This window comes from Lytechinus variegatus, chromosome 3, assembly GCF_018143015.1.
Source record: "Lytechinus variegatus isolate NC3 chromosome 3, Lvar_3.0, whole genome shotgun sequence".
NCBI lineage: Eukaryota > Metazoa > Echinodermata > Echinoidea > Temnopleuroida > Toxopneustidae > Lytechinus > Lytechinus variegatus.
The window spans coordinates 17700600-17840875 of record NC_054742.1 but is presented as its reverse complement, the minus strand read 5'-3'; the positions used below and the strand labels follow the sequence as shown (position 1 = coordinate 17840875).

General features: G+C 35.1%; 4 protein-coding genes and 1 non-coding gene across 5 annotated transcripts; 2 read left to right on the top strand and 3 right to left on the bottom strand.

Moving 5' to 3' along the window:
* Positions 1-15851: 15851 nt before the first annotated feature.
* Positions 15852-39568, bottom strand: LOC121410372 (creatine kinase B-type-like). Its single transcript, XM_041602410.1, has 7 exons — positions 38794-39568; positions 37426-37641; positions 36413-36597; positions 35853-35976; positions 34907-35041; positions 19697-19825; positions 15852-17150 (listed from the first exon to the last, which is right to left on the bottom strand). Exons 1-7 carry the CDS (start codon positions 39184-39186, stop codon positions 17049-17051), a joined length of 1284 nt encoding a protein of 427 aa, XP_041458344.1. The 5' UTR covers positions 39187-39568; the 3' UTR covers positions 15852-17048.
* Positions 39569-70704: 31136 nt separating this feature from the next.
* On the bottom strand, positions 70705-74052 carry LOC121412184 (proline-rich receptor-like protein kinase PERK9). The gene has a single exon (XM_041605088.1). It carries the CDS (start codon positions 73721-73723, stop codon positions 72641-72643), a length of 1083 nt encoding a protein of 360 aa, XP_041461022.1. The 5' UTR covers positions 73724-74052; the 3' UTR covers positions 70705-72640.
* Positions 74053-84030: 9978 nt separating this feature from the next.
* On the bottom strand, positions 84031-84102 carry TRNAQ-UUG. Its single transcript has one exon. It is a non-coding gene; the product is annotated as a tRNA-Gln (tRNA).
* Positions 84103-84451: 349 nt separating this feature from the next.
* Positions 84452-115333, top strand: LOC121410371 (cullin-1-like). The gene is made up of 20 exons (XM_041602409.1): positions 84452-84571; positions 89386-89804; positions 92470-92635; positions 95954-96121; positions 99171-99221; positions 100024-100114; positions 100397-100560; positions 101708-101870; positions 102296-102426; positions 102892-102999; positions 104803-104958; positions 105675-105806; positions 106218-106412; positions 106887-107018; positions 107318-107410; positions 109038-109091; positions 109329-109396; positions 109795-109900; positions 110566-110679; positions 113398-115333. The coding sequence occupies exons 2-20, from the start codon at positions 89659-89661 to the stop codon at positions 113476-113478; spliced, it is 2319 nt and encodes a 772-aa protein (XP_041458343.1). The 5' UTR covers positions 84452-84571; positions 89386-89658; the 3' UTR covers positions 113479-115333.
* A 9628-nt stretch (positions 115334-124961) lies between these two features.
* On the top strand, positions 124962-137218 carry LOC121410370 (ubiquitin-conjugating enzyme E2 Z-like). The gene is made up of 7 exons (XM_041602408.1): positions 124962-125322; positions 126963-127032; positions 127452-127639; positions 129036-129147; positions 133744-133859; positions 134762-134852; positions 135279-137218. Exons 1-7 carry the CDS (start codon positions 125165-125167, stop codon positions 135450-135452), a joined length of 909 nt encoding a protein of 302 aa, XP_041458342.1. The 5' UTR covers positions 124962-125164; the 3' UTR covers positions 135453-137218.
* Positions 137219-140276: the final 3058 nt, after the last annotated feature.

Genomic DNA, 140276 nt, shown 5'->3' with positions numbered 1-140276 from the left:
TATTATTATTTCTATCCATTTGTTGTATTTATTTAAGTGCCGATACTGTACGACCTACATTGATAATTTCTTTTATTATTTTTAATATTTTTTTAAATTATTTATTTATTTCTTATTTTTTTGTATTTATGTACCGGTACTGTATTGATTATTTTTCATTTATAGACCATCCTTAAAAATACAACAAATAAATATAAGCGAAATGTTAATGACATAAATAATACAGAAAACAATTTCTGGTGATACTTTATGAAATCCGCCACTATATTAGAAACACCCCCAGTCGCAAGATATTTAGCAAATCGTTAAAACTAATGCTACTGGTAGGTTATAATTAATTTGATATGGTAAATGCCTGAAAACAAATAATTCTATTTAAAGATTTAGTGAATAATTATGATATTTTTTATTGTTAATAGTGTAAATATGTTCATTAAAAATGATCGCAATTTTCTGCAACATGAATAAATAGAATTAGTACTGAATTTGATGTACAATTTGATATTTAGTTAAAATGATTGTTTAAGTTATGATAATGACATAATTTAGGGCTAACCTCGATTTTATTTCTATGTGATGTACTATTCCATGTAATTGTAACTGAAAGTGATATTTGTGTATTTTACATAGTTTGATTGAAGCTTCGATATGTCCTTTCTTCTATTCTTTTTATTTCTTTTATCGCTTTCTTCTATTCTCCTCTTCGTGTTGTTATTGTTGTCGTCGTTTTTGCTGTTGTTTTTATTTATTTTCCTTCCTCATCTTTTTCTTCCATCTCCTTCTACTCCTCGTTTCCTTTCTTCTTCTATTCCTCCTCCTCCTCCTTCTTTTCTTCTTCTTCTTTCTTGTATATATCTTATTTATTGTCTATATATCTTATTTATTGGTAAAGGTAAATTCTGATTTTTTTCCCCTCATTTTTAATATGTAAATAGTATAATTTTTATTATATTTTTTTTATTATCTTAATTCTGTATTTTTTAGGACCCCACTGGAAATAAGGTTTCGAGCTTTCGTGTCATCCTGTGCAAGCCTGTTGTTTTAATGCTACTGTATAGTTGCCAAATAAAATCAATCGATCAGTGTTTCGCTATGCATGCATTGTCATTGTTTTGTTTTACTTTTAGACCTGCACAGTTGATACTAAGCTTATTTTCATTTACCTTTTTACGTGGTTCTGTTTATGAAAAAATTGACAAACATCTGGAAATTAATATCATCAGAAGCCAAAAATGCGCAATTCATGCACTAGTTTGTATAAACTATAATGATCTGACTATAGATGGCGCTACATGACTTCTAATTAAAAAAAATGATGATGGGTTGATTCTCAATTTAAAAAAAAGAAATACATGACACAGTTATCTTTAAAAAATGAGAAAAGGGATTTCTCTTGTGTCATGTATTTCATTTGATGGCGATTGAAACTCTTATCAAAACTATGCCAGTTTCTTAAAATTTATTTTAGCAACTATAATGTTTACAACTACAGTTGGCGCTATGCTTCTTTCGATCACAGGACCATGTCGTTTTAAAGGGGAAGTGCACCCTGACAAAAAGTTTATTGTAAAAATAACAGAAAAAATAATGAAAAATATTGCCGAAGGTTTGAGAAAAATTCATCAAATAATTAAAAAGTTATTAGAATTTCAATTATTTGATTTGTGACGTCATATGCGAGCAGCATTCCTACATAGCGAATGGTAAAAAATCAATGAAATGTCATTTTCTCAGAAAATTGAAAATGGTTTTTACTGTACCTTTTGTATATCAATAGACAAATCATTTCACACCCGATCATGAATAGAAACCAAAATCAAGTCATCAGGAACCATATAAAATTTGAAATTCATGCATTTTATATTACATAACACATGGGGCAGCTGCTCGTTTATGACGTCACAAATCCAAAACTTTGAACTCTAATAACTTTCTTACTCTTTAACGGATTTTCCTCAAACCTTCACCAATATTTTTTACTATTTTTTCTGCTATTTTTACAACAAAGTCTTCTTCAGGGTGAACTTCCCCTTTAATGTATTACGCATATAGTATCGTGACAATGTCCCTGAAGTCAAACCGCGTAGCCAGGATTTCATTTTGGAGGGGGCGGTAAATGCACGCGAAGCGTGTCAACGCTTAAAGAGCGCGCGAAGCGCGCTCCCTAGGGGGTGGGTGCAGGGAGGGGGAGTTTCCCCCTCCCGCGCGAAGCGCCAAGCTTTTGGTGTTTCATAAATTAAAATGAAAAGGAGCCGTCTCTCTTGTCTCTAGTGCCTATTTCAGCTCCAATTCAGTTGACTCATTGTGATTTTGAACATTGTTTTCATGAACCTTAATTGGTTTTCAAAAAGTGATTGTGAACGCACAAAAAAGGAATACATTGGAGGAAATTAAAATAATAATACCCTCGCGCGAAGCGCGGAAGCTAAAGCGTTTTATCAGTTTTTTTGCCATGAAAAGGGTCCCGACTAAAGGGTCTTCTCAAAGATATATTGAATACTTCCCTTGGAAAGATCAGATTTGATTACAAACAATTTAGCGACAGTGCATATCTTTAACTCGCAAAACAGAGGAGAAGAAGTGTATATATGCCGGGAGAAAGATATTCAGCCCCGCGCAGAGCAATGAAACTGAAATTTCAAAGGGCGGACGTTTCATCAAAATAATGCAGATATGTCTAATACCACCATCGGCTCTATGATTTTCTAAGATTATTGAACTTCTTTATGAGGAAATAGTGCGCAGAAAGTTGAAACTTCTGTGATTTATTTAAATTAAATTTAAAAAAAGAGGATTCCTAATATCTTTGACTTATCCTGAAGTGCTTCATTTTGAATAATAAAGAAACTCAAGTGTCATTCAACATTTCAAACTGAGGGCGCAAAACAGGGCAGGAGATGAATGTGAAGGGAAATGACATGAAGTTTAATAGAATTTGATAAAAAAAATTATATTGTGCTTCTTTATCTAATACGACGCGAATTTTAGGAACCTGTTTGCCCCAGAATTATGGTTGTTTGGTAATGAGCTGAAAAGCAGGAGAAGTTGACTTTATGGAGGTAGAAATTGATATAAAATTTTACCCGCCCGGAGCCGACCCGACCAGAAGTTGCGCAATCAATTTAAAAAAAAGATAACTTCATATACTTTGGCGTAGCCTTACTCTAATTCCATGCCATAATGGATACATTTGAACTTTAACCGGTAAGAAACACATATACCTGAGGTGGAAAAACAGGGTTAGAGAAAGGGTGGGGGAAACAATGGAGAATTGCAATATTGTCATTTAACCGCGCGCAGCGCGGAAAAAAAATTCATATATAAATTTAGAGCAAGAGTGATGGAGTTATTCTTTTAAGAAAAAAAAAGAATAAAAAGAAAAAAAACACAAAGCTACCTGTTACATATAAGAATAATTTTAGAAGAATTGTAAAAGCAATTACATTCATCTATTAGTTATTTCCCTTTAAGGATAGCCAAGAATTGTAAAGAACATTCAAGAATGTCTTTTTATTATGCAGGCCTTGCCTATTTAAAGGCCAAGGAGTTTTATTGTTGAATAAGGAAAAGCCAAACAATAGAATTGTATTGGTAGTGGAAATGAATAGGCTTAGGTATTTTGTTTACACTGTTGATTTCAATAAGGTCATTCAAGAGTGTTCTGGATTTTGACTGCTCCTGAAAGGAGAAAGTTCTTTTGGAAGACAATTCTAGAAGCTTGTAGATTAGTCGAAATTTGAGAATGATCTAGAACACTTGTAATTAGTATAAAGCTGCAGATTTTTCAAGATGATCATCACATCATATTAGATCACACCATCACATCATATGAGAGCAGGAGATCACATCACATCATATGAGATCACTTCACCAGATCAGATCAGAGCAGTTTATGCATCAATGAACTGTTTGCAGTTATTTTGAGAAATTATCAGTTCTCATCGAGATCATCAACATCATCAACCTGTTCAATGAACATGCTTCAACCCATGGATTGCTGAAATTGACTGTTAATCATCATCAACATCGTCTTCACGGACATTTCAACTCGTTGCAGTGACTCTTATTATTCATCGGACTTCAACATCAGTTTCATCATCGCCATCATTGTGAATTTTCGCCAGTCAACTGGGATTTTTATCATTTGGATTATTACTTGGATATAGCATCATCACTTCGGGATTTTACATCGGACACTTCAAGAGATTTATGTAAGATCATTATTTGTTTTATTTATGTATAATTATTTCCTGTAATAAAAAAAAGGAAATTTAAATAAAATTTCTATTGTTATTTGTTGCAGTATCGTAACAAATAATTTTGGGGGCTTGTCCGGGAAACGAAAACCAAATTTGTATAAGCCAATTTGAAACTAAAACCAGTTTTTCAGGAAACGAAAGCCAATTTGAGACAAAAGTCAATTTGAAACAAAAGCCAATTTGAATTGGAAACATTTTGGAAAGTTCTAGAATATACTGTACTGTGTTATTACGTGCTTGTATTTGTGTATATTCACTATGGCTACATTTGATGTTGAAGAATTTCTTGCAATGACAGAATTGTCATATGATCATTTGAAGTCACTGAAGAAGGATGATTTGATAACAGTTTGTGATCATTTGGGTGTATCTCTAGCCCCAGGTTTAAAGAAGGCAGAGATAATTGACTTGTTAGCTAGTCACATGAAGCTTACAGAGGAGCCTGAAACTTCTATCAATATGTCAGAGGATGCTCAGATCCAACTGGCAAACATTGAATTGGAAAAGGAAAGAATTAAAGAAAACCTTGAGAAGGAAAGAATCAAATAAAACCTTGAAATGGAGAAAATAAACATTGAAAAGGAGAGAATGAGATTGGAGTACCAGTTGAAATTGAAAGAAATGGAGTTAACTCATGCAAATACTAATACTAACTCTGTTAAAGATAAATCTCCCCAAGGCTTTGATGTGGCGAAGAACATTCGCCTTGTGCCAAAATTTGATGAAGAGGGAGTTGATACATATTTTGTGTCATTTGAAAAAGTGGCCAAGAGACTGAATTGGCCCGAGGAATACTGGACTCTTCTCCTCCAAAGTGTTTTTGTTGGAAAGGCTGCAAAAGTCTATTCTTCGCTCTCTGAAACGCAATCATGTGACTATGCTACAGTAAAAGAAACAATTCTCAATGCATATGAGTTGGTACCAGAAGCGTACAGACATAAATTTAGGAACATGCAAAGACAAACAGGCCAGACGTATGTTGAATTTGCTAGGGAACAAGAAATGATGTTCGATAAGTGGTACAGATCACTGAAAGTTGACAAAGATTTTGTTCACCTTAGGGAAGTTGTCCTCCTAGAAGAATTCAAAAAGAGTCTTCCTTTTGGCATTAAATCTCACTTAGATGACCATAGAGTTACTGAAGTCAGTAAAGCAGCCATAGTAGCTGATGAATTTGAGGTCACACATAAAGGTAGTGGAGATAGGCCTCCTTTCAAGAATTATTGGAAAAAGAAAGGTAAAGGGTCATTTGAATCCCACAATAAACCTAGTGAGGGAAAATATGCAAGCAAGGACAAAGACGCTAATAAAAATCAGGCTAGTGGGGGCACAGAATCAACCAAACGGTCTGAGAGTCGTAGTTCCAAAATTTGTACTCATTGTCATAAATCGGGACATTTGAAAGAATCATGTTGGAAATTGGTTGGAATGCCTACCAAAACTAAGAAAGACATGGGTTTTGTCAAGCAAACAAGTGTTCCCTCGATGGAGTTTGTTCCATCAGAGCCCAATCAAGATGTTGAGAGTGTTTCTCTAGTATTTGCTGATAAAGTCAAACAGGTTGATGAAACTTATAGAAGTTTTTTGCATGATGGTGAAGTATCCCCTTGTTCGACTGGTGCTGCTGGTAGGTCAGTGGTGATCCTTAGGGATACAGGGGCTGCACAGTCCCTGATGGTGCCAGGTGATTCGGCTCTTCCTCTGGAGAGTTCAGAAAAGGCCAACGTCTTAGTTCAAGGTATTGGCCCAAATTTCATGTCGGTCCCTTTGCATAAGGTCGACTTAAAGTGTGACCTAGTTAGTGGTCCTGTGACTGTTGGTGTCGTTCCAGAATTACCCATGAAAGGTGTTGATTTCTTGTTAGGTAACGACTTGGCTGGAGATAAAGTTGTTGCATCTCCAGTGGTTTCGGAAAAGCCCGTTGAGGTAGCTGAAACTGAATTGTTGCAGGAAGATTTTCCAGGGATTTTCCCGGATTGTGTTGTTACTAGGTCTCAGACTCGTAGAGCTGAAAAGGATGATGCGGAATCTGCTGATGTAGAGGAGAGTACTGATGTCTGGTTAGCTGAAACCTTTTTCAAGGATTTGAATGGGGATAGTGTTGAAGGCTCTGTTGCTAACAATGATAGTTTGTTTAGTAAATCCTCCCTAGTACAGGCACAACAGGCAGACCCAGAATTAAAAAGCTTGTCACAGAAAGCATGTTCTGAGGCTGAGGCTGATAAGGTTCCTGAGTGCTTTTATGTCAAAGATGACATTTTGATGAGGAAATGGAGACCTCCCCGGAGACCAGCTGATGAAGATTGGTGTATAATTCACCAGGTTGTAGTTCCTCCTTGTTACCGCACAGATATTCTGAAAATGGCTCATGAGTTACCTATGGCAGGTCATGTCGGTATTCGGAAGACAGAAGATAGAATTATGAGGCATTTCTATTGGCCTAAGATGCACAAAGATGTTGTGCATTTCTGTAAGACATGTCACACATGTCAGATTATTGGTAAGGCACAGCCTTCTATCAAGCCTGCTCCATTGATACCCATTCCTGCATTTGATGAACCTTTTACTAGGGTTCTTGTTGATTGTGTCGGACCCTTACCCAGAACGAGGTCGGGTCACAGATTTCTCCTGACGATTATGGACTTGTCTACACGGTTTCCAGAGGCGATACCTTTGAGAAGTATCACTGCAAAGACAGTGGTGCAGGCGTTAGTGCAGTTTTTCACTAGGTACGGTCTGCCGAAGGAAATTCAATCTGATCAAGGGTCAAATTTCATGTCAGGAATATTTCAGCAAGTTATGAAGGAGTTGGGAATAAAGCAGATTAAGTCTTCTGCTTATCACCCACAGTCCCAAGGAGCGTTAGAACGCTATCATCAGACTTTGAAGACCATGATTAGGGCTTATTGTGAAGACTATCCCGATGACTGGGATAAAGGGATCTCATTCCTACTGTTTGCAACTAGGGATTCCCCGAATGAGTCCACAGGTTTCAGTCCATTTGAATTGGTCTATGGTCATGAGGTTAGGGGTCCTCTAAAGCTTATCAAAGAGAGGTTTATGGTTCAGGATGATGATGTAAACCTTCTAGACTATGTGTCAAAGTTTAGAGAAAGGCTCTCAAAAGCTTGTGATGTGGCTAAGGAACACTTGAAAGAGTCGCAGGGAAAAATGAAAGCTCAAGCTGACAAAAATGCAAAAGAGCGAAGTTTCAAGCCTGGAGACAAAGTATTAGTGTTGTTGCCTTTGCAAGGTGAGCCCTTGAAAGCTAGGTTTAGTGGTCCCTACATAGTCAAAAAGAAATTGAATGATGTCAACTATGTGATCAGTACCCCTGATCGAAGAAAGTCTCAAAGAGTTTGTCATGTAAACATGTTAAAACAATACTTTGAGCGAGAGGCTAGTCAGCCAATAGGTACAACACGGGTCAAAGAAGAAAAACATGTAGATGTTCATGAAGAAGAATGCTATGAAAAGACAGATAATGAATTGTCTTATACAGATGTATCTAAGAACGAACCATGTGGTGTAAAGTTGTCTAACTCAGAGATGTTAGGAAACATGGATGAGGCATTAAAACACCTGCCTGAATATCAGAGAAATGATATATCTGACCTGTTAAGAGAATATGAGAATGTATGTAAAGACAAACCAGGTCGTACACCTTTAACTGTACATGATGTAGACGTAGGTGATGTAAGACCTATCAAACAGAATCCTTATAGGCTCAATCCAAGCAAGTTGGAAATGGTGAATAAGGAAATACAGTTTATGTTAGATAATGACATAATCGAACCGAGTCAGAGTAGTTGGAGTTCTCCCATTGTAATGGTTCCAAAGCCAGACGGCTCTCAGAGATTTTGCATTGATTACCGGAAGGTAAATGCAGTAACTAAGACTGACTCGTATCCAATTCCTAGGTTAGAAGATTGTATTGATAGGGTTGGAAATTCTGCCTATATCACAAAGATAGACTTGCTTAAAGGATATTGGCAAGTGCCACTGACTGACCGAGCCAAAGAGATATCAGCCTTTGTTACACCTGAAGGCTTGTTTCAATGCAAAGTCATGCCTTTTGGAATGAAAAATGCACCAGCAACCTTCCAAAGGTTGACAAATCAAGTGATTGCCGGACTTGACAATTGTGTCGTATACATTGACGACATCCTAGTATACAGTGATACTTGGAATGATCATCTGAATCATTTGCGAGCACTGTTTGACAGGCTGGACAAAGCCAATCTAGTAGTGAATCTGATGAAGAGTGAATTTGCCAAGGCAAAAGTCACATATCTTGGTCATGTGGTTGGTCAAGGGCAAGTGCTACCAAGAGAAGCCAAGATACAAGCTATCTTAGACTTCCCAATTCCCACAACTAAGAAAGAATTGCTCAGATTCTTAGGTATGAGTGGCTTCTACAGGAAATTTGTTCCAAATTTCAGTACAGTGGTTAGTCCTCTGACAAACCTGCTGAAGGCAAAAGTGAAGTATGTTTGGTCTGACGAATGTCAAAGATCATTTGAGAAATTAAAGGCCATTTTGGTGAATGAGCCTATTTTGGCAGCTCCAAACTTCACAAAGCCATTCAAAGTAGCAATTGATGCATGTGATGTTGGAGTAGGAGCAGTATTGCTCCAAGAAGATGAAGAAGGCATCGAAAAACCAGTGTGCTACTTCTCTAAGAAACTCAATAGATTTCAAAAGAAATACTCAACTATTGAAAAAGAGGCCCTGAGTCTCGTACTAGCCCTTCAGCAGTTTGAGGTGTATCTAACCAATGGAGAGATTACAGTCTATACAGACCACAATCCTCTTGTGTTTTTGGAGAAATTCAAAACAAAGAATCAAAGACTGTACAGATGGAGCCTAATGCTCCAACCATTCCCTTTGAAAATTGTACACATAAAGGGAAAAAATAATGTAATTGCTGATGCTCTATCAAGAGTATAAAAAGTGAAATTATTCATGATTTTGACCAAGTGTGTCATTTGAAGAAAACATCTTTGATGTTCATTTATTTTAACATGTTCATTAAGTACTATATCTTTGTACACGATAACTGTAAATGATTTATCAAGATGACTTTGAACAGTTAAAAGAAAAAAAGTAATCTTAAAGAAACCTTTACTACGGTAAAGCTTTCTTTTCCCCGGTGGGGGAGGTGTTATATATAAGAATAATTTTAGAAGAATTGTAAAAGCAATTACATTCATCTATTAGTTATTTCCCTTTAAGGATAGCCAAGAATTGTAAAGAACATTCAAGAATGTCTTTTTATTATGCAGGCCTTGCCTATTTAAAGGCCAAGGAGTTTTATTGTTGAATAAGGAAAAGCCAAACAATAGAATTGTATTGGTAGTGGAAATGAATAGGCTTAGGTATTTTGTTTACACTGTTGATTTCAATGAGGTCATTCAAGAGTGTTCTGGATTTTGACTGCTCCTGAAAGGAGAAAGTTCTTTTGGAAGACAATTCTAGAAGCTTGTAGATTAGTCGAAATTTGAGAATGATCTAGAACACTTGTAATTAGTATAAAGCTGCAGATTTTTCAAGATGATCATCACATCATATTAGATCACACCATCACATCATATGAGAGCAGAAGATCACATCACATCATATGAGATCACTTCACCAGATCAGATCAGAGCAGTTTATGCATCAATGAACTGTTTGCAGTTATTTTGAGAAATTATCAGTTCTCATCGAGATCATCAACATCATCAACCTGTTCAATGAACATGCTTCAACCCATGGATTGCTGAAATTGACTGTTAATCATCATCAACATCGTCTTCACGGACATTTCAACTCGTTGCAGTGACTCTTATTATTCATCGGACTTCAACATCAGTTTCATCATCGCCATCATTGTGAATTTTCGCCAGTCAACTGGGATTTTTATCATTTGGATTATTACTTGGATATAGCATCATCACTTCGGGATTTTACATCGGACACTTCAAGAGATTTATGTAAGATCATTATTTGTTTTATTTATGTATAATTATTTCCTGTAATAAAAAAAAAGGAAATTTAAATAAAATTTCTATTGTTATTTGTTGCAGTATCGTAACATACCTTTCTCCCCTTTCCTCCCTTCCCTTTTTCTTTTCTCCTCTCTTTTTTCCCTTCTTTTTTTCTTTTTGGGGACGTTTTGGGGGGGGGCGACCGCCCCCACCGCCCCCCCCTGGCTACGCGCCTGCTGAAGTCAGTCATCAAATCAGTCATAATAGCTTGACTGCACACTTTGTACTTTCTCCACTCCCTGTGCAGCATTCCAAAAAGAGTCATAACATTCGTTTAAACTACTTACTAGTACTCTTGTAAAGCTTGCCATAATGTGGTGAGAGTCTGTGGAGGGGGTCCACGATTTACATGAGCTTCGTTCTTCGGAAGACTTCTCAGTTTCTTATTTTCCAGCTGCAAACATTCTTTTGTTGAGAATAATCCATTACAGCCCGTATTCTGAATTCAAGTTTAATTCAAACTCTGGTCTAAAATTCAGAATTTTCTAGCTTCAACTATGGAAAGCCAATGGAGTCTGATTTCATTTGTTCAGCACTTTTTAAACATTGTAAAATTATTAAAAGAGAATATGAGATTCACCAGCAAATCATGAGGAAAAACCGTAGCAAACATAACCAATCAAAATTAATATTGACATTTTTACTGTATGCATTGATCTTTGAATGTTTTTTGTTAATATACTTTTGTATTTATTAGTTGGAAATAAGAAGGAAAACATGAAACCAAAACTGAAGCCAGACGAGAAAATTACATTTAAAAAAAATCATATTTATACAAACTTTGCAGGCTGTTTACTTCTCAGGATTTAATGAATGGCATTTTTTCCCTCTCTCTTCATTCTTCTTTGTTTTATGATTTCATTTTCATATATTCTTTTCTTCGTAATTTTATTCCTATATAATCCTTTTCCATTATGTATCTACTACACGTCAAACCCTAGACCATTCAAGTCTTTGTCTGAAGGCATATGGTAGTTATGTATCAATAGTACCTTCTATTTGACGTTAACATTGCTGATGGATGAATTAATCATTCAAGTTATTCATGTAATCAAGAAGATAAGAACAAACAAATATTGAGATTTTGTCATTGTAAGATACCTGTTAATTTTTCTGTAGATTGCATTATTTTTTGCATCTAGTCAATATACCTGATGGCAAACATGTCAAATTCAGTGTAATCATGAACGGGTTTTAATATATTACTTTAATCACGAAATTGAACGAATTCATTGGAAAAAGTATAGCTTTTGATATTTGAAGACTACAATACTGAGCGGGGTAAACATAACACTGGGCAAAGATACAGTTAATCAGTGTATAAACCCACACGTCAAATCATCATATTTGAAGTTTTATCTCCAAAAAAATAAAGGAATATAATAATAATGATAATGATAATAATAATAACGTTTTATTTACCTTGGGTAGCCACTTCAGTTAGGAAACTGCTCTACCAGCTGGCCCTGCATGTTATCATTACCCTTCTATATCATGAAGTAGGCCTATATGTAAATATCTTTAACCATTATAAAAACATGAATTAAAATATGGAGATTCCGTTAAACTATAAAACGAATATAATGTATCTAACTAAAGATGGCGCTAGACCTTTTTTTCAGAGCTATCTGGTGGAGGTGCCGTGGCCGAGTGGTCTAAGCCCTCTAAGGCGCCTGGTTATACATGGAAAGTCCGGAGTTCGATCCCCGACCGCGGCTCCTATGCCCATGAGCAAGGCATTTAATCTACAATGCTCTTTTATCCTGCTTTCAAATAAATGGAAATGCTATTTGCATTATTGGTAACTAGGTGTGCACTTTTTTTAAAAAAATCTGGTTTTTTTTACCTTTCATACAATTTCCCGTTTTCGCTTGTTTGTATAATGCAAGAGAGAGATACATATCGGAATGTGATTTTGCTATCACTGTATAATGAAAAGAAAATAGAATTAAATTAAATACGAATTTTCAGTATTTTGGTCGAGTATCAATGTTTTTCAATTAAGTGGTGAAATGATAAGAAAAGATTTAACTTGAAAGAATGAAAAACCACCTTAAAGAACGTTTAACATTAATTTTGAATAGAACCAAGAAAATCGATTTTGTATGTACACCTGTTCTGAAATAATCACTTAAACTTATCTGGACGATGAGTTAAAATCTATTTGTTTTGAAATTTGATATCATAGGGTTTGGTTTTGCATTGTAAATCGAATTCATGAAACAAAATCACGTTGTGATTGATTGAAAATAAACTGGAGAAATCTAATTCCTTCTCCCCCTATTTTCTAAATCAAATCATTATCATGATTTCTGTAGATGGGAATCTTGTGTAGTTTATGCATGTGTTCCCTTGAAAATAAACAAGAATTATTTTTTAAGTCCCTGCACATTTTCTTAAATAATTGATTTTGGTTCAAGAGCCATTTTGATTTGAATGTATGCTAATATATTTTGTAATATGTGAATTTGTTGATAGGATGAAAGCAAAAATCATTAACATGTTGACTGAACATGATTAATGGATCCTTTTTCCATTTAACTATTAAGAAATGATAATTATTATAATTTTAATCAAAATACTTCTCCCGAAGAATCTTTATTTAACATTTTCCGGGAAGTAATGTTACACCGACTTAGTCAAAGGGGACGTTCACCCCGAAGAAAACTTTGTTGCAAAAATAGCAGAAAAAATAGTAAAAAATATTGGTGAAGGTTTGAGGAAAATCCGTTAAAGAGTAAGAAAGTTATTAGAGTTCAAAGTTTTGGATATTTGACGTCATAAACGAGCAGCTGCCCCATGTGTTGTGTAATATAAAATGAATGAATTTCAAATTTTGTATCGTTCCCGATGACTTAATTTTGTTTTCTATTCATGATCAGGTGTAAAATGATTTGTCTATTGATATACAAAAGGTACACTGAAACCATTTTCAATTCTCTTAGAAAATAAAATTTCATTGATTTTTTACCATTCGCTATGTAGGAATGCTGCTCGCATATGACGTCACAAATCAAATAATTGAAATTCTAATAACTTTTTAATATTTGTTGAATTTTTCTCAAACCTTCGGCAAATTTTTTTATCATTTTTTCTCCTATTTTAAAATAAACTTTTTGTCAGGGTGAACTTACCCTTCAAGCTCTCTTTCCAAAAGTGGTCTAGCGCCATCTCTCGTTACAAACATTATATTGTTTCAATAAACCGCATCAAAAGTGCTACTTTAGTCTGATAATTACTCAATATGAAAATTGTAGTTAATGATGAAAAGCAAGGTGGTTTACCTCTTCTATATATCTTTGTTATATTTTATTGTTTATTTTGCATTGAATATGAAAATCATTAAAACTAATCACATTACTGATCTGAAAAGTGAATTATTTGAAAGAAACTTTTTTTTAAATCAAGGTTTGTGAAATGAATACGTCGAGTGTATCGTTGCGCTCTTTTTCAACAGAAAACACTGTGGGATTTTTTTTTGGGGGGGGTGGGGATCACTGGACATTTTTCTATTTTATTTCTTTGTTGGCCGAATTGATTATGGATTAAATCTCATTTTAAAGGGTGATCTAGCCTAAAATTTGGTCATAGAATGTTGTGTTGGAATGGAAAATATAATTAAAACAGAATGGTGAAAGTTTGCAAGAAATCGCACATCCAATAACAAAGTTATGGCTACTTTAAAATTGAGATCAGTAAAGGCAAACGCACTTGGTCTGCAACCCGATTTTGGAATAAAACGTAGTTGAATTCGATGCTAATATTTTACTGTGTAATGTTCTCAATCATCACACAAATACCTATGCTCATCTGTGAATATGCTCCTTCTCAGAATAAAAGCGAATTTAACATCTAGTCGTAATGACGTCATAGCAGTCGTACGATTGGCTACGATTTGAAACTAATTTGGCCTTTACTCCAAAATAAAGGCTTGCAATCTTTCAAAATGGGTACATTAGTATTCTTTCAATTAATTTTAACCTTAAATAAAATGATATGTTCCATTCACATTTTCAGAAAATGAGCAAAATGCGATTTGTTCCAAAATCGGATCGCGAACAGTCGTAAGGTGCGGTTTCCTATTCAAGAGTATAGATTTCAAAATGGCAATTAACTGAGTTAATTATGCAAGGACAAATGAGGTCATGTGCTTAATAATCAGAGATTTGTGGTTCTCTCTTAAGTACTCATTCCCCTGGGGAAGTAATCTAACTATAACCCATATTGGTTTATATCCTCATGAAGAAAAAAATAATAATTTGAATTAAAACTTTTGATTTTATTTTTTTTTTTGCCATTTAATGTATTGCAGACATGGAAGAGCAGTCCTTGCCTTACATCACTATGGCATCACATATGTGGCCAATTTAATTATCCATAGTGATAACCAATATCTACAAATATTAAAATGCATATCTTTCTTATTGTTCGTCCGATATGTTCAATCTTCCACCTATCAACTTGTCTGAGTTTTATTTTTCGTCTAAGAATATGTTTTTATTCGGGTTGGATTCCCCTATAAGTGTGAAAATAATTCTCCTAGATTTTGTAATTCGAAATTCGTGAATTCATTTGATTGTATATATATATATATAGAAAATCTGTTAAATTTTGGGTGAAGTTGGTTATTTATTGTACTTTCCTTAAATTATCAAAATAATATTTTCACGCGACGAATTTCCATTCAAAATTTAACTGGAAGCATTGTCACAACGCCTTAGAGAAAGGAGAAACACAATTCTCATTCAAATCTTCAGAAATGAATGGTTTTGATAATAATAAAGATAATCATAATAATAACGTCATACTTTACCCATGGTAGCCACTTCAGTTTCGAAAACTGTTCTCCTAGCGAGCCCTGCTTGACATGATAATGTTAAGGTTTTCTTAAGATGAAATAATAGAAAACGATGAAAATAAGGCGATTTAGCTGTCCTACATCATTGCAACCGACGAAACATTTGCGTTGCAATAGGCAGCAAATTTAGGCATTAATCGGCATTTCAAAATTCAAATTGTTTCAATCTAAATATTGATATCGATAATTACTTTAATATTACTTTAAAGGTGGAGGTGCCGTGGCCGAGTGGTCTAAGGCGCCTGGCTATACATAAAAAGTCCGGGGTTCGATCCCGGCCGCGGCACCTATATCCGTGAGCAACGCATTCAATGTACAATGCTCTTTTACTATGGAAATATATTATGTGCATTATTGGTAACTTGGTGTGCACTTGTTTAAAAAAAATTGCTGATATAAACGAATATTAATTTCATGATAGAATGGATAATAATATGACAATAAAAACAATCTTGCTCTCTAGAATGGAGATGTATGATTCACAATCCATGCATTTAACCCAAATGACAGTAGTGTGAAAAAATATTCGTATTTTATAGGCCTACTGCACTATTAAAAATATTAATAAGAAAAATCGTAAATTTAAACTAAAAAAAAAACAGATGACACAGTGTTTTAACAAACCAAACGTCAAACAAGTTAAATGTTAAAGTTAAAATATAATAATCCGGCTGTATAAAAATACAGACTAACTGTCGTGTATTTACGTTGATTGCAGTGCATCTATCCTATAAATAGTGTTCGTATTTGTAAATCAACAGCGATTTTCATGTTAAATGAATGTTAAAAACGCCTTTTTTCAGTTATCCAGTGGTTTTGCATTTGTACAACCCATCGTAATTTAACAGTTCATAATAATTTATGTGCGAGTCCCAGCTGCCAGTAATAATTACTAGGGTGTTTTTTTTACAGCTTTATTTTTAAAAAGTGTGTGTTCTTTCCAACAGGAAAAAAGATGAGTGGAATGTGTGAACTTAGAAATTAAGCGTTTTATTCATTAGACAAGTTGTCAGATCTGACAACTTTCCCTTTTTTATTGGCTACTATTAGAAGCAATGTTACTATTTTTACTGTCGAATAAAAACGTCTGAAAAGCCCGCCGACAAAGCCTTTCATTAAATGCTCCGCAGGAGTGACCTGTGAACATTCATGATTCTGCTATCATGCCACTGTATTTTTCCTATATTTTACATCTTAACTATAATCATTCACAATAATAAACAAGACTTACTGATACAAATAAAAGTAGGAAAAGAGATCGAAATGAATCTGCTAATGTGATTTGTTTTATTTCATTGGTTCCATTAAATTCAAACTTTTAATTTTGCAAACATTATTCTTTATACAATGACACAGGTGCAGTTTCAGTTCGATATATTTCTTTCAAGATAAATGTAATACTGTGTATATGAATATTCATTAAAATATCATCTAAATATAAATGATCTGTGCTATATTCTTGACAAATTTCATCATGATATAATATGCCTGTAAGACCTTCATACTTTAACAGACCTCATAAATAAAATTACATCTTCATTTTGGTCCCTTCCTTGGGTCTTGTTAGATCGATTTTTATTTTTCTGTTGTGAATGTCATTCTAATTGTTTTCTTTGAAAAATTTCAAATCCCCTATATCTCGAAAGTTCAACAATATATCCTAATTTATTTTCTTCAATCTAAGTATACTAATTCATCACAAACAATTCAAAGTGTACATTACACAGGGTAGTCAATATTATAGTCACACGAGGCCTTATCGATAGTTACTATTTGACAAGCGGTTTATCTTTTACATATACATTATTCATGTTTTGTCAGAATTTTCTAAAGTATTGTTAATCAATGTTCCTGATTTTGGCTTTAAAACGATGTACATTGATGGGATAAACTAGGTGATGTCTATTTAGGCATCAAATGCTCGATGGAACGGTTTTTCTCCAAGAGTTTTTCCATCTTGATAAGCAGATCGACACCATCTATAACGCGCTGAACTAACTGGACCTGAAAAGAAAAAAGAAGATTATCTCAGGATAAAAATTATGATCATAATCCAAAACGGTTTAATCTGCATCAGCTGCGTATCATCACAGAGAAATAAAACTAACTTGAAATATCAATCATCCCCTAAAATAAGCTTTCAAATTAATTTATAAATTCTGTCGTAGGTATGACATGTACAAAATAAACTAATACAGATATTCAAAGAAATAATATTAAAACAATATGGTATGGAAAACAATATATTTTACAAAATACAATAAGAATTATTCTTTTCGGGAGAGGGATCCTCCATCTCTGTATTTTTATTTCATTTCATTTCATTCGTTTATTTCCATTTTCAACAATTACAGTTTCTTCTGTACATGTTGACATATATAAATAACAAAACATATTTCAATTATTCCTGTACAGAAAATTATATTCAAGATTATTACAAATCAGGTTGAAAATGGAGGAGGCTGCTAAAAAGCGGAGCTTGTAGAGTGCAGCCTCCTAATAAATATTCTTGCAGTTGTTTAGCATATAAAAAAATAAGGTACCAACTTGAGCATGACCAGTTGAATTAAAAAGAAAAATTGGAAATAAAAATAGAAAAGGAAATAAGAAAAAGAGAGATTAAAGGTCTCCAGAATCCAGCCCCAGCACTCACAGACGGACCTCGCCGAAGGCAACAGGAAAACGAAAGAGATGTATAAGTGTACGTGACATAATAAACATGTTTGATTAAAAAAATACAAGAGCTTGAGTGATGAAGAGTTAAATTCAATGGTTATCTTGAAGAAATTTTTTGAACTTATATTTGAAAGAATTAAGGCTTGGAGATTCTTTGATGTTACTATTGATAGTTCCCCAGAGTCTAGGGCCTTCAAAAGTAAAAATTGATTTTGCAAGGATGGTCCGGGGTAGTGGTAAATGAAATTCATCGGATTGACGTGTGGGATATTTGTGAAGGGTTTTGTTTTTGTTAAATGAAAAATTAAATATGGGTGGTAACATATTATTGTTTAACTGATACATGAATTGACCTAAATTATATTGGTACAGTGTTTTTATTTTTAGAATGTTATTGTTTAAAAACAACTCATCTGTGTGAGATCTCCAGGACAAGTTGAAAATAACACGCAATGCCTTCTTTTGTAAAAGCAATATTCTATCTAGGTAGGTTGAGTGTGTGTTTCCCCAAACAATTGCTCCATAATTTAGATATGGTAAAATTAATGTTGAATAAAGCATTTTTAGGGAGGAAGTTGGAAGAAAAAACTTAACTTTGTTGATAACACCAATATTGCGTGAAATTGTGCGACATATAGAGTCAATATGCGATTTCCAAGATAATTTGTTGTCTATTATGAGGCCTAAAAATTTAGTTGTAGTAACAACTTCAATGTCTACATTGTCTAATTTGATATTAAATGGCAATTGTTCTAAAGAATTGCTAAAAAGCATGCATTTCGTTTTTTGAACATTTATTGACAATTTGTTAGCCTTAATCCATGCATTGTACCAATTTATCCAGTTCCGTGTTCAGTACATTAATTAAAATATTGGGGTTAGGATGAGAGTACATTTGAATCATCTGCAAAAAGGACATAAGATAATATTTCAGAGGAGTTCTGGATGTCATTTATATAGATAATAAATAAAAGAGGGCCCAGGAGGCTACCTTGGGGAACACCCCAGTTAACATTTTGTAGAGAAGAATTTTGTTCATTTATGCTTACGAATTGTTTGCGATTTACAAGGTAGTTTCTGAACCAGCGTTTTTACACCAGCGTTCTAAATTTAAATTGACAAAAAAAAACGCAATGTGAAAGTTGACAAAAACTCAAATTTAGGGAAACATTTCTTTTCTGGTACTGAACTGTCTTTTTAAATTCAGCAGATTGTTCAATATATTGTGGTAAGATGCCAGTAAATACATTTTATTAATATTCTCTATAAAGGAATGAAGACAGTATAGTTATTTTTACCTTTAAAAAGCGTAAATATCCTCGTAGTAATAGAAAAGCAGGAAGGTGAAAATTTGAACAAAACGGATATTATGTTTTTCTTATTTTCACGCTTGCACACAAAACACTGTCTAATCAATAAGAATATTATGAACATTGAAAGGTCAAATTCACTTTTAGTGCTATGGAGCATTATGGAGATCCTCTTCTTGGCAGTGGCTCCAAGATTTGTGATGCCATACAAGTCATGTACAATTCTCCTCTTTGTACACTGATAATATTCCCCCAAATATCTATTACTTATTCTCTTAGTATGTACAAAAAGTAATGAGGGAGTATTACATCACACAGCTTGGTGGTAATGCCTATTTGAAAATGTCAATTACGTCACTGATCTCTGCATTACAATGATGATATAAAGTTTCTTATTACTGAATTGATTTCTGTCAAACTTTGATTTGTTTCTTTTATTTTCTTTTGTTAATACTTGCCAACTAGCGTGAGGCGCTTCGTTCTACTTTTAAAATAACACATCTTTTTCCAAAATGATCGAATTAAAATTGTGAGAAGGAAATTATATTCATAGAACTAGCATACCTCTGATTGCCCAAGTCGATCATTATTTGAGATGTCAAAGGTATCACCAACAGTTGCCGTATCAACACCTCCAGTTCCACGCTTCTGAAGACGAAGTTTATCAAGGATATCATCTAGTCGTTTGACATCCTAATACAGATGAGAAAGTGGATTGTCAGCGTTATGGAAGATTGTATCAAAATTATTAATTTCACAAGGGACGGAATCGGGATCAAGGGATTCGAAATATGGGAGTCCCCGTAAATAGGACCTACAAGTGCGGACGTTTTTAACAAATTTTTTTTTATGATGGGACTTTTTTCAAGGGGGGGGGGGGGGGGTACACGATAGCCAGGGGCGTCGATCCATTTTTTCAATTGGGGGGGGGGCAAAATCATGAATGAAAGTTCCAAAGGCGCTCGATCACACAAAACAAACAAACTCACCCACACACACACAGGCCAATATATATATATATATATATATATATATATATATATATATATATATATATATATATATATAAATATATCTTAAACTTTCACGTATTGGCTTCTGTAAGGTAAAAAATTATGTTGAAGATAATGCTTTCATTGCCAATAAAGTTTTTATTGTTTACTCGAATTTTCGATGGTCCTCAGTCTTCTTCAGGGGCCTGTTGCATAAAACTTTTTACCTGAGAAAACTCTGGTAAAAACTGAAAACTAAGGTTAGTCTGATTTCTGCCATTGACTTTAACACAGGGCAAAAACTCAGGTAAAAACAACCAGGGGTGGTATTCTGAAAACGTTCTTATCTTTGTTCTTATCTTTTATCTTATCTCACTGAGATAAGAAGACGCTAAAATCATTGCAAATCGGTATTCTGAAAATCTTCTTAACGCGTTCTTATCTCTGCAAGGACTGCCCCCTTCTTATCTCCAACACGCCCATTTTTAAGATTTTACCAATCAAAATGCGCTTTATATTGGCAGTTTAACCAATAGAAGCGTTCCTTATGTGAAGAGAATATCATGGGCGCTGCGCGTTCACCGTTTCTGGCGCATTGCGCGAAATAGGCATTTTATACGCAATGACTGATTTTATTATTTCGAGACGTCCACGTGCAAAAAAAGTAAGAAAAGTAAATAAAGCAGGTACGAATAAAGAACAAACTATGAAGAAAGAAAGTAAGTAGGTATGAAAGAAAGAAGACAGAAAAGGGTCAGAATGAAGCAGAAAAAAAGATGAAAGGGACAAAGCAGAAAATAATGAAAAAATAAATAGTAAACGAAAGAAAGCAAGCAAAAAGAATTCAAAAATAAAAAAGAAAGAAAATAGAATGAATAAAAGAAGGAAAAGGAAGAAAAAAATAGAACAATTATCCATGATAAAGTGAAGGAACAAAAATGAAGAAAAAAAAAGAAATTAACTAAAAGGAACACACACAAAAATAGAAAAAGGTCAAACTAATATAAGATAAAATAAATTAACAAGAAACCGAAAAAGAAAAAAAGTCTAAAAAAAAACGAATGAAAGAAAGTTAGAAAGAAATAAAAAGAAAGAGAAAAAAGGGAATAAAAATGTAAAAAGTGAAGGAAGAGAGAAAAAAAAGAAAATTAAACAAAGAAATAAAGATGAGAGAAAAAAATGAAAGGAAATTTGACGCAAATATGAAGACTACAAAAAGATAGAGAAAGAAAGGTAAATTCATAGAAAAAAGAAATAAGGAAATAAAGAAAAAAAAGAAAGAAAGAAAGAAGGAAAGAAAGAAAGAAAAAAAAAGAAAACGAAAGGGGAAAAAACAGAAAAAAAATCAATGGAAAGAATAAAGAAAAAGTTAATAGAAGAAAAACAGAGAGAAGAAAGAAAGTAAAGAAAAAGAGTAAATAAAGAACGAACGAAAAAAGAATGAGCAAAATAAAGAAAAAAAAGAAAGAAAGTAAAAAAAGACACAAAAGTGTCAGAAAGCAGAAATAAAAAAATAAGAAAAATTAAGAATTATTAAATTGAAGGAAGAAATAGGGGGAAAATGAAATTATTAAAAAAAAGAAAAGCATGTATAAAAACGAAAGAATGGAAGAAAAATAAGGAAGAAAAATAAAGATTACAACAAGTGAAGGAAGAAAGAAAAAAGAAAAAGAAAGAAAAGGAAGAGAAACGAGGGGAAAGCAGAAAAAGACTCAGTAAAGAAAAAAAAAGGAATAAAACGAAAAGGGAAAATAAAAAAAGGAAGAAAAATGAAGTATAAATGAAACAAAGCAAAAGGAAAAAAAGAAATTAAAAGATTCAAACAGAACAAAAGTAAAGATATAAATGAAGAATGAAAGAAAAGAAGAAAGACATTTAGGAAGAAAGACAGATAGAAATAAAGAAAGACAGACAGATAGAAAGGGAGATAGACAGACAGATAGAAAGGAAGAAAGACAGACAGAAAGGACAAAAGACAGACAGATAGAAAGGAAGAAAGACAGACAGATAGAAAGGAATAAAAAATGGATGAGAAAGAAGGGATAGAAAAAAGATACGGGCAAAATAAAGGGTGAATGAAATAAATGGTGGGAGGAATACTTGTGGGTACTTGTTACTACTAGAGGCCATCGATTTTGGGCAAGAAAAAACGCGGACATCGTGAGATGTGATAACCCTCTAGCTATCTTAAATATTATCTTAAATATCGTGAAAGATAAGAAAGAAAAAAAGATAAGAACGTTTTCAGAATACCACTTATCTACATTCTGTTCTTATCTTTTAGCGCGCTTTGGTATTATATGCGCGAGTTGTAAATTTACGCGCTCAGCATTGGGTGGAGAGCAAGATAAGAACAAAGATAAGAACAAAAGATAAGAAAAAGATAAGAACGTTTTCAGAATACCAATTTAAGAAAGTGACGTAGATAAGAACAAAATTAAGATAAGAACGTTTTCAGAATACCGCCCCTGAGTTTTCTCAGGTAAGAAGTTTTATGCAACGGGCCCTGGCCAGGAGTATGTACAATGTGTGGTATCAATCAGAGAGCGCATCCTCAGACAGATGTTGCTATGATGACTGGCTGAGGATGCGCGCCATTCACAGGGCCCGGTTTTCGGGCTATCGTCTATATTTTAAGGCTGCAACTCTATGTGGTATGTCACGGCAGAAAAAAACTGGCACGACTGTTACCACTGCATCTCCGAAAATGAAGCCTTGGTTTGATAAAGAATGTAAGAACTTGAGAAAGAATTTCTTAAAATTAAGAAATAGAATTAAAAAATGTAGAAATGAAAATATGAAAATGGAAATGGAATTAGTTTTGAATACCTTACGCAAACAATACAAAACAGTTTTGAAGAAGAAAAAGTCAAAATATGTTTCTGACCTTCAGGACAATTTGAGGAAAGTAAAAATAATAACATTGGTGACCTTTGGAAATATCTTAACAAGGCGAATTCTAAGCCCAAGAATTGCACAAATGTATCAATTGATTCTTTCAAAGATTTTTTTGAATTACTGAATAAAGGAGACGATGTTGAAAACAGGCGCACTATAGATGAGGAATCACCACCTAATGAAGCAAATTGTTTCAGCCTTGAACTAGATCATCCAATTTTGGAAGAGGAGATAAAAATCAATTAAAGAAGCTTAAAAATAACAAATCATCCGGTGATGATTTAGTATTAAATGAAATGATAAAGTATAGCAGCAAACCAATGATGAAACTGCTCACGAAGCTGTTTAACTTAATACTGGACTGTGGCTAAGTTCCCACAGACTGGACAATAGGTATCCTTTGCCCAATATACATATTTTCTTTCTTTTTTTATTTTTGAATTCTTTTTGCTTGCTTTCTTTCGTTTACTCTTTATTTTTTCATTATTTTCTGCTTTGTCCATTTCATCTTTTTATTTTTCTGCTTCATTCTGACCCTTTTCTGTCTTCTTTCTTTCTTTCTTTCATACCTACTTACTTTCTTTCTTCATATTTTGTTCTTTATTCGTACCTGCTTTATTTACTTTTCTTACTTTTTTTTTGCCCGTGGACGTCTCGAAATAATAAAATCAGTCATTGCGTATAAAATGCCTATTTCGCGCAATGCGCCAGAAACGGTGAACGCGCAGCGCCCATGATATTCTCTTCACATAAGGAACGCTTCTATTGGTTAAACTGCCAATGTAAAGCGCATTTTGATTGGTAAAATCTTAAAAATGGGCGTGTTGGATATAAGAAGGGGGCAGTCCTTACAGAGATAAGAACGCGTTAAGAAGATTTTCAGAATACCGATTTGCAATGATTTTAGCGTCTTCTTATCTCAGTGAGATAAGATAAAAGATAAGAACAAAGATAAGAACGTTTTCAGAATACCACCCCTGATAACTATCGTCCAATTACATTGTTAAGTTGCTCAGGTAAATTATTCAAATCTATTTTGAATAACCGAATTTCTTTATATTTTGATATTTGCAACCTGATGGGTGAAGAACAGGCAGGATTTCGTGAGATTTATTGTACTCTAGATCATATATTTACTCTTTACAGTCTGATAAATATTTATCTATCTCAAAAGAAAAGAATTTATTGCGCATTCATTGATTATAAGAAAGCATTCGATTCTGTAAAAAGACATTTATTGTGGTCAAAAATACTTAAGTATAACATCAATGGCTAAATTCTCAAGGTGATCCAAAATATGTATGAAAATGCAAAATCTTATGTTATGAGCAATGGACAACGGGCTGAGGTCTTTGAATGTAATATGGGAGTAAGGCAAGGAGATAATCTACACTCTAAAAAATGAAGTGCTAATTTAGCTCTTAAAGAGCGTGTATAGTGACTGCACTTCAGAGTGCTGATTTGTCTAGTTCAAATTTGAATTAGACAAATCAGCACTCCGAAGTGCAGTCACTATACACGGTAGACAAATCAGCACTCTGAAGTGCAGTCACTATACACGCTCTTTAAGAGCTAAATTAGCACTTCATATTTTAGAGTGTATCTCCATTATTATTTGCATCTCAATGATTTTGACAATACATTGAGAGAAAATTGCAACGGTGTTAATTTACTTACGAATGGTCTGAAAGAAAAAGTCCTCGAGAGAAATATATGTGTATATCTTAAGTTATTTACCCTATTATATACGCTGATGACACCATTGTATTAGCAGAATCTGAAAATGATCTCCAAGAAGCATTAAATGTTGTCCACAAATACTGTGAAGATTGGTCGTTGAATGTAAACGCATACATTCGTAATTCCGAAGCTTCGTAATTCCGAAGGTTCGGTTATTCCGAAGGTTCGTATTTCCGAAGGTTCGTCAATCCGAAGGTTCGTCATTCCGAAGGTTCGTCAATCCGAAAACGAAATAAGGTTCGTAATTCCGAAGGTTCGTTAATCCGAAAACGAAATAAGGTTCGTAATTCCGAAGGTTCGTTAATCCGAAAAAGAAATGAGGTTCGTAATTCCGAAGGTTCGTGAATCCGAAAACGAAATAAGGTTCGTAATTCCGAAGGTTCGTTAATCCGAAAACGAAATAAGGTTCGTAATTCCGAAGGTTCGTTAATCCGAAAAAGAAATGAGGTTCGTAATTCCGAAGGTTCGTGAATCCGAAAACGAAATAAGGTTCGTTAATCCGAAAACGAAATAAGGTTCGTTAATCCGAAAACGAAATAAGGTTCGTTAATCCGAAAACGAAATAAGGTTCGTCAATCCGAAAACGAAATAAGGTTCGTTAATCCGAAAACGAAATAAGGTTCGTTAATCCGAAAACGAAATAAGGTTCGTTAATCCGAAAATTAAATAAGGTTCGTATTTCCGAATATGAGAATAATTCATTTTGGTAACAAAAACGATGTTGTCGTTACAAGATTACACGATATTATGCAATGATAGTAATAACGATCGATGATACATGCGTGTGTTGTGGCCAAAAGCATGTATATCATTAAAAATATAGGCGCCCTGATCAAGGATAGCCCGATTTCGATTTTATCTGAGCAATTGCTGCCTAAGCAAATGGTTTAAAGATGCAGGGATCAAGTGTGTTGGTCGCGTGCGAGTAACCTCTAGATAATAGGATTTGTATTGGAGGGGATGTCATTTTTAATAACAGCTTCTGCTGGTAATGAAAATAATACTAATAATGATCCTTGTGAGATGTTGAAAGCGCGAATCGCAAACTCAAACTAGGGCCCGTTGCATAAATTGTTTTTACAGGAGTTTTTGCCCTGTGCTAAAGTCAATGGCGGAAATCAGACTAACCTTAGTTTTCAGTTTTTACCAGTTTTCTAAGGTAAAAAGTTTATGCAACAGGCTTCAGAAAGTAATCTTTTAAGGACTGCATTTAGTGACTCATGAATAGAGTATATATCTCACGAACTAAATAATGAGAGCGCGAACCGCAAGCTTAAAATTTGTGATATTCCGACCTGAAAACTGGACATTTTATACTTTTTTTTTATTTGTAACCAGGAATAGAATGAGTTCCTCAATAAACAATACTTGATGCGAGCGAGAAACGTGAGCCAAACTTTTCCGATTTTCCAAACCTGAAAACTGGACATTCTAAGCATTCTTGTAAAAAAATAATAATAATAGCTGGGAGAACAGTTTTCAGAACTGAAGTGGCTTCCCTGGGTAAATAATATCTTTATCAATTATCATTCTAGACCTGCATGAAATTTCCAAAAGTTTGAGCACGTGATTCGCTCGCAACATCTCACAAGGATGCCCTTTTAACAGTACTTGACCAAAAAGGCGAATTTTACATATTCAGATTGGATTTTTTCCCCCAAACCGCTTGCTAGCTACGCTCGCAGAAATGAAACGTAAATATATAACTCTAGTGATCACTTAAAAAATTGTGCTCAATTTAATTACTACAAAACACACAACCTCTTTACACAGATGATAATCTCATGGTGAAAATATCCGCTTGCACCAAATTGCCCCTATTGGCCCTTATTTTGCTTTGCGTCCCCCCCCCCCCGAAAAAAAGAAAATACGTTCCGCCGCCATTGTTTGAAAAACGCATCGTCTTCATGGCAAACTGCAAAAAGTTCTTAAAATGTCCCCTTTAGATCAGGTCAGAGCTTATATATTTAAAATTTTTGTTCGCGCTTCTTGCTCGCAGTTATTATCTAAATTTAGTTACATAGGCATCTCGTTTTGAAGATCACAAACATATTGCCCATCAAAAAAATATATAGCTCGCGCTCGCATTATTTAAAAAGGGTTTATCATGTTATTACATATTTACTTTATTTTATAAGTATAAAGCTAATTGACTGTTAGGACTACCCTTTCAAAGAAACAAACACAAAAAAAACAACTTTAAGCTGCCGATCGAGGAAAATAGGACTGAAAAAAATATTGCCTCCCCCCTATTTGACGAAAGTTGGATCCGCCGGGAGGGAGGCAGGGGGCACTTGCACCCCAAAATTAAATAAAAAACAGGGAAATGAATATTTTCCAAAATGGGAAAATTCTTTTTTCAAAAATAAATATGCCGTTTTTCATGTTTTTTCGAAATGAAATACTCTTTTTAAAGTATACAAGTTAAGTTAAGTTTTCAGGCTGGAATATTGCACATTTTCAGCTTGCGCTTCGCACTCTCATTTGATTGGTGAAATATGCATCCTAAAGAGGTCACTAAATGCTTTCTTTAACAGGTTCCTTTTCTGGTCAGTATGTTTAAGCTCGTGTTTTTCCACTCGTGTTAATTCTTTTGTTAGATGCACATCTTTTTAATGACAGCAGAAATCTGCTCGAGTTTTAAAAAACTTATTTTCATTTTTTATTTAAATACCCTAAAGTTTTAGCTTGTGATTCACGCTCGCAACACCTCGCAATAATGCCATTTTAAGAATAATTGACCACAAAAAACGTTTTACAACTTCACCTTTGAATTTGTTTTACCAAGCCGCTCGCTCATTATACTCTCTCCCGAAAAATAAAGCCTAATTATACATTTTGCCATAATAAGAAGTCACTTCAAAAAAGTTTTTCTCTACTTAATCACTATCAAACACAATAACTTCAAGCAGATGATAATCTTAAGGTGAAAATATCACCAAAGTGCCCATTTTGACGTATGAGTTTCATTTTTGGCTTTACCCCCCAACGAAAATTCGTTCAGCCGCCCTTGCCTTCCCATCCTCATAATAATTGAACGGCAACAGTGCCCCCGCCCCCCTCCCCTTGCCTCTGCTTTCACGGTTTTCATTTTTCGGATTAACGAACCTTATTTTGTTTTCGGATTAACGAACCTTATTTCGTTTTCGGATTAACGAACCTTATTTTGTTTTCGGATTAACGAACCTTATTTCGTTTTCGGATTAACGAACCTTCGGAAAAACGAACCTTATTTCGTTTTCGGATCAACGAACCTTCGGAACAACGAACCTTATTTCGTTTTCGGATCAACGAACCTTCGGAACAACGAACCTTATTTCGTTTTCGGATTAACGAACCTTCGGAACAACGAACCTTAAGTCGTTTTCGGATTAACGAACCTTCGGAACAACGAACCTTATTTTGTTTTCGGATTATCGAACCTTCGGAATAACGAACCGTCGGAATTACGCCACAAATGTTCGGATTAACGAACCCTTTTTCGTTTTCGGATTAACGAACATCGAGGTATAGGCAATTTACGTGTTTCGGAATTACGAACCTTCGGAATAAAGAACCTTCGGAATTACGAAGTGTAACCGAATGTAAATATACAAAAAACAAAAATTGTATTCTGATTCTCTCGTGGTAAGATCCGCAATATACCCATCATTACTTCCAATAATCAACAGCTAGAGGTTTTTGATGAGTATACATATCTTGGAACAGTTTTGAATTATAATAACCGCTTTTCGAAAGCTCGGAAAAAAACAAATACGTCAAGCACAAGAAGCATTGTCCAGTTTACGTTCCAAATAAAGTTGAGTTTACCAGTTGATATTGAATTAGAATTGTTTGAAAAATTGGTACTTCCGACTTTGTTGTATGGAAGTGAGTTGTGGGGTCTTGAAAGTAATCTTCAAGATGTTGAAATGTTTCAAAGTCGTTATTATAAACGTCTACCTAATGTGAGTAAATTTACTGCAAACTGCATGAAATATGGAGAGGTCGGCAAACACAGTATCAAGAAACTAATTGAGTGCAGAATGTTAAACTTTTGGATTAAAATAATCGTGAGCAAAGCATCAAAATTGTCCCATACTGTTTACGATATTCTAAAAATAATGTTTGATCTGAATATACAGTGCGTATCAAAAAAAAGTTTACACTTTGAAAAAGCCCTGTGAATTTAAAAATATACAACATGTGGGTAATTTTTGCACGTATAATCTTGGGTTTGGGTCTCATTTATCCAATGAAAGTAAAAGTTTTGTCAGAATGTTACACTTGAGTGAGCACTGTCCATTTCTGTAAAGCTCGCAGAAATCTGTTTGCGCAGAAATCTGTTTGCGCAGAAATGCTCGTTTTCATGCTGTGTCAAGGGGAAAGGGCGAAATCTAACTTACCGTACGAAACATTTATCATACATTTTCCTTCCACTTTTAGTCAATTGAAATAAAACGGATATACATACCAGCATTTTGTAACAATTTTGCCACCCATAGTGAAATTTCAACTCTTATTAAGCACAACCTTTACCCTATTTGTGCCAGCTGGATCTGAGGACATAACTGAATCTGGAGAAAAGTTTATATCAGACATCTCCAGCATTTTTTCTTAAGTTTTTATCATTGAAAGTGGGTTTACAATTCATTTTTCATTTAATACTTGTTTCTCCAAACTTTTCTCGATTTTAGCAATGATAAACATAAAGAAAATCAAGCTTTAGTCATTCCATGTAAATCACACCTTAATAGTGTAACGCAAATATCGTCACGATGGGCTCGGTATGTGGGGGAGTGGGGTAGGGCGGAATGCACTCTTCGAAGTGTTTTGGGCAAGGAAACAAGTCTAACAAAGTAGAAGATATCTTCAAATCAATTTTAGTAGCTAAATTCCATGTGTTCTTCACGATTACGGTCTACTTTTATTCGCATAACTATTTCAATGTTCTGCGCAAATCATTTTTCACTAACTTTTCAAAAGTAAGTGGTGCTCACTCAAGCGGAAATATTTTTGACAGTTATATCGTTATTTGCTTTAATGGACCTGTACCAATGTTAAAATGTGGAAAAATCTTCAGGATATTACAAATGCATAATTTTACAGGATTTTTTCAAAGTGTAAACTTTTTTTTGATACGCACTGTATATCAAAACCCGTGGCTAGTAAAAATAAAAAATACATTGGATAAATTAGGCTTATCTTACCTTTGGTTTGATAACAAGCCAATAAATCCACGGTGGTTCAAAACAACAATCAAAACACGATTGGACGATATATACTCTCAAAATTGGCATGCTGAAATGTTTTCTAATTCACTGTGCTTAAATTATCGCATTTTCAAAGAAAATTGCAGTTGTGAATTATCTCTTCTAAAATTGCCTTTCAAATACAGAATTACTTTAACAAGATTCCGGTGTGGAAACCACCGTCTGCCAATAGCATCTGGTAGATTTGCAAATATTGAGCGATCACAGAGAATATGCACTATATGTAATACAACAAAGCTGGGTGATGAATTTCATTATTTGTTCGAGTGCCCTGCATTTCTTACAGCAAGAAAGAAATATATTGATGGTTCCTATACAAGCCGTCCAAATGCATTCAAAATTTTTAAGGTTTTCAATTCCCCCAAAATGTGAGCATTAATAAATTTATCAAAATTTTGCAGCATTATAATGGATAAGTTTAATAAATAAATAAATAAATAAAATATTTATGTTAACATTTTCTTTTTGAAAACACGTTCATGTATATATTATGTAAATAAACAATAATTAGGTAAAGGAAAAATAAATCTTAATTCTCTCTAATTTCTTAAAATAAATTTTTAGCAATTTTTATGCCAAAGTCCAATATATATTAGAATTATATATATCCACGTTAAATTCACATATCGGTGCCTTTGCAATGCAGTTCCAACTTTTTCAATCCTATAACACGCATTCATTTGTATTCATTTATTATCATTGTTGTTAGTACTGTTTCTTTTTAATATTATTGTTATTACAATCATTTGTCCTTTTGTTCTTTTCTTTGTTTTCTCTCTCTTCCCCTTTTGTTTTTCCTTCTTTTCCTATTTTGTCTCTCCTCCTTCCCTCAACAATTGTTTTAGAGACACATCATTCCTTTCACTTACCGTTACGTCTCTAAAGTAATTTCATGTAGTATTTATTCCATACTCTGTAAACATGTGATTGTATATATTTGTAAATATTTTGTGAATATAATTGAAATGATTTTGAATATGTTATGTTCTATATGATAGTGTCCCCAATACCCGAATTAGGGTGACATGGGTAAATAAATCATTGTCATTGTCACAGGAACAAATATAGTAACGCTTGTTTGTAAATTGTTACGTAACAGTAAATATTGCGCAATAACATTTCTTGTTACGTAACAATAAGAAATTTAAGAGATGAGATGATAGAACGAAGATCAAATTGGTTAGGAGAAAATGGTTCTCGCGAAAAGTATTAAGTACGAATAGGTATTTTTGAGCAATAAGAGAAATTCCAGTGTGATACGATACCAAACATCGTGGCGCTTGTCAAAGTATTTTTTTTCAAAACTAACGAAATCAACGGAAGAATGAATATCCGCTTAGGATCCCAGATCTCGGTATTCCGAGATCTGGGATTCCTAAGCGGATAATTCTCCTAATGCTAGGTTCACACCAACGCCGCTTTGATGGCGCTTTAAAGCGGCGTGCAAAGCGGCGGCAAAGCGTAACAAAGCTTCATTAAAGCGTAAAGACCGTAATAGAGCAAGAATCTTCAGGATTGAAGGAAGCAGACTACACAGAAGAAGAAGAAGAAGAGCATGAGAAAGCTTTGAGCAATTCGGGACATTCGGCAAGAGCACCAAATTTTTTTAAACTGTTTAAAAATTTGAGGCGATCTGTCACGGATTTAGAAAAGCGGGGAGAGCGTATTAAAGCTTATCAAAGCGTCACAAAGCTTAACAAAGTCGTAGGAAAGCTTAACAGAGTTGAAGAGAGCTTGGTTCAAAGCGGTGACCCCACTTTTGATACTTTGCCCATAGGCCCTACAGTTAAGGATTCGTTCAGCCTGATTTTTACCGCTTACAGATCTTTGCAAGAAGTACTTATAACACAAAAACCACTGAATGTGATTTTTGGTATTTTTGGATCAGTTACTAAATGAACAGTTGGTCTTTTCAATGAAACAAAAAATAAAGAAAAAAACGACCAGAAGTGTATCGGGCATTTTTTAATGGGACACCCTGTATAAAACATAATAAAATAGAAAAGGCAATAGAAGAAAAAATAAATAAATAGAAAAACTCTGTTTAAAACTCCAAGTTTTCCACAATGTTTTTTCTTTTTTTTTAAATTATATTTCATTTTTTAATTCTATAATGTTTTATATTTTATTTCCTTTGTTTTATTTTCTCTTTTACAATAAGGGTTATTTATCTCACATGTAAAATTTATTTTCTTACTAATTTTTTAATTTGTAAGAAATTCAATTTGTAATAATTTAACAAAAAAATGCGTATTTAAAAAAAATTTAATCGCACATATCTAAATTTCGAATTCTGCAACTTGATTTCCTTTAAATTTTCACTCCTGATTTACAATAGTAGTATTATCTGATTTTTCATGGGTAAGAAATCAATAAAGTCTGTATTTATATTTTTACAAGCAGATGAAATACATAACAATAAAATCAATAATAATAATTGCATCTTCACAAGTACGCACAATACAAAATTATTTGAAACTTGTATTAAAAATAAACGAAGTTTGCATATGGGAGTATGTTCTTATTTCTAGACACAAAAGTCTTTATCTTCATCATTTGCTTCTAACGATATCTGAGCCACTCCTTTCTTGACTTAATCAGAAAGTACCACGCCAGCCATTCTTTGTTGCCAGTCAACAGCACCCACTGGAGAGTATTATCTGAGATTATCTCTCTGATGTCTGGCATCCACATTGGCGAGGTTTCCCCTTGCAGGTGGTTGCGGAGCATCTTCCCAGTGAGGTCCACCCCCACCTCTCCTGGCCCCTAGTGCGAAGCTGTGCTCTTCATCTTCGTGGTCCACCGCATTGGCTGCCAGCGCCACCCTCTTCCTCAGCAGGTTGTGGAGCACCACAGCAGTCTCCACCAACTCTGTGACGTTATCTACCTTCTGTTCCAGTATTCCCAACAGGCACCGGAACCTGTTGGTCATGATGCCAAAGGCATTCTCCACCACTCTTTTCCCCCTTAAGATCCTGTAGTTGCAGATCCTCTGTTCATCTGTCATCCCTCTTCTGCTGTATGGCTTCATCATGTAGCTCTTCGGGGCAAAAGCATCGTCACCCAGGATGAAGTAGGGAATATCAAGATGATTTTCTCCAGGGAGGGGGCATGATGGGGGCAGCCCTATGGACCCATCTTCTAGGCATTCGAAAAGCGTGTCATTTACCTCCCAGCTCAATCCAGATGAACTTGTACTCTGCATCTACCAATGCTAGCCGTGGTATAGAGAAGAAGCCCTTATAGTTGTAGTAGAGACTGTCTGTGATTGCTGGCTTCTTAATGGCTGTGTGCTTTCCATCCAAGGTACCAATTGCATGGGGGATATTCCATCTCTGTTCAAACTGCTGGGCAAGGGTGCTCCATGCTTCAGGGGTGGTAGGTATGTTGGATACCTCATCTTTATACGCCTCTATGGCCCTGTACACTCCTGGAATCAACTCTGATATGGTTGAGATACCACATCTGAAACCATATGCCAGTGATCTGTAGTTGTCCCCAGTGGCCAGATGTCTCAAGGTGATTGCCAGGTCAGCGGACAAAGGGTGCCTGTAGTTAGTCTCTTGCTTCTGGATGACTGGTTGAACTCTCGCAGGGATCTCATCGAACACCTCAGGAATTACTCTGGTGAACATTGTGAAGGCAACAGGGTCCTCTAACCGCGGTTGTGTGTCTAAGAGAATATTGTACTGGCCATACTGCTGTCTTCTTTCTTCAGTGAGCCATGTCATTACAGAGTTTTTATTTCTTTTTTAACTATATTTATATATATATATGACTTATGAGAAAGAGAAAAATATCTCATTAACAAATTAATGCGAACGCGAAGCGCGAGCTGAATATTTTTTAGTATACTGACCTGAAAACAGGAAAAAGGTACCTATTTAGGACTGTTTGATGTAACTCATGATGAGGATACATATCTCACTACACAGATAATGCGAGTGCCGAGAGCGAGCTGAAATTTCTTTATATTCTGACCTGAAAGCTTGATATTCTAAGCATTTTTGGTACCAATGATTAAAATGTGTATCTAAAAGAACAATAGATGCGAGCGCGAAGCACGAGCTGAAAATTTTGATATTTCGATATGAAAATAATTGATAGTTTAATGGACGTTTTAAAAAAGAACAAGATATATATCCAAGCAAGATTATTGCAAATCGAAGCGGGAGTTCTTTGGAGGTTAAGAATTGAAAAAAAACCGGGACATTCTATTCACCTATTTAATCATGAAAAGTATGGGGTTTTACAGAAATGATGCGAGCGCGAGCTGAAAATTTTTATATTCCAATCTGGAAGGCGGACATTTTGAGCACGATTTTAAATAAAGAACGAGTTGTATTATCTCAATCTCGCCAGCTGATTTCTATGTAACATTACAATCTTATTTCATATTTGCACATGCAGAATTATTGGAAGGAGAGATCGCCCCCCCCCCCCAAGGATCGACGCCTCTGCAGGAAATAATTTTATAGGGGAGATGCGCGCCCTTGTCCGGACGTGTTATTTTATACAAGTGTTTTTAGATTAATTATAATTCAGCAATTTATTTCTTCAGACGATAAGTCATAGTGTTCGCTTGTGCCAATTCAGTCAGCATTGTCAGCCATCTTAAAAAAATATCGCAAGAAAAAAAAATGCTGCAATCACCGGCCATTGGGTGCAGGAGTATTGATCACAAGCATCTAATGAATGCCCTCTTGAAAATTATTTACAGAAATTTTACACCACTAATAATAGTATTATATCTGCATAATGAGCAAAATAGCAGTAATCTATACATTTAACAATGCAATAAAACTCGTTTGAGGATTTGTATTACAACGAGCATCAATGTATGAGGCTTAGACCAACATCCGTCTTACGATGTAAAGGCTTATTTAGTTTACCTTCGAAAGATGGGGAATTTTGAGATGTACTCCAGCTCGAAGTCCAGTACCAAGATTAGAAGGACAGGTGAGGATGTATCCAAGATGCTCATTCCACATGAACTCCCATCCTTTAGATTTTATCAACTCCTCAACCTGTTAATTCAGGGAATAAAATAATGCGAGAACTGTTTAATTGCCAATGGTACATCAATTAAAAATAATTCTTATCCTTCTGAAAAAAATGTCAAAAAATTAACTGAGTCGCGAGATGGGAAGAATGGAAAATACAAAAATAAAATGAATTTTAATGATTTATCATAATAATAGCCACAGATATTGTAGAAATATTATGAACTCAGTATTCCATAACTGTGGTTTGAAATTCTAGGTTTAGCCAAGAGTACACCTAGGTTTACCTAATTAAAAGAATATCGCACATTTGTTTCTGTTTTCAAAACAAAATAATGAATGCTCTGTTACAAGCCATGATATTATTTCAAGGAATTGATTATCTCCAACGTTATTCAAGGGACCCTGTGGTCATAACAATTTTGTGCTTACTAAGTGTTGAAATTTCAAGTTGGGTGGCAAAATTGTTACAAAATGCTTGAATGTATCCGTTTTATTTCAATTGACTAAAAGTGCAAGGGAAATGTATGAGAAATGTTTCGCAGGGTAATTCGCCCTTTCCCCTTGACACAGCGTGGAAACGAGCATTTCTGCGAGCTTTACAAAAATAGACAGTGCTCACTCAAGTGTAACATTCTGTCAAAACTGTTTACTTTCATTGTATAGATGATAGTTATGATACCCATACAAACCCAAGATTATAATTACCCGATGATACGCACTGAGTAATTTATATTTTTTAATATTATGTGGTTTTTTTCTGTTACTTTTGATTATTAACGGGTATAGTTTTCCTACAATCCTTTTCCCCATTTTGACTTAAACTATATTATACCTGATTAAGACCAGAACAGAATCTATCGAAGACCCGTTTCATGTTACCACCCTTCTCCATCGAAATAACTCGAGTATGATCCTCTTCGTTGATCCATACCAGGAAGTTCTTATTGTTGTTGTGCCTATTAATATAAGAGTCAGAGGTGCACATGTAATGGTGAAAACACAATAAGGAACATAACATGGAAATCGGAGGAAAATCTATTTATTAGTCGCGAGGTAGCGAAGCGATGATTGGCCTTTTTTTGAGATAAAAATCTAAATTTTGTGACAGATTTCTAACATAATAAGAGAGTAATAATTTCTGATATGTATTCCCGTTTCTTTCTTATTTGTTTAATTTTTCGGCTTGGTCGTGTTTTTTTTGGGTGGGGGGGGGGGGGAGGATGGGGGCAACTGCTCCCAACTCTCTATCTGTAAGCCAGTGAATAAAGACTTACGGCCGAACTTTTTCTTAATTTCTTCGTTTTACTTCGTTTTAGTATACTCTTCTGCTTTCGTGTTAAGGGGGGGGGGTAACAATAACCAAAATAATACAAACATTAACAAATAACAAACCAGATTCCTCGTGCGTCGGGCCAATCTCTTGCCATTCCAGCACATGTTAGAAGAGGAGAGACTGGTTTATCAAAGAGGAAATGATCATCAATGAGCTGTTGCTGGTCTTCTTCTGACATGGTAACCAATGAGTAATAATGCCCAGCCAACTCGCCTTTCAGACCGCCAAGAGCATCCGTTACAACCTGATTAAACAAATTTATTGAAATGATGCGTTTTACTTTTTGTGAAAGCGAGAAATGCTTTCAATTCACAATTAATGATTTAAAAAAAAATCGTCATCCTTTTACGTGATCTTTAATTCCCTGTTTATGCTCCGATGTTTAGTGTTACATTTTTTTTATTTATGAAAATTAAAAACCAAAAAAATATTCTAAAAATTACAACAAATTCTTTTGGAATTGGATAAAGCCTGTAGCATTTGTTTCAGTTCGTTTTTGTTTTATCGCTGCAGTGAAAATGTGACATAATGGATGTTACATTCCAGCTAATTCTATCAATGTCATACTACATACGCGTATAAATTTCTTTTATCGAATGGAAATAATACTGTATCGACTACTGTACCTTTAATTAACATACCAGTGGGATATAACATGCTTTATGGCAATTCCCCCAAATATGGACGGTTTTATCCATTGACAAGTCCTGTTTTATCCGACAGTTCCCAAAGTAACAACACTTCTTAACAAATCAAAATCAATGAAAATTGTGAGATCCAAAAACTTGTCGGGCATAAGGTTGATGAAACGCTCCCCTGGATTTTAAGGGGGGGGGGGGGGTGGAGGGCAAAAGACATGTTCAAGGGGGGGAGGGCTTGGAGATACAAGAAAAAATGTGTACCGCAAAGTCTTAATTTTTTCCCACGTACCGCAACTTAAGGCATTTGATCGTCCTATCACCAATGACATCTGCATTTCTCAAGTATTTTGTAATGGTTCAGATAAATCATTTATTTGTATTCAGTATTATATTTCTTTCTAATGACAAGGATATAAACAAACTAGGCCTACCTGCTCAACCATACGTCTCTCAGCCCTGTTGCATGCCGGGGGAAGGCTGAGTCCTCGGATACTACGGCCTGTCCTCACACGAGAAGAAAGGACATACTTTGAGTCCAATACCCCACCACGAATCTTGGAAGAATCCAGATCTGTTGGATGTGTATCGTCTGGACCGTATCCATTGTGTCGTTCGTCGATGACGGGATCCATCAGTTCTTTGAACACCTTTTAATAATCCACAGAATAATCGTATGAATCTCAGAATATAATTTGATATTTTTACGTTTTATATCACAATTATGTAGTTTTGTATTTTGGCATTTGACTAGAAATCTCATTGAAGGTGATTAATACCCCGCCCTATGTCGTTCCATAATAGCAACGCAATTTCCCAACGCGTTTGGGAATGGGTCTTGCATGTCTTTACTTCAAGACCATGCACTGTGTGTGCTAAAGTTAATGAGCACTGGTCAAAATCTGAGAAAGTACTTCGAAACAGCAACATATAAAACATATTTATACGAATTTGTTTAATATTTCATCATTCAAGAAGAATGAAGGATTATCTCCAAATACTGTAGATTTTCTTTAAAGAACTCTTCATAATTGAGTTGCATGATGGTTTGCATTTTATTTAAGATGCAAATTAAGCCCAGCACACAATATGAGATCATCAGATGCGACGAGTATTTTTAATAAATCACAGTTTGAAATAATGTGGTTCGTTCCAAGAAGTAAGATTATTTCAGTTTAAGTTCGGCATAATGTTAGGAATAATGAAATCATAATTTTGGTTTGTGGCAAGCCCTATTGTCGGAGTAAAGTCCAAATCGGCTTCAAGTCGCAGCCGATCATGACGTCATTACGATTTGGATTTGAATTTGTTTTATTCCTTCAAGGAAAGGCTCAAACTAGATTGAATTTCGATTTCAGTAGTCCTATATATACCACTATTCTGAACTCTGATCGTTAATATCTTATTGTTTGGAATGTCCATACCCAATATTACAATTTCTTTGAAATTTGGATCGCGACGAATCGCATAGTGTGCGCCGGGCTTTAAAGGGGAAGTTCCCCTTGTGGTAATGTTGGTTTTAATAAAACAGTAAAAGCAGAAATATTATAGAAATATATTGAAGCTTTGATGAAAATCAATCGAAGAATAAGAGTATACTCTATGATATAGAAATAGATGTCGAACAAAATAAATTACAGACCTGAATTTAATTTGCAGAAGTACACTAAAAGCCATGATGAGCAGAAAGAATGACGAGTAAAAAAATAGACTACCACAATTGATAAGAGCTGAAAATAAGTTGAAGCGAGATGGATGAAAAAAATGACTAAAAAAAGGCTTTCCAAGAATGAATTGTGTACCTCGTATGATTCCTCGTCTCCTGCTACCATACCAACGGTCTTGATGAAAGGATGACCAGGATTATCTACTCCTGTTTGAATACACTGATCAAGGGTGAAGCCATTGGGTGTGGATAACGGACTTAGACGGCTGTAGATGCCTGGTGTCAGATGGGATGCCATCACGTTATTGTGCTTCGAGAGGTCTGGGAAGTTGGCTGAGGGCGGAAAGTTAGACTTCTGGCCAAAGATTGGGGTATAGGTGCCATCCTCGCACAAGGTGCAGTTAACAGCAGCTTGGGTGTCCCGTTGGGGTGATGAGAAATAGGTCATTCCGATTCCCACTCCAGTGGCCGCAGCTGCCATGACAGCCAGGCCACGGGGTCCAAGTTTCTGCCACACTGCGGATGCCATTGATGATATTGAATCCACGACTGCTGTTCTGTTCACACATGCAAAATAGACTCTGGTTACTTCCACAGGTAAATGTTCGTTGTTTAATCATTGGTAAAGTTTTTTTTCTCTCTCTCTCTCTTAAACGAATTAATTCAATTTGAATTTGAAATTTGGTAACTTTCCTAAAGACGAATTCTGCATTCGTGAAAATTGGCAAGCATCGGCAATATTTTTTTTAACTCCTCAACAAGTATCACGAAATTGCCACTCTGCAATCAGAGGTCTCCAAACAAGTAAGTACAATGTGATGCCACCCGACTTTACTTATTAACCTCCGTCTAATCCGTTGTGTCCTTGATGACTACTTTCGCTACAAAGCTTTGCAAGACTATTGTGCAGTGTTAACAAGAAGATCACATTAAAAGACCAATCTTTTTCAACCAAGCGCGCAATGATTGTATTGGTCGATTGCACGGAAATAAAAGGAAGATCGTCAAAGGATTTTGAGATCGCGATAGTATAGCAAAGACCGAAAACTACTTTATAATTCCATCGAGCAGTTTCTACTCTAAGATATTGCCCTCCATTTGGTATTTCTTATTTTAGTCAATTTTGTATGAAATGTGAGAAACATTTTTATTGAAAGCCAAATTTATGATAATTTTAAAAATGTGCCCAAATTATGGTCACCCCATCATAATCAGATTCGGGATCAGCCTATTGATTCGTTTCTGTCTTGATTTTATCAAATTCTAATTTTCTACCACATTCATTTTTCATTTATTTACCTATTTATTTATTCAATCCTTTTCAACCAAGCGCGCAATGATTGTATTGGTCGATTGCACGGAAATAAAAGGAAGATCGTCAAAGGATTTTGAGATCGCGATAGTATAGCAAAGACCGTAAACTACTTTATAATTCCATCGAGCGATTGCTACTCTAAGATATTGCCCTCCATTTGGTATTTCTTATTTTAGTCAATTTTGTATGAAATGTGAGAAACATTTTTATTGAAAGCCAAATTTATGATAATTTTAAAAATGTGCCCAAATTATGGTCACCCCATCATAATCAGATTCGGGATCAGCCTAGTGATTCGTTTCTGTCTTGATTTTATCAAATTCTAATTTTCTACCACATTCATTTTTCATTTATTTATTTATTAACTTATTTATTTATTCATCTATTTATTCATTTGTTTGTTTTCTTTATTTCATACTGCAGGGTAGGCCTGTTATGCATAGTAGTATTAGTAGAATTATGAACAGACAAGAATAATACCGGTAATTATATAGTATTTCAATAACTTAGGATACAGATAATGAATGTTTATGGGTGCAATGGATAGAATACTTCATGAGGTGAAAGATGAAAATGATCCCATTCAACGATGCGTATATAGCCGAGTTGATGGATCATTCATTTCATCTTTCACCGAATGAAGCTCTGTCCATTGCACGAATAAAAAACAACAACATTTTATTATGTACTAAACTATATGGGATGAGCAGTGGCGTATTTTCCACAGGGGGGGAGGGGGTGGGGCCAAACTGCCCGCCAAAAAAACTGACAAGCCAAAAAAAAGAAGGTCTTCAAGCTCGTTGTCAGGGGAAAAAATAATTTATTTTTCTTATTGAGATCTATGTTTTTTTTCTTTTAGATCTACTTGCATTGTTTATTTGTGATTTGTTACATGAAATCATGAAAATCCAATAAAAACTAGTTTAAATCATTATTTGGTTGACACCTCAAAAGTAAATTCTTGTCCGCGTTAGTTCATTAGGTAGATCTATTTATTAATAAAAAAAAATCCAGTTCAAAATGAAGGGAAAATAAGGAAGGCATTTCATGTGACTGCCTCAAAATGCAGCCTTTCTTAGTGTGTTAAGTGAATGGGTGCTGCGCAGACATGGGGTACAGGTTCTTTGTTCTATCTAAAGATGACTTTTCCAAGAAAATCATGTAGATCTAGTCCTAGATCTAGAGGTCGATTTCTAATTTTTATGAGGTTTTTGGCACACTTACAAGATTATTAAGGAACATAATTATTTATGAACTAAAACAGTTTGTGAAATAAAAAGAAATTCATATTAATTTTTAAGTTAAATAGTTGTCTGCGCACCCATTCACTTTACACACGATTCGGGAATTTTGATGAGAAAGGCTGCCTTTTGAGGCTGTCACACATCCTGAAATTTATTTAGGCCTATATTCTATATCTTATGAACCGCACAGCGCGTGTGTGTATAAGGGGGACCTTACCTTAGGTCTACTTTAGTGAGACAATGATGAAACTAATTTGGAAGGTCAAAATATTTCACCAGCGCAACAAGAATCGGTGGTCGGTCCTGGGGTCGGTCCTAAAAAGGGTGCAAAATTAAATTTGCATGAAATCGTCGCATTCGTTGGTCGCCGATATACCGTATGGGCACTAGTATTCAACCCGGCATAATTCAAAGATTTTGACATATTCCCCAAAATATTTAGAAATAGGGAATTTATCTTAATTTCATACCTTTATTATTTCCAGGGTAATCTGTTGTCAGTCTTTTCTTTATCAATCTGTCTACTGTATGCGCGAAGGATCGAATTATGCGGCGATGGCCTTTTGCACTGAGTGGCGCAGGTATTCTAGGTGTTCAACCTAGTGAGGATAGATAGCAAATCTTAAAAGGGTTTAGATTGCTAAATTAGATCAAGATCTATGTAAGTCTCTGGCTTTGATTAATTCCCTGTTTGGTCTCATCTCAAATGGTCTAGATCTAGTCCATAGTCGGATGGGACAAGGGCAGATTAAGAGACAGGGCCATCTTTGACCGCTAGGTTGAATACTAGTGCCGACGGATTGAATACTAGTGCCAAAAATCATCGCCATATAATTCCATCGCCCGCGTACACAGTCGACTGGTTGAAGAAAAAAATTATGGAAAAAGAATAACCATCAGCATTTGCTCTTTGAAATAAGCTGGGTCTGAAATTCAGGTAAATTCTATATTTTTATAGATTTGAGGAAACTCTCCAAACGGGTTGAATACTAGTGCCCTTACGGTACGTGCATAGAACATAATGGGGGCTCGGGTGTCCGGACACTTATATTTTTGAAGCCTTCTTTTTTTGCCTTTTTTTTATTACACTGGATCTAGATCTAAAAATATTGATTCAATAGTTGTAATCATCTTCTATTTTGTTCTCTATAATATTTCCTAGAATTGACGAAACTTATATGACTTTCTAAACTTCATTCTCCGGACACATAACCTGTCCGGACACACAACAACTGGGTATGGTGGTGTGACCTTAATTCGCGCGTTACCTAATTTTGCGCATGGTTGAATATCTCAATTTCTAATTAATATCTTGAAAAACTGATATCATCAACAGAAAGAGCGACTTCAAATTACTCAGTTTGGTAATTTTTTCTGAAAGATAGGTCTCTAGGCCTATTTGTGAAAATCAATATTGGCAAAACATCGGCAACTTTTCTGTTAACTTTTGCGTCCGCTCCGACAAAATCCGATCTTCTCGACTAGCATCAAGAAATCGCCAGTTTGCAAGCAGAAGTCTCCAAAAAAGTAAGTAAAATGTGATACCAACCGAATTTATGACATTTTAACCTCCATCTGATATAATTATCTTACGTTTGTCTGCTTGATTTCTTTTCTAAAGGCAGCCTTGCAAAACGATCGTGAGCAAATTAAGGTCACCGTGACTTTTTAATAGACACTTTTTCAGCTGAGCGCGCACTAGTAGTAGATCGCCATGGAATTTTGAGATCGCGATACCAGATTGACCTACTTTATAGATCTTTGGGATCTTGCCTTCCGTTTTATATTATTTTGATTTAATTTTGTGTGAGCTGTGAGAAATTTTTGATTGAAAATCAACTTCATGAAAATTTTTAGAATGTGCGCAAATTGTGGTCACCCCATCATACGATATAGAATATAGAATTCTGATCTGCTCAATTTTACATATAAGACAAAATATAGTTGTTTTGTGTCCGGACAGGTTGTGTGTCCGGACGATCAGTTTTAGAAAGTCATTTGGAAAAAAAGTTTCATCAGTTTTTAGTGTAAATGTTAGGAAATATTATAGAGAAAAAAATAGAAGATGATTACCGTATGGGCGCTAGTAGTATTCAACCCGGCATAATTCAAAGATTTTGACATTATTCCCCCAAATATTTAGAAATAGGGAATTAGGCCTAATCTTAATTTCATACCTTTGTTAATCTGTTGTCGGTATTTTCTTTATGAATCTATCGACTGTATGCGCGGAGGATCGAATTATGCGGCGATGGCACTGAATGGCACTAGTATTCAACCTAGTGAGGATAGATAGCGAATCTCAAAAACGTTTAGATTGCTAAATTAGATCTAGATCTATGTAAGTCTCTGGCTTTAATTCCCTGTTTGGTCTCATCTCAAATGGTCTAGATTCTAGTCCATAGACCATAGTCGGATGGGACAAGGGCAGATTGAGAGAGAGGGCCATCTTTCATCGCTAGGTTGAATACTAGTGCCGACGGATTGAATACTAGTGCCAAAAACCATCGCCGTATAATTCGATCGCCCGCGCACACAGTCGACTGGTTGAAGAAAAAAATAACGGAAAAGGAATAGGGCCTAAAAAGGGGCCTAACCAGCATTTGCTCTTGGAAATAAGACGGGTCTGAAATTCAGGTAGATTATATATTTCTATATATTTGAGGAAACTCTCCAAACGGGTTGAATACTAGTGCCCTTACGGTAGCCTACTTCCATTGAATTCATATTTTTAGTGTAATGTTAAGACAAAAAAGAAGGTTTCAAAAATATTAAGTGTCCGGACACCCGACCCCCCATCCTATAGTGAGACCACCACATATCGAATATCAAAGTCAATTTGAGAAAATTTGCTACTCACCACAATTATCCGCCGAGGCCCTACTTTTGATTTATTTCAGCAGCCCCAAGTTCCCCCTCTTTGGTTTCAAACAAAAAAAGTAAGAAATGTGATTTAAAAAAAAACCATACCGTAGTATAGCGCTAGCGCGAACATAATTTTACGCGCTTGTTTGATTTCGTTACCAGGGTCTTGGCGCGCTTTGTGATGCAAGCAAAGGATGCAAGTATTATACGCGATTGTTACGTCATATTATGCCAATGCTAACCGTCTATGATACGCAGCTAGCAGTTATACAGTGCAGTTAGTTACACTTTGAAAAAATTCTTGGAATTGACAAAAATATGCAACATGGGGATAATTTTGTTTCTCACATGTATTTTCTTTTTTTAGATGTTTTTGTTTTTCTCTCACATTAAATTCATACAAAGTAACAATTGTAAAAACATAATTCGAACAAAGTGATACGCGCTATACAGTGCGTATAAAAAAAGTTTGCACTTTGAAATGTTCCTAGAAATGGATATAATTTTGTAATATCCTGATGTTACGATGCTGCAACAAATAACAATTAAAATAAAGGTTTAGATTTTCCTCTTTTTATTACAGGAAATGATTAAGCATAGTATTGTCACATGAGAAGTGACTTTTTTTAATTATTTATCTACTGCTGCTTGACACCAAATAAGGAATACGTAAAAATTGAGGATTACAGTTATGAAACATTTAATCAAACCTTTTCAATATATGTCTTTTGATTTCTTTGACAATGATTGTACAAGAAAATATACATATAGATATGGATTATGGATAACAAAATATAACTTAACGGTAATCGTTGATGTGAGCCCCTATCATCCTATCTGGTCTGACATGCCCCACTCGGCCCTGGTGGTCGGTCCAGTTCCTGGCCTCCGCAGCTTGCGATGTCTCTTCCCGGCACTCGGCCTCCGCAGCCTGTGTTACCCCTCGATGAGTAGCCCCCAGATAAGAGATATGTGGCTTCAACGAATTAGTGGACGAGATCGAGCCCCCAATGATGACATGAATTTTGACCAGTCATGGCGGTGGAGATCCGGCGGCAGCTGGGGTCGTTATCTCGTCACCGACGTAGTCCCTCAGTTTTAACTTAGACTGCCTACACGAACATCTGGGGCCTGTTGCATAAAACTTTTTACCTGAGAAAACTCTGGTCGTTTTTACCGGAGTTTTTGCCCTGTGTTAAAGTCAATGGCAGAAACCAGACTAACCTTAGTTTTCAGATTTTACCAGAGTTTTCTCAGGTAAAAAGTTTTATGCAACGGGCCCCTGTAGTCTATTCTGGCTTAGGTGGTTCTCCCTGAATTACTAAAATTGACCTAATATACCATACCGTTACTAGGAATAACTATACAATTTCTATAAAGTAATTCAAAGGATTTCAGTAACAGATGAGTGCATAAAGCAACACATTCCTATTAATAAAAGACACTTCCTGTGTATCTATACATCTAAACTCGCTAGATCACTTTTGGTTATTTACGACACCTGTCTGAAAATGCTTCGCCTAATAAGAAATATTTCTAACACCTGTATAAAATATGACATAAACCTGGTACACTTGTACTCTCAAGGGGGGGGGGTATCAAGCGTTTCCAATGCTTGCTTTTAAAGTGTTCAGAACATATGTACCTGCTTGCCTACAAGCCTTCCCTAACCTGAAGCAATAAGTATGTTAAACACATGTTTAAACTTTAATTGAAACATTCCATAATTGAATTTCTTTCTTGACAAGTAGACAAACAAATCATAAATGATCTTACTTCTCTTGAAATCAGTTCTGGCAATTACGGTATTCCAAATAATAGTATCCAGATAAAAAGTCCAAGCTGGCTGACGAAAAGTAAAAGTTCACAATGATGGCGATGATGAAACTGATGTTGGAGCACGATGAATAACACAGAATAGGGTTAACCTCTTTGTGACAACTGCCCACATTTTGTGCTTTGACTCAATAACTTACGATTCAGAGCCTTAAAAAATATATATTGGATGCATCAGCAGAAGGAGCTAAAATATCTGCACACAATAAGCTAATTTGTGTAGTGTTACCACTTGGCATTTAGCATCAGGAATTAAAAGAAGGAAATTAAGCACTGAAATCATTAAATGGTGGTTGAGTTGCTGCCCGGAAAGCAGTAGATGGCAGGTTCGAATCCCACTGGTTCCAATTTTTTCTGACTTATGATTTATGATTTTCATACAGATCGAGCATACTGATCTTAAACAAATAGGAGGAATGCCAAATATTTGTTAAACAAACCGGCACTTTATTTATCCTAGCCACCTTTTTCGGTGCATACATGGTGGAGGGCTAAAAAGAAAGAGTAACATAAGCACTCCTAGGTACCTGAAGATCCAAGATTGCGTAAAAATGGCTGCCATGGCCTAAAAATCCATTACTCGTATTTTAGTGTCTTTTATTTGGGTTTTATTCATTGGTGATTTCAAGGGTGAAGAATTAAACCAGGACAAGTTACAAGGACAGTCAACAGTCCACTATGTCCAAAAATCCAAAATGGCTTTCAAAATTGGAGTGTAAAATAGTTGTTGTTGTTGTTGTTATCTAAAAAAACCCAAACCGACATAGTTAACTTTGTTTAATATCTGCCTTGGTGATATGATGCTGTGATGGAGTCTAACCCATGGTTTAATGGGTCAAGAAATACGTTGGCACAAGTAAAAAAAGACAGTCTACGGTCCTCCATGTCCAAATATCCAAGATGGTTTGCAAAAAATAGAGCATAAAAATAATGTCTGTCGTTAATTACAAACAGACACAGTTTGTTTAATAACAGCCTGGAGAATATGATTTTTGTCTCACCTGCGTAGCAGAGTGAGACTGTAGGCACCGCTTTTCCGACGGCGACGGCGATGGCGGCGGCGGCATCAACATCAAATCTTAACCTAAGGTTAAGTTTTTAAAATGACATCATAACTTAGAAAGTATATAGACCTAGTTCATGAAACTTGGCCATAAGGTTAATCAAGTATTACTGAACATCCTATTAGAGTTTCATGTCACATGACCAATGTCAAAGGTCATTTAGGGTCAATGAACTTAGACCATGTTGGAGGAATCAACATCGAAATCTTAACCTGAGGTTAAGTTTTTGAAATGTCACCATAACTTAGAAAATTTATTGGTCTAGTTTGTTAAACTTGGACATTAGAGTAATCAAGTATCAATGAACATCCTGTGCGCATTTTAGGTCACATGACCAAGGTCTTAGGTCAATGAACTTTGGCCGAATGGTGTGTAACTGTTGAATTACCATTTTAACTTTGAAAGTTTATGGATCTGATTCATGAATCTTGGACATAAGAGTTATCAAGTATCACTGAACATCCTGTGCGAGTTTCAAGTCACATGATAAAGGTCAAAGGTCATGTAAGGCCAATGAACTTTGGCCATGTTGGGGTTTTTTGTTGTTGAATAGCCATCATATCTCTGTAAGTTTATTGGTCTAGTTCATAAAGTGGACATAAGAGTAACCATGTATCACTGAACATCTTGTGCGAGTTAGAGTAGTTTTCAAAGTCAGCACTGCTGCTATATTGAACCGCGTGATCGTGATGCAGGTGAGACGGCCAGAGGCATTCCACTTGTTTAGTATAACGTATGGTTTAAAGGGTCAAGTATTAGATTGGGACAAGTTACAAGGACAGTTACTGGTTCCAGTATGTCCTAAAATCCATAATGGCTTCCAAAAATGGAGTCTATATATATAGGCCGTTCTTACCGAAAAACTAACATAGTTTGTTTAATATCAGCCTGGGGTATATGATTTTGGTGTTTAATCCATGGTTTAAAGGGTCAAGTAATAAATTATGACTAGTTACAAGGACAGTCAGAGGTCCAGCATGTCCAAGAATCCAAAAAGGCTTCAAAAATTGGAGTCTAAAATGGCTATTGTTACCTAAAAACTGACAGTTTGTTAAATATCCGCCTGGGGTATATGATTATGTCGTTTAATTCTTGGTTTAAATGGTCAAGCAATACATTAGGATAGGTTACACTTCGTAATTCCAAAACAAGTAAATTGCCTATACCTCGATGTTCGTTAATCCGAAAACGAAAAAGGGTTCGTTAATCCGAACATTTGTGGCGTTATTCCGTCGCGACGGTTCGTTATTCCGAAGGTTCGATAATCCGAAAACGAAATAAGGTTCGTTGTTCCGAAGGTTCGATAATCCGAAAACGAAATAAGGTTCGTTGTTCCGAATGTTCGTTAATCCGAAAACGAAATAAGGTTCGTTAATCCGAAAACAAAATAAGGTTCGTTGTTCCGAAGGTTCGTTAATCCGAAAACGAAATAAGGTTCGTTAATCCGAAAACAAAATAAGGTTCGTTAATCCGAAAAATTAAAACCGGGAAAGCAGAGGCAGAGGCAGGGGGGGGCGGGGGACACTGTTGCCGTTCAATTGTTATGAGGATGGGAAGGCAAGGGCGGCCGAACGAAATTTCGTTGGGGGGTAAACCAAAAAATGAAACTCATACGTCAAAATGGGCACTTTGGTGATATTTTCACCTTAAGATTATCATCTGCTTGAAGTCATTGTGTGTTTGATAGTGATTAAGTAGAGAAAAACTTTTTTGAAGTGACTTCTTATTATGGCAAAATGTTTATTTAGGCTTTATTTTTCGGGAGAGAGTATAATGAGCGAGCGGCTTGGTAAAACAAAAGTCAAAGGTGAAGTTTTAAAACGTTTCTTGGGGTCAATTATTCTTAAAATGGCATTATTGCGAGGTGTTGCAAGCGTGAATCACAAGCTAAAACTTAAGGGTATTTCAATAAAAAATTAAATAAGTTTTTAAAAACCCGAACAGATTTCTGCTGTCATTAAATAATGATGTGCATCTAACTAAACAATTAACATGAGCGCAAAACGCGAGCTTAAACATATACGGACCAGAAAGGGGACATGTTAAAGAAAGCATTTAGTGACCTCTTTAGGATGCATCTTCACCAATCGAATGAAATTGCGAAGCGCAAGCTGAAAATTTGCAATATTCCAGCCTGAAAAATTAACTTGTCTTTAAAAAGAGTATTTTATTTCGAAAAAACATGAAAAACGGCATATTTATTTTGGAAAAGGGAATTTTCCCATTTTAAAAAATATTCATTTCCCTGTTTTTTATTTCATATTATGGGTGCAGGTGCCCCCTGCCTCCCTCCCGGCGGATCCAACTTTCGTCAAATAGGGGGGGGGGCAAATTTTTTTTCAGCCATATTTTCCTCGATCAGCAGCTAGTTGATTTTTGTTTGTTTCTTGGAAAGGGTATAGTCCTAACAGTCAATAATTAGCTTTATACTTATAAAATAAAGTAAATATGTAATAACATGATAAATCTTTTTTAAATAATGCGAGCGCGAACTATATATTTTTTTATATGATGGCCAATATGTTTGTGATCTTCAAACCGAGATGCCTATGTAACTATATTTAGATAATAACTGCGAGCAAGAAGCGCGAACATAAATTTTAAATAAAGCTCTGACCTGATCTAAAGGGGACATTTTAAGAACTTTTTGCAGTTAGCCATGAAGACGATGCGTGTTTCAACTAGTGGCAGCGGAACGTATTTTGCTTTTTTTGTTGGGGGGGTGGGGGGCAAAGCCAAAAAAGGAGCCAATAGGGCCAATTTGGTGCAAACGGATATTTTCACCATGAGATTATCATCTGTGTAAAGGTTGTGTGTTTTGTAGTAATTAAATTGAGCAAAACTTTTTAAGTGATCACTGATTGATAAGTTATATGCTTACGTTTCATTTCTGCGAGCGTATAGCGAGCAAGCGGTTTGGGGGGAAAAATCAAATCTGAAGATGTAAAATTCGCCTTTTTGTTCAATTACTGTTAAAAGAGTATCCTTGTGAGATGTTGCGAGCGAATCACGTGCTCAAACTTTTGGAAATTTCATGTAGGCCTAGAATGATAATAATGATAATAATGATATAGATATTATTTACCCAGGGAAGCCACTTCAGTTCTGAAAACTGTTCTCCCAGCTATTATTATTTTTTACAAGAATGCTTAGTATGTCCAGTTTTCAGGTTAGAAAATCGGAAAAAATTTGGCTCACGTTTCTCGCTCGCATCAAGTATTGTTTATTGAGGAACTCATTCTTTTCCTGGTTACAAAAAAAGTATAAAATGTCCAGTTTTCAGGTTGGAATATCACAAATTTTAAGCTTGCGGTTCGCGCTCTCATTATTTAGTTCGTGAGATATAATATTCTATTCATGAGTCACTAAATGCAGTCCTTAAAAGGTTACTTTCTGAAGCCTGTTGCATAAAACTTTTTACCTGAGAAAACTCTGGTAAAAACTGAAAACTAAGGTTAGTCTGATTTTCTCACGATTACAAAAAATGCTCAGAATGTTTAAGTCCATGTCGTGTTACATGAAATGTTTATTTTTTATGATTTTTATTTAAGTATTATTTTTATTTTTATTACCAGCAGAAGCTGTTATAAAAAATGACATTCTCTCCAATACAAGTCTTATTATCTAGAGGTGATCGCACGCGACCAACACGCTTGATCCCCTGCATCTTTAAACCATTTGCTTAGGCAGCAATTGCTCAGATAAAATCGAAATTAGCCTATGCTTGATCAGGGCGCCTATTCTTAATGAAATACATGCTTTTGGCCACAACACAGGCATGTATCATCAATCGTTATTACTATCATTGCATAATAACGTGTAATCTTGTAATGACAACATCGTTTTTGTTACCAAAATGAATTATTTTCATTTTCGGAAATACGAACCTTATTTAATTTTCGGATTAACGAACCTTATTTCGTTTTCGGATTGACGAACCTTCGGAATTACGAACCTCATTTTGCTTTCGGATTAACGAACCTTCGAAATTACGAACCTTATTTCGTTTTCGGATTAACGAACCTTCGGAATTACGAACCTTATTTCGTTTTCGGATATATCATTGACAAACCTTCGGATTTACGAACCTTATTTCGTTTTCGGATTGACGAACCTTCGGAAATACGAACCTTCGGAATAACCGAACCTTCGGAATTACGAAGCTTTGGAATTACGAATGTATGCGAAAAATGACATCCCCTCCAATACAAATCCTATTATCTAGAGGTTACTCGCACGCGACCAACACACTTGATCCCCTGCATCTTTAAACCATTTGCTTAGGCAGCAATTGCTCAGATAAAATCGAAATTAGCCTATATTATGCTTGATCAGGGCGCCTATTCTTAATGAAATACATGCTTTTGGCCACAACACACGCATGTATCATTCATCGTTATTACTATCATTGCATAATATCGTGTAATCTTGTAATGACAACACCGTTTTTGTTACCAAAATGAATAATTTTCATTTTCAGAAATACGAACCTTATTTAATTTTCGGATAAACGAACCTTATTTCGTTTTCAGATTAACGAACCTTTTTTCGTTTTCGGATTAACGAACCTCAGTTATTTCGTTTTCGGATTGACGAACCTTCGGAATTACGAACCTCATTTCGTTTTCGGATTAACGAACCTTATTTCGTTTTCGGATTAACGAATCCTTGGAATTACGAACCCAGTTATTTCGGATTGACGAACCTTCGGAATTACGAACCTCATTTCGTTCTCGGATTAACGAACCTTATTTCGTTTTCGGATTAACGAACCTTCGAAATTACGAACCTTATTTCGTTTTCGGATTGACGAACCTTCGGAATTACGAACCTTATTTCGTTTTCGGATTGACGAACCTCCGGAATTACGAACCTTCGGAATTACGAACCTTCGGAAATACGAACCTTCGGAATAACCGAACCTTCGGAATTACGAAGCTTCGGAATTACGAATGTATGCGCATTATACACCCCTAGTAAATCTGTGACAATTGTTCAGCGGAGGAGGTAGATCTCAGTCTCCTCAAAATGTGACAAGGAAGGAAGGAAAGATAGAAAGGAAGGAAGAAAGAAAGAAAGAAAGAAAGGGAGGAAGGAAGAAAGAAAGGAAGGAAGAAATAAAATAAGAAAGAAAGAAAAAAGTTAGAAAGAAAAGAAGAAAGATAGAAAGAAAGAAAGAAAGAAAGAAAGGAAGGAAGAAAGAAAGAAAAAAAGAAAGAAAGAAAGAAAGAAAGGGGGAAAAACAGGAAGGAAGGAAATAGCAAAAAGAAAGAAAGAAAGAAAGAAAGGAAGGAAGGAAGAACGGAAGGAAGAAAGAAAGAAACAAAAAAAGAAAGAAAGAAAAAAGAAAGAAAGGAAGGAAGGAAGGAAGTAAGGAAGGAAGGAAGGAAGGAAGGAAGGAAGGAAGGGAGGTAGGGAGGAAGGAAGGAAGGAAGAAAGAAAGAAATAAAGAAAGAAAGAAAGACTTTTTGACTTTTTAAATGAATACTTTATTTACAAATTATAACAAAGTCAAGTGTACAATAAAAGAATAGTTCGACATAAACATTCAAGTGAAATCAGGTTGATTACAAAAACAAAGTGAAACCAGAAGTTATATGAGCCATGCAATGTTGCCCTCGTTAATTGTAAAAAGTAACCTATTCATACACCATTTACGTAAAAAGGCATCAATATTGGAACATAATTTATAATAATAAAATTCATATAGTATTCTGTTTTTGAGACGGTGTAACCAAATAATAAGTGGATCGGTGAAATTTGAGGTTCGGTACATAAAATAAATAGTACTTTTTAAACTAATAATAAGAAAATTAGCAAGGCGGATAGCCTTTCTGTCACGCCCTCTGGCATGCGGAATGAGAGCCCAGTATAGGTCAAAATTAAGTTTGAGAGAGGGGAGAAGATTGTTCAACAGTCTATGAAGAAGATTGAGAGAGGGTTGGATTTCTTACACTCAATGAACAGATGTTGAATGTTTCCTTGTTCTCCGCACCATCCGCAAAAAGACGAAATGTCTGTATTAAGATGATGAAGTATGGTGAGCGACGGTAGTATATTGTGAAGGAGTCTGTATTGAATATCAGCCTCTTTTTAGGTGTTGGTAATTGGTAAATGGATAGCCAGTTTACTTTTGTAGATGGATCGAGAAATCCAGTGTCATGCCAATGTGAGCTTGATGAGATCGTCGTATTATCTAGTTCTTTCCTGTAGATTCTGTAGATAGCTTTAGAAGAAGCAGTGAGTCCTTTTTCAGAAGAAGCCAGAGTGAAGTTGATCGGAGAAACTGGAGAAGACAATAGATCAGAGTATTTGTGTTGACAGCCTGAGTCGTTAAAATATGTAGGGAAAACTTTAGAGAGTGCAGTTCGAATGAGTAATGTTTCACGTTCGATGAGACGCGATGATGGTTGTCGAAGTCCTCCTGGAAAGTTCTTTTGGAGACAGCTACTCTCAATCCAAAGACCAGTTGAGTGGTTTATCAAATGGCGAACTAGTTTCACTCCGCATGCCATCAGGCGTGTCGGAAAAAAATTATCGACATCAATTGCATCAAAAATATGAAAACTATTTAACGGCATGTTAATTGCATGGCTGAAAGAGAGGGATTGTGTCACAATTCGAGCTCCAGATGTCAACCAAGCTCGCAGAACTTCACTATAGTAAACTGGAAGACTTGTGTAAAATTTAGGATCAATTCTTGTAAAGAACAATTGGTAATCAAAGCCTAATTTACAATACTGTCTCAGAAAATGAGCCATAAAGTCGTTTACTGGATGAGAGTTTAAGGAAAGAAATCGTTGAATAATCGAAAATCTATAAGTTAGAACACGAGCTTGGAGACAAGCTAGCCCCAGCCCTCCTTCGTCAGGTTTTTCATACAACACTTCTTTCTTTAACCAGTGCCGCTTATTTGACCAGATAAAGTTCACAATTAAATTCTGAAGTTCGTTTAATATATTTTCAGGAGGAGAAAGAGCTGCAAGAACATGAAATATTTTCGATGCAGCGAGCTGGTTTGCAATCAATACCCTGCCTTTAAATGAGAGTGAGTTCGATAAACGAGACCACGAAATGAAAGTCTTATTAAGTCTTTCTTTACAATTAACCCAGTTTTGATTACAATAATTAAACGTGTTCCCTAAATGAACTCCTAAAAAAGGGAGGCCTTCACTATTCCAAGAAAAGTTAAGGGGTTTATCATTCCGCCCTTTCCAACGGCCGACCCAAAGGCCTTGAGATTTTTTTGTATTTAAACATGTAGCAGAGGCTAGACTAAACACATTGTAAGTTTGTTCAACTAATTTGAAACCAGCGTCGGCTGTGACAAATATCGATACATCATCTGCATATGCAGATACTACACAAGGTTTGTTAATAGCAGGGATATTTAATGCATGATTTGACACGTTCTCTCTTAGTGAGTTCAAGAGAGGCTCAATGGCGAGAGTATATAGCAACCCTGATAGAGGGCATCCCTGTCGTATTCCTTTCTCAAAGGGGAAGGGAGCTGTCAGGGATCCACACACTTTAATAAGGCTTTCAGCCCCTTCATACAAAATTTGATTTGATTTGATTTATTGTTTTCTTCTGCATCCATAACATTTGTATAATACATTTTTCATAACATAATAAACATAATATGTTAGCATTTTTGGCATAAATTGTAAATAAAGATTACTAAAAAGATAATTCCAGACAAAAATGATTAACTATATGATGTTCACAATTTGCAGGAGAAGGACTGTCATCATAAGCAGATTGCTTGAAAAAAAATGACAATCCCAAACTTATACTAATTGAATTAATACATTTTTAACATTGATAAAGCAGAATGGGCATATTCTTTCAAATAGCTGAGGGTGATGGTGATATGATGATGATGATGATGATGATGATGAAGGCCATGGAGATGATGATGGTCAAGATGAAGATATTGGTAATGACTAAAACGAAGGAGGAATAAATTCACGATAAAAAGGATACGACACAGAAATTTTACTTCAAGTATTCTGATAATAACATAGATTTAACGTTTGCCTTAAATGAGTGAAGAGACGAACATTGTTTAACAGGCTCTGGTAGAGAGTTCCATAAATCTGGACCATGGTGTCTTATGGATCTCTGCGCAATAAGCAATTTGGGGTTAATTAAATGGAAATTTGAAGAGTTACGGGTAGGGTATGAATGAATAGATGTATTCAGAGTATAACAATTGTGGAATGAAGGTGGGAGCATGTTATTTACGTACTTAAACATAAGTAGTAAGCTTTGAAGAGTATTTATGTCAAATACTGTTAGAGTCTTTAGTTTATGGAATAATGGATTTGTGTGTGAAAAATATTGGGAATCAGTACAGATTCGAATTGCTTTTTTCTGTAATAAGTATATTGTATTAATTTTAGTTTTTGCACATGTTGCCCAAACTATGTTGCAATACGATATATAAGGCAATATTAATGAATTGTATAGTATGACAAGAGTTGTATGTGGAATTACATTCTTCATTTTGTAAAGTATACCAACGTTTCTAGAAATACTAGTAGTTATAAAACGTACATGTTCATTCCAATTTAAATTTTCATCTATTGTGACACCTAAAAACTTTGTTTCTCTTTTCCTTTTGAGAGGAATATTGTCTATGTTTATATTATAAGGAAATTCGTTACCATGTAAGTGTGTATGCTTGAAATATATAAAGTTTGTTTTGTCTATATTGAGTGAAAGCTTATTACACTTAAACCACAAAGATAGTTTTGGTAACTCACGGTTAATATGTTTATTCGATTATCGAATAAATTCTATTGGGAGAGAATACAAGTTTTAGTATGTAAACAAATATTGACTATGAACCAGTTCACTGCCCTTCAGAAGGAGGTCAAGTTCACGTGTACTTCTGTTGGGGGAAGTCGGTCAAAACGCGCACCCGGAAGGATTGTATCACATTAAAGCGTGCGCGGTAATTTTACACATCCGAAATGCGCCAATGCTCTGAATGCGCGATCAGCGCGGATGAAATCGAGTCATTCACTTTCTAATTTCCGTCCGGGAAAGACATTTTTTATGATCACGGTGGTACTACGGTACCTTTTACTCGGATTTATCGGAAACACGATCCCCATGCACGGAGATATCTCAGATAGAACTATACACGGTACTCTATATCGCGATCTGGATCTATACACGGAAAACTAAATCCAACCCTAGCCGGACTCTAACCTAATAACATCGGAACATATTCCACTGGCACTGATACCGTACATCTGGGATGAAACTGTTAAGATGGTTAAAGTTATAGGCCTAGCCCTAGGCCTAGGTACTCTTCGCTTCGGCCTAGTCCTTTAATTCGGACAGATCTACGGAACCAATTTATTATACCTCGGCCTCGGAGACATCTGACAAGTGAATTCACTAAAACTCAATTTTAGTCGCAAGTAGGCCAGCTACACTGCACTGCAGATCGATAAGCTAAGTTCGACCACATTACGATACTGGCTCCTCAATTTCGACGGTCGACTCTAAAGTATAATTATCGCGGCAGACATCAAAACTTGACTGGTTCGATGAAATAATCAATGCTCAAGATGGGAGAACATAAAGGATCAACCAGCAGAGGAGGCAGGGGGAAAGGAGCCAAAGGTTGAAGGAGACGCCCACGTCCACGCAGTCTATGCGGTCAGAGTGCCGTACGGAGCAACGAGGGCCACAACGGAGAGCCCGGCAAGCCAGCAGCCGACCAGACCGGGGGTGATCGAGCCTTCGCTACGTGATGGACCAGAGATAGAGCTCTCAACAAGCAACCACCTCCCACCCACGTTAACCCACGACGAGCCACCAGTCATCCGGTGAGTTAACCAGCCTAGGGCCTGTAATGCAGGCCTCTGGCTTTGGTGAACTTGTGTCATTCTCATTAGTAGGCCTATAGTGCCTGAAACTAGTAGAAATAGAATGAGGGTTAACTCGGCGGTAACTCAGGGGGTGAACCTGGGAATACAGCTGACAATAACGCTAGGCCTAGATTAACATCTCGCTCATTTTGCAGTGATAATTCAACCGGGGCTTTAGTCCAAGATCCAGGGAAAATGCAAGTGCTAGCGATTAGGGCCTATTTTAATGTCACGCCATAGCACATGTAGATGTGGACCTAGCCTGCAGTTAATTTTAATCACTTGGCTGTGGATCAAGGTCTAGGCCTAGGGGTCTAAATTTTGAAATTGCTGCTAATTCAGATGAATTTATACAGAATGGATTGATACACAAGCCTACTTATTGGGTACAAACGTCGTTTAAACTGAAGAAATTAGTGGCATTACCACTGCCGCATAGGTGAAAATATAAATAAATATCGAGCCCGGGCCTAACGTTAGCCTGGCCTGGACCTGGTCTTACTCAGGACTACAACGTAGTGCCCGGCTTGGCCAATAACTCTGATTCATTGTAATTCCGAAGCCGGTTGTTTAGATTTTGGGGGTAGTCTATTTGGGGTAGTCTAGACTTTACGTCAGAAGTAGGCTAGATTAGATCTGGATAAATTAAAGATCTCAATGCCTAAATTATATTCGTTTTCATAGTTTTGGCCAGATTTGATACGTATAGGATTAGAATATCTATTTAGGACCAGAATTAGGCCTAATTCTAAGACGCCGTTTTTGCAATTGGAGAAATGCTCGAACTTTTTCAAATCAAATTGAATGGGAAAAGTCAATTCTTTGTCAGATCCAGTCTACTGCCAGTTCTGTGCGCAGCCTACAGCTAGACCTACATCTTTAGTATCAACTTCACAATGGAAGTTAGGCTAGGCCTAGTTCTATTTCTGAGTAGATGTAACCATGGACTAGACTTGTCTGTTTTAGGCCCTGGTTCAGCTGGCGGATAAACCATAAAGGCCGTCTATAGTATGCGCAATAAATCAGCTTGAAAGATAAATGTTGACCTCTTTGATTTAATCTGATCATGGTCTCGAATTTATCCCTGTCCGGCTAGCTTGAAATGTGATTGAATGGAATTCTCTCAGTCTTTCAACAAAAAATGAATAAATAAAGAAAAACAAAATAATGATAATAGATAAAGGGATAGGCCTAGATAGAAAACAAACACGGTAAACAAAGGAACCATAGAGTTGGTAGTATTGATAATGAAATATAAAAATAAATATCCCAAGATCTACACCTTGAAGCATCAATAATGGTTCGGTTCATACGCCTTGAAAGGATTGGTATTTGGAATTAGGTTTGTATTAAATGGATTTCGATGTTTGGGAGTGCTTTTGAGTTTTAAATCTCGAGAAAACACAGTAACGGTCAATTTACCATGCACTCACCTATGCGAACTAGCATGGAACTCCTACCTCAATCGGGATAGGATTATTACCAATACTTTGCAATATTTTTGCTCTCATTTGGAAGGGTCAAGTTCAAGGGTTTCGGCAAGCAGCGATTGTTTTTATATAGCGCTTTGTCAATATTCAACACAATGAAACATTACAATTCATGGTTGAAGCGTAAAAGTACAGGAGCCTAGATTGCCCGTGAGTAGTTGGAACTGAGATGATATCGACTATATCATGAATGGCAACAATTGAAATAATAATTTTGCTAGTAATGTTAATAGCGGTAAATATAAATAATGATGAAACAATATTTCCGGAAGGGGTCAAGTGGAAATTAATGGATATTGATAGGCGGGCATGGGCTTGTATTTGGATGTGGCTGAGCCCTGTTAAGCTTCGGTCATAATTTCCATGTGTTGCGTTTTTTTTTAATACAATACATACAAATGAAGTAAGCCATTTAGTTCAAGTGTACATGTAGGTGAACGGGTGAACCTGGAAATGAAGTCGTAAATGTTTTATGTGATAAAATGGGTGGTATTTACCCAACTGTAGTAGTTTTGATAATTGGTTTTCGGGGGAGGATGGCAGTGCATTCTTGTAATTCAGATGATGTTACGCAGATACCCATCCATGGTTTATATCAAAAGAAAGCCACTGATTACTCAGCACGTTAAATGTACATGAGGCTGCCTTTTTTTAGATGATCAGGAGGGGAATATGGGTGACCAGTGGTCTGCTGCTGATTCTGCAAGAGTTAAAGGGATTGGTTAACATTGGTTTGACTTTTAAAAATCTGAGCTAGAAGGTCACACTTGTCACCTGCGTCTGTGATGTGTTACAAAAATGAAGCCCAGAAAAAATTGCGTTCGAAAATAATTATTTAGTTCTTCAAAAATTGAAATATAAAGTGACCGGAAATACCATCTTAATTTCATCCCATACACTTATGCGTACTATTTAAGCATCTATAAGACGCCTATTTTAAAAATCGGGGTTTGTCTTGTAGTTTTAGCTTTTCATTCTCAATAATGGTTGTTTTTAGGGTTTATTAGTTGTAATACATGCACTTGTACGCATATTTCATCTTGGTTTGAGAAATTTTTTAAATCGGCAGCCCGCAAAGTTAAACAATACCTTTAATATTGGCGGGATGCAAAGAAAAAGAAAATAAATGAAAAAAAAAGGGAACATAAAAAAATAAAAGAAAGGCGTCTGCAATTTGGCTCATTTCTGTAGTTTTAGAGGTTATAAACAGTGTATGAATATTGTTGATTATAATACTCTTCTGCTACAACTATTAGTTAAAATAAATTGCTTAACATGCCAAAATAAATTAAAAAAAATTATAAAGGCTGAAAAAAAAGAAAAGAAGAAAAAAAATCATAAATTTGATAACTGGAAAACAGAGATAGGTAGTCGGGAGCTACGTGCATGAGAAGAGCAAGGAAATCTTAATTGGCCTTAAGTTTAAATAGGCATGCTTCTGGCGAAAGTTCTTTATGTCAATGGAATGTGTATAGTTTACATGCAACACCAAATTAAACAATTAAGGTATTTACACGCACAATACAACTCCGGCTTAAAGAGAATTAGGTGTTTTTAACATGATCCAGGACAAATCAACCAGAGAAGGAACTATGGTTATTTTACATGTCCCAACGCAAGTCCAAAGTAAAAAGAAGTATGGGTGATTACAGGTGCCAATTTAACTTCAACTTAAAGATATATCAGAGTAATTGCCGTCAACATGAGTTTATATCGCCAGAGCTGAGAGCTGGTACATTTAAATGAATCGAATCTTGTGGAAACATGAAACCTAAGCCGGGGATCAATTACCATGGGCAACGCCAATACAGGCAAATAAAGGAAAAGACTAGACAAATCCGTGGAATGTATGCTTACATGTACTTTGATTATTCATCAGAACTACACAATTTCTTGCAGAATCCACTGGCATAAATAATGCTCATATGAACAAATGTTGGGGTCATTTTTCAGGTTCAGTAAACTCACTACCACAATTGATAGTTATCTTTGAATATCATTAAGGGTATTTACATGCCGTGTCCCAATGCAACTCCAGCTTAGATATAATTATATATAATTACAGTTACCATATTATATCCATACATCTGGATACCAATAAATTATCTCATACTGACATGCATGTACGGCATAGGCTACCATAAAGAATATATACTCGGAAAGATTTCTGGTTTCTCCTTGCAGGGCTCGAAGAATCTGGCTGTTTGGCGACAGCTTACAAGGAGGGCTCGGGAGAGGGCCGTCACCACGGGGAACCACAACCTTGGGGGCTGATTAAAGGCTACGAGGTGTACTAGTTGGTGGAGCCGTGGGGGGTACTACGCTTCCCAACTGCCCGAGTGACCTCCAAGGGGGACTGAGATACAGCCCCATACCAACCTTAATAATCATTCACGTGGGATCCAATGGATTCAATGATTGGGCAGCTATATAGTGCCAAAGAAAGTAGACAAGCTGGAGACAACTCACTGAATTCAACCAGAGCTCTACGGCCTTGGTGCCACATATGTTTCTCAAGCATCTTGCCACGCCTTACTATTATGCACAGGAAAGAACTATCACCTCACAGGCAGCTAGTGACAATGTCAGGAAATCTGTGAACAAGTATATATGCCAAGAGAAGGATTCGGTGCATGCACAATGCGTCATTTATCAACCACATCTTACACTATCATGAACACCGGTACTACAACAGAGGTGGCATCCAACGGTCAGACGAAGGAAGTGACATCCTGATTAGTGATTTCAATAGGGCGGGTCAATTCGCCCTCACCGGACAAGACTTGAATGAATAAGAGAGCTCTTGAGTCCCAGGATTGGCGAATGCGACTCCTTTAATTGATCTGGGAATAGCGAAGGAAAGACACTGGACGTGCAGGGAAGTGTTGTTTAATTACACAACCCATGGCATTCATACTATTATAATGTTTTCTCATGCTTATATTAGTTCATTATCCTTTTAACCAAACGTTACCTTCGGCTCATACCGAAGAGAAATACAAGAGAAACATTATACGAATGAGTAACACCGAAAATAAATTAAATAGATCAATAGCACGAATTGCTCAAAGGTTAGCAACTGGCATTAAGCCAAGCTGATAGTTTTGAATTTGGTTTGGTTATACCTTACAATGCAATCACATCTGTCATATTGGCGGGGGTGGACACTCGCACCTGATTGGACATGGGTAATAGTGAAAATAAACTTGGGAGTTAATTAATGAACAGAGAACCTCTTTCTGCCAAATGGCAAGATATACAGAAACAGTGCCTATCCAATGTTTCTTTTCTTGGTACGAAAGTTGTTCTGGTCAGTGCTTAATGGTAACTAGTTTGGTGCAACTGAACAAGAATTGGCAAAAAAAAAAAAAAAAAAAAAAAAAAAATGGGTGTTGTTTTGTGGGCATTTGTTTTGGGGGTGTTTTTTAGTACTTGGCAATTTCATTATCATTTCTCGAAGCATGCAGGGGATGGAATGACCAAGAGCTCTGTGAGCCAATGGCGGGGAAAGGCCAAGATTATCGGATATTTCGTAGGGGGATCCCCGTCCCAGGCAACTGGGACACTGGGTGGAGCCACCATCCTCCCAGCTGGTCACGTGACTCGTGACCCGGTTCCCCCTATGTGGTTAATTCTTAGCCTTACTCTCTCCTTCCTCTGCAGGCATTGACATTTATTGATATTACTGCGATACACATGTTTGTGAAGTATTGGTGTATTAATTAATGTTTGATATTACTGTGATACACAAGTATGTGAAATATTTGGGTAACAATTCCCGAACGGAAATTAAAAGTTGAGAATATGGCAATATCTGGTATATCGTGTAGTATTACTTCTCACAATATGTTTATTCGATTATCGAATAAATTCTATTGGGAGAGAATACAAGTTTTAGTATGTAAACAAATATTGACTATGAACCAGTTCACTGCCCTTCAGAAGGAGGTCAAGTTCACGTGTACTTCTGTTGGGGGAAGTCGGTCAAAACGCGCACCCGGAAGGATTGTATCACATTAAAGCGTGCGCGGTAATTTTACACATCCGAAATGCGCCAATGCTCTGAATGCGCGATCAGCGCGGATGAAATCGAGTCATTCACTTTCTAATTTCCGTCCGGAAAAGACATTTTCCCACCTCCCACCCCTCATTCCTCTGTATTGATGTTCCTTAAGGTGCATTTACGGATTCCGTCGATATATGATTTTCTTTTAGCCCAAGGGTTGAAAAAAGAAAGAGAGAGAGAAAAAAAAAAAAATAATATATATATATCTTATCAGTATAACATGCGAGACGGGCACAAATGGGTAGCATGAATGAATAATTAGCATTCACTGTGCGGGAATGGTAAAACATGATTACTATGACACATAACACATGTAATTGGTAGAAAACCGTGACTATTGGCCAACAGATGGTTGGTACAAAGCTATTACCTCATGGTTATACTCTAGAGGAAGTTTGGACTTTCAGTTGTCAATGGGGTGGCTAAATGAGTTTGCATGTCTTGTTGCTTAGTAAGATTCATTTATGTATCTTCATAGGCTGATTTTATGGTTTTGTAAAGAAGTGGATGGCTGGTTGGGGTTGTACCAAGGAGTAACTCCTTGGTTGTATACATATTTTGGTTGGCTGGTTGGGGTTGTTAAATATTTGGCTGGATGGTTGGGGTTGTTATCAACAAGACTTTAGGCCAACAGGTGGTTGGTACAAAGCTATTACCTCGTGGTTATACTCTAGATGAAGTTTGGACTTTCAGTTGTCCATGGGGTGGCTAAATTAGTTTGCATGTCTTGTTGCTTAGTAAGATTCATTTATGTATCTTCATAGGCTGATGTTATGGTTTGGTATAGAATTGGATGGCTGGTTGGGGTTGTACACATATTATTTTGGTTGGCTGGTTGGGGTTGTTAAGTATTTGGCTGGATGGCTGGGGCTGTTATTAACAAGACTATTGGCCAACAGATGGTTGGTACAAAGCTATTACCTCATGGTTATACTCGAGAGGAAGTTTGGACTTTCAGTTGTCAATGGGGTGGCTAAATGAGTTTGCATGTCTTGTTGATTAGTAAGATTCATTTATGTATCTTCATAGGCTGATTTTATGGTTTTGTAAAGAAATGGATGGCTGGTTGGGGTTGTACCAAGGAGTAACTCCTTGGTTGTATACACATATTTTGGTTGGCTGGTTGGGGTTGTTAAATATTGGCTGGATGGTTGGGGTTGTTATCAACAAGACTTTAGGCCAACAGATGGTTGGTAAAAAGTTATTGCCTCGTGGTTATACTCTAGAGGAAGTTTGGACTTTCAGTTGTCCACGGAGTGGCTAAAAATGTTTGCATGTCTTGTTGCTTAGTAAGATTCATTTATGTATCTTCATAGGCTGATATATGGTTTTGTAAAGAAATGGATGGCTGGTTGGGGTTGTTAAATATTTGGCTGGATGGTTGGGGTTGTTATTAACAGGACGTTGTAACCTGTAAACGACATGCATCTTGGTTGTTTTTTAGTACTTGGCAATTTCATTATCATTTCTCGAAGCATGCAGGGGATGGAATGACCAAGAGCTCTGTGAGCCAATGGCGGGGAAAGGCCAAGATTATCGGATATTTCGTAGGGGGATCCCCGTCCCAGGCAACTGGGACACTGGGTGGAGCCACCATCCTCCCAGCTGGTCACGTGACTCGTGACCCGGTTCCCCCTATGTGGTTAATTCTTAGCCTTACTCTCTCCTTCCTCTGCAGGCATTGACATTTATTGATATTACTGCGATACACATGTTTGTGAAGTATTGGTGTATTAATTAATGTTTGATATTACTGTGATACACAAGTATGTGAAATATTTGGGTAACAATTCCCGAACGGAAATTAAAAGTTGAGAATATGGCAATATCTGGTATATCGTGTAGTATTTCTTCTCACAATTATATCTACTAAAGTTTCTAAGCTATTATGTGAACAAAAAATGTTGGTGTCATCTGCAAATAATACATATGATAATAAAGGTGTTACAGAAGTCAAATCATTAATATATATTAAAAAGAGCAAGGGGCCTAGGATTGATCCTTGTGGAACGCCGCATTGTATTAACTGAAAATCAGAAGAAATATTATTGTGAATTACATATTGTTTTCTATTGGACAAATAACTCTTAAACCAAGATAGTGTAATTCCGCGAATTCCATAATTTTCAAGTTTTTTAAGTAATATCTGGTGGTCAAGAGTGTCAAAGGCTTTGCTTAAGTCCATGAATACGCCTATTATATGTTCTTTATTTGCCATTGCATTTGTAATTTTATCATATATTTGTATTAACGCCTGATCAGTCGAATGTCCTTTCCTGAATCCATATTGGTTAGAATTTAGAAAATGAAAAGTATCTAGAAACTTATAAAGTCTATTGTAGATAATCTTCTCTAATATTTTGGAAATGCTGGGAAGAATAGAAATAGGCCTGTAATTTGTTATTTCATGCGGATTGTCTTTTTTAAAAACAGGATTTACCTTTGCAATTTTTAGGAAATCAGGACATATTCCAGTGCTAATTGAGAGATTGAAAATATGACACAAAGGAGAGGAAATATAGTGTATGATCTGCTTAAGAAGGGAAGTACTAATTCTATCAATTCCCTGTGATTTGCTTGATTTTAGATTTTTTGTTATTTCAATTAATTCCTGAACATTTGTTGGGTTAAAGAATAAAGAAGAGTTAATGGGTGTGGGAAGAAATTTTCCAAAATTTTCATCAGTTCTGTCAAGTTTGTTTGCCAAGGAGGGTCCTAAGTTAACAAAAAAAGAATTAAAGGTATCAGCTACATCTTCTGAATTTATTGCAAGATTATGAGCTGTGAAATTATCTTTGGGTAATGTTTTTGGTTTCTTGCCAATCAAATCATTTATAATCTCCCATGTTGCTTTCATGTTTGATTTGACTTTGTAAAGCTTCTCGGAATAATATAATTTGCGAGAAGCTCGAATTGTATTGGTTAGCCTATTTCTATAAGTTTTGTATTTATTTTTGTTTTGAATAGAAGGGTTCTTTAAAAATGCCTTGTAAAGTTTATTTCGGGTACGTATGGATCTTAAAATTGCTTTAGAAATCCATGGCATTTTTGCCTTCTTTCTTTTGACCTGTGATATCAGGGGAAAATTTTTCTCGTAAAATGTCTGCAATTTATTGTTAAAATTTGTGTAAGCAATGTTTGTATTAGACTCATGAAATACATCCAACCATTCTTCTATTGCAAGATCACTTTTAAACGATTCAATGTTATTTTGAGATTCATTTCTATACATTGTCGATTTGAGTATATTTTCTTTTGGAATATCATTATCGCAAAATGAAAAAACCGGCAAATGATCCGATATATCAGATATTAACAATCCGCTGGTAATATCTCTGTTTAATATATTTGAAAAAATGTTGTCGATAAGTGTTGATGAATGGTTATCAATTCTGGTCGGTTTATTTATATGGGGATAATAGCCAAATGAATGCATTGTGTGTAAGAATAAATCGTGTTCATTATTTTGGGATAACAGGTTGATGTTAAAATCTCCCATTAAATATATTTGTTTCTGTTCTTTTCTAATAGTATGAAGGCATGTTTCAAGGTCTTCACAAAATAAATTTACTTTATCATGAGGGGGTCTATAAATCAATCCAATAATTATATTTTTGCTTTTTGGCTTCGTGATTTCTATGAATAAAGTTTCACTCTGTTTTAATGATATTTCTTTCCTTACTTTGAATTGTAAATGTTCACTGATGTAAAATGCTACACCTCCTCCTCTTTGTTCTTCCCGGTCACGCCTAATGAGATTATAGTTTTGCAAACTGAATATGTTAGGTGAAGTATTGTGAAGCCATGTTTCCGTGACACCAATAATGGAAAATTTGAAATTGTTTAAAGTGAAAAGTAATGATTCCAATGACTCAAAATTTTTGTTCAAACTTCGAGCATTAATATGAAGCAAACTGAATTTATGTTCCATATCTCTAAATCTAGAAGTAAAATCTTCAGTTGAGTAATAGTTATTATCAGATGATATATTGTTTGTATTGAAAATAGAAAAAATTTCCATGTCATTACTCAGGAGGAATATTTAATATTACCAAAAACTTAAGATTATTGGTATGACATGTGATTTGTGTGTAAATTTTCTGTGTCGTGACAGCAAGATGGTGATGAAATGAAGAGAGGATGAAGTTTAAAAAAACTAAAAATGAGTGAATGTGAAATAGAATTTGCTGTTGGTGATTATGATGATGGTGATAATGATGATGATGATGAAAATGATGACAATGATGATGGAGTTGATGATTGGAGAATTCAAATCCTACAACCGGAATCTGATGAATATTCATAATCGAAATGTAACGAACACTCTTATTTCTGAGTGTCTCAGCCATGATTTGTATATGAAGGAACCTTTTAAACACGAAATATCAGTGGCACTGTAATAATAAGGATACAAAATAAAGGTTTCGATCCTATCGAAAAAATATACATTTATATATATTGATATAATTGGTCATCGGCATCACGAAGTGTCTTAGAGGTCTGAGTCAATCCAGAATCAAAGAAAAATTTTAATTTGTTAATTTCTAATGAGATGCAAATTGTTAAATATCTCGTTAAATTTCAGAGTCTTTTATTTTTCATGATCGATCACTTGTGTTGGTATTCAAAATAAAAAAGTAAATTCTAAAAGCTAGAAATTAAACACAAGTTTCTCAAAATTGGTTCATGACCTCTGAAAGAAGGATAGTTCGTGAAAATGATGATAAATTAGCACATAATGTCATGTACAACCAAAGGGTGGTGCCACAATGGATATACGTGGTATAATCACATAATGCATGGTTGCATAGGGCCTATACACATAATGGCTGCATACAGGTTGATTCAGCAAAAGCTGGTGGATGCAAGGAAGGGAAAATTTCACTTGTCAATAAATGTCTGGACGATCAAATGATTATAAAAACTACCCTGACCTGGCAACGGGTAATGCATGGACAACGTGATGAGTTTATTCACCGATTAATAACAATGGAACACCCCGTCACGTCACATGGCCACCGAGATAGCAAGAAACATGTATAAAGGTACGGTCCAGTAAACCGTCATAGGCACAGTTGATATTTCCCGGAAACAAAGCAATGAGGTATCCCTAAACTCACTCATATAGTGAATTGCAGCAATCAGGAAGTTGATTACATAAAACATTTGTTTTCCCGTCCCTATGTTTATCGATTTAGTCTAATTTTTCACTTGAGGCGCCAAAAACAAGATAAAATAAAATGACAAATCGAGCCTTCCAATTGATATCAGCTCACGGTGAATAAACTACATTCGCGTATGCACCTTCACATTCTCGCTACACAGCTATAATAAATAAAAAAATCCACAAAATACATCCACATATTAGAGTCTCGCAATATGTGATGAAATATGTGAAGTATACTAATGGTAGTCACTTCTTTAACAATATCTGCAGACATTTCGCATCTCCAGTATAAAAAAAGAAAGATTCACATAGAGCTAGATTTAGTGTACACTTTCACAACTAGCTAAATGAATCTCATGATATATTGAAATTTAATTGTGGTGTTTACAAAGACAATATAATATATTCAATATTTTCCTTCTAGATAATCTAGAAATTAACGCATTTAACTGAAGTTCTATAAAGACTTAAAAGCAGTTGTTATCCCTCGAACAAAAACACAACCACATATTTTCACAGTTTGTTGATTGAATCTCTAATAACGTATATTGAAATATACTTTGTATATTGATGATAATCTTATGTTAATAAGAATATCTGCAGAAAATGACAAAATTCAAATATCAAATCCACATAGAATTATATATGTTTGGATAAAATATTACCTCATATCTCACGTTTGGCAAATGCATCTCACTGTATATATGGTTTGTATACTAATGATAGTCCAATGTTTAACAACTTTTGCAGACCGATCTCATATAAGTAAAAGATTTAACTAGAGCTAGATATATTTGATACAAAAAAGACACATTTATTTTTTAGTCATGATTGAAAAAAAAAAAAAAAGTGTCTACAGAGTCGTTACATTCCAAGTAAAAGATTGCTAATGAATCGAATGTATTTTAATAAAATACAATCGCGTGTGAACATTCACATCTATGAGTCTCACGATATATTGTCAAATTATTCAGATTTGGTTGTTTACAAAATAATTCATTTAATAATTTCCTCGTTTACAAAATAATTAATTTAATAATTTCCTCGAACAAAACACAACCAAATATTTTCAACTTTTGACTGAATGGATCTGATAATATATAGTGAGATATGATTAGTATATGCTTTGATGAGAATATCTGCAATAGTTGTCACATTTGAAACAGAAGTTCCACATTGAATTAGATGTATTTTATGATTATATATATTTCACATTTCGTGAAACATTTGTATACTTATAATAGTCATGTGTTTAACATCTGCATAAATCGTCACTATTCAAGTTCAAGATCCCTACTCGGATGTATTTGAGCAAGCTATATACAACCGCGTGCAAACTCATATGTAGTTAGATGAAATACACACTGTATCTCCAATTCATTCAAATTGATTTGTTTACAAAATGTTTTATTCTTTCATTATACAATCTATATGAATTGTGACATTAATATTTTTCCTTTCCCCAAACAACAAAACCACATAATATCTGCACATTTGGCTGATATCATAATAAGTGCATAGTAAGGTGTGAAGATATTATATTTAGCAATCTCTGTAGAAATTGACAGATTTCAAATAAAAGATTCACATAGTACAAGTCCTCACATTTTGGCGAATGCATCTCACAATATATATTTTTTATTTACTTATCATTGTAGAGATTTTTTTTTTTTTTTTGCTTTAGGTGAAGGACTTATGCAGATTTGGATGTTGTTGTTTCGCTTATAAATTTCAACCTTAACATTATAGCTGTATGAATATTAAAATGTGTTTCCTTTACTAAACGATATTACAGATTTTTGGTAGAAACACTAACACAAGGTTAGTTTCTTGTAAGCAATTCAAACAGCATACACCTGTGTTTAAAGTCTGTAGGCCTATGACCGTGTTGGTGAGCTTTGATCCAACTGAGGCGTTTGATTTTACATAGGATATGAGTTATTAGAATTTGAAGAACATTCCGGAAAAATTGTTTGTGCTTATCATTATATTATTATTCTTATTTTAAGACAACTTTGCTCTAGTATTAGGGCAACAAGAATAATCTTGGGTTCTTACTCCTTTATTCTTGGTAACGCTTCCATTCTGTTGATTCTTTTGATTTGGTGTACAGGATAACTTTTGTGCCGGCAACAACTATTTTGGTTGAAAGGTTGTTTTCTTTCCTGAATTTGTACGCTTTTGCAGCCAGAATTCCTCTCTCAGCTTTCAACACTGGGGGTAAGTCGGTGCGAACACTGATTCTTGCTTGGGGTTGATCATTTCCTGGACGTTGTGGCCTCCTTTCAAATGCAGATAGCAACCGATTCCTTTGGGCCATGTAAACAAACTTGGCGATGATAGGCTCTGGTGCGTTGGTGTTGGTTGCTCTACGAGTTGATGGGAGACGGTGAGCATTGATCAAGGATACGGACTGTGCTTCCTCATCACTCAAACCAAGCGAAATAAATGCATCACGAAGAACATTCATAACATTTTCATTTTCTTTTCTTTCCAACCCATAAAACAAGAGATTTGATTTCCTTTGATATATTTCGGAGAGTAGTAGCTTTTCCTTTAGAGAGTCGATCTCATCTTGTAACTTTTTTTCCAACTGAGGCAGTTTTTCTTTCTCCAGATTCAGCATTCGTACCGAATTATCCTCAGCAGCCGCTTCTAAATCCGATACTTTTTTCTTTATTGAAGACAGGTCTGTATGAATGATATCAAGTTTAGCACATACCCGACTAGAGAACTCGGAGAATGATTTTTGAAGATCCGCGATCGATGCCTCCATAGCTGGCACCTTGTCGGCATTCATGTGCTTACGTGGCGCCGTTTGGTCTACCTGAAGTGGGCGTTGGTTCGATGCACTAGCACGCGCACTGGTATTGGTATTGCGTTGATGTTGACCGGGTCTGGATTTACTTCTCAGATCGTATCCTTTCTTCATGAGGAGAAAATCCTCCAAAATACGTCAGATGATACACCGAATGTTATATTGATATAATAAACCGATCTTTACCTCAAATAATGGTTCCTGGCGATAAAAGTCATATTATGAAAATTTCATGACTAGAACTAAAAAATGGCGCTCCTACTCCATTCCGCTGCGCATGCGTGTCTATTCGTATATAAGATATAAAATGACTTCCAAAGCCCATGCGTTTCATAACATTGAATAAATAATCATGATCTACATTATCAAATGCCTTTTTCTGGTCCAAGTTCAATACAGCCAAAGAAATATTATTAGTGTTTGCATAGAACAAAATATCTCTAATGAGATTAATGTTGTCATAAATAGAGCGACCGGGGATACAATAACTTTGGTCTCTTCCAATAACATGATCAATGCATGATTTTAGCCTACGGGCAAGCAGCCTAGCAAAAATTTTATAGTCTGTGTTGAGGAGGGAGACGGGACGCCAATTTGAAATATCAGCGAGGTCTCCTTTTTTGGGGAGTAAAGTAATGACCGCCCTCCTAAAAGAGTGTGGTAAAAATCCAGACTCAAGAGAGGAGGTAAGAACTTCGAGAAAATCATCTTTGAGCATGGGCCAAAAGACATGATAAAATTCAGAGGTAAGTCCATCGATACCAGGAGACTTATTTTTGCCTAGCTGCTTGACAACATTATCAAGTTCTTCTACAGATATTGGATTCTCAAGGTCCTTTGATAAGGACGGATCAAGCGTCTTGATATTTACAAGTAAACTATTGGTGGCGCTCTTGTCAGTTGGCGTTCGAGTGTAAAGAGATTCATAAAATTCCCGAACATGATTTTTTTATCTCAGAAGGGTTCTCCGAAATACGTCCCGAAGAGAGCCGAATCCGGGATATACTTTTTGATAAGGAATTCGTTTTTTCTAAGTTGAAGAAAAACTTGGAGCATGAGTCTCTTTCATTTGTGTATTTAAAGCGAGACCTCACAAGAGCTCCACGTGCTTCATTTTTCAGTAGCGAGTTTAATGCATTTCTATGCTCGTCAAGAGTATTTTTATCTTGTGGGCTAGATTCTTTTGCGCTCTGAAGTTTATCAATCTCTTTGTTAATTTCTATGAGAGCTTGTCTTTTCCTTTGTACTAATTTTTTACTATATATTTGAGTAATTGATTTAATATGAACCTTGCCGAAATCCCACCAAGATGCAAGATTCGGGAAGTCATTTTTTTCTTTCTGCCAATCTGACCAAAAAAGACGAATAATGTCAATGTAACTTTCGTCTTCTAAAAGAGTGTTATTGAAAATCCAATATGCACTTTTTCCTTTAGCTCGTATTGGGAATTTCAAAGTTAGAGAAACTGCAGAGTTGTCAGATAAGGAACAAGGTATAATTTCACACATATGAATACAAGAAACTAGACACGATGGTACATAAAATCGATCTAATCTAGATTTTGAAAAGCCCTGTGCACTGGCAGGATTGTGCCGTTGCCAGGTGAATTCCTTTTCATTTGGATTTAGAAAACGCCATGCATCGCAAAGAGAAGATTTATTCAGAACATTTTGTAAGGCCGTAACAAGTTTAGGTCTGCGCTCTGTGAGCGTGCACAAACGATCAATCGCAGGATTTTCAGTGCAATTAAAATCACCCACAATCACAATATTATCTTCGCAACAGGTGGAGATATGACAATTAAGGGCATTAATAGCTTTAATTGCCCTTTCATCAGATTGAGGAATAAGTGTGTTGTATACATGATAAATACAGTTATTATGGCAGAGCTTATTATACAATATATAACCATCAAAAACAATAAAAGTAGATAAAATATCAACTTGAGAATTATTGACCAAAGTTGTCACTCCTGACCCTCGAGTAATACCGGGTGAGCAAAAAGGTTTATGGGACCAGTTGCTCCAGCAAGGGTTGCTATCTTTAAGGTGGTAAGTTTCCTGTAAAAATACAACGAGAGGGTTGCATGCAATTTGCTCAACATAAACTCGGAAGGAGGCGTTTTGAGTTTGGGAGGAGCATCCTCCGGGGTTGAGGGTCAGCATTGACAGTGCCATTAAGGCTATAACAACTTGAGCGTACGTAATGAATGGAGAGAATGTAAAAAGGAATTAGCTCTCCAGAGTGCTGATCAATTTGTATATCCTCTGCTGCATGTTACGTTTAACAAGGGGGCTGTTTTTCAGGGGCTTTAATTGTTTAACTAGCCCTGGAATATTTGATGTATATTTCCGTGCAATCTGGGCAGGCTTTTTCCGCCCTTTCACGTTTGACAGAAATTTCACAATTTGGCCTTGGGAGAGGGGGCCTTGAGTCAATGGGAGTGCATCTTCCTTCGGGATGTCTTCATCCGTCTGGGCATCTTCCCATGTCATGGAGTCAGTGTCGGTAGAACAATCTCCAACTGAGGAGGATGGGGTAGGGGGGATATTTGGGGTTTGGGAGTCAAGGACTTGTGTTAATGCTGGAGAGTCTACGGTTTCAGTTTGGGAGGAGGGAGCTTTTCTGGTCACTTTCCGAAGAGGAGAGGTGGCTTTGAGTGTAGTAAGAGTAGTATTGTTTTCGTTTGATTCGGGGGTTAGTTGCTTGCGTTTTGAAACAACTTCGGAGAAAGATCGGACAGGTGATGGGGGAGTTTTCCACACAGGCGAAGGGCACGCAGAAATAGATTTGGGGGGAGAGGACTTGGAGGACACGACTATGGGTGTGGTAGTGGAATTGCTGGACGGCTGAGCAGGTGATGTCAGAGGTGTGTGCAGTGGAGAAGATTGAGGCTTCCTAATGCGCGAGGGGGTGGCTGAGGTGAGAGGGGGCGCACGATCACGAGGTGGTAAACTAGGGAAATCAGAGGATGTGGGTACAGGTGGGGGCATTGTAGTACTTGCCGCTAAGGGGGGAGGTGATGGTGGGATGGGGTCTGAAACCGTAGTGGGAGGTGGGGAGGATCCCCGCTGGCGCACTCTCGTGTCATTTGAAACTGGGGCAGCATTTGTCATTGACTGCTTAGTATTTGTGCTTGTTTGGGGTTTCTTACAATTGCGAGAAATATGACCAAATTCACCACAGTTAAAACATCTAACTGATTCAGTTGAAATAAATACACGACAGTTCATACCAGAAAACACAAAATTAATGTTATCTGGAAGTGTTGTGTTAGGTTTCACTAACACTTGAACGTGCCTTCGAAAACTCATAATATGGTTTAGGCGCTTGTCTTTAAATCCTAAAGGTATTGGTTTGCAGTCGGACACAATTTTGCAAAAAGGTGCTAGATTTTCAATCAAGACAGAATTCGGTAGTTCTGGATATACATTAGATAAAATGACTCGAGTAGTGGGCCGTACAAGGGGGGTTAGTTCAAAAAAGGCCCCCTCATACTCAAGGCCTTGTTGGACAGCATTGATAACAGCTTAATTTGGATTTTAGATACACAGCTATGCGGCCATTAGAGATGCGAGAGGCAGATATTACGTCATTAGCGGGTATAGTTGTAGTAAAGGCATTGATATAAGATTGTATCGTTACATTTTCAACCCTTCAATAGCTTGAAAGCTTACACCATTGTGACGGGTGACATTTTTGAAATGTCCTACATTGTTCAACAAAGGGCCAGCTGCACTTGTGGTACGCTGGCCCTGTACACTACGTTGGTTTGCTTGACTGGCCATGTATATGGCACGCTCATAGGGAAACAATTAAATATATATTTCACTTGAAAAAAAATGTTTCTCTTCCACTAAACCATTTCACTTTTAAAAATTGTATTCCACTTTTGATATAAAAAAATATATATTTCACTTTTCAAAAAAAGTATATTTCACTTTTCAAAAAAATATATTTCACTTTTCAAAAAATATATTTCATTTTTCAAAAAAATATATTTCACTTTTCAAAAAAATATATTTCACTTTTCCAAAAAAATATGTTTCACTTTTCCAAAAAATTCATTTCACTTTTCAAAATTTTTTTTTTTTTTTCGACGAAGAATCATTCCAATTGTTACATTTTAATTTTGAGAGAAATCAAATCCTTTCACTTTTTATATACAAATCTATATATCTGTCTCTTTATCTATCTCTATCTATCTATATCTATCTACATCTAACTATCTATTATTCAGGGGCCGCGGAACGGTTTTCACAGTGGGGAGGGGAACATGCAAAAAATCACAATCATATGGTCATTTTTACGTTTTTGTACACGGTTTCGGAAAAAAGTGGGGGGAGGGCTGAAGCCCCCCTCCCCCAGTTTTCGCGCCCCCTGTTTATATATCTATCTATCTTCTATTAATCTATCCACCTATCATTTATCTCTCCAGCCATCTATCTATTTATCTATCTTTGTTATATGTATCTGTTTGAATATGTATGTCTGTTTGTCTATTTATCTTTCATACTTATATCCACTCATTTGTTTAAATAATTATGTATGTTTATCTCTGTATCTACGACAGACCATCTAATTCGTCCGCACGACGTATTAAAATCTAATTTCACTTGTTACATATTAAATCTGAGATAAAACAAATCCTTTCACTTTTGTTGGATAACACGTACGGCTGCAGTACTTAGACCGTAAGTAAATTTCGTTCTTCACGTAAATATCCATTCCTCTCGCTACGAAAAACATTTCACTCATGTTGCAAATTCATTTCACTCAATTGCAAAAAAATACGTTCCTCTTTTTTCTCGGCCTGTAGGCGGCGCACACCATTGTTGGTGGGACGAGGACAATGCACCGCGAGGTGGGCCCATAAACACAAATCGTAAAGTTTGAATTTATCGCTGATTATACACAGCTGCCAGGGCAATCAGCTGTTGCATTCGGCCCTACGATCAATCACTAACCTTAGCACGGTCTGGCAATGCGTTTTGTAGGCATGAGGCATGAATACTTTATACATACACTATCTGCGGAGCTGGATGGTCAAGGTAGAAGTGTTGAAATTTCCCTTTTCTCCCTTCCGTCTGTCTTTTACTTCATTGACATACGATGGTCATAATGATTGATGAAATGAAGCTTACAAAAAGCTACATTTCACTGGTCAACTCACTTGTACCTACACTGCAAAACCAAATTCTCTCCATTTTGTCCGAGACATGATAAGGGGGGGGGGGTCACCATCTTTAGAACAGACATAAAAAGTGAGTATTCGGGACTGAAGTTGGATGATGACGTCATCGCTCAGCCCGAAAAAGTTGGTGTTGGCCATAGAGATACTTATAACGCGTAATTAGTATACATCTCTGTGGTGTTAGCCGAGAATGGCCATGATGTCATTACCCTACTTCAGTCCCGTATACTCACTTTTTATGTCTGTTCTAAGAATGGTGACCCCCATTCATGTCTCATACAAAATGGAGAGAATTTGGTTTTGCAGTGCAGGTACAAGCGAGTTGACCAGTGAAATGTAGCTTTTTGTAAGCTTCATTTCATCAATCATTATGACCATCGTATGTCAATGAAGTAAAAGACAGACGAAAGGGAGAAAAGGGAAATTTCAACACTTCTACCTTGACCATCCAGCTCCGTAGATAGTGTATGTATAAAGTATTCATGCCTCATGCCTACAAAACGCATTGCCAGACCGTGCTAAGGTTAGTGATTGATCGTAGGGCCGAATGCAACAGCTGATTGCCCTGGCAGCTGTGTATTATCAGCGACAAATTCAAACTTCACGATTTGTGTTTATGGGCCCACCTCGTGGTGCATTGTCCTCGTCCCACCAACAATGGTGTGCGCCGCCTACAGGCCGAGAAAAAAGAGGAACGTATTTTTTTGCAATTGAGTGAAATGAATCTTACTACTCTCTTTTCAGTGTTTTCGACAAATGGCTCCAACTTATCTGTCAGAGTTACTTGTAAAATATGAACCTGTTCGAAATCTTAGATCACTTCATAAGGATTTATATAACGTACCGATTGTTAAGACAAAGTTTTATGGTGAACGGGGGTTTGCGCATGCTGCGCCGGAACTCTGGAATAGCATCCCACAAAATTTAAGGCAAGTTGACACAATTGGGCAATTTAAAACTGCATTGAAAACATATTTATTTAACTGAAAAGAATATTGCCAAAGCATTACCAGCAGCTTACCCCTCATCTTTCTTTTTCTTCTAAAGCGCATTGAGACCTTTGTAAGGTGTAATGCGCTATACAAAAGCTGTTCTATTATTATTATTATTATTATGAATTTGCAACATGAGTGAAATGTTTTTCGTAGCGAGAGGAATGGATATTTACGTGAAGAACGAAATTTACTTACGGTCTCAGTACTGCAGCCGTACGTGTTATCCAACAAAAGTGAAAGGATTTGTTTTATCTCAGATTTAATATGTAACAAGTGAAATTAGATTTTAATTCGTCGTGCGGACGAATTAGATGGTCTGTCGTAGATACAGAGATAAACATACATAATTATTTAAACAAATGAGTGGATATAAGTATGAAAGATAAATAGACAAACAGACATACATATTCAAACAGATACATATAACAAAGATAGATAAATAGATAGATGGCTGGAGAGATAAATGATAGGTGGATAGATTAATAGAAGATAGATAGATATATTAACAGGGGGCGCGAAAACTGGGGGAGGGGGGCTTCAGCCCTCCCCCCACTTTTTTCCGAAACCGTGTACAAAAACGTAAAAATGACCATATGATTGTGATTTTTTGCATGGTCCCCCCCCCACTCTGAAAACCGTTCCGCGGCCCCTGAATAATAGATAGTTAGATGTAGATAGATATAGATAGATAGATAGAGATAGATAGATAAAGAGACAGATATATAGATTTGTATATAAAAAGTGAAAGGATTTGATTTCTCTCAAAATTAAAATGTAACAATTGGAATGATTCTTCGTCGAAAAAAAAAAAAAAATTTGAAAAGTGAAATGAATTTTTTGGAAAAGTGAAACATATTTTTTTGGAAAAGTGAAATATATTTTTTTGAAAAGTGAAATATATTTTTTTGAAAAGTGAAATATATTTTTTTGAAAAGTGAAATATATCTTTTTGAAAAGTGAAATATATTTTTTTGAAAAGTGAAATATATTTTTTTTGATAAGTGAAATATATTTTTTTGAAAAATGAAATATATTTTTTGAAAAGTGAAATATATTTTTTTGAAAAGTGAAATATACTTTTTTTGAAAAGTGAAATATATATTTTTTTATATCAAAAGTGGAATACCATTTTTAAAAGTGAAATGGTTTAGTGGAAGAGAAACATATTTTTTTCAAGTGAAATATATATTTAATTGTTTCCCTATGAGCGTGCCATACATGTACGAACCAGTCTAGAAACCTTACAAAAACTAACAGAAAATGTGCTTAAAAACACTAAAATTGGTGAACCTGACGAAGGAGGATCGAGTCTATATTAATCTATAATCTAACACAATTTCAATGGTACAATAATCAAGGACCAAATGGTCATATAAATCAGTGAAAAATCAGAAAAACTGGAGCTCGAAAAAAAACACACAACTACCTCACGAAAGAAAGAAAGAAAGAAAGAAAGAGAGAGAGAAAGAAAGAAAGAAAGAAAGAAAGAAAGAAAGAAAGGAAGGAAGACTTTTTTTACTTTTTAAATGAAAACTTTGTTTACAAATTATAACAAAAGTCAAGTATACAATAAAAGAATAGTTCGACATAAACATTCAAGTGAAATCAGGTTGATTACAAACACAGAGTGAAACCAAACGTTATATGAGCCATGCAATACTGCCCTCGTTAATTTTAAAAAGTAATCTATTCATACACCATTTACGTAAAAAGGCATCGATATTGGAACATAATTTGTAATAAGTAAATTCATATAGTATTCTGTTTTTGAGACGGTACGCGTGTAACCAAATAATAAGTGGATCGGTGAAATTTGAGGTTCGGTACATAAAATAAATAGTACTTTTTAAACTAATAATAAGAAAATTAGCAAGGCGGATAACCTTTCTGTCACGCCCTCTGGCATGCGGAATGAGAGCTCATCAGTATATAAGTCAAACTTAAGTTTGAGAGAGGGGAGGAGATTGTTCAACAGTCTACGAAGAAGATTGAGAGAGGGTTGGATTTCTTTACCCTCAATGAACAGATGTTGAATGTTTCCTTGTTCTCCGCACCATCCGCAAAAAGACGAAATGTCTGTATTAAGATGATGAAGTATGGTGAGCGACGGTAATATATTGTGAAGGAGTCTGTATTGAATATCAGCCTCTTTTTTAGGTGTTGGTAATTGATAAATAGATAGCCAGTTCACTTTTGTAGATGGATCGAGAAATCCAGTATTATGCCAATGTGAGCTTGATGAGATCCCGGGATCTATAGTTCTTTCCTGTAGATTCTGTAGATAGCTTTAGAAGAAGCAGTGAGTCCATTTTCGGAAGAAGCCAGAGTGATGTCCGGGGCGGATCCAGCTTTCGCCAATAGGGGAGGGGGGCCGAAAATATTTTCATCAACATTTTTCTCGATTGACCGCTGTAATCTGATTTATTTTGTTGGTTTTTCTAGGGGTAGTCCTAATTTCCATTTCAATATCCATTTATGCTCTATATTATACTCTATATTATACTGTTATTGGTTTTTTTTACGAAGTAAGAATGCCCTTCTGTAAAATTGTATTTGATTTGTATTGTTTTATATTACTTTGTATTATGTTTTGAATGGAAATGAAATAAAAGAATTGAAATTGAATATTGAAAAAAAAAATTAAAGACTAAAGTTTTAAGTGTATGTTGTTTTATTGTTATAAACAAGATAAGGTATCTCATGTGGTCTTAACATATAATGCGAGCGCGAAGCGCGAGCTCAAATTCTTTGATATTTTTTGTCCTTAGACCTGAAGATTCTAAGGAGATTTTATAACCATGAAAAAAGCTAAGTATCCAGCTCAACAATGCGAGCGCGTAGCGCGAGCCGAAATTTTACTATAACAACGTAAAAAGGGACTCAATTAGGACTGTTTTTTAGTGATTAATGAAGAGGATAAAAGTATCACCAATTAAATAATGAGAGTATATTATGATATTCCGATTTGAAAACTGGACAGTCTAAGTGCGTTTTTATTCAAATAAAGAACAAGCTGTGTGTCTCAAACTATTAAATGCGAGCGCGAAGCACGAGCTTAATTTTTTGATATACTGACATGATAAAGAAGCATTTTGACAAAATTTGGTAAGAATTTCCAAAGAGGATAGGTAACTCACAAATCAAACAAAATTTTGATACATATAAACAATTTGTGTAAATCAAACAAAATAATGAAAGCTTCGGATGTGCGAGCTAAAATATTGTGTGAAAATTGATTTCAGAACTGGATATATAAGTGCAATTTAATCCTCTTGAATGGGATTCATTACACAGGCAACATGAGCGCGAAGCGCGAGCGAAAATTTTGATATAAAGTATATTTTCCAATTCTTCCCCTCACCTTTTTTTTGTTTCCTTTCGGGGTCGGACCGGCCGTTAAGAGGCTGTAAATTACACATCATGGGTACGAAATACTCTTTCTTACTATTCTTTCTGTTTTTTATACTTTCAAGTTAAAGAGTACACTTTTTTCTGCAGGTTGTCAAAAAATAGGGGGGCCGGGGCCAGCTCGGCCCCCTCCTGGATCCGCGCCTGGATGTTGATCGGAGTAACTGGAGCAGACAATAGATCAGAGTATTTGTGTTGACAGCCTGAGTCGTTAAAATAATATTATGTAGGGAAAACTTGAGAGTGCAGTTCGAATGAGTAATGTTTCACGTTCGATGAGACGCGATGATGGTTGTCGAAGTCATCCTGGAAAGTTCTTTTGGAGACAGCTACTCTCAATCCAAAGACCAGTTGAGTGGTTTATCAAATGGCGAAGTTGTTTCACTCCGCATGCCATCAGGCGTGTCGGAAAAAAATTATCGACATCAATTGCATCAATAATATGAAAACTACGTACTTAAGGGCATGTTAATTGCATGGCTGAAAGAGAGGGATTGTGTCACAATTCAAGCTCCAGATGTCAACCAAGCTCGCAAAACTTCACTACAGTAAACTGGAAGACTTGTGTAAAATTTAGGATCAATTCTTGTAAAGAACAATTGGTAATCAAAGCCTAATTTACAATACTGTCTCAGAAAATGAGCCATAAAGTGGTTTACTGGATGAGAATTTAAGGAAAGAAATCGTTGAATAATCGAAATTCTATAAGTTAGAACACGAGCTTGGAGACAAGCCAGCCCCAGCCCTCCTTCGTCAGGTTTTTCATACAACACTTCTTTCTTTAACCAGTGCCGCTTATTTAACCAGATAAAGTTCACAATTAAATTCTGAAGTTCGTTTAATATATTTTAAGGAGGAGAAAGAACTGCAATAAGAACATGAAATATTTTTTAATCAGCGAGCTGGTTTGCAATCAATGCCCTGCCTTTAAATGAGAGTGAGTTCGATAAACGAGACCACGAGATGAAAGTCTTATTAAGTCTTTCTTTACAATTAACCCAGTTTTGTTTACAATAATTAAACGTGTTCCCTAAATGAACTCCTAAAAAGGGAGACCTTCACTATTCCAAGAAAAGTTAAGGGGTTTATCATTCCGCCCCCAAGTTTCCAACGGCCGACCCAAAGGCCTTGAGATTTCTTTGTATTTAAACATGCAGCAAACCGAGGCTACACTAAACACATTGTAAGTTTGTTCAACTAATTTGAAACCAGCATCGACTGTGACAAATATCGATACATCATCTGCATATGCAGATACTACACAGCAGGGATATTTAATGCATGTTTTGACACGTTCTCTCTCAGTGAGTTCAAGAGAGGCTCAATGGCGAGAGTATATAGCAACCCTGATAGAGGGCATCCCTGTCGTATTCCTTTCTCAAAGGGGAAGGGAGCTGTCAGGGATCCACACACTTTAATAAGGCTTTCACCCCCTTTATACAAAATTCGTTTATAAGATATAAAATGACTTCCAAAGCCCATGCGTTTCATAACATTGAACAAATAAACGTGATCTACATTATCAAATGCCTTTTTCTGGTCCAAGTTCAATACAGCCAAAGAAATATTATTAGTGTTTGCATAGAACAAAATATTTCTAATGAGATTAATGTTGTCATAAATAGAACGACCGGGGATACAATAACTTTGGTCTCTTCCAATAACATGATCAATGCATGATTTTAGCCTACTGGCAAGCAGCCTAGCAAAAATGTTGTAGTCTGTGTTGAGGAGGGAGACGGGAGGCCAATTTGAAATATCAGCGAGGTCTCCTTTTTTGGGAATAAAATAATGACCCCCCTCCTACAAGAAAGAGTGTGGTAAAAATCCAGATTCAAGAGAGGAGGTAAGAACTTCGAGAAAATCATCTTTCAGGATGGGTAAAAAGACATGATAAAATTCAGAGGTAAGTCCATCGATACCAGGAGACTTATTTTTGCCTAGCATGCTTGACAACATTATCAAGTTCTACTACAGATATTTGATTCTCAAGGTCCTTTGATAAGGACGGATCAAGCGTCTTGATATTTACAAGTAAACTATTGGTGGCGCTCTTGTCAGTTGGCTTTCGAGTGTCGAGAGATTCATAAAAATCCCGAACATGATTTTTTTTATCTCAGAAGGGTTCTCCGAAATAAAGAAAGAAAGAAAGAAAGAAAGGAAGGAAGGAAGAAAGAAAGAAAGAAAGAAAGAAAGAAAAAAAGAAAGAAAGAAAGAAAAAAAGAAAGAAAGAAAAAAAGAAAGAAAGAAAGAAAGAAAGAAAGGAAGGAAGGAAGGAAGGAAGGAAGGAAGAAAGAAAGAAAGAAAGAAAGAAAGAAAAGAAAAGAAAGAAAGAAAGAAAGAAAGAAAGAAAAGGAGGAAAGGGGGAAAGCAAAGGGAAAGGGAAAAAGTGATAAGAAAACAGAAGGAAAACGGGAAAAGGAAGGAGAGAAGAATGTGCATGTGAAAGAAAAAAAAATCACCCTGAAATACTAATACATATTAGTATGATGAGTAGAAGAGGGAAAAACAAGGAATAGCGGGAAATGAAATAATGTATACTGGAATAACCAAAAGGTAAGTTGAAAGGAAAAAATGAATTAGTTCAGGTGCGGTTCTAGACTAAAAATTTATTTATTTTTTTTTTTTTTTTTGGGGGGGTAGGCTTCTGGGCACTACATAAAACAATAATAACTCGCAGTGCGATGAGGCATTATTAACTTGAAAACTGGATGTTTTAGTCCAAAAGGATCTCATTAAAGGTCATGTGCACCTCATGACAATCAATAGAGAAAAATCAGTCAAGCACAATGCTGAAAATTTCATCAAAATCAGATGTAAAATAAGAAAGTTATGACATTTTAAAGTTTCGCTTATTTTTCAAATAATAGTTATTTGCACAATAATTTAGTCACATGCGAACGAGCGCATCGATAATGTCCTTCACTCACTATTTCTTTCTTCTTTTTTGGGGGTTCGAATTAAACATTATTTCACTTTTTGCAGATTCGACAATTTGACTAAACCATAACATGTTAAGCAATGGTAATTCAACATGTTCAGGGAGAAATAAAACTTTGTTTCACAGGACAATAGGGAGAAAATTAGAATATTTCATATAATAAAATACAAAAGAAATAGTGAGCAAGTGATGTCATCAGTTCCCTCATTTGCATACTGACCGGGATGTGCAGATAACTGTTTTGTGATATTAGGCGAAAATTTAAAATGTCATAACTTTATTACTATTTTGATGAAATTTTCAGTGTTATGCTTGTTTGATTTTCCTCTTTTAATTAAAAATCAAAGTTTTTGTTGGGGTGGACTTGTCCTTTAAACAGACAATGCGAACACTAAATAATGAACGCATAGGCCCTCTATCAAATTATGTTTTAAAAAGTTATGAAAAAAATATTTATTTAATATGATATATAATTCGTCCGCCAAAAAAATTGACAAGCCAAAAAAAGGTCTTCAACCACAAATAAAGGATTTCGTACTAGAAAAAAAAATTGACAAGCAGGCCGGGGAGCAGTCTACCCCCTCTGCCCCCCCCCCCCCCCCGATACGCTAATGATAATGTACCATACTCTTCCCCATTACATTCCTCTTCCTTTCTCCCTCTTTCTCATTTTCTACCTTGTTTCTTTTTCTTTTTTTTTGCCAGCCGATGGGGGGGGCGTAGGCCTAGTTACCCCAATAGATTTAAGCAGTGTACCTACCCAGTCATTTTATCGATAGTTAATCCCCGGAGTAAATCTCAGCTCGTGCTTTTGATTTTTTATAATCAAGCTTGCAATAAAAGTAACATTTTAGTGATTTTACCCCCCCCCCCCCAAAAAAAAGGCGATTTGCCCTCGCATTATTTTGTTTAATACTGTACCTTGTAAGGGTTGTAAGGGTTATCACTAGTTGAGATCGCTATGCGCTGGAAGTAATTACAAATACTACCCCTCTTTTTTTTTGGAAAATATAATATATAGATGTTTTTCTTATAGTAAATAGAATAAACAAACATTTGTAAGAGGAATAAAAAAAAATAAAGAGGTCCCACCGAGACTTGAACTCGGATCGCTGGATTCAAAGTCCAGAGTGCTAACCATTACACCATGGGACCCTTGCTGATCGTGGAGGTGAACAAAAACAAATTAAATGTAAGACTATCTTTATGTACGTCTAAACTTGATTTAAAGTTTTGTCATTTATAGACACTATAAATGTCATTTGATTCAAATTCTAGGGAAATCGAATAATGAAATGCAATGGAAATTCTTTTTATGCAGTGTTCACAAAGCCTCACATTCATATTTTAGAGATATAGACATTTATGCTCGCAGCATGCATACGAATTAGATTTAGCTATGGACCTTTACATGTGCATTACCAGGAAATTGCGCTATGTATCATTTGTTGTGCGCGCTCACTCGCGAGCTATGTGCGGACCATATACCGGACCGCTATGTGCACGGTGCTGCACGCATTAAAAACATTAACAGACGTCCGAATACCGGTGATTTTTCAACATTGATACTATTAAAAAACAACATTTTCTTCACAGTTCCATCATTCAATCAACGAAAGTTAAGGTAATATAACGTAGACCTCTTTTATGCTAAATATTCTAATAAAAAAGATATTGAATTTGTGGTTTATTAAGTTTTGAATTGGAGAACTCCATTGAGCTGAATGAATAAGTGCGACAGATCTTTTTGAGTCACTCACAGATTACAGAGAGTCGACAAGGCTGTAGCTGTGCTCAGCAGCTCAGACGTCAGCTACAGCCTACACTCCCTTCAAGGCTTCAGAGCCGAGTACGGTACAGAGAGAGAGCGCAGCAGTTCGATTGTTCTGTCGTGTAGATCTAGATAACATTACATGTACATGTGATCCCGTCGATTTTTCATGTTGATTGTCAATTGCGTTCTTGCTGACAATGGCTGAGGGTGAAACTGAGTGAGCTGAGGTCAGTCAATCAGAGCTAGGCCTTCCAAGTCTCACGCATTATGCGTGAGACTCAAGCATTTTGGACTCTTGTTCATCCCTTGCCCCGGGGACCCCGACACGTCTTCAGACAGTACGTGTTCGGGCTGCCGCAGTAAGTTCATCCCCTCAAATCTCTCTCTCACGCCACTCACACATACTATTACTATTAACCTCATACAATAGATATAGACCGTGTTTGACCCTGGATTTCGATGTAGTCGGCAAACATCGCTTCATTGCTGAAGTAATATTTTACGAAACTCGTTCTCGCTACGCACCGGGGCTCTTGCCGGTAAGTAGCCATGGGGCAACAAATAGGAAATTATTTTAAAATCATAATCATTAAAAAAAAAGCAAATTTCGCTTACCTCGGCCTCGAAAGTGACTTCACTTGTCTCTTCCACGGAAATACAAGGAAGCCCGTTGGTGGCGCTAATAATTTCACAATCTTGATTCAGTATTTCAGCTCCTCTGTAATTTTATAACTGTATCTAAATTCTTTGAATGCGCAATCCTTGTAATTAATTTACTAATTATGGGCATCAATGAATGAAATACCTTCAGAAACGTAATTAAAGATTATTATTGGTGATGATAACACTTATTTGCAATGAATTTAAAAAGATTACTAATAAAAAAAAATGAAAATAATATACGTGCCTGGAAAGAAACCAGCAGTACAAGCTTTAACGAACGTCAATAATACGTATACGGTATCCCAAAGTCTATACAATGAAAAGATTGGACACTTCACGGACTTCGTCGATGCCTTGCGTCGATTTGCGTGTAGAAGTAGTGTAGGTGCCTAGTCTTTCCCTTGTCGTGTCTTTAGGCGAAAATTGATATCTGCGCTGAGCAGATTTCATCTCCGTAAAATCTTCACTAAAGATCTAACCCAGGGAACTCGCGCTCGGGCGGGAGCCCAGGATCTTACGTGCAATTTGGCATACTCACCTGACAAGCGTGAAGTATGGTCAAAATAATTCTCCGAATAAATAGTTAAAACAGAAATCAAGCACTTGCCCTGATTATATGGATGATGGTCTAACGAGTGGCAGTTTTTCTGACATCTTGGCACAGACTGGAACCTCAAAAAACTATAAGTTCTCTCCTACCCCGTTTCGATCGGCCATTTTGTTACAATTCATCACAAAAATGGCCGATCGAGACGGGGTTAGAAGGAGAGAACTTTTCGTTTTTTCTAAAAGTTCCCTCCTACCCCCGTTTCGATCAGCCATTTTGTTACAGTTCAAAACAAAAATTGCCGATCGAGACGGGGGTAGAAGGAGAGAACTTTTCGTTTTTTGAGGTTTCAGTCTGTGCCCAGATGTCAGAAAAACTGCCACTCGTTAGACCATCATCCATATAATCGTGGTAAGTGCTTGATTTCTGTTTTAACTATTTATTCTGAGAATTATTTTGACCATACTTCACGCTTGTCAGGTGAGTATGCCAAATTGCACGTAAGATCCTGGGCGGGCGGGAGTTCCCTGGGTTACTAAAGATCAAGAAAATATACATGTTTTTTAAAAGAAACTTCAAGGAGAAGTCACGGAAGGATCTAAATGACTCGGTAAATGTCATAGCAGAATGTGATATATAAAATTTTAAGTAATAATTTATGTGGGCAAAAGCCCAGCAAACTTTAACTGTGTCGTGTGTGTCGCGTGCATACGACTGATATTCCTTCGCACGCGAGATTCTTTGAACCCATGGGTGTCTCACGCAACTATCACAGCCTATCCCCATATACATTGTACACAATGTCTGTGATCTCACTCAGATTCACAGAAAATCTCACGCATAGCTGGTCTTTGAACTTGGCATCTCTGATCAATGTCAGTGACAGTACATTAGGTCTTACTCTCAATTGATTTTGAGATGAGAGTGACCGAGTGATTTAAAAAAAGACAGTCTCAAACTACAGACCGGGGGGGGGGGGCACTTGGTATAATGCATAGTGGGTATGAGCCGCGGAGGGGACCCCCATTTTTACACTCAAATTTCTGTTCCAGGGCATGGCATGATTCTAAGAAAGCCACTCCGAAGCATAGCATTTTCTTATCGAGAGAAAAGAAGAGAGAAATCCGCTCCAAAGCTTCGGCCTTCGCATATTTTTCATAACGTCTTTCTGGTCGCATATCCCCCACAATGAGCTGCAATTTTGGTGAAAAGCGGCCGCAGAGCGCTGTCCGACTATCGCCTCTGTGCGAGCGCATACACGTATGCCCATTCCATAGCATAGGGATGCACACGCAGGCGACCTGTTCCAAGGACTCTCATTTTCAAGAACATTTGTTGTTCTAAAACCCATTCTGAGAACCCTCCTTTTTACAATAAGTCCACTCCAAGGCCCCCGGTTTTTGTCTCACCTGCATAGCAGAGTGAGACTATAGGCGCCGCTTTTCCGACGGCGGCGGCGTCAACATCAAATCTTAACCCAAGGTTAAGTTTTTGAAATGACATCATTACTTAGAAAGTATATGGACCTAGGTGATGAAACTTGGCCATAAGGTTAATCAAGTATTACTTAACATCCTATTAGAGTTTCATGTCACATGACCAAGGTCAAAGGTCATTTAGGGTCAATGAACTTAGACCATGTTGGGGGAATCAACATCAAAATCTTAACCTGAGGTTAAGTTTTTGAAATGTCATAACTTAGAAAATGTATGGACCTAGTTCATTAAACTGGGACATAAGATTAATCAAGTATCACCAAACATCCTGCATGAGTTTCACGTCACATGACCAAGGTCAAAGGTCATTTAGGGTCAATGAACTTTGGCTGATTTGGGGGTATCTGTTGAATTACAATCAAAACTTTAAAAGTTTTTGGATCTGATTCATGAAACTTGGACATAATAGTAATCAAGTATCACTGAATATCCTGTGCAAGTTTCAGGTCACATGATCAAGGTCAAAGGTCATGTGAGGTCCATGAATTTCGGCCACATTGGTGGTATTTGTTGAATTACCATCCTATTCCTATCTCTGGAAATGTATTGGTCTAGTTCATAAAACATGGAAATAAGAGTAACCAAGTATCACTGAACATCTTGTGCGAGTTATAGTAGTTTTCAAAGTCAGCACTGCTGCTATGTTGAATTGCGTGATGCAGGTGAGACGGCCAGAGGCATTCCAATTGTTGTGTCTCCCACGGCACATGGCTACCACTTTTTTGGTCGAGTACCGGGGGTCAAACTCAAGGTCGAAGTAAAGGCCAAAGGTTTGCCTTGTAAAGGCCAAAGATTTACCTTATAGATTGCTCCAATACATTATTTGATGCATGTTTTGGATTCCTCTCTGAATTTCCTATTAAATGGTACCAGTTTCGTGAAAATTTGTCAACACGTTACGACGCAATTGCCATTGAAGGTCACGCCCATTTTTGTCAAAACAAGGAGAAAAGGGCGGGCTGTAGCGTGAGAACCGATGGACCGATTGGACTAATTTTTTTTTGTTTTGTGCTTGGGCCATGGTGAATTTTATGTGTACCAAATTACAACAAATTCTGAGACGGTCGGGTGCAACCACTGGGTGAATCCAGATGGAATGACCCAATGGCATAACTTCAAAAATAAATGGACCTAGTTCATGAAACTTGGACATAAGGTTAATCAAGTATTACTGAACATTTTGCCTTAGTTTCAAGTCACATGACCAAGGCCAAAGGTCATTTAGGATCAAAGAATTTTGGCAGAGATGGGGGTATTTGTTGAATTACCATCATAACTCTGAAAGTTTAAGGATCTGATTCATGAAACTTGGACTTAAGAGTAATCATGTATCATTGAACATCCTGTGCGAGTTTCAGGTCACATGATCAAGATCAAAGGTCATTTAAGGTCAACGAATATAGGGGTAATCACTGACAAGTTTCAGGTTGCATGATCAAGGTCAAATGTCATTTATTGTCAATGAACATAGTATTGTATCGTTATGTAAATGGTGTTTTTTGTGAATAATTATTTTATACTAGTAGTTTTCAAAATCAGCACTGCTGCTATATTGAATGCAAGTGAGACTGCCAGAGGTGCTCCACTTGTTCAGAATTTTGAGGGCTGTCTTGATCCTTTCGGGGGCCGATCCGCCCTTCATGTATTTTTTGGCAGGAAGTCAGTGTTGGGGAAATTTGCTTGAAGTCGACCTGTGCAAAACTGCATTAGCGCCTTAGACTCTATCTCAGTTCACCAGGGCATGATTTGTTTTGGTTTTATGAGGACATTCTTATTTTCTAGGATGATCCTTGTTTTTGCCTGGACCTACATATACGGCATTCGCCCATTTTGATATCATTGAGCCATAGTGTGTTTTCACTATTGACTCACTCTAGAATTAATCAAATAGAACGTTTCATATTTGAAAATTTGACAATAAAAATGCAAATAATTTTGTTGGTTTTGTTTATTTTCAGAACAATGTCATCAGCATATGAGACTGAAGTTCTAGCTCCAAGGCTACAACCAGCAGACTAGATTAATGCATTTGCAACAGGTTCCTTATAAATGGTAGTTATTCACCATTTAGTTTCCTTGTGATATTACTTCATATCTTGTAATCAGTCATTAACTTTAAAATGCAACTTTATAACTGCACTCTCCGCAAGAGCGATATTTTATACTGAGGATTGATACATTGCTATACTGAAGGCAACTTTTCCAAGAACCTCTGAAAACTTTCCACAGAAATGTCAAACAGACCAAATAGAGGTCCAAACCCTCATGGGTTGAAACTAACTAGCTTAGATCAGATATGGGATGATTTGAGAGCAGGTATTCAACAGGTCTACTCCAGCCAAGCAATGCCCAAGAAACGCTACATGGAGCTGTACTCGTATCCTTTGCTTTCCCCAGCACAAAAATGTTGATTCTGTTGTAGACTATTGTGCATCCATCTACTAGACAAGTTACTCACCTCTCAGAGATGTCATGTAGACTCATTCCCAAAATAATGTTGTGAATTGTGAAAGTATGTAATTCTCTGAGATTGTGATTATGTTTTAAGATGAGCATGATTGAGATCGGGTCATGTTTTGCTACATGAATGTCCGAATGGGCGATAAATCGTTTCAAAGTATTGCAATTACTATACATGTTCTCCCAATCTCATTGTATGTGTACCTATTTCCCTCCTTGCAAGATATATGGTGAAAAATGGTACTCTATCATGCTTTTCAAAAGTACAAATGTTGATGCAAAATTATATTTACACATAGAATGCATTGGAGATAATTTTGCAGGCGAATATTTCAGAGTATTATATGAATGACCATTTGTGGTACAATGATTTAATAATGTGATATCATCCATGCTTACATGTAGGAGATATAAATTGAAATTCCAACCCAACAGTAACTTGAGTTTTATAAATAAAGAAATATTAACAAATATCATTGGAGCTGTCATCAAAATAAGATGCAAAATAAGAAAATATTTATGATTCAGTTTTGTGTCCATGTAATTGATGATGCAAAATAAGTAAGACATCCAGCTAGATGTCTTGCTAGATGTCTTGTCTTTTGCAAGCAACAATGCTACTTTAATACCACTTGCAAAAGTTTAAAGGCGACCGCACACCTTACGACTGGTCTGCGACCTGATTTCAGAATAAAATGTAGTAGAATTTGATGCTAGTATTGAGACGTAAAATATCTTACAGTGTAATGTTCTAAATCATTGTACGAATACCTAAGGCTATGATCAAATCTATGACTATGTTATCATCCTTCTTAGAATGAAAGCAAATTTAATATCTAGTCGTAATGATGTCATAGCAGTCGTAATATTTGTTACAATTTGAAACTAATTTGGCCTTTACTCCAAAATAAGGCTTGCAGTCTTTCTAAATGGTTATAATACTATTCTTTCAATTAATTTTAACCTCAAATAAAATGATAGTCCATTCACATCTTAGGAAAATGGGAAAAATGCGATTTGTTCAAATATCGGATCGCGAACAGTCGTAAGGTGTGCGGTGGCCTTAAGACCACAACTCCATGAGACCACCTGAAAATTTGTGTGTATTGTGATATACCGTAGTGGTTTTATTTTTAAAGAATGGCTTATATTTGTTGGTGTTCATTCTGTGTTTGATATGAATGGTTAAATGAAAATTTGTTTAAAGAAATTTTCCAACCTTGACTTTAAATTCTTGTATTAAAAATAAATCTTGAAATAAAATACTTCTTGGAAATAAAAGGATTAGTCAAGCTATTGGAAAATTCCTTTCTACTCTCTGATTTTCCTTCAATCATTTTATAATCAAACACAGAATCAACACCAACAAATGATATAGGCCAATTCTTAATGAGACTTTTACAGTACATTGTATAAATGTGTTACACAAATTTTTAGATGGTCTTAAACTTTTACAAATGATGGTACTAGTGCTGGTCGATTTTTTATTCCAATGTTAGTTGATTATTGCCAGCAAAATATCCGAGTCTGAAAATTCTTTATAATGTTCGGGGTTCGATCCCTGACCATGGTATTTAATCAACAGTAGGGGAGACCGGGGTTAGTTGGAACATGGGGTAAGTTGAAACATTGTAATTTTCTTTAAAGCCTGTAAAATAAATTTTTACAATACTGCCCACAATTTATTGCTATTAATAATACAACACTGTTGTATTATAAATAGCAATAAATTGACAGAAGTGAGTTCCTAGTTGAAGTTAAATTCTATTATGCATGGATTGAAATTCTAAAGATTTTAATCTTTTCATGACCCAGACCTCTAGCTGTTTTGGTCGGAGGAAGGGTCCAAGGAAGCCCAGTCGGTGGAAAGGTTGGGGTAGTGCCCATCTGGACAGAGTTACTCTGACCAGGAGTATTTTGGTTGAAGGTACAGTGGAGCAGGTCGGGGTAACTTTGTCCAGACATCTGTGCTTGTCCATGAAAAGCGGGCATTTGTGTACCAGCTGACAAACATCTGAGTTGGTTTAAGGCAATACAGAGCAGCTTTTCATAATCAACAATATTTTGTGCATATCTCGTTACAGCGATATGTCAACATATATTCACAAAACCATTAACGAATATTCAATATTTTTTTCAATTGAACATTATTTTAATATCAAAATATTGCCCAGCTCTATATGTTGCACTGATCCACATCACATCTGTGTTCCTCATCAATTTAACTGTTTTCCAGTTTAGATTTAAGGATTTAACCAAGTTAGGTTTATGTTAATTTCACAGATTTAATTTTACAATGATATGTTATCAATTAAGCTTGATATTGAAGATTTTCTCATTAAAAATTTGCAACTACGTTCAATTAGCTTGAATGTACTGTGATGTTACCAGTAAGCAATGACCTACATGTATATGTACTTGTACTATTATCATGCAAGTGATGCAACCCATGGAATGATTGTGCACTGCTCTCTACTGATCAGATTGGAGTGATTTTTTTCCATCAATTCCTTGAAATTGTACAGATTCAATAGTTCGATACATTCACATCATATTGTCCTTAATTGTCTCTACGCATTCAGCTATGTATATAACTACTGTACAAATGTTAATCAGCTTCAGCAGGCTAGGACAAGTTCAGCTAAGAGCAAAAAGGGAACAGTGCAAGGTGGCGCACAATTTGTGGGCCTAGAACTCTACAAAAGACTTCGGGATTTTCTTAGAGATTATCTTGTGAGCCTAAGACAAGTAAGTAAAGACAACATCTCAAATAGTATTCTCCTTTTAATGAATGTTTTTGCATTGATTTGTAATTTTGTAATTTACAATCAGGATCTAGTGATTCATCAGTTTTAGTGTGATTTTTTTTTTACTGAAGATATATTCGCTTTATTCCTTTTTCATTCTCATGTGAATCTTTGACAGGGTTCCCACGATCATGGAAAATCCTGGAAAAATTTGTGGTCCTGGAAAGTCAGGGAAAAGTCAGGGAATTTGGAAAATTTGTGAAAAGTCATGGAATGCATGTACCTCATGGCTATGGCAGCTTTCCGTTTTGTCGTGTTTCGCAAAGTTCTCTCATACTTAATTATATCCATCGGTGATATTTGATTTTGGTGTCTAAACTATGGTCTCAAGGGTCAAATTATATATAAGGACAAGTTACAATGACACTTATTGGTCTAGTATGTTCAAAATTCCAAGATGGTTTCCAAAAATGGAGTACAAAATGTCTGTTACTTTTTTTTTAAATAAAAGGACATAGTTTGTTCAATATCTGTCTGGGGAATATGAGTTTGGTGTCTAAACCATGGTTTAAAGGGTCAAGTGATACACTACTAGGGTTAGTTACAAGACCAGTCAGTTGTCTGTACATGTATGTTCAAAAATCCAAGATGACTTAGTGTTAGGTCTAGCAAGGTTGAACTTGAAATAACATTTAATGAAAAAGGGTTTTGTGAATAAATGTATAATTAACAAAGCCACAATCCACATTCCTCACTCAAAATACTCATGGTCATGAATAAATTGATGGCTCCTGACATTAAATTTGGACAACCAGACTACAGAAAATTCTATTCTTATTTGCAATGATATAAGATGCCAACCAGTCAATGTATTTTTAATTATGTCCCATTTTGTAACCAGTTTTGCATTCTTAGTTGTTCTTAGAGAAATTAAATTTTAAGTTTTGTACAATTTTACTCAACATCCATGGCAATTAGTTGACATATCAAGTCACAACTGATCAAGCACTACCAGCATGGCTATCAGAACACAATACATTCAAAAGGTTCTGAATCTCTTAGTTACACAAGATGTTTCAATTGCTATTTTAGCATCAAATAATGTGTCCTCTCTGGAAAAGTTACTTGAAAATGAAGTCTAATGAAATACCAAAATAGGCATCAAATGTCCAATTTTTAAGATATCCTCATTATTTTGGGAGCATATAGAGAAATACACTTGTTTATTTAGCTGGTGTCCTCAAGTTGTATCACAAATGGCCTCATTTTTTGTAATGTAGAGTGAAATGCAGCACTATGTTGAGAATTTTAGGATGAAGATATCTTTGTTAGCCTTTTTTTTCATGTCACCTTTTTGTAAAACTTAAATGTAAAACTTAAACTTTTGTAATAATTGGCTCATGTGTGACATAGGTAAAGTGTTTCATCTTCATATAATTCAGGGTTCCCCCAGAAATTTGAAAACAGAATTCCATGACTTTTATGTGGAAGTTTTGTAGTAAAGGTGAATTCATGATCCTAATTTCACGAATATGCCTGGATGATTTGACATTATCTATTGTATAGTTCACTTTTGTGACAAGATCTGCATGCTATGCTCTGAAAATTTGGAAATAGTTCATGGAAATCTGTCAGTTCAAGAAATGACATGAGTTTGTGTTCAAGACAATTTTGAATCTTGATGTTGGTGAAACGAAAATGGTACTGTACCCTGGTCAGAAACAGAATACATGTAGATGTACATGTCATAGTTGATGGAATGGATGGCTGTGAGGGGAGGTTATGGAGGCCATCATAATGTGCCTGATTTTGGAAACCATGCCAGAAAGCAAGTCATGTAAAGCAGCAATTTAGTTATGGAAAAGTCATGGAATTCTGTTTTCAAATTTCTGTGGGAACCCTGCTTTGACTAAAAAACTTTACAAATTCATCATCGTGTACCTTATGCCAGTTGTGGTAAGACTATCAAAATAAGATTGAACAGAATCCAAAATAAAATGACTCCATGTTTTGTAGTACAGATTAATGAAAATGTAAAATTATTCCATTAAAAATTGTTGTTTTTATCCAGCTATGTTTGGGCCTTTTTCCAGTGACAACATACATGTATGGTCACACATGCATGTCGCTTGTCTGTGTTGGTAATTTCACTGTAATCATTTTCAGCTTAGATATCATGGCATCACTGAGTTTCGTTAAATTGTAAGATCTGTGATGATATGGTGATAATTAAAGGAAACCAAAATACAAGGAGAAAATATCTCATCAGAAATTATAAAATGAGAGGAGTAATCTAAAGCTTGTTTTATCAAAATTGGTTATAGAATAAGCGAGTTGTGGAAGCTTGAAAGCTCTTGTACTTTGTATGGGATCCTCAAATTGGCAAACGTGCTTCAAAATGGCTGATTTTGTGGACAACTCTCTATTTGTTTTGTACACAAATTTTCAGATTTTCCTCATCTTTCAAATTGCATCTTGCCTCCTTCTGAGCACAACTTTATGTCATGGGAATATATAATTCACATCACATATATGTGAAGGTCAGGGGAGATAATGTGAAATATGTAAAATGGGGAAATCTGAAAATTTGTGTACAAATCAAATGGAGAGTTGTCTACAAAATCAGCCATTTTGAAATATGTTTGCCAATTTGAGATCCCCATAGAAAGTACAACAAGACTTTTCAAAACATCCATAACTTGTTTATTTTATAACCGATTTTGTTGAAACTTGTTTTAAATTGTTCCTCACTATTTCCAATAAGATTGACTCTCTTCTTGGGTTTTATTTTCTTTTAACCTTGATTTTGAAGACTTTCTCATGAAATCATTACTTAAAAACTGGAATGTAATTTGCCAATGTTTTTTAGTTTTTATTTATAATTTTTTTTTATAAATTCTAAAATCAGTTTGATGTAGGTCATAATCAGTTTTACTAACATAAAATCTGCACGTACATGTATATTTCTACTTCTTTTGAAGCTTAAAGTTAATTGCATGTTTGATTCAGGATCTTACTCCTTATCTGTTGGAGTCTATGCAATTTCCTGCTATTAATGAATGAGTCCACTGTTGGACTCCTGAATAAAATAGCATGGCAACAAGCATCAATTTAGTGCAATGTGAAAAAGTGTGCATAAGCATTGAATTAAAAAAAAAAGATTGTTACTGTATTAAGCAATATTTACCGTACATGTATTAAGGAAATCTGCATAAAACAAGGGTTCAACTGATGGTATTCAAAACCACCTTTGTGAATTCAGGCCAAAAGGAGCTCCTTTCAGAACTGTCAAATGTTCATGTATATTTCATATATTTAGGATGGCTCTGACCTTATGGATGAGAGTGTATTGACATACTACACAAAGCAATGGGAAGATTACCAATTCTCCAGCAAGGTATTGGATGGCATGTGTTCCTACCTCAACAGACATTGGGTAAGGAGAGAGTGTGATGAAGGGCGCAAAGGCATCTATGAAATCTACTCAGTAAGTACTGTACATTCATATTTATTATATGAAACCTCAACTGTATTTCGCATTTATTTTTCAAATGATTTCTGCTTTATTTTAGAATAAGTATTAATAATTATCTGCTTATAGAATACATATTCCATGAGGGCCAAAAGCATGTTTTACATTCTTTCTTGGAGTAGAAAACTTGTATCACTTCAAGAAAACATTTGTTAGAGAAAGTGAGCATATACATGTACATTTTACAATCAATGACTCTTAACCCAAATACATGCATACAATGATACATATATGTGGGTCATTTCACCAGGTTTCACCACATTTCTTGAAATATTGTTCAATTATTCAAATTCATTCATCCCACATTACATGCAGCTTAGTGCTTTGATCAATTAGTTTGAATACCATGAAATATAGAAAATGACCTAGCATTGACACAGTGTCAAATGTTAACATTTCAACATGCCAGATTGTTACTTGTCAGAATAATTGACAGACATGTCAACCGTTCCCTTTTTAGAGTATTGATCCTCTTTTTTACTATGAATACGCCAATACGTTTTTGGTATGATTTGTAACTTTTTCTTTAAAGGACAAGTCCACCCCTACAAAAACTTGATTTGAATAAAAAGAGAAAAATTCAACAAGCATAACACTGAAAATTTCATCAAAATCGGATGTAAAATAAGAAAGTTATGGCATTTCAAAGTTTCGCTTCATTTCACACAACAGTTGTATGCACAGCTCAGTCGGTATGCAAATGAGGAACTGATGACATCACTCACTATTTCTTTTATATATGAAATATTTTTATTTTCTCGTCATTGTCATGTGAAATGAAGTTTCATTCCTCCCTGAACACATGGAATTCCATTATTTTAACATTTTGTGCTTCAGGCAACTAGGTCCTAATCGTCAAATTCGTAAATATTTAAATATTGTTTAATTCATACAGAAAAAAAACCAAAAGAAATAGTGAGTGACATCATCGACTCTTTCATTTGGATGTAACTGGCTCGTTCATATAACTATTTTGTTAGAAATGAGCGAAACTTTGAAATGTCATAACTTTCTTTCATAATTTTACATCCGATTTTGATGAAATTTTCAGCATTGTGCTTGTCTGATTTTTCTCTATTGATTCAAATCAACATTTTTCTGAGGTGGACTTGACCTTTAAATTTCTGCCCAAATGGTTAAAATCACTGTCGGGCCAGTAACTTGTTGATTGAAAAGAACAAGTAAATTTGTGCCTTCGAGCACATGTTTAAAATGGTGAATTATCAATTTTTCAAGTAGTCTTTTCGCATGTTTTTTCACTGATCTCACTACAACAGGCTGGCGATTGTTACGTTGAGACAAATTTTAAAAATACTTTTTTTTTTTCCTTCTTAGAATACTTTTTGTGAAAGGTTGGCAAGTCTGCATTATACTTTTAATGATGCATGCCTTGTCATGCAAATGTGTCACAACCTGGTGAAATGAGCAATGTACATTGCTCAATGAAACAAATGCAACTTCTTACAGACTGTATCTTTGTTATTTTTCATTCAATTTCAATTTCTTTCCCCACTGGTAAGTGGTAATGAGTTTAATCTAATTGATCCAAGTGTGGACTTGGTCTTTAATAAATACAAGCCCACTAATCCTGAAGTTAACCAAGTCAAAGAAAGATTTCTGGTCAGTCTCAATCTACAAATTGATATGAATCCCTGGGGATGTGACATACAATAAAAATATTTACATTATAATACACTACCATTGGTATTGATGATTCACCCTATGATAAACTCATGTGCTATGAATAGCAGATTCAGTTCTTTAATTGATCATATCCTAACTACAGTACTAGTATATGACATGGACTGTACCATAAATCTGCACTTTAAAGGAGAATGAAACCATTGGAACAAGATAGCTTGTGTGAAAACAGAAAAATCAAAGAAACAGATCAACGAAAGTTTGAGAAAAATCGGACAACTAATGAGAAAGTTATGAGCATTTGAATATTGCGATCACTAATGCTATGGAGATAGCAAATTGGCAATGCGACAAAGATGTGTGATGTCACTTGTGAACAACTCTCCCATTACTTTAGTATATATTTCACTAGAATTGCCTCTTTTATCACATCTATCCATAAATAATGTGTTCTGTTTACATGAGGGCATGTAATACAAATATATATGTACATATTTTTTAAGAATACATCATGGATAAAGAGTTTGTATCATCATAAGAAAAAGCAAAAACAGACATTTTGAGGGTATTTTATAGTCCACCAAAGGGAAAGTTGTTCATCAGAGACATCACAAATCCTTGTCGCATTGCCAATGTGAGGATCACCATAGCCTTAGTGATTGCAATATTCAAATGCTCATAACTTTCTCACTATTTGTATGATTTTTCTCAAACTTTCTTTATTCTTATTCTTTGATTTTTCTGTTTCTACACAAGCCTATTTGTTCCAAAGGTTTCATTCCCCTTTAATTATTCCACCCTTTTAGATATAGGTAATTAAAGTAAAACCTCGAAAGTAATCCAATCAAAAGAGGCATTTAATTTTTTGACAACTTTCAATTTTCCTGTGTGATTTCAATGTACTTTATTGTTTGTATCCATTTCCTGTAAAAAAAATTCCTTTTGATTTTTTATCCCACTTTTAGCCTTTTTCTTATTTTTATCTTCTTTTTTCTACTACCCACACTATCTTCATTTTATATGAAGAAAATATTACTCTGTGTCAAATTCAACAAATCTCTTGGATTATTTGATATCATCAAGATGTAATGGTAATCAAGGTCCATGATTTAAATTTAATCTTATTATTGTTCTAGTTTTGCAATAAGAATAAAGCCTTGGCTTTTCATAGTTGATCTTCACCTGTCGATCTGCCAAAAGAATTGGCACTTTGTTTTTTCAAGCGTGTATTTGTGTTGAGGCAGTTCAAATTGCAGCAAAAAAATTTGTTCATTCTAGTGTCATTTCTACAGTAATGTTGCGAGTTCAAATGTAAATGTAAACTGTTGATGATATCATTGATGTAATATCTTTTCATCCACAGCTTGCTCTTGTCACATGGAGAGAACACTTGTTCAAACCACTCAATAAACAGGTATGTATATACATGTAGAACTTAAAGCTTTTGAAAACTCTTCATATACTTTTTTGTTATATTTATATTCTTGTTGAAATATTGGAGCTGAGCATATATGCATATGAGTGAAACTCAATCCCTTGGTTTACTGTGCTGATAGTAGTGTTGTGAATTGTGGTCACATTGCAAAAGACATGAAGAATGTAGTCTTTGGCCAATTCTGCTAAAATCAATACTATTAAAAAATGTAGTTATCACCTACATGTATTAATGTGTCATGTGGCCTATATAATTAGCTAGAAATTAGCTGAACAAGGTTTTGTGGATGTATGTTCTTATTGCTAGCTAAGTTGATACTCCAATGTGCATTTAGAAATTAAGGAATCTCCATTTTTTCAATGAAGTAAGATATTATTTTGTGTGATTGGTGTTATGAAAAGATGAAAACGATGTGACATGTAAGAACAGGATGTTGGCATTAGTGTGGGAATACATTTGTCATTTTTTAGATGTATTTTAATTGTGTGGAGCTTTTATCTTTATCTTTAACTTAGGTTTAAACCCAGTTGGTAGTGCGTCCCACAACCGTGAGGTTGGGAGTTCAAACCCTGGCTGCATCAGACCAAAAGATTTTAAAAGATGGGTGTTGCTGCTACCCTGTTTGGCATACAACAATTTAAGGGATAGAGGAATATCGATCGGGCCTATAATCAATTGGACAAATTGAATTTTCAGAGGATTTCTATTTCTGTTTGCTGTCTCGAACAATAAAAAGTGGATTCTTGTTTTTTGTTTATTTTCATTTTCATATCTCTTCCAGGTCACTAATGCTGTTTTGAAGTTAATTGAACGGGAGAGACATGGAGAACCCATCAACACACGTCTGGTTAGTGGTGTGATCCAGTGTTATGGTAAGATAATAATTGAGGCATTTTTTATTTAATAGAAAAAGTACTACGCAGTAGGTTTATATGTAATGACCTCAACTTGCAAAATTAAGTAAAGTCAAAATAAGTATTTTTGATCAAGGTTTGTAAGGCTGTACATACTTAATGGAATTCTCCTCTAAGATCCTGGTTTGCTAAATAGTTCAGCTGCTAACTTGTATGTTTGAATAAACAATAATTTTTTTTTCAACATTCTTAGTCCCTTGGATTACACAAGACTCATTATTTCGTCCGTTTGTTTTGCAGTTGAACTTGGTTTAAATGAAGATGAACCAGCTACTAAAGGGCCAACATTGAGTGTGTATAAGGACTCCTTTGAAAGTCAGTTTTTATCTGAAACAGAACGTTTCTATACGTCAGAGAGCACTGAGTTTCTAAGACAGAACCCTGTTACAGAATATATGAAGAAGGTAAGAGGATTAGCCCTTAATGATAACATTTTAACTACGGTATATGCTTTACTCGAAGTCAGTGAGTGAAATCTTAGCAATACAATTATAAATGCAGTTTTATGTGAAGCTTTGTATTCATTTTTATCAATAACTATGTTAATACTCTTATATTTTGCCTAGTAAGGCTTATTTCCACTGAAAAACTACTGTCAGGGTGATTATAAACTTTACATATATAGATAAAACTTGTTGTTTGTACAGTACACTAGATTTTTCTGTCTTAAAGTGAGTTTTTATGACTTCATATGAAGATGAACTTTTGAATTGCCCATCTCGATTCTCACCAAGTGTAGCTTTAACCCTAAAAAGACTGGGGGGGGGCTGATTCAGCCCCCCCTCTACATTTTTCGTGATAAATCTGCCGCACAAATTTATTTGACCGCGTCGCTCTCTGACTTTTAACATTCAAGTCTCGTGCAACTTTTGAGACCAAATTCGTGACCCCCAGGTACGCGGTTTCGAGATTACGCAACATTTCGTAAATGCATACCGACCCAAAATTGCACAAAAACGTGAATTTGTGTACAAATCCAATGCAAATAGAGTTTTTAGCCGAAATTCATAAATGTGTCATTATTTTTCCTTTTACTGATTGAAATCAATTAATTCCATCTTATTTATGGTCCAAATAAAGTCCCCGACAATTTCCATTGAAAAAACAATAAAAAACAAAAAGTTGAAAAATAAAGAAATACATAAGAAATTTAGAAAACAATAAAATACATAAGAAAATAAATGCGATTTTGAAATTTATTTTTAGTACATTTGATCAGATTCATATAAAGTGTCTGTGTACCAAAAATTAGCAATTTAGGGGCATTATTTAGTTAATTAAGCAAAATTTTGATTTTACGCATAAATTAGCATAATTAATTAGCAGTGAGATATTTTGCAGAATTTGATCTTGTAATTTTGTAGATTATGCCATTGGTAACGCGCGTGCCAAGTTGCATCGCGATCGACGGCCGAGATCATAAGGGGGGGGCTGAATCAGCCCCCCCCCCCCCCCCCCCCCCGTCTTAGGCATCGAAATAGCCCAGTCTATTTAGGGTTAAGCAATTTTCTAATTTCTGTGCTATCTTCAATTCCCTGTGAATTTACTCAGGCTGAGACAAGATTACTTGAAGAAAGAAGGCGTGTACAGGTTTACTTACATGAGAGCACACATGATGATCTTGCTAAGAAATGTGAGAGGGTACTCATCAAGAAACATCTTGAAATCTTCTACTCAGAATTTCAGAATCTCCTTGATGCTGATAAGAATGATGGTGAGACACTGCCTTAAAACAAAGCTTTTCTGATTAGTATACATTTCCCACTTACAAAAAAATGAAATATTAGGACTAAATAATGATTTATTATATGAAATGTAAATGTTCTTACGAGTTCCATTGGCTATAGGATGATTGGCATAAAACTGATAAAGATGTTCTTACTTTGTATAAATTCCCTTACAATGTCCATGTGAGGCATCATTTGACATTCCACGTATGTAATCAGTTTACTTTTAAGTAAAATAGTTCAAATCTCATACCAATGGTTGCAGTCTATGTAATGAACTGAATGAAGATCATAGGAATTGTTTCTTAATGAATCATCATATTATAGGAGAAACAATCACTTTCATTTCAGCTTTCCTTTTATTTTGATTTTTGTTGTGGATGTGTTAATATTTTTTTTGTTCCACATGCAGACCTTGCAAGAATGTATAGTTTAGTTTCACGCATACCAGATGGACTAGGTGAGCTAATGACACTCCTAGAGACTCACATTTGTAATCAAGGATTGGCTGCTATTGAAAAGTGTGGAGAAACAGCTGTCAATGTAAGTATCATCTCTGATTACAACCATTTAGAAACACAGTAAAGGCCTGGTCACACCGCCCGAGCGTTGTTGGAGCGGTAGGGAGAGAGGGTCGAATTTCACTCACAAATTGGGGGAAAAAATCGAAAACAAAAATAAAACAATCAAAATCGAAAATGATGAACGGTAGCGAGCGGTGAGGATTTTTTCTCTCCGCTCCACGGCCGCTCCAACAACGCTTGGGCGGTGTGACCTGGCCTTAACAGTGTAGTATGATTAGTTTGTTTGAGATTTAACCCTAGCATGTAAATAATAAAGTTATTGATTGAAGTTTAACAAATATATGGATTCACCTTTGAGATGAAAAAAGTCTGTTTGGTAATTAAAAGATTGGGGGTGTTCATGAAGCAGTTTCAAGTTAACTGCATTTTTCTTGGTGTTTAACAAAGTTTCAATCATTTTTCTTGTTATCATTTCTTTGTTTAGGATCCTAAGCTGTATGTACAGACTATCCTTGATGTTCACAAGAAGTATAATGCCTTGGTTCTCACTGCTTTCAACAATGACTCAGGATTTGTTGCATCACTAGACAAGGTAAACAACTGAATTTCTTTAAAATCTTTTTCAATATCATCTTTCAGCTAAAAATATTTTGTGTTAATAATGGTGAATTATGATCAAAGAATCCCCATGTCTTTGGTTTATGGATCTGATTCATGAAACTTGGACAAAAGAATAATCAAGTATCACTGAATATCCTGTGCAAGTTTCAGGTCACATGACCGAAGTCAAAGGTCTTTAAAGGTCAATGAACTTTGGCCATGTTGGGGATATTTGTTGAATCACCATCGTAACTCTGTAAGTGTATTGGTCTAGTTCATAAAACTTGGACATAAGAGTAATCAAGTATCACTGAACATCCTGTTCGAGGTTCAGGTCACACGACCAAGGTCAATGGACTTTGGCCATGTTGGGGGTATTTGTTGAATAACCATTGTAGCTCTGAAAGTGTATGGATCTAGCTCATAAAACTGCATACCATTGAATTGGTTTGTACCTTTGAATTGCTGTTTTATATATCAAGTTTTAATTAATTCAATTCAATTCAATTTTTTCAATTCAATTCAATTTATTTCCACATATTGAGTAAAAAAACTAATTAACATTACAATCGAGCACATACATAGATAATAACAAATACAAGTATAAATAGTAACAATATATACATAAAATAGAACATAGAAAATCAAAATGTGGAGGGGATTGACAAAGGCCATATTGATCTATCAAGGTCAATCCCCAATGAAAGAAAAAAAATGGAACACATAAATTACATAAGAAAAAATAGATACTTATCCTAAAAACCCCAGACAAAGCAAAAGAAAGTAAAAGACAAATAAAGGGGAGGGAGAGGCAAATATAAAACTATCTTATGGAGTAAATAGATAAAATTTATATTTCCGTTTGAAAGACAGGAGTGTGGGGGAATGTTTGAGTTCATTCGATAAAGAATTCCAAAGTTTAGGTCCGACATATTGAATAGTGTTTCGTGAAAATGTGTATTTGAAGTTTATGTCTAGTTAGACGACCAGTAAATGATTTATTTTGTACAAAACATTTATTAAGAAAGTTTGGCAAGAGATTATTGTAATAAGAATACATAAATAGAGCAGTTTGTTGATTATTAATTTGATCTATAGTGAGTATTTTATATTTGGCAAAAAATGGTGCAGTGTGTGTACGAGGGCTAGAGTTTGTGATAATTCTCATTGCACGTTTTTGAAGTATTCTTAATCTACTCAGATGGCAATCAGAACAATTTCCCCAAACAATATTACAATAGTTAAAATGAGGTAAAATCATTGTATAATACAGATTAAGAAGGATATTCAGAGGTAATATATGTTTAAGTCTGTTCATGACACCTAATGTTTGTGCTACTTTACAAGACACGCTGTCAATATGTTCTTTCCAAGTTAATTTATCATCTATGGTAACTCCCAAATTTAGTAAAATGAACAAATGGTATATTACAACCATTGATACATACATCTATTTCATTACAATTAATATTTTTATTTTTAGGTTGGAATAACATACAAACAGTTTTATTAAGACTTAATTTAAGTCTGTTTGCTAAAAACCATGAATTGACCTTAGATAATTCAGTAGAGAGAGTGTTATTCAGCGTCTGTACGTTGTCCCCTGTTAAAAATAAATTGGTGTCATCTGCAAAAACAATTGGGTTGAGTATATTACTTACATACTGAATATCATTAACGTATAAAAGAAAAAGTAACGGGCCTAATACTGATCCCTGGGGTACGCCTAAAGAAATTGATTTTATTTCAGAGGACACAGTGTTGGACATAGTGTTGACTTTCGTTTTATTTATAGGCCTGTGGAAGATTTATCAACAGCAATGCTGTTACAAAGATGGCAAATTCATCCAGTAAATCTCCAGAGCTCCTGGCTAAGTACTGTGATTCACTGCTAAAGAAGAGTTCCAAGAATCCAGAAGAAGCTGAATTGGAAGATACATTAAATCAAGTGGTATGCATAATCATTTTAGAATTTAGCAGAAGTGAGAAATATTATTTGGTATTACATCAATTTATGTAATTTGAAAAGGCCATCTCATGTTGACAGCAAATGAGACGTGATCTTAATATTGAAATACTTAACTCTTATTGAAACACTTTTACAATTAATTACTGGTTTGTGTTGGTCTATTGCTTATGATTTCATTCTCTTTTTGGAAGGCAAGTGAACCATCACTTGACTTTCAGGTTATATATTGTAGGTCTAGTTTAATGCCATTCATCACATCTGAATTTTTATTGGAAAATAAAAGAAGATAAATAAATATGCTGAACAGATTGCATGACTGGCATCCAATGTAAAATTATAGGGTCATAAAATACAATCCTGACTACAAGTGAAACACCCAAATATCAAAATTTTATTATTTCTACAACTTATAACAAGATGTTTTGGTTTAATTTCATGAAATGTATTTATTTATGATGACAGTTTGCTAGCATGTTTAATGGCTATTATCACCATATATTGTATTAGCGTGAAGACTGAACTGTGTCTAAAGTATATGCATTTGATGCGTTAATAATTGTGTTTCTTTTTATAATCAATATTCAGTTGAAAATTTACTGTGATGATTACCAGTTTCTAGTGATTTTCTTTGTAACTACAATCTCGTAATAAAATTTGTATTTAATCATGATGACATGTACTTATTTTTTTTTATGTAGATGGTAGTGTTCAAGTACATTGATGATAAAGATGTTTTCCAGAAGTTCTACTCCAAAATGCTTGCAAAAAGACTGGTTCATCATAATTCAGCCAGTGATGATGCAGAGGCTAGTATGATTTCAAAACTCAAGGTAATTATTCAGCTCCTCACCATTATTTCAATGTGCATATTCCATATAGAGATTAGTAGAGTTTCAATATTTTTATATTTTCCAAAGTTGTCCTCTGTGTCTTGATATCATTATTGCTATTGCAATATTTTTGTAAAGTTATTGATAGTACATATCGTAGTTATTGATATTGAAGGAAACCAAATTTTAAGGCATTTTACATGTAGAATTCAAACAAAATTATACATAGGTGTGCCAGTTTGTATTCAATGGTTCAAACAAAACTTGAATAACTTTCTGTCAGTCTGAATTTGTTCAAACTCTGGGGTTTTTTTAAGATTGCTTGCTTGAGCGGGAAAAAAAGCAGTTGATAATATCATTGCATACAGCCTGTTTCAAAAAGTCTCAATGATGTATTTTTCTGACTCACAGCAAGCATGTGGATTTGAGTACACTTCCAAACTGCAGAGGATGTTCCAGGATATTGGTCTTAGCAAAGATCTTAATGAGCAATTCAAGAACCATCTTGCAAGCAGTGAAGCACTGGATATTGATTTCAGCATTCAAGTTCTTTGTTCAGGGTCATGGCCTTTCCAGCAAGGTTTTACCTTCATTCTCCCTAGTGAGGTAGGCTATCAGATGTCCCTTCATTTGTAGCCAGTTCATTTATATTTATCATTTAAAAGTTGATTATACAAATTTAAAGATGTGACAGATAATTCAAGTGAGGTTGTTTTTAATATTTATGACACATAATGATATACTGTTTATGGTATTCAGTCAAGCTCTAAGGGTCATTCATGTTCTGTTGTGATTATCAGTGAAGTATAACTCATTGTAATCTAGGAAAGTATTCGGTATAACCTTTTCACCAATTCTCGAGCAACTGTAATCTGGTGAATAAGTTTCAATAATTAATATTGACCACATACAGGGAAGTAAATTTAGGGGAAACATGATCTGGAGTCAGGTACATGAGATATAATCTGATGATCTCTACCCATCGTTTCTAGGGATGTACATATGCTACTGAATGTTTTAACTTTTATTTTCTGAATGATGCATTTAACCATTCCTCTTACGATTTTGATCAATTATCAGTTGGAGCGAAGCTTTCAACGGTTCACCACATTCTATGGTAGCCAGCATAGTGGTAGGAAACTGATGTGGATATTTCAGATGTCTAAAGGAGAGCTGGTCACCAGTTGTTTCAAGAATAGATACACATTGCAGGTAAAGAAGGCATTTGATCCTAACTTGCGTTTTCTCAGGAATAGTGGAAAACCATGTCTTATTGCTGAATACTTCGGAGTAATCTCAGAGAAATCCAGATATCCAGAGTCTTGAATGTGTATTGATATTTATTGAAATTCATGGTTCATTTTATTTCCATCTTAAGATGTTTTCTTCATTGTCATAAATCTTATGAATAGTCTTTCTTGCTGTGGCATCGTTTTGTTAAAATAACATAATTCCCCACTCATACCCTGAATGAGCATGTGCTATGTTTATTTGATTTCCATTCTATACAGGCTTCAACATTTCAGATGGCTGTACTATTGCAGTTCAATGTCTCAGATTCTTACTCATTACAACAGCTCCATGACAACACACAGATCAAAATGGTGAGTCATAGAGGATATTCAACCCAACAAGAAAATACCCTCATTGATAAATTATGTAGAGAGAACTAGCGTAAATTCATGACTAGTTGTATTTTCTTTTGTTGGTTATATTATCTTCCATCTTGTGCTACAAAATAGCCAATTACACACATTTCTATTTAATGTTTTGCTTATTCAAAGTGTACCAATTACCAACAAGGTGCTCTATATTGTGGAGGTCCTGTGTCATTCATTATTTAAATTACAGTCTTCAAATATTGCATCTTCAAAGAGGTATTATCAAGATTAATTATTGCCTTTTTTGTATCAAAAAGCAACTCGATAGACTGCCTGTCAGTTTGAGGGCTCTCATTGAATTGCAATGAAAATGGAAACAAACTCTGGTTTAGTTATGTGTGAGCTCCTAAATGTTATCCTATATAACCTTTATGTTCCTTAACCCTATCTTAACTGGGCTATTTCAGACCAATATATATGAGGGGAGGGTCAGTTTGAACCCCCCCCTCAGATCTTGGCCGCTGATTGCGTGATCGCCGCAAAAATTTGCACGCGCGTAAAGCCGGATGCAAACTGCAAGACAGTATAGTAAAATTTTCAACAAAAAAAAATATTTATTATGCAAATAAGTGTATGAAATTTGCCCTAAATTTTGTTTTTTGTGTTTGTTTTTGCCTTTAACTCAATTTATATAGCTAGTAGAATGCTAATTTTTGGTGGGAGTATCAATTATTACGTTTCTAACAAAAATCAACCCCCCCCCCAAATATAATTAATTTCTTATGTATTTTGTTTTTTAAATTATTATATATTTTTTCAAACCTATTTTTTTTTTTTCTGATGAACTTTGTCCCGGACCCTTTTGCGATCATAAATAGCATAAAATAAATCCATTTAAACCAACAAAATTAAAAATAATCATACATTTATGACTTTTGGTTGAAAAACACAATTTGCTTTGACTTTGTTCATGGAATCACAATTTTTAACAATTTCGGGTCTGACATGCACTTGCAAAATGTTGCGTAATTTGGAAACCGTGTACCCAGGCGTTGCAAATTTGGTCTCAAAAGAAGCGCAAGACTTGAAAGTAAAAAGTCAATGAGCGGCGCGGTAAATAAAATTCGGGCGACAGTGTAATGACGAAATTTGTTGAGGGAGGTCAAATTGACCCCCCCCCTTTGATAAGGGTTAAGCATTGGTGTTGAGGATGCTAGCTAGTGTTCTGGGAATTCATAATTATCCTAGTTGGATACCACATCCCTATTTTTTTTAGGTGGTTTATGCACCTTTACCATGAATGACCAATGAATTGAGAAATAAATGAACAAATAACAACACTACACACCTTCACATCACTGGAGACATGTGGGTGTGTAGTTAAGTATTTGTATTAGTTCAAGTATGTATGTTTCTTTTTTGCATTTACCTTTAGCAGATAACCACACAATACAAATTTAGACACCACCTTGAGAGTGATATTCTCTTTATTTTGATACTATTAAAGATTTGATTTGTGTAGACAAGAGAATATCAGCTCAAAACATGTTTTAAGATGGAAATGTAGTTGTTGTGATTGTAGTTTATTTCCTTAATAAGTTATTGATGTTGTTTTTATCTTACCTTTCAGGACATACTGACTCAAGTAATTCAAATACTTCTCAAATGCAAATTGTTAGTTGGGGTAAGTGTATCATGAATTGCTTCTTTTTTTTTCTTCATAGTTTTAAGGATTTTATTCAATGAGAGAAAACATAAAAGAAAAAGACCTGACAATGAAATGTATGATTGATGCAAGAGAGTGGATGAAAGTACCTTATGAATATTTTCCCCCAAATTAGTTTGATCAATTTCATTATCTTGATAATTTAGAAAACCTCTTATTGAGTAATCAATTTAAATCTACTTCATTTTTTTGTAGAATGGAGATGATGGTGATGATGAACTGAAGCCAACAACAGAAGTCAAGTTATTCCAGGGCTACAAAAAGTAAGCTGAATATGTAGTAGCATTTGCTAAAAATATAATATTCAGTGTATTGACAGAACAGAAATTACAGAATTGTGTAATCATTGTTGGCAGTGGTTGCAAATTTAACAGCTTTAGATTAGTTAATGATTTTATGATTCTGCATTGCTATTTTATAGAGCATTGCATATCAGTAATTATATGAATGTGGTTTTAAAATGCGACTATGTATGACAGAATTGTGATATGAATGGATTTTCTTTTCAAGGTTTATTCAATGTTTTGCAGTATTAAGTGAAAGACCAATTAAAGTAATACTAAATACTTTATTACTCTAGTTTTTATTCATTGATGATTTGTTTATTCACAATCCTTCCTGATAATCTGTTATTAATTTACATTGTTCTTTCACCAAACAGCAAAAAGCTGCGAGTAAACATTAATGTTCCAATGAAAACAGAACAGAAACAGGAACAAGAAACAACACACAAACATATTGAAGAAGACCGAAAGCTTCTTATTCAGGTATGACTCCAGACATTTTATTTAATTGATATTTACCAAGATCAATTGAAAAGGGATGCTGTAAGCTAAAAGTGCTGCCTCATAGTAGGTACTAATTAGTACTTTAGAATACATAATTTGCCTGGTATGCATATTAAATATCTTGTCATTGCTGTATTATTTAAAGTTTAATATTTAGTATTATTTTTTATAAACTTTCATGCAATTATGTTCTGATCATATCATAATGGAAATATGAAATCTATTTAAGAGATTTTTCTAACAGGAGTTTTTCACAAGGTGATGCAACATATGCTCCTGTGACAATTACCCTGGGCTTTATTTTATATAAGATGTAAGGTTAGGGTTTGGGCTTTATGGTTGGTTTAGGGTATTTTATAGTGTTACAACTATGGTTGAATTCATTTAGTGTGTGAAATTTATAGCGGTACAAATGTTTCCAGAGCAAATGTCATGGCACCTTTTCACTCAGATGCAATATACAAACACTCTCAATTTCAAAATGTTTACATGACATAGGGACCAGGTAAAATAATAATGTGTTGAAATGTTCTTGAATATATTATTGCCCCTATTTCATTGTTGGCCAGTATGTTATCATGATTATTATTGCCATCATTGCATTTATGGGCTCAGATTCATGTGGGGTTTGTTTTGTTTCACAGGCTGCAATAGTTCGTATAATGAAGATGAGGAAAGCTTTGAGGCACCAACAGCTCTTGAGTGAAGTCTTGACCCAACTCTCTGGTCGATTCAAACCCAAGGTGCCTGTTATCAAGGTAAGAACTTGATCAGTCAAGAGTTAGCATTTCATCCATCCCTGGCACTTGCAGTACGCTCTATTGAGATCATCTACCCAACATTTTGTCAGCGGTCATCCGAACCGTCGTATCACACATTCGATGATGCAAAGCTATTTCAGAGAAAATTGACTTCAAATTTTAATGTAATTTTCACACTTAGTTGCTAGAAAAATACATGATTGGAAAGACAAAGACAATTGATTGACATTGGTATCTTTATTTTCACACAAAACCAAGGATCAGAGAAAATATCGCAAAACAACTACATGCTTGTAATTTTGGTTTGAGCGGTTTAGATAGACAATACCACAAACCTGTCTGCGATTTCGATGTGTGCGGTCAGTCAAAACGTATCGCTTTTTCACATGCAAATTTCCTAGGTGTTGTTTGCTTTGCTATAGTACACATTTCCTATGGTATTTGGGCATTTTATCAACAATTTGCATGACATTGCTGTGAAATTCCCCACATATCTCAGAAACTACAATAAATTGCTGCCCAGAAATTTAGGTTATGAATAGAATAGAACTTGTACTTTCATTTTTTTGCAAAGACCTCAAAATCTTCTCTTTTTTTTTAAACCAAAACTGATACGCCAGTTCGGATGAACGCCAACAATTTGTAGCGCTAAATTACTTATACATGTATGTAGTGCCTTACAAAATTGTTAGTTATTTGGAACATCCAATTTTTGTCTCGCCTGCATAGCAGAGTGAGATTACAGGTGCCACTTTTCCGATGGCATCATTCACATTAAAATCTTAACCAAGGTGAAGTTTTTAAAATGTCATCATAGCTTGGAAAGAGTATAGACTTAGTTCATGAAATTTGAACATAAAGGTCACAGGTCACATGATCACGACCAAAGGTCTTTTAAGCTCAATGAACTTTGACTATGATGTGGTATCGTCTTTGAAATCTTAACCAAGGTTGTTTTGAAATGGTATCATAACATTGAATGTAAATTGATCTGTTGCATGAAACTTGGAAATAAGGATGATTAAGTGTCACTGATAATTTGATAAAAATGTCAATAAACTTAGTATGAATGGTAATTTTTATGAATGATTATTCATCTTGTTTTCAAAGTCAGCACTGCTGCTACATTCAATCATGTAATGCAAGCCAAGACTGCCAGAGCCATTCCACTTGTTAACTTGAGTGTCATAAAATTGCACTTTTAAGCAAAAATTTTGATGAAAACTTGTACAGTGCATCCCAGAAAAACAAAACCGAGATTAAGCGATGATTTATCTTAACTTAATCACAAATAAAATAGACAAATGACCTACCAATGTAAAGCTTAAAATCTCCTCTTTCATCTGATATTACTTAGATTATTCCCCATTCGCGCATGAGCGAGCAAAAGCAATTTGAAGACAGGATACCAAAAACTCATTTGGCGAGGGTATCTGAATTTCAAAAATAAAATCACATGCCTAAAAAGTTCAATATGTGCTCTTTTATTTGATACCTTAATCACAAAAAATGGTCAAGAAGTAAAAAAAGTTATGTTCCCTCGAAACAATGCTTGTACTTCCATTATTTCATTAAATAAACATGTTTTCACCAGTTTCCCACAGAAGCTATCGCATTGTTAATATTTGCACGCTGAATTAATTTTAGGGGAAAGTAATGACAATTGTTTTCATGTTATTTTCTTTAATTCAAGATTTCCATATCATATTGCATCATTGATGCTTATTATCATTACATAGATGTTACCCAATAACTATTGTCTTTTATTAACTTATATAATTTGAAGGTAGGGTAGAAAAATAATTAGTACGATTGTTGAATTTAATTGTACGAATGTGCAAGATTTGAAACATCAGCGCGCAAAGGGTTTACAAAAGCCTTAATGCATAGCTGATCGTCAAATAAACCGGAGTGTCAAGTGAGTTTGAACGCTAGCTCATAGAACCTCTTAATTTTATGAAATTATTGAAATTCAAGCCTTATTTCAAATAACCAGAACTTTGTAATTTCTTGACCATTTTCTGTAATTAAGGTACCAAATTAAAGAGCAGATATTGAACTTTTTAGAAATTTGGTTCTCTTTTTGAAACCCAGATACAGCCCGCCAAATGACTTTTTGGTATCCCCTCTTCAAATTATTTTTGCTCACTCATGCGCAAATGAGAAATAATCTAAGTAATTTCAGATGAAAGAGGAGATTCTAAGCTTTACAATGGTAGGTCATTTGTCTATAGTATTTGTGATTAAGTTATGATAAATCATCGATAAATCTTGGTTTCGTTTTTTTGTGGAACGCACTGTATATTAAAAATTATGACAGACTAGTAAGCTTGGTTTTGTCTACAAAGCAGTGATTTTTTTCATCTTTTTATTTTCTCATGATGGATACTATAAACATCGGCTTTTAATAAAAAATTGGTGAAGCAAATTTAGATCATTGATGTCATTATAATAATGATTATAATACAAAATCCACAGGTATTTAAGAACCAATAGATATTGTTAATAGATACTATAAACTTAATCATACTCATTTGTGTTTTTACCCTAATGTGCAAATTTTTTCTGACCTGTGTATGTATGTACTTCTCCCTAAATTTGACTTTTACTTCACCTTCACCAGTTAAAGCCTTATTGATATGTAATCTAATCACATGTAGATTATTTAGATCATTAAACCTTATATTATGCTTTTTATCTTTTTCCATTCTTCAGAAATGCATTGACATTTTGATTGAGAAGGAGTATTTGGAACGTGTAGATGGTGAAAAGGATGTTTATAGCTACCTAGCATAGAATGCTTAATGCTTGGTATGAAAGAACAACTTGGCCTTCACACAAAGAACTCAAGGGACACATGTTTTTTCCCTGCTGAAATCTGTCTTCTACTGACTTAATATAGTCATTGTAGATAGCCATCTTTGTGAGATGATTCGGACCTTGGACCATGCAAGACTTCAGTTTGTTCCAGTCAGGTCCTCACCACAAGTCACTTTGACCAAGCTTCAACAACCTTGAATTTACCCATTCATCATCAAGCAGATTAGAAAAAAAGAAATTTAGATGTCAGTTCCATGTTGAGGGGGATTATTTATAGATGTCTCACTGATATTTTTACTGGACTCACAAGACTTTGTTACATCTTCATAATATGATGTCATTTTTAACAATCTACATCTTGAAATGCAAGTCCATGTGGTGAGATTGTTTTACCTGTTCATACCAGAAATATTTTTTGCCCTGTATAGATATCATACATATTAAATCACGGATGTCATGATTGATTTCCAATGTCAATGTCATATAGTCTCTCTGGACCAGACTGCCTGAAAATTATCAGGAATGCAAAGATTTATAGTGGTCAGAACATATTTTATTCACTGCATATTTATGTTGTACAGTGTTCATTACACTATTTCCACCATCTCTCTCAAAAGAAATCTGGATCTGAATGCACGCTGTACCAATAGTTCATTTGATTATCAGTGTTTCATTGTTTGGTTGTATAGTTCTGCTATATGATTTGTTTTCTCATACTCACATAGTAAATATGCAAAATGCAATAGGTCCCAGTATGTTTTGTTTTTTTTTAAACAAAATTATAGTTTTCATTTTTTTAAAGTTAATTTATAGACATCTATGCTAATAAGTTGTATTGAGATTAACCTGATGAATTAGTTGGAAGTAAAGTTGTTGAACAAAATAACAGAAACACATTCATTTACATAATATAGGGTCTTGACATTTGCCACGTCACAGTATTTGAAGAAATCTGTGCTCACAAAAATGTAATTCACCATGAAAACTCAAAGTTGACTTGTCTTGTTCTCATTTAAAGTCTTTACATTTAGCATGAAAGTTTAATGTGATTTGTACTTCCATATGTGAGTATATGATATTGTGACCATGGTCTAATCTGTCAGCAGCATTCAGAAGATTGTCATTTGTTCAACTTAAAAGCCTGCTGCACATTATACAATCTGACTGCGACAATACTTTGAAAAAAAATATCATATTTTGCATTGAATATCAAAGTTCAAATAAGTGAAAACCAACTCATTTGAAGTTCAGAGTAATGCTAGGAATACAAAAATCCACATTCTGCTTCCCTGCAATACTTTTAGTCAAAGTAGAGTCGAGATCATCTTTAATTTTAAAATCAAGATTGCTCTGATGTAACTACAATATAGAGTTGACTGCTTTTATTTGTACAGATATACTTGCAATAGACCTGAATTTTGAATTTAGAATTCATACCATTATTTAGAACTTTGATCTTAACAATTTCATTTGTTTGAATGTTCATATCAAATGCTATTACAAATATTTCCGAAATTGGATTGCAGCAGCTTGTGTAGTGTGCATTGGGCTCAAGAACAACTGCAGTCCTGGCAGAGGATCTATCAAAACACACTTCTGTAAAAACTATAATTTCATTTAAATAAGTCATAGCATTTGACTACCAAGCAGTACTTTTATGATAAAACCTTTTAAGTGATTCTCTGTAGGTATAACACGAACTCTTGGTTACATGCAGCATGCAAATTACGTAATAATTGCGTATGTAATGGTTTGTACCATTGTGTTCAATACTAGTAAAAGATGTCCAAGAAAAATAATTGCCATTATTTGTACCAGGGAGGAAATACATGGGGGCATGTGAAAAATCAGATAAGTAGGACATAAATTACGAGTGCTTTCTAAAAATTTCTTTTTAATTTATAATTGGGAGTGCTAAATTAATGATATAAGGAAATTTTGTTCTCATTTGTTATTGTGAGTTTTTGAGTAATTTGTCAAGTTACATACCTGTGATGAAGAGGAAATGTCAGTGTCATTTCAATTGTAAACCATTACACTTTTGGTCTTGACATTGTGATTCACAACTTATATCCTATCCATTTCCTATTCACTTCCTGTTGGATAGAATGTACTGGTAATTTCAGTTACATGATTTTTTTATAACATCAAACCTTGGTTAATATGTGAATATTTATTGCACATTTCTGTAAGATCTTCATCATATGGCACAGTGTTCACCTCACCTCTCATGATAAGAAGAATTGGATTCAACCATACATTCTAGAAAAAAACAATCATATTATAGAGAACAGAAATATTTATATAGAGAAAGTGTAATCAGAATATATAAATACATATATTCAAAGATCCAACATTGGTTTTATGTAAATCATATTCTATACTGCTTCTACTAGCAGATTGATCAAGATGGACTTAAGGCACAATTTTTCCTTGGGTTTTTTTTTTCATAGAGGTATCAGATATTGCATTGAAAATATGTGATTAGAAATATTTGTATTTGGAACATTCTCCTTTTCAGAAATTTAATTTGTACAGATACAAATAGATTTCTGTGAACGCTGTCTCTGTGAATGAAATTCTGAACAAATGGAAATATAAAGGAAGATGAAACATTTGAAAAGTCAATATTTTGTGGTGAAAATCTTTAAGATTTATGATGAAATTATTTCCTCTTTTTTGAGGGGAGAAACATAGTTGAAGAGTAAAGTCTATATCATAAACACAGCATATTTTCTATCAATTGTGTTGTATTTATTGAATGATTTTTTATGTCTAATTTATTTTTGTTTCTTTATTAAAGGTTAAAATTACCAGTAATTAAAAGTGGCATTTTGTGCAAGCATAATGGTTCATCTTATTCATGTTTTGCTTGAAATTTTATAAATTTAGTCTTTTTTTTACACAACTTGATAAGTTAATGTTGGTGCATAGACATTATTGATTTCAATTTTGTTTTCTTTATTTCAAGTGAATAGAAGATGTTATGTTAAAGCCTTTTATTTTGCTATGTCCAGTTTGTCTGTTTATGATATATAATTTTGAACAGCCATTATGATGCTTCTAATTGTTTTATAGTGATCCTATGACATATTTTGTGTTGCTATGGAAAGTGCAGTCTTCTTGAAATACTTTTTTCCAACAGCTGCTTGAAGCATTGTCACATCAACCATTTCCCTCATGTTCTCCTCTCCTGTGTATTATATCTATCAGAGTTTTTCTATGAATGATAAAACTTAGTGTCATTTTTCTGACTCAAAAGTACATGATGGATGAATATAATATAACTTGTGGAAGTTGAAAATAAGTTGAGGGGATTAGTTAATGAGAGATCATATTCTTGCTCTGCTCAACCTTCCCTTGGTACATTCATTACAGATATGCTTGCTTTGTGTATTGTAGAAATGTATTGTACTCTGGGCAACACTTACATTGTAATATTTTGAAAATTGTTATTAACATGTATTATGAAATGGAGAGTCTTATCTTTGCCTGATTATTGAGGTGTTCTCATTTGATTATTGAGGTGTTTTATACCATTTTTAAGTATTTTGTAAGGAGTTATGAAAAAGAGATATAATAATTGATGTGAAAGAGGGTAGTCCTAGCGCACATTCTTAATATCTAAAGCCCTGTTGATACATGGGCACAGTAATCAAATGCGCAATTAAAAAAAAATGTGGAGTTAATTCTGTTATTTATTGCAACGTGACAGGCTCTTGCAAGGGTGCTCCATAACTTATTCTTTGAGCCTTGTGCATATATACACTGACCAAAATTTGCTCAAAAACCTGGCTTTTGTACATAAATCCAATATCTGCTTTTATATCTGAGATTGTATGAATACCATGAATTTATGTCAAATATTTGATTACTGAAACAAAAATAAAAAGGTTGAAAATTATGAAATACACAAGAAACCAACACTTTTTATACCATTTTTAATTACATTTGTTATGCATATGAAAAAATATCTAGACTAAAATTAGCATATTAGGGGCTTCATTTAATGATTTATTACGAAAAGTTTTCTTTTATACATAATTCAGGATTAAATCATTTTGAAAAATATAAGTATAACAATGCAATTTTGTAGAAGCATTGCCAAAGAAATGCTTGCTTAATCAAGCGATCAAGACTTAAAATTTTGCAACTGATTCTATGATATAGTGAAAGGTAGGCATCTTCAATCTATGATTTTTTTTGTGAGAGAGATAGAGTATGACCTTTAAACCAGTGGCATATTTAGCCAAAATAATTTAAGGGGCCAGATAATTTATGGCAGATGGAGCAAAAGTTTTTGACCTTTTTAATACAAAAATCTCATTGAAAAATAATTTATATATAGTATTCAGAAAATGATACAATTTCTCACTTTTCCTTTCACTTTTTTTCATTTGATTTTTTTTTTCCTTTGTTGTGAAACTTCTTTTGGGTTGGCATGTCCCTCAACCCTCCACCCCCCCCCCATCTTTATGCATCAGCAGCGTAGGCACGACTTTTTAAAGGGAGGTCAAGCTGAATGAAAAGTTAACCCCCCCCCCAAGAAAAAAAAAACCCTGAGAAATCAAATAGCGGGGTGTATATTGATGTACTCTACCTCCGATCTCTTATTTTTTCTCTCTCTCAAAATGGTCCGAGGGGGCACTTGCATTGACGAGTGGATACCATGCGTGACCAAAAAAAAAAAACGCGTAAAAAGAATGTCTTTCTCAAGATATGGCATGTTACAAACGTAACGTAATAAGGGTGTCAATAACACTAAAATAATGAAAAATGGTATCTCTTTCGCTTGGAAAACTACGTTTTTAGGGTCAAATTTGCGAGGGTAAAAAGACTAAAATGTTCTAGAAAGGATGTTCTTGTTGCCCCAACCGTCAACACTGCGTCTTTAGAGTCCGATTTCCACGAGGTGAGGGAATTGGGGCGCTCAATGAACGGTAAAACCGACGTTCCTGATATATAACAATTGTTGAGGGGTTCAATTCAGGGAATACTTGCCAAGGGAATCGTTTTGTTTCCAATACTTGTTAAGGGTAGGGTTTCACACGCCAATACTCGTTAAGGGGGTGCATTTTCAGAATATGGAAAATACATGTTTAGCGTGCTTTTCGAAACCCTATAGTCGCGCATGGTATCACTCGTCAGTGGAAGTGACCCCACCTCCCCCCCCCCCCCCGGGAAAATGGTCGGGGAAGTGGTTGGATAAATAAAAATTTGGAGCGTGCCGCTCTAATATGTAACATTTTGGAACAACAAAAAATATGATATACGACTTTCGGATTTTACTTTTCATGGCAAACAAAAATTTGCCCATTTCATGGCCAAATGGCACCAAGAAGAAAATTTGCCCTAAAAATGAAGAAAGAACTGTTACAAATAACTCTAAACTTCTCATCGAAAGCCAGGATAATGATGGTCATTGTCTCGATGCTGGCGTGTGCCCGGGGCGTGTGATAATTTTGATGAAATATCTAATAGTTATCTTTGCTCCATCATTACTTACAACTTCATCATAAATACTACTGTTGTCCAAGGAATTAACTATACTGAAGACGCGATCAGAAAAACATGTAGGCCTAAAGCCTGTAGATTTTTTTTGTCTCGTCTACGTATATATAACGTCTATTAATAGGTGAGACATTATTGGCGTCAAGTGGCGCCGCTACCGCCACTAAGTGACATTGTATGTCATTATTAACTTTAAAACGACTGAGTAAGGCCGTATTTCATGAAACGCATGATCAAGGTCATTAAGGGTCAATACCACGCTGTGGTAGGCATCGAACTTGAATTATATAATTCTCTGATCCATGAAACTTGATGTAGACCCTATATATAGTTCGTTTTTCACGGCCGGGCAATTGGTACGCGCATACAGTGAAAAGAGTATCAAATTTGCCAAAAACATGATTGTGAAAAGTGTACTTTTCAACACATGAATTAAACGACTTTATCCCATTACGCAAATATCATATTTGAGGAATCATATATTTAGGTAACATCAAAAGTACTGATTGGCCGGGGACTCTCGAGCCCCTTTGAAGTTTGAGTAAAAGGGTATAGGGTATAGGCCTACTATCATAATAGGGCCTTGGCCCTGTATGTTTTTAAAACAATAATTATGATTAAATTATTGAGTGCCTTAATAATGCAATTGTCATCATCAGCCATATTAACAAGGTACTTTTTCGATCAGTTCAAAACGTATAGGCCTATCAAAAATTTCTGCTCGTTCGATTATTTAGTTGCAAACACATCTTGTTAAGGATTGCCCATAATATTCACATTTTAGGACAAAAAAAATTAAGATGACGATTGCCTCGATCAAAAGCAATCGTCATCATCATCACCACTATGCACCATCATTTTTATCATCAACTTTATCATTACGGTGCATATATAGCAAAGTCATGGCCAAAGGCGATTAGTTGGCCGGTTGCAAAAATGGAAATGTCTGCTATATATAGGGCTAGGCCTATATTGGTACAGAATATAGCACTCAGCCATATAGAGATATATCTCTATGCACTCAGGATATTAGAAGGGTAATGATAACATTTTACATTCTGCAAGGCCCGCCGGTAGAGCAGTTTTGAAGTGGTATACGATGGGTGAGTAGGGGAAGGCGGGGTAAGTTGAGCATAGGGGCAAGTTGAGCCACCAGCCCCAGGCCAATAATGAATGAGTCAGACATTGTGGTGGTGTCATGTATTGATGGCCCATAGCATAACCCCTAACCCCACCACATTGTTTTCAACTTTGAAACAAAAAGTATTTTTTTAGAGGGAAAAATATGAATTTCAGCCAAAACAGTAAAAAAGAGTGAAATAAATAAGTGCTTTATAAACACACATGTCTTTAAATATAATAAAGACATGATAACAACATTATTAGTCCAGGTATGGATCTTCATTCTTGTCATAGTCTTTTATATGATGAATGCATAATAAATGTGTGGATATAAAATTATCGCACTAAGTTCAGACTGGGGTAAGTTGAGCCAAACAGCATGGGGCAAGTTGAGCCATGGTAATTCCTATGGTAATGTATCTTAAAAAACAAACAAACCATAAAAATCGATTGAAATTCTGGCTGAAAGGAGCAAATTTACATGACTGCTCTCTTCCTTTTAAAAAACGTTAGTATTTATAGAGAATTAGCAAGTGAAAAGACTTTAAACAAAAAATTGACATGCTGGTTCTCCCCTCATACATTTTGTAAATAGTTTTTGTGGCTCAAATTACCCCAGAAGGTGGCTCAAACTTACCCCATATATGGGGCAAGTTGAGCCATTTGACATCGTTTTTTTCAAAGATCACGATGACTTTCAGTGTGGGGATAGAAAGTTATAAATAGGTGGAAAATATTTCAGAAGAATTAAATTTCAAGGCAAGGTACTTATTTCGACAAGATTATTAATCATATCAATTCTAACATGCAAAAAGCAAAAACTGTCACAACTTACCCCGCCTTCCCCTAATCATCATGATCATGATCAAGATGAGGGTGATGATGATCATTTCAGGGGGGCGTTTCATGAACATTTTTGTCTGACAAGTAGTCAGATCTGACATCTTTCCTTGATTCTGATTGGCTGAGAGGCACTGTTACTATAGTAACTGTCGGATGGGACTTGTCGAATAAAACGTCCGACAAGTCCTTTCATGAAACGCTCCCCCGGTGCAGCGCGCTCGGCATCATCGTCATCATCATCTTTGGATCATGCTACGCATTAAATATTATTACTAATCATGAACAATTAGTTAAGGCAGTGGAAAATCGAATTAATCAGAATATGATTTCCTGCATTATGAATTAGACATGTAAGTCCTTGTTCTCCCGGGAGTCTAGCTCCTCGCTGATATAGTTATCGAGGAACTCTTCCTTAAAGGGGAATCCAACCCAAATAAAAACTTGTTCTTAGGGGAATAAGAAAAATCAGACAAGTTGATGGGTGAAAGTTTGAACACTATCTGACAAACAATAAGAAAGTTATGATTTTTTAAAAGTTGTGAATATTGGTAATCCCTAGATGCATGGAGACTACAAATTGGCCATATGTCACAGTGATGTAAGGCAAGGACTACTCTTCCATGTACTCCAATACATAATGGCTATATGTCATTTTTTCAAATGTTTTACTTCAAATTTTATTTTTCTTTCATGAGGACATAAAACAATATACTACCAGGGTTATATTTAGATTACTGCCCAGGGGAATGGGCAGTTAGGAGAAAACCACAAATCCCTGATAATTAAAGGACAAGTCCATCCCAACAAAAACTTGATTTGAATGAAAAGAGAAAAATTCAGCAAGCATAACACTAAAAATTTCATCAAAATCGGATGTAAAATAAGAAAGTTATGACATTTTAAGGTTTCGCTTATTTTTAACAAAACAGTTATATGAACGAGCCAGTTAAATGCAAATGAGAGAGTTGATGATGTCACTCACTCACTATTTCTTTTGTTTTTTATTGTTTGAAATATTAAATATTTTTATTTTCTCGTCATTGTCATGTGAAATGAAGTTCATTCCTCCCTGAACACATGGAATTCCATTATTTTAACATTTTGTGCTTCAGGCAAGGAGGTCCTAATCATCAAATTCGTAAAATTGAAATATTGTATAATTCAAACAATAAAAAACAAAAGAAATAGTGAGTGAGTGACATCATCGACTCTCTCATTTGGATGTAACTGGCTCGTTCATATAACTATTTTGTTAAAAACAAGCGAAACTTTGAAATGTCACAACTTTCTTATTTTACATCCGATTTTGATGAAATCTTCAGCATTGTGCTTGTCTGATTTTTCTCCATTGATTCAAATCAACATTTTTCTGAGGTGGACTTGACCTTTAAGTACATGGCCTATGGGAAAGTTGTCCTTGCCTCTTCTCATAATTTACTTTACCCAGTTGCCAATTTGAAATCTACATAATCATAGGTATTTCAATTTTAAAGCAGCCATAACTTTCTTATTGCTGGTCCGATTTCTTTCAAACTTTCACCATTCTGTTTTATCTATTTTTCTCCTTTCCAACACTACATTTTATGACCAAGGCTGGATTCCCTTTTAAATCGACCAGTCTTTAAAAATTGAATGGTCAGACTCAATCGGACATTCTTCTGATTATTGAAGAATTTACCATACGTAATTATTTAAATATTTTAAAAGAAACGGTAATGTATTCAAAATCATACTCATAATAATTAGTTGGTAATTAGACCTATTCACCCGGGGGGGGGGGCCACTTACATTGACGAGTGGATACCATGCGCGACCCAAAAAACGGTAAAAAGGATGTCTTTTTCACGATAGGGCACGTTACGTACGTAACGTGATATTAAAGGGTGTCAAAAACACAAAAATAATGAAAAAAGGGTATCTATTTCGCTAGGAAAATTACGTGTTCTTTAGGGTCAAATTTGCGGGGATGATAAAACAAAGATAAAATGTTTAATAAAGGCCTTTTTTGCCCCAATTCGTGTTTAGGGTCCGATTTGCGCGAGGTGTAGGTGGGGTCGTACTAAACCCCAGTACTAAACCAAATAAGGTAAAGCCGACGACCGAAGGACCAGTAACAATAAAACATTACTTTACTTGTTTAGGGGTTCATTTCAGGGAACATATTTGCCAAGAGTATCGTTTTGTTTCCAATACTTGTTAAGGGTAGGGTTTCAAACGCCAATACTTGTTAAGGGGTGCATTTTCAGAAAATGGAAATTACTTGTTTAGGGTGCTTTTCGAGACCCCATGGTCGTGCATGGTATCCACTCGTGAATGGAAGTGCCCCCCCCCCCTTTTCAAAATAGAGAAACGCAACTATTTGCTTTTTTAATCTCAACTAATACTGCTAGCGCTAGCGAGGCCGACGTTACCGACGACTTTTTCTTCCTTCTTCCTCTTTCCTTGGTTGGCAACCAGTCAGGATTGACTATTTTTGCCACAGCTTTTGTTCATTTTCAGTAGCTTATTATATATTTTTTTCCATTCCTTTTTTCCTTCTCTCTCTAATTTTTTTTTTCTTTTTTTTCTTCCTTTTCTTTTCTGTTATTTTCTTTGTCTCTTTTTTTCTCTTTTTTCTTTTCTTTTTCATTTTATTTTTTTTCTTTTCTTTTTGTCTCCTCTTTTCTTTTTTTTCTTTTCTTTTTTCTTTCTTCTGTTTTCTTTGCTTTTCTTCTTATATTTCTTCTTTTTTTTCTTTTCATGTCTTCTTTTTCTCTTTTCTTTTCTTTTCTTTTCTCTTTTCTCTTTTTTTCTTTTATTTCTTTTTTGTTTCCCTTCCTTTTTTAAAAAGATTAATTTATTTTTCTTTTGATTACGTTCTGATTCTTTCTTCTGCTACAGTAAGCTGCAACAGAAAAAGCAAAAGTAAACTGGATTTGTGGCCTGATAAAACTCCAGGTTTCGGGAAACCGAAACTAAAGTATTGGATGAAAGTGCAAAGTGCAAAAAACAAACAAAACAAACAAAAAAAAAATGAAAATAGAACTAAACAAACCAACAAATTAACAACGAAAATTTTCTCTTCATCCTTATCTCCTTTCTGTCCCCCTGGCGAATCACCAAATCAAAAAAAAAAAAAAAAAAAAAAAAAAACTCGGATAATCAGCCAAGGGTAAGAAAGGAGAAAAGTCTCCTTTCTTCCTCCTTATTCAGACTTTATATAGTCGTTTCGTTCTGAGAACGAAACGGACCAGTGCAGATTGGGTTTCTACTTTAGTACTCTTTAAGAGATCCATTATTTTTTGGGAGGTTGAAAGATTTGTTTCTGTAAGTAGCATGGCCCTCTCTATTATATATTTGGGACATTCGATTAAGAAATGCTCAACTGTTTCAAATTTGTTAGGCCTACATGGCCTACGAGGAGCCCTTATTACATAGTCTTAATTAAGTCGTCTACTGAAAATTTTCCGTTAATATAAATTGAAACTAGCGCATTTATGTAACTTTCATAAGAAATGATTCATAATTCTTGGTAATTTTATTGCATATTATCTATTTTTGTGTGTTTTTTACCGTCCCTTATTTCCTTGAGAATATTATCTTTAAAAATTCCTACTATGAATTACATAAAGGCTAGAGTAAACATTGCATGCGCAAATCCTATACCTCGCGTACATGTATGCAAGTACTTTGCTCAGCCTCAGGATTGTGAAATAACGAGGAAATTCGGGACATTTGCATGTCAAAGAAAGACATGTTACAATACTTTATACGCATTGTGTGAAGATGAGACCGTAACATTGGTTTTCTGTAGAATTACTTTCCCAGGACAAGGCAAGGCCCAAGACAGTTCTTTTCCAATTCACCCACTGCTACCTCAACTTCAGTCTCGTCTCCGGCCAGCCGACAGCGAGGAAGGTTTTGAGAAAGCCTAGGTAACGTTAGTGCTTGCAGTTAGATTAAGCTTCTTTTCTTATTTTAGGAATCAAAGTTGATAAAGGAAGGGAAATGAATCTGTGATCATGTGTGAGAGGAAGGTGTTTGATTGAGTTAGTAGGCCTATTCAAGGGATATCATATCGTCTTTCAAACTTGATTGTCTCATTGTGTTTGCAATTTTGATTGTCACTTGAACACACTGATTTTGACTCTCTTTCTTCAGTTTGAGACTGAGGTATAAATAGGTCTAGTCGATCTACAAGACAAAAATGGAGGTGATGGAAGAACCAGAAGAAGAACACTTGGAAGCCACTGCATCTTTGGTAGCTTCACAGTTACAACCTCAGCTCAGCCCATGGGATCCTATCAAATGCAAGGATTGGGAATCTCAGAAACCGAGTCAGTTGTGTCTACTTCGAATAAGAAGGTTTGTATCCTAACTTTAGCTTGGAAGAGCTGCTTAAAGTGAAGGGTTAATTCTTCAAGGTGTCTGGACCGGTATTTGTCTTTGTTTGGAAAAAAGCATATAGTGTCATTATTAAGTGCTTTTTTTTAGCGACTGGCCTTGTAACCGAGCACATTCATTTTAAACATATCACATCTGAATTTCCAGAAAACAATTTCTTGTACATTGAAGTATTGAACATCTTTCCATTTCCCCCAAAAAATAATAAAATAGAATAGACCTAATGATGGAAAAGAGCCAAAACACATTTTCAAAATTTAAGTTGGATCAGTTTCCTAAATATAGACAAAATTTGCTGATCAGTGATATTGTTGATTTCCAACTTTGACGACAGAAAACAAACATTACAATACAATACCACCTTGACCTTAAAGTGACCAAAACATTTGACTTGCAATTGGGAACTGATATTGTAAATTGGATGAATTAATCTGAGCAAAAATTTTACACCTTAATTTTTGTAGATATTGTGTATTTATGGTGGAAGTTTGATGAATTCCAAGAAAATATTGTGTTTGATATAACTGAATTCATGAAAAGTGTTCAGTTATATGATCTACTGCCATATAAAATTTGAAGTAGTGAGGTCAACAAGTAGTTAAATCTATGGAATTGAATTAATGAATTATCATGAGAATATGGACAAGATTTCTCTTCCATTATAAAATAAAAGTGAAATTCTGGTAGCAGGATGTTGTGTTTTTGGCACTCTCCAAAGGTTTGAGTTTTTCATATTTGTTATCATATGTTACATGCAAAGTAACTTAATAATTGGAGCTATATTTGAATACTGACCAAAATTATTATTACGATTTACTGCCCATTTCTAGCAGTTCTGTGTTGGATGACACAATTTTGTCGGATAACCAAATATTACTGAGTATTGTGAAAATGGTATCAGCAGAAATATTTTGATCTAAATTCTCATGTTTGAGTTGTGTTAATGAAAAACATACCAGTACATGGAAGAAAAAAAAATCATTACCTTATTGATAGTTAAGCCTATGGACACAATAATATAAATCTACATTTATAATTTAATCAATTTACAGGACATTTTAAAACATTTTCACATACTATTGAATTTGATGATTTTTCTATTTGAGTTTTGGTTTGCTATGGGGGGGGGTCGTTAAATTAAAAAAAATATTAGTGTATTTTAATGTCTGATATTGTAAAACTTACTGCCTCTTATTCTCTTAATATTCTCTTTCCAGTTTCCACCTCTTGCTTTCCCCTTTCTTTTGACTTTTCCCTATTTCTTTCCCTTTTCCCATCCTTTTCCTCTCTTCCTAATTTTTCACTCCCCCTACTCTTCATTGGTGACACCTTGGAGTAATTATGCTATGACTTTTAGCATTTACTTATGATACATTCCTTTTTCATCTGTATTTTATTTTAATATTTATTTGAATATTTATTATTTGTTATGTTTCTATTTTACATGTAAACAGTCACAAATTTCAGTCTTTGACTGCTTGTGATTGTATTTTGATAGTTTTTATTGCAATAAAATCCAATATGATAATAACTTATTTGTTGTTGGAAAATAGTGTACTTCTGCAATCATATTTTGTTCAAATCATCTCTTCATATTACAGGGACATCATGAACATCTACACTGAGCCACCATTGGGAATGTGTATTGTACCCGAAGAGGATATCACAAGGGTAATGGGAATAATCTTGTTTCTTACTTCTTTTTTTACTCCAAGGGGATTGGATGGAACTTGCTGACAGTAACGTTTTTCTTAGATTGAGTGATTAATTGTGTGTCTTCAAATGGTGCTGGAAAGTCAAATTCCTTTAGATTTCACCGACACACATTTTTTTGGTGTTCATCTACAGAATAAAAGGGAATGATATGGCAAAAGATAATCCTCATCTGAATTATATGGAATTGTAATTCATTTTTTAATGTCACTTTGTAAGCTAGGATTTTTTCCCACGAATTTAATGCTCTGATGAAAATCATTTTTCAAGTACTAGAAACTATGACAATGGTAAGTTGTTTTAAAGTAACAGCTAGTTGACCTTGTCTTATCTTGTAATCAAATTTTGTACTTTGTTTTCTTTATTTTTTATTTCAGATACATGCCCTTATAACAGGTCCATTTGATACCCCATATGAAGGTGGTTTCTTCCATTTCTTTATAAAGTTTCCCCCTGACTACCCTATCAGGCCACCAAGGATCAAGTTAATGACTACTGGAGATGGGGCTGTCAGGTTTAATCCTAACCTCTACAGGAGTGGTAAAGTCTGCCTTAGTATTCTAGGGTGAGTAAATAGCACTTAGCAATGGAAGCACAATGCTAGGGGAGGGGCAATGCCAATGTTAAGTGTGATTCACCTTATATACATTGTATCTCTTGTAAGTTGTAAATAGTTCTCATAAGTTGTATTGAAAAAGAGTTTTTGTAAAATGCTGATTGCAAAGACATCACAAGGGAAAGAATGGACACTCAGTTGAATATGTAATGATATGCTGGGAGTGGGAAATAAAGGGTGCCAAACAGTATTGTACTCGCATTGTCATTTGGGGTTGTGTGTGGGAGAAATGAGAGCGGGGCGAGTGAGGGAGCAATTTTGTCATATCATTGTTTGGCACCCAACAGATAATAACAGAATTGTAATGTAGCCTTAAAAGCGGACATACTTTCAACAGGCACTCGTCGGAGTATATTAACAGAATTAGAATATATCTTGAGGCCATTACACACCTTACGATTAGTCTGTGACCCAATTTTATGTGAATAATGAGACATAGAATATCTTGGTGTTGAAAGTTCCAAATCATAGTATGAATGGTAAAATATGTGACTACCGGTATGCTACCATCCTCATCAACAAAGTAATATCTAGTCATATTAATGTCATAGCAATCGTGCGATTGGCTATGATTTGAATCCAATTGGTCTATACTCTTGCAATAAAAGCTTGCAATTCTCCAAAATTGGTATATTAGAATTCTTACAGATAATTTGAATCTCAAATAAAAGATTCAGTGAAATTCTCAGAAAATAATAATGTAATCTTTTTTTCAAAATCGGATTGTGGACCAGTCTTAAGGTGTGCGGAGTCCTTTAGAGATTTCTTTAAAAGGAGAGGTGGAACTGGATTAGACGATTACCAGATAACCATATATGTAAAAGCTTTTATCTTTATCCTTTTTATGGAAATCCTTAAAGCATTATTTTATCAAGCAGATTTTTAGCAATTTTTTTTTATTCAGGAGTATTGAACGGGCGTATCCAGGATTTCAAATTAGAGAGGCGCTAAGAGAAAATTTGACATTAGAAGAGGTGTATATGAAAAATTTTCGTACCGATATTAATATGTAAATTATAAATGTTTTTGAAAAATATAGAAGGGACACTCGTCTCTTGTTCCCAGCCTGGTTCCGCCACTGTTTGAGGTTGATAGACATCATTCTATAGTTTGTTTTTTGTATTTTGTGATTTGAATAGTTCGTGTATTTTTTCATTTTGAATCATATATTGATGTGTATGTGTGCATTACTTTGAGACACTGTTTTCTCAATTCCATTCATATTTTTTGTGTACTACTTTTTACTACTATTTTATAAATAAAATGAATTGAATTGAAATGTTTTGATTACCAGGAAGCATTTTGATATTACCTAATTCCATTATCCCATGTATCATGTTCATAGAACTTGGAGAGGCCCTGCATGGAGCCCAGCTCAGAGTTTATCTAGTGTGCTCATGTCTATACAATCTCTGATGAATGAGAAACCATATCACAATGAACCAGGATTTGAACAAGTAAGATTTGACATGTTTACATAAAATAGAGCACACATACTATTCTAAAGTACAGATGATTCATGCAGAAATATGACATATATTTACAGTGTACCCTATTCTAGATATGAATGCATGTGTCCATCTGGTTTATTATGATTGCTTTTCATATTTGTAGTCTTATATAAAATTATTCATTATGTATACATGCATATCCCTTAAAAACAGGGGTGCTTTACCACCCCCAGGATTTTCCCAGGGGGTGCTGTGTGTATTATTTTTCATAGGCAGCACCCCCTGAAATTCTGGTAGAGACTGTGTGTAAAATTTGAGAAATGTATGGAAAATGACTAAATTTTTTGTGTTGAAAAACTTTTTTTTTTTTTTGGGGGGGGGGGTTAAAATTTTTGGGAACCAGAACGACCTGCATTTTTGTAGTGAACGTCCTTTTTTTTTGCTTGTTGAATTTACTTCGCACCCCCACCCAAAAAATTGTTTCCAGATCCCTGCATACATGTATTAAACTCCATGTTCCGTTGCATAAAAGTTACCATTATGGTAACTCCACCATACAATGCACAGTCCTTAAAATCAGGTCCTGAAACCTTTTTTTTTATTTGCTGTTCATCACCGTTACCATGGTAGTTACCAACAGTGGCATACCGTGGGGCATGGGGGGGGCACCAGCAAAAATTTTGAGTCACTTGCCAGGTATTCTTACCAGATTTTAAGGACTGTGCAATTAAACTGATATGTATCGATAGAATAACCAAAGCACGAAGCTCAAACTATAAAAAAAATTATATTTAGACCTAAAAAAAGGGCCCAATTTTTGTCATTATGATACGTATTTGTCTCTATAGCAAGCAATGCGAGCGCAAAGCACGTACTGAAATTTTTGTATATATTGACTTAGAAAAGAGACATTTTAAAGACTATTTTCAGGAATTTATGAAGAGCATACAAATCACAACATAGTCATCTAATGAGAGTCGCTGATTTTTGTCTCACCTGCGAAGCAGTGTGAGACTATAGGCGCCGCTTTTCCGACGGCGGCGACGTCAACATCAAATCTTAACCTGAGGTTAAGTTTTTGAAATGATGTCATAACTTAGAAAGTATATGGACCTAGTTAATAAAACTTGGCCATAAGGTTAATCAAGTATTACTGAACATCCTATTAGAGTTTCATGTCACATGACCAAGGTCAAAGGTCATTTAGGGTCAATGAACTTTGGCCGAATTGGGGATATCTGTTGAATTCCCATCATAACTTTGAAAGTTTATGGATCTGATTCATGAAACTTGGACATAATAGTAATCAAGCATCACTGAACATTTTGTGCAAGTTTCAGGTCTCATGATTAAGGTCAAAGGTCATTTAAGGTCTATGAACTTTGGCCGAATTGGGGGTATCTGTTGAATTACCATCATAACTTTGAATGTTTATTGGTCTAGTTCATTAAACTTGGACATTACAGTAATCAAATATCACTGAACATCCTGTGCGCATTTCAGGTCCCATGACCAAGGTCAAAGGTCAATGAACTTTGGCCGAATTGGGTGTATCTGTTGAATTACCATCATAACTTTGAAAGTTTATGGATCTGATTCATGAAACTTTTACATAAGAGTAATCAAGTATCACTGAACATCCTGTGCGAGTTTCAGGTCACATGATCAAGGTCAAAGGTCATGTAAGGTCAATGAACTTTGGCCATGTTGGGGTTTTTTGTTGAATAACCATCATATCTCTGTAAGTTTATTGGTCTAGTTCATAAAAATTGGACATAAGAGTAACCATGTATCACTGAACATCTTGTGCGAGTTAGAGTAGTATTCAAAGTCAGCACTGCTGCTATATTGAACCGCGTGATGCAGGTGAGACGGCCAGAGGCATTCCACTTGTGTTAAAAATACACCTAAAAACATGCATGGCATGAAGCACTTTTTGTTATTTTATTAATGAATACAATACATATCTCACTAATAAAAAAATGCGGCACGAAGCGCAAGCTGAAAATTTTTGATATTCAGACCTATAAAAAGGACATTAGAAGCAAATTTTTGTAATCATAATACGTATTTGTCTCTCTAAACAAAAAATGTGAGTGTGAAGAGCAAGCTGACATTTTTGTATTTATTTACCCCAAACAAACATTTTCAGGACTATCTTTTATGATTAATGAAGAGCATACATATCTTACAATAGTCGTCTAATGCAAGTGCCAAGGGCTTGCTGATTTTGTTAGAATTACACAAAAACACATGCATGACATGAAGAACTTTTTGTAGTCATGGTAATCATGAACATGATACGTATTACTATTTCAATAATGAAAAATTGCGAGCGCAAAGTGCGAGCTGAAAAATTTCGAAATTCAGACCTGAAGAGGGGCATTCAAGGCTTGTTTGTATGAATTAATCAAGAGTGCAAAGCACAAGCTGAAACTTAAAAATTTATACAAGAAAAGGGGACATTTTACGGACTGTTTTTAGGACTCGGAATTCATGAAGAGCAGACATATCTCACTAATAATGCGAACATAAGCATGGACTGTAAATGTTAAATATTAATACCAAAAAAGGGGCATTCACTTTAAGTAGTCATGAAAAAGAAGCATAGGCCTATGTCACTACATAGAACAATAATAACTTGAAGTGCGAGGAAATATGTTTGGTACATTTTGAATTGAAAACGGGATGTTTTAAGTACAGCAGGATTATATATCTCATTAAAGGCAAGTCCATCCCAACAAAAGTTGATTTGAATAAAAAGAGAAAATCCAACAAGCATAATACTGAAAATTGAATCAAAATCAGATGTAATTTCACAAAACAGTTATATGCACATCCTGGTTGGTATGCAAATGAGGACATCCACTCACTATATCTTTTGTATTCTATTATATGAAATATCAAATATTCTAGTTTTCTCCTCATTGTCAAGTGAAACAATTATTAATTCCTCCCTGAACATATGGAATTAGCACTGTTTAATAATACTATATGGTTCAGTCAAGTTGGTTCTTGTTGTCAAATCTGTAAATAAAATGAAAAATTGTATAATTCAAACAATAAAAAACAAAAGAAATAATGAGTGATGGACGTCATCGACTGACTAATTTGCATGGCACTGTTTTGAGAAAAATAAGTGAAACTTATATGCCATAACTTTCTTATTTTACATCTGATTTTGATGAAATTTTCAGTAATATGCTAGTTTGATTTTTCTCTGTTTATTCAAATCAACATTTTTCTGGGGTGGACTTGACCTTTAAACAGACAATGCAAGAACCAGGAATGATGAACACAGGCCCTAAGCAAAATTATGTTTCATAAAGTGATATAAAAATATCTAATGCAATGTAATATAGCATAATATAATATGCAATGATTTCTTCTCCACCACTTTGTTTCTCTTTCTTTCTCCCTCTTTTTCTCCCTTTTTTTTTTTTTTGCCAGCTAGTTGGGGGGAGGGCAATGGGATTAGAAGTTCCTTGCGAGTCTTAACTTAGGAAGAGAACGTCATATTCATGATCATCATTGGCTTTCGAACACCTGAAATATTTAATGCAGAATATGAATTTCAGTAATGGTGATCAGGCTTTGAGACGATTTGAATCAATCTTTCAAGTCATAGTCATCAGTTTATTATTGGCAATTAGCTATTTTCCATCTAATCAATTGCTCTTGTCATCCTGCAAGGGTCTCTGCTAGGCCCCATCCTGTTTACCCTGTACACAATATACTGTAATCTGTATTCAAGAATCTGTAATCAAGAAAATATGTCATGATATGATAATCCATAACTGTATATTACCTTTAGAGGGTGTGATTCCGACCACTTATTAAAATTTTGGGGTGTATGAAAATAATAGTTGTATATCAGCTGTCAAAAGTGGTCTGAATGTAAGCTTATGTAAACTGAACTGTGGAAATATTTTCTGAAGTTGTCCATTTAGTTATTTACCAATGATTAAAAAATAAAGCAATACAATTATGTATTTTTTTTCTCTTTCTTTCTCCCTCTTTTTCTCCCTTTTTTTTTTTTTTTTTGCCAGCTAGTTGGGGGGAGGGCAATGGGATTAGAAGTTCCTTGCGAGTCTTAACTTAGGAAGAGAACGTCATATTCATGATCATCATTGGCTTTCGAACACCTGAAATATTTAATGCAGAATATGAATTTCAGTAATGGTGATCAGGCTTTGAGACGATTTGAATCAATCTTTCAAGTCATAGTCATCAGTTTATTATTGGCAATTAGCTATTTTCCATCTAATCAATTGCTCTTGTCATCCTGCAAGGGTCTCTGCTAGGCCCCATCCTGTTTACCCTGTACACAATATACTGTAATCTGTATTCAAGAATCTGTAATCAAGAAAATATGTCATGATATGATAATCCATAACTGTATATTACCTTTAGAGGGTGTGATTCCGACCACTTATTAAAATTTTGGGGTGTATGAAAATAATAGTTGTATATCAGCTGTCAAAAGTGGTCTGAATGTAAGCTTATGTAAACTGAACTGTGGAAATATTTTCTGAAGTTGTCCATTTAGTTATTTACCAATGATTAAAAAATAAAGCAATACAATTATGTATTTTTTTAAAGGAACGTCATCCAGGTGATTGTCAGAGATATAATGATTGTATCCGTCATGAAACTATCAGAGTAGCAGTTTGTGATATGATTGAACATCCTAGTAAACACATACCACCTGAACTACAGTAAGTATTCTTATACAATGTTGTTATTTGAGTTTTACTTTTACATGGACCCCTAACATAATTTATTATGCCCCTGCAGAAGAAGAAACATGTTTTTATAGTGTTCTCCATTTGTTCTCCGTCTGTTCTTTCATCCATCTCTTGAATTAGTTTCATTTGATTTTTACATTTTGATATGTGGATAGATAACACCAAATTACAAATCAACTTTGTATTCAGAATTGTTGGTCAAAGGTCATAGCTCATGTATGTAAATTGGTTTTTGTATGGTAACTTTTAAAGCTCAATATCTCAATATACTTTTAAAGAATGGATGCATTTTTAATATTTTGATGCATGGGTAGATGACATTTGAATACAGATTGAGTTCAAACTCAAGAGTCCACAGGTCGAAGGTAAAAAGTTTATGGCTCATTTTTACACTAGGTATTAAAATTCATTTTAGTATAGTAATTTAAAAAGTGCTTAACAGATTTTAAACTTGTTGTGTATAGGTAGATGACATTAATATACAGGTTAAGCCCAAGTGTCCAAAGGTCATAAGACAAAGCTCATTATGTAATAAAAAATCTCTCTGTGTAAAGAAGGGACATTTTTGTCCTATAAATACAATAGTTTCCAGATTTTTTATAACTGTGTTTTTTCTGAGAACTATGTCTGTAAAAAACAAAAAAAAATCATGGTTTCTTCATTAAACTTTTTATTAGAATTTACAAGTATTTTTACAATAGAGGTTAGAAGAAGAATTAATTGTCTTTGTCACTTAGCAAAAATATGATAAAGGTACTTATTGTAAATGAAATTGAAATACATGTACTTTGGTTTTATTGCATTTAGTTTTCTGTTTTATCATTATATTTCCTTTAATATTAATTATGAAATTTTGATTTTTTTTTCTCCAGGCAAGTAAACCGGACATCGTTTCCTGATTTTTATGATTATTATGTTACCACTGTACAGGAGAGGATGCATCTAACAGGCCAGCCTATGCAGGTAAATATGTCATTTTTCAAAACTTTGCTTTGCTTGTAAAGAAAGAGTTATAAAATCTCATGTATATCTATCATGTATGATTTTTATACCAACCATATTACCTTTCATTGAAATTAACTTATAAATTGTATTAGAATAAATTAGACCAAGAAAAAAATATGCATCACTTGGAGACATAAATTGAAATAAGTGTTATATTAATGTTGGATATTGTTACTTTCTATTGCATTATGTCACTGCATATTAAAATTTGACATTGCTTTATAGTTTTGTGAATGTTAAATGTTTAACATGTTAACAAATGATAATTTGCCAATTCCGTGAGGTTTCTATTAGTGTTTGCACAAATTTTCATTAGAACTAAGGTAATATATATTTTAAAAATCTCTAACATATATTCTAATGATTGCCTTGGTTTGTTTTAAGGATCCATTCGGTGAGAAGAGAGGAATGTTTGACTACACAACTCTCTTGAAGAGACTCAAAGCCATCAAAGAAATTCTAGATGAAGCTGCCCAAATGGAAGTATCTTCAGACTCAGAAAGCAGTGGAGGGTCAGACCTAGATACCAAGCTCTCTGGACCAGATACGAGTAGTTGATATTTGAGAGAAATCTGTTCTCAAACTCATGTACATGTGTCATGGTCAGGCAGTTTACAAATTGGTGAAGCTGGAAAAAAAACAGTGACAGAAAATAATTCTGTTTGGAAACCTTTGGTAAATTGTGTAGGCCGCTACTACATGTAGCTTCCTTATTTGTTTGTTTAACAGACCTTGGCTGCATCTTGAATTCAGCTTACTACATCATGGTTAGAACAAGGCCTTTAAGGTCTCATACCAATGTATTAAATCATGAAGAAAAAGTGAAATCTTTTCTTTGTAGTATTGAAGCGAAAAAGATAGATCTCTGCAGTGGAAAGGATGATTTGGGTGAAATTCTTTTTGAAAATATTCTCAACATAATATGAGTTCAGCAGGGAAGCGATTTTCAAGGTTATTTTGATGCAGAAGTTACCTTGTTTGTTTATATTACTTGCCAAATACAATTATCTTTCTTTTTTTTTGTTTTCCCCCCTTTTTCTCATTTAGATATGAAGACTGACATTTTTTTTATAAGAATATTATAACATCTAGATAAATGGATGACTTTGAACATTTTTTTTCAGAATTATATAAACTAAAAGTGTGCTTTCTATAGTCAAGGACAAAATGAGGACATTTTTCTTTTTCTTAAATTTGATATGTGAAGGATAGTTTTAAGGTCAAACTTAATGCATTTAAATCTAAAATGATCAATTATTACAGACACCTACACCCTTTTTTGCCTAGACAAAGAAAATATGTATTTTGCCTCAGCCCAAATAAGCGATTACCGGAGGCATCGGCCCAGATTTTACAAAATAGTTTTAATACAGGAGGGGTATAAAACAAAAGACTAAGCAGATTGTATGCAATTGCACTTGATGCATCATGTGCACTGAGAAAGGTCCCAAATTGCTTAGGGGTCTAAATATGAGCAATACACTAAATTAGGGCACTAAATATGAGCACTATGATGCATGAAATCTGTGTAATTCATGGTACCCCTTCCTGGTTTAAAATTCTTTTGTGAATTCAGCTCATGTTTTGGGGTTGTCTGTCAGTATGCCTGTCCACCTGTCTGCCCTACTTTCATTCGCGTGATTTCTAAAGATATCTCAAGAACGGTTTAGCAGATCAAATTCAAACTTGGTTCATGTATTTATAGGAGTGGCAATGTTCTGACTACTTTGGGGTCAAAGGTCAAATGTCCAAGGGGTCATTATATACCAGACAAAATATTGTTCTTGCGATAACTAAAGAAACGGTTTTAGGGTTCCACTTCAAACGTAGCTCATGTATGCATACATATGAACTTAAGAAGGATTATGATCTGATTACAGTTTGGGGTTAAAGGTTGAGTGGGTCATTTCATACAATTGAAATATCTTATTTTCACAATAACTAAAGAACCTTTTGAGGGTTCAAATTCAAATATGGCTCATGTATGCAAATAGGAAGGATAGTGAAGTTGGGGTTCATGACTTCAAAGGTCATATGATATTTAATACATTGAAATATATTGTTCTTACAATATAACTGGACAACTGCTTAAGCGATCGACTTTAAACCTCGTTCATTATCCATATGTTAATGGCAATGATCTGATTAGATGTTGGGATCTTAAACCCTAAAACCGGGGGGGGGGTTGAATCAACCTCCCCCCCCTTTAACATTTTTACAGATCATTCCGCTGTGCTAAATTTTTTGACTGTGGTTAGACATGCCAACCGTTCCCATTTTAGAGTATTGGTTCCTCCTTTTTGCTATGAATACTTTTTTGGGTAAGATTTTTTACTTTTCTTAAAATTTTCGATCATGGAGTATGTATCATACACAGTGTGCGACACTAGTGCCGGCCCAATGGTCCCAGACCAGTGAAAATCACTGTCAGGCCAGTAACTTGTTGCATGAAAGGAACAAGTAAATTTGTTTATGAGCACATGTTTAAAGTAGTGATTATCAAGTTTTCAAGTAGATCATTTCACATTTTTTTTTTATTGATCACACTACAACAGGCTGGCGATTGTTATGTTGAGACAAATTTTTAAAAATACTCACCCCCCCCCCTTCTAAGAATACTTTTTTTTTGGTTGTAGAAGTTAGCAGGTCTGCCCGGTCATATAACACCCCAAATTCCGGGAAGCCATTTCATAAAGCTGTTCGTAAGTTAAGAGTGACTGGTGAACCTTTCTTGCACGCTAAACCATCGGCAATTTATTATACCATTTACCACAAGAAAGGATCACCAGTCATTCTTAAAGTCGCTCTTATCTTCGAATAGCTTTATGAAACACCCACCTGGTCTGGTTAGGGTTAATGCTTAATGTGAAAGGTCAGTAATAGAACAAAGATATGATATATATTCTTGATCAGGCATTCGCAGAGACATAGATTTTGACGATGTAGTCAAGAATCCATAAACATACAGAGGTTGGATAATTTCCTAATATTTTTTTCCATGTGAAATTATTTGTATTTATTATTTCTGTTTTTATTGTTGTTGTACATAAAAATTATTTGTAACAAGTATTACTGACATGTATCATCTATTATCCATCTAAATATTCTTTCTTGTCGAAAGATTTCCTTTCATACTTATGATTATGTTGGGCTTTACAGTACTTTTAGTTTATTGTCTATTGAATGTGCACCATAGTCAGTATATTATTGGTCTTTTGACTGAACTCTTTACTATATTATTAGAAATCAAACCCACATTATTAAACTAAGGGATTTTTGTCATGTTTTATATTGAAGTTTTTCTCATTCATTCCAATCATTGAAAACTTTAGCCTTTTCCCCAGGAGTGACAAAAAATTACACCGTATTACTTCCTAGGAATGAGAATATCATGCTATGGGAACCTAATGTAATTAGTTAATTTGATTGGAAACTGGTTAATAAAGCCAAGGCTTTTATAGTTATGACTGCTAGTATATTTATGATTATAAATCCTGCTTACTTTGTAGAGCCTGCATGTTTGGGCGATTTTGCTAATTTTTTTTTTGGGGGGGGGCGGTAAAGATTAAAAAAATATTTTTTCTTTACTTAAAATTACTGCAAATGAGAAATATGTACATTCTATATATTATTTGTGTACAGAAATTGTAAATTTAAAGAAAAATCACCACTCTACCTTTGTATTCTACTTTGCCATGAAAATCAGAACTTAGTGGTTGTTACAGAAAAATATATATTTATGGTACTGGTACTTAAACAGACAGTCACAAAATATAGAGAAATCCTTTAGGCAGTCCAAAGATTTTTTTTTTAAAAACACCCCATCAGTCAATATCTGTTGTATTAGTTAGCCTTGAATGATGAAGATGCATCTAAATTTAGATCTAAAGTTAGGTCTGGGATCCGTGCAGTAGATCTAGACCTAGATCATTTGTGTATAATATTCACAGTGACTGATGGAACTGGTATAAGTAACGTTAGTCTAACGCAGTGGATTACCCTTTTCTAATCAAATCAAGTTTCTTAGGCCTAGTTCTAGATCTAATTTAGAGTACGGTCCAGATCCAGGACCTACATGTAAGACAGATCGAATGTGCATGCTGAGCCATGATCAGGTGCAGATTCTGGTCTAATGAGGGATGAGATAAACATGACTAGATCTGTGTCAGACTTCTGACACTGTTGATGGTGGTCCTGATTCTTTTGTTGTCAAACCAGGTCCAAGACCAAATCTAACTAACAAGTTAATTGTTAATGTTTTGTTAACACTAATGTTAACTTACGTTGTCGTTAGCAAGATTTAACATTAGATTTCTCTAACTTTTAACGATAGACTCTAGCCTAATGTTACATCTAGATCTTACTTACCCAATTTTATCGTCCAAAAGCTGATCTTATTCCTCATTGCTCATCAGACATGAATATATTGAAATCAAAAAATTGTTTCAAAACAAACATATCACACAATTCTTTGACGTTAGACCAAATCCAAAAGTCTGGATCTAAAAGTTTTAAAACTAACTTAAGCTTCTTCAGTCTCTATCTGGCGATCCATTGGCTCCACTCACTAATACATATCCAGAAATTGTCAAAGAAATCCCCAGAATTTCAGAAATGATGGTTTTTCTTGTCTACACAAATCTATAGGCTCTATTTTAGTAACTGAAGAAGGCCTAATGACTCGATAGATATAACGTTAAACCTAACTTGTAGTAGGCTCCTACGTCGTCGTAGGACTCACTTTAATTTCGCGGTCCGCTTCGAAAATTGATTGATTTCAATTGATATCGAGTGTTGATCGATTGCAAATGATCACTACTTTTGTCCCACATGTGTTATTTCCATGTAATTAGTAACATCTAATACGCTAAAGGCCGCCATACATGTAGAAAAATATATCCATGGACAGGCTGGAAAAATATATTCATCGCAGGTGGACCAGCTGGGAAAATACATTGATTTCAATCATATCACGTAACACGCTATGGACCAATAGCGCTTGGCTATCTAATATTGTAATCTATTTGACATGCAAAACTGTGAGATATGATAAAAATTAGGACAGTACAAATTAGACCAGGATTGTAATTTGCTTCAGGCTTTTGAAGTTTTCAATATCTGCAAGTCTTAGATTTTTACCAGGTCTCATGATTTTATACCCAAATAATTATCCTTCATTATGACAATATACATCAAAGCAACTTCTAGCTAGTCGGTCTATACTAATTTCTCTCACTTTCTTATCCCAGAAATACTGGTGCTGAATTATTATTTTTTGTATAATAAGCTGTTTGATTGATTTCTCATTGTGCAAACTTGAACGATTTGGGCAATATATCAAAGCACTTAGCATATATAATATTCTTGTGTCTAAGCTGAGCA

Coding starts and splice junctions, on each gene's coding strand:
- LOC121410372 (XM_041602410.1), bottom strand. CDS start 39,186: ATGGCATCCGCAGTGTGGCAGAAACTTGGACCCCGTGGCCTGGCTGTC. Junction 35,977..36,412: donor CCCGACGCACGAGGAATCTG/GTTTGTTATTTG, acceptor TTATATTAATAG/GCACAACAACAATAAGAACT. Junction 17,151..19,696: donor ATCGACTTGGGCAATCAGAG/GTATGCTAGTTC, acceptor TTTTCTTTTCAG/GTCCAGTTAGTTCAGCGCGT.
- LOC121412184 (XM_041605088.1), bottom strand. CDS start 73,723: ATGAGTTTTCGAAGGCACGTTCAAGTGTTAGTGAAACCTAACACAACA.
- LOC121410371 (XM_041602409.1), top strand. CDS start 89,659: ATGTCAAACAGACCAAATAGAGGTCCAAACCCTCATGGGTTGAAACTA. Junction 89,805..92,469: donor CGCTACATGGAGCTGTACTC/GTATCCTTTGCT, acceptor CTACGCATTCAG/CTATGTATATAACTACTGTA. Junction 110,680..113,397: donor CCAAGGTGCCTGTTATCAAG/GTAAGAACTTGA, acceptor TCCATTCTTCAG/AAATGCATTGACATTTTGAT.
- LOC121410370 (XM_041602408.1), top strand. CDS start 125,165: ATGGAGGTGATGGAAGAACCAGAAGAAGAACACTTGGAAGCCACTGCA. Junction 125,323..126,962: donor TGTCTACTTCGAATAAGAAG/GTTTGTATCCTA, acceptor TTCATATTACAG/GGACATCATGAACATCTACA. Junction 134,853..135,278: donor TAACAGGCCAGCCTATGCAG/GTAAATATGTCA, acceptor GTTTGTTTTAAG/GATCCATTCGGTGAGAAGAG.